The sequence below is a fragment of the Accipiter gentilis genome, chromosome Z (assembly GCF_929443795.1).
Source record: "Accipiter gentilis chromosome Z, bAccGen1.1, whole genome shotgun sequence".
NCBI classification, from domain to species: Eukaryota; Metazoa; Chordata; class Aves; order Accipitriformes; family Accipitridae; genus Astur; species Astur gentilis.
The window spans coordinates 5,258,122-5,365,632 of NC_064919.1; the positions used below are offsets into that span (position 1 = coordinate 5,258,122).

A 107,511-nucleotide genomic window follows, 5' to 3' on the forward strand; every position below is an offset into this window, starting at 1 on the left:
TAAATTTCCTAACTAAATGGCAAGTGCATGAGGTAAAAATTAAGGCATTTTTAATGGGCCTTTCCGGAGGGAGTGGGAGAGGAGGAGAAAGGAGCCCTTTGGCTTTGCTGTTGTCCATCAGCAGTAACCTGTTTTGTTCTTCCTGAAGCCCTCACTTGTGTGTAACTATAAACATACATGCGTGCATGCATATACGTTCATAGTGCGTGGTGTGAAGCTGGCGTGGAGATTACCTGCCAAGGGTCGGAGTCTAACACAGATGAAGTTGTGCCACTGGCTTTGCAGGGAGCAGGACTGAGTCTCAGGCCTGGCTGCTCACCTGTAGATTTTAGAGATATATCTGTAATGCAGGGGAAAGAGAATGGGGTGTTTGGTCTGCATCTTTAAAGCTACTCCTAAGACAGCTCTTTTTCCCCTCTAATTCCATACAACTAACACTAAACTATGAATGTGCCAAACCTCGCAGTGCTTGTCCTCCTCAGTGCCACTCAGAGACCGGGCTGACGGCTGCCCACGCCTGCTTCTGTACGGTTTGGACCTGCAGCAGAACAGGCCAATAAATCACTACTGTTAGGCTTCGTGAATTTGGATCTTGTCCCTTATCCGACAGTGACAGTGGCAAACATTTACTGTTGCAGCCCGATTTTCCAAGGAGGTGGCGAGGGTTCCCCCTGACCTGTCGTCTACAGTGGACAGACACAGAGGGCACAGGGGATATCCCCCCCCCCGCGAAAGGAAACGGCCTCTGCTTTGGCCCTGCAGCCTCAGCACCTTGGGGGGGCACCCCCCTGGCACTGGAGGAGGCCGCGCTGGGCCTGAGGGCTCCGCGGGCCGCTGCCCGCCCCGCCAGGCTGCAGCCTCCTCCAGCCCTTCCCCTCCCCCCGCCCCCCCCCCCCCGGCTTCCCCGAGGCCGAATCCCCGCCGGGTCGAGCCCCAGCCGCCGTCCCGGAGCGACGGACGCGACAGACCGTCCTCCCTCACCGAGTCTCACACCAAGCCCCTCCGCCTCCCGCCGAAATGGCGGCCGGCCGCCGCAGGGGACGCCGGGAACCAGCCCGTTGGCCCACCGCCCGCTTGGTCCCGCCCCCTCCGCGGCGCGGCCGCGGCGCTGATTGGTGTTTCCCGGGAGACCAACCGGCGGCGCGGCCGGGGCCGGGACCGGGGCGATGCCGCCGGGGCGGCGGGTCGGGGTCCGGGCCTCTCCCCGGGGGGTGTCCGGCCTCTGCCCCCCCCCCCCCCCCCCGGTTCATCGTCCGCCCCCCTCCAGCGGCGGGGCTGCTCTGCTTAACGGCGGCTGTTAATTGTTGTTAGCGGTTGTCGCTAATTAGCGCTGTACGAGGAGCCGGCCGCCTCTCGCAGCCAGCCCCCCCGGGTACCCCCTCGAAGAGTTAATCGAGTTATTATCGCCACGGACCCGCCGCTGTGCTCGGCCGACGGGCGGGGGGGGGGGGCCTCCGGACTGACACCCCCCCCCCCCCTCAAAAAAAAGGGGGAAAAAAAAAAGGAGGTGTGTGTGTGTGCGCAAATCCGGGTCTTAAGCGGTTAGTGAGGGCAGTTAATAACATCATGCATGGACATTTAAACTTGTTGTAAGTTGCAGAAAGGATTAGGGAGAAATCACGCTGTGCGGGGCTAACGATAGCGTCTTGTCTCCGGACCGCTGTCAGGTGGAGCTCAACAGGCCCGCGGCCCTCACCCCGGCATCGGCCACGGAAAATTACTCCGGAGGGAGGGCCCTGTCATCACCTGGTAGCCAGGGCTTCTTTCTTTTTCTTTTTTTTTTTTTTTCCTCCCCAATTCTTTTGATTTCCTCCGTGCTGGACCGTTGTTTGTGTTAAAGAATTTCCTGGCAAGACGGGACAGCATCCCATCGGAAGCGGTCATCTCCATTTGGTGCTGTAAGGACAGGCCCGGTTTTGGATCCTGTTACGAGTTTGAGTGCCTTGCTTACAAGTGTGGATGCTTCCAGCACCTCGTAACTAAAGGAGTAACGTTTTGGAAAGGACTCTTTGGTACCCCAGCCATTTGGGATGCTGTTCATTTTTATGTCTGTAACCACTCGCCTTTGAAATTTTTGTGCCCAGGCTACAATAAGGACATATTTCTAAAGTACACGCATAGTTAATGTAGCAACAACCACAGGATGCATAGAGTTGAGGGCAAAACTGACCTTGCTCCTCCAGGTGTAGATGCTGTGTTGCCATCTTTCTCAGTTCCCTCAGCTCTTGCTGAAATGTGAGGCATGTAGCATTAGAAAGCAATGGTGAAATGGGCGTTCACTCCTCCTAAACACTGACGGTTTAAATATCTATGCTGAAGCACAGTGTGTGATAAGGACACAGTTCTTCTTCGTTTGCTTAATGATTTGTAGACTATTATGGCTTCGACGGTGCTGAAAGCCAGGTGGCATGTGAGTAAGGTTGCAGCTGTGAGCCGGTTCAGCAGACCCATGTGATAAAGAAAGTAAGGAAACTGCCAGTGCACAGGAGATTGTGATAAGGAACCACCTTCTGCTTAGCCTTTTGACCTCCAGTTTGTCCATCAGTGTGGAGAAAGTACATGCTGTGTCAAAATGAACTTCATAAATGAATGACTGTGGGAAATGGTCAGTAATTTGTCTTCTTTAGAGGCTAAGAAGAATTTGTTGGGAGAGATTTTTGTCCTGTTCTTTGGGTCAAAGCTTGGTCGGTCTATATTCAGACTCGAATAGGACCAGCATTTGGCCCTCTGTAAAAGGACCTGTATCGTCTGAGTGGAATAATTTTAATTCCAGGATGAACTCTGTGCTGATGGAAAGGGGCATATACTTGTTTTTTAAAACCTTTTTTTTTTTTTTTTTTTTTTTTTAGAGATGTCTTTTCAAGTAAGTTACATTTATTCTGTTAATAATGTCAGTTCTCTGAAAGGGACATTAACATAAAAAATACTCCACTCTCATTGTCATGTAGAATGTTATCTTTAGGAGACAAGAGTTTGGGGTGTTATAAAATAATATCATTATCATGAGAATAACAGTAATAGTTTAATGTAATTGGAATCTAACACACAATAACCTTGTATGAGAAAGCTGGAGTCAGTAGGAGAAAACCTGCACAATGAGGATGGGATCACACATATGCAATTTCTTCTCACCTGTCTAACTCTGCAGCAGTTGTGGTACATCAGAAAATGTAAAATTAGCACTCTTTTGTATAAAGTATGAATTATTGTCTTTAGCTGTTATCTGTCACAGAAAGCAGTTGTTGTTGTAGCATCTCAGACTTTGCTGTAGGTGCATAGGAAAGTACAATCTGGTGGTGGTATGGGCTGAAACAGAGCCAGAGCTAATTCTTCACTTACTTTTCTACATTAAAAAATTGTTTCAAAACAGACTACTAAAACCTCCTTCTCTGTGGTTGTAATTGGTGTAACCATGCATTATATAGGTTACTGTTCAGCTGAGTACTGAGAATTTTATAAGGTACCAATATTTTACCAGTGGGCCTAAATATATTTCTGGGAAATATATGAATACTAATTTTATGCCTTCCTTTAAATTCCCATAACTCTCGAATGACATGAATTGGGTTTGTATGACAGCTACCTAGCTCCTCTTTTTATTTTAGAAACATATACATGGACACAACTGGATATGCAAAATTGCATGTGCGTATGTGTCTGTGTGCGTAATGTTGAATCCAGAAAACTTATGCTCTGTATCTCCATGTGCATCGTCACAAAGTGAGTTCACTACGTTCTATCGTATCGATAAGCTCTACCTCATTTGCCTCAAAAAGACTTCATGGGCTGAGGGAAGATCCACAGTATGACACAGTTACCAGTATTGAGTTACCTCTGTCACCAGTCTGCCTGCACTGACACGACACAAAACTTCCATTTCTTCCCTGCATTGTCCTTTACCACTGATGACCAATGGGGTTGCCTAAAATAATTACACAAAATCAAGTAACCATTTAATGACATTGTAATAAAATCAACATTTCCTCTGATAGTTGAAGAAGAGAGACTCCAGGATTCTACTGTAAATGATATTTAATTTTTCTTCCATTCTAGTAGGAACAATATTTTATTTCCTAGAGAATGGTCTAAGTCCTAGTCTGTGTTTAAAATTTGCCTTTTTCTTAAAATAAAACTGAAAAGAGAAAACAATGTTTAGCTTTCATAATTTAAAAATTATTCATCAAATATAGCTATGTTAGGTACTATAACATCTTGCACATCACTACATTATTAAGTTAATCTAATGCCCAGAGTCATTATGCACATTCCTGGGTGTCCTTCTGCTATCTCTCCAGTCCACTGGATTTTGAAGTGTGATTATGTAAATTTTTCACTGATAAATAAATTACTATAATTGTAGTTGAAATACCACTCAAATCTTAAGACCATTGCATCTAAATAATATATTATGCATTACTTAATTATTTATCAAGACTAATTCAAAATAACTGTAGGGCAAAGCATGCATTTATTTTTAAATAGCACTTTTTTTTGCAGCAGGTACAAAAATGTTCTGGATGTCAAAAAGAAAAAAGAGAGAGCGAGAACAAAGTTTCCATCATTAGACGTAAGGTTTTTGTTTGGATTAATAACATTGCAACAGTGATGCCATTCTTACTGCAATCGTGCTATCAATTCAAATGTATGTTGGCCAGTATATATAATTTCTGTTAACAGGAAGACAAGAAGGGAACAGTTAATGTGGGTGGAAGGTGAGTGCATGTAGCAATAAGAGAAGAAAAGAATTTTAAACTTGCCCTGAGAAATAGTGAGGAGCTGGCAAGAATTTGGTGGCTACAGATTTAGCAGGGAGTGTTAAGAGATACATCAAGCACTGCAAAATTAAAATCATGGGCTACGTGGGTTTTAAACCCAGCATTCAATGCTAAATGTGGAAAGTCTCAATGAACTGCCTGGTGGTTATTAGCAGCACTAGGCTGCTTTGAGGGGCACCATTTAGTGCACTTGCCAAGGAACTTTATTTTCAGTCTCGTGCAAATTCTAATTCTAGAGTGGGTTCTAATCATTACATAGAAATAATCATAGGCATCATAAGTTCTCAGTGTACACACAACAGTTTTTCTTTTCCCTTTTCAGAACAGACCTTTATCTGGCTGCTAATGAAATACAGGAGATTGATTGCAGAAAACCTGCAAGGGCATATTTACTGTACCATATATAGTAAGCCCCATTTGGTGAATTAGCATTTAGCCATTTTATGCAAATTTAGGGAGAAAATGACTCATGTATATGATTTAATATGCATCAGCGATAACTCGTAACATCCTCATATGAAGAAAGAAATTAAAAATTCATTAGAAAACTAGACTAGTGTTGCTACATGGTTAAAACATTATTAAAGCATATTTCAGTGTTTTGCTTACACTAGTGTTCTCATCATGGTGCCACCATTTCATGACAAAGAGCGTAGAGGAGAAAACATTCAACTTAAAATGTCTGCTGGCACACATCGCTGGATTTGTATGTCACTAAACAATGAATGAGCATAGCCTTGAATACCAACTATTTAATTAGCACTTTTGCCAGCCATGCATAGAAAATAGCTCATTTACATGCGTCATGCTTAGCGATTATTCCCATAAAAAGCTACCGATTTTTTGTTTAATGTATGTAGCATTCTAGTATGCCAACGCAAGAAAATCAAAACATATGTTATTATTTTAAAAACCTTGAAATTCAGAAATTTAATTAAAACATGTAAAGTCTTCATATCTCTCTTGGAGGTATATTTTAATTATTTAATTTAACCTTAAGTGCACCATAAAAGGCTGGATACAACTAATAATTAAGAACTTCAAAGGGCAACAGAAACCTTCTAACAGTCCTCAGTTTAATTAAAGGCTATTATTACAAACCTCTTGAACGTACAGTTACATTTAATGACAAGTGGTGACTTGTAAATGCTGCATTTGAAAGATACCACTCCTATTCTAAACACTGTTGATAGATGACGCTGAAACATGTAAATTCTCCCAGTGAAATACTCTATTTTGAACATAAATGGGATACATTCATGAAATTAAATATTTCTGTCACTTTGCAAGTATATGATTTTGAAGCATTTTGCTTAGAAATATTCATTAGTTTTCTTCATGCCTCTCAATATCTGTGAAAAAAATAGAATATCACTGAAGGAAAAAGGTGTGCCAGTTAATGGAAATGAAAATCAGCCATTTGAGCACTTTTTGCTAATAACCTACAGTATGCAGACATCTTCCCTTGCGGTACACAAAATAAACAACATAAGTTACTGTATTTAAAACAAATGCTTAATTTCATAATTTAGTTTAAAATGTTATTCCACCCTCACCTAAGAAAAAATAAATCTCAGTGAATTTAATGAGTGTTTTCACAAGAAGCATATATTCAAGTATCTGTAGGAATGCAGGCCCAAATACCCGTCAAATCAAAATATATTGTACAAACTATTAGTCACCTATTGAGACCAATCCTGTAAGGTTCCTGTTTTTCAGGTAGTCGTTACTTTCCTATGGTGTCTCTTAAATGAGGCAGCTCCTATAAGTAAGAGCTGCTAACACAAACAGAGGCTTCAGGTTGGGTCTGTCATACACAAAATTAGCATTTCTCATTAATGGATACAATCTTCTGTATTTTGAATTTTAAACTGGATTTTTACCTGTTCTTTCTACGTTTTCATCCCTGTGGTTTTGCTTTCTTAGGTGAAGCCCAGTCCTGTGCTTAACTAGCCATCAGTTACACAGAATGTTAAAGACCACAGAATATTTGAACTCTCATGTGTAATATGATGAGTTCACCTAAAAATGAACAAAAGAATATTCAATTTTAATGTTCTAATAATTAAAAAAATGAATAGCCCTCCCTCTCCCCCCAAAATGTGTGCTGTGCACACTGTTGTGATTTTGAGGAAGTTCATTATCTCATTCTATGAATATTGAATTTATAATCTGAGTCTACATATTCAGAAAAAATTTGGAGTGTGTAAATGAAACAACTCAAGTTACTGTGTTTGGAAATGCTATAAATACTTGTGTGAAAAGTAAAAGAATAAGACTGATCAAGACAGGTTAGCAATATTGCCTGGAAATCAAAATATAAGATTTAATAAGGGGGGGGGGGGGAGGTACTGAATATACAGGAGAAAAAAAAATATCTGAAACACAAATAAATATTCAGTGGAAACAGATACTAAGTAATAGGAAGAGACCTAAGAGTGAAGTGGACAACAAATCAGCTACAAGGTTAAAATATGATTTAACAACAAAAAAAGTAGCAGTAATGCCTTTTATGCCATATATTTAAACGTATCATGTTGGGAACCCATAATTTCCACATGGCAGTATTAGACTACCTAGAATGTAGCATGCCATTAAAAAACCCCTGTAATGAGTCAAACTGATGAGATTCAGACTCGTCTGAAGAAAAGGGGGAAAATGTTAAAGTGAGAGAATGGAGGGACTGATTCAGGAGGAAAGCTAGAGAGAAGTGACTGAGCTAACTGATAATCAAAAGCAAATGTATGTGGGTGCTTGGATGGGGAATAATCCCGAAGGTTTGCATGGCGTCAGCTGGTCATTCTTTGTATGCGCCCAGAGTTTTCTCTAACGTTGACCAAAACCTGGCCAATATAACCCAAAACAGAATGCAATATTAGACCGGTGCTGACATGATGGTCTGCGTACCAAGGAAAGGTAAATGAGAAGAAACTGAGAACAGGAGCTCACTGTCTGAATATCTGGAAAATTCCTAGTAAGGAGGTGGACGGTAGGATAGATTTGAAGGAACTAACGGTGACTCCATTGCCTGAGTCATTTAAACCCGGAGTGGAGAATACTCCAGAGAACTCATTGCAGGTTACAATCCTAGGTACTTAAGAGGATTGACTAGATCAGCTCTTAGATCTTTTTTCATCTCTAAATTTTTATGATTATATAGTCATTTGATTCCAGGTGATTCTTTTGCCTAGAGTTAAATCTTCAAATAAAATGTTTTCTAAAGATAAATCTGGATAGTTCATTTGCACGCTCGTTTTGAGAAGCACACGTTATAGAGACCTATCGTGATAGTGTTTGCTGCCCAGCTACCATCATGGGAGTAATAGGAATACAAACATTGGCTTGAAATATAAATTTAAAAATCAGAAATGAAAATGGTTGGTTTAAGATGCACAGCCTTATGCTGAAGATCCCAAAGGCATAATTATATTAGATATAGGCACATTCCTTCCATTTATTTGACATAGATAGATATGTACTGCCTTTGCCTTTTTCATAATTTCCCGTAAGACAGTATCTGTATTATTTCTTTCTGTGAACAGGTGAAGTACAAATATATCATATTACATATCATTATATTATGGTCTATAGCAACATATCACATGTTTATAAATACAATGTTTAAACCCATGTATTTTTTAATGTCTGCGTCCTAGAGAATTTGCATTGTCCTTTAAAGACCCTTGCATTTTTCCGTTGAAGTCAATGAGTGATGCTTGCCCTTGTGCAAGATGAAGATCTCTTTATGAAACTGTGTAGGAAGTTAAAATGATTAAGTCTCAAATAATTTATAAATTATTGTCTCTGAACAGACACTGGCAGAATACCAGGCCAAGTTAATTACAGAGGCACCCGTCCTGACTTCATCCTTAAGTTTCCTTTTGAACATGGCATGAGCGGTCAGCTACCTTGTTCAATAAGAAGAATATAGTCCAGCCTGCCAAATTCCAGCACTTTTACAGTAGGACCTGAGAGCTGATATGATGTTTCTGAGTTGTTCTGGATGCCTTACTGGCATGCATGCTTGCTGTGAACAGTTTATAGTTATACATATCTATGTATGAAGAAATATGTAGATATACGTAAACTATATATATTATATAGCATATGAATAAACTACATAGAGAGAGTTTACCCCAGTGTAGAATTTCTTGGTTAAATTAGGAAGAAAAAATATGAACTTTAAAAAATATTAAAAATAATAAGAACAAAAAAATATGAAAGCGAAGGAAAAAAATATGAACTGTCAACCCTAACTCCGTTTTAGATTCTTTTTTCCCTGCTAATTTCCAATAATGACTAGGCATGACAAAGTCAGCGGACCATCTCTTGCTGATAAGACCAACATTCAATAATACGCATTAGCCTTAAATCCACGTTGAAAGTAAAAACGTAGGAGAAATAGTTTGGTGCATTATTATTTTATTAGTGTTCTAAATTTTCTGTTTATAAAATGAGGAGAATTAGAGAAAAAAAAAAGGAAAAATAAGACACGAGACAACAAAACCGTGAAGAACATTTGGAGAACCTTTGGAAAGGATTTTTCATTTCACTGGCAGCTATTGGGGGAAGTTCTTTTATTTTTAAAAGCTCCAGTTTCTAGCTTAGGTAAAGGGGAGGTTCAGGAGTGTGTGCAGTCAGAGGTGTGGGGAAATAACCGACGGCTTATTGGGGCAGCGAAGGAGGGAGGACGGAGGAGTGTGGGTCTTCAGCTTTAGGGTCTGGACAAGCACCGGGAGACCTGGGACTAATCCTGGGTCTGCGTCTGCTTTTTCTCCTATAGTCTTGTTTGCTCTAATACTGCCGCGCCGAGTTTCACGACCCTGGCTGGGTGTTGGCGTGGGTCAGATGCCACAAAGGGTGGGTGCGGGTGTGGGTATAGCCTTCTTTATAGCATCTGTGCCTCCCAGCTCCTCCCCACTCTGCCTCTCCTGGTGTCTGCCTTCTTAGACCTTTTTCCATGCTTGCTGTCTTTTCCTCATTACCAGTGCAGAGGAGGATTCAGGTATCGGAAGTAAATACAGAGAGCAAATACAGAGCTGCTGCTCTTGGGATGAGAGCTCTGCTGTCCTTGAGGGTAACTAAGAGTAGGAGAGGAGCAGGCTGCAGTGGGGGCACCAGTGCTAGAATTCAACCTTTACAAACCAGGGCATATTTTGACCTTTTGACTTTGATCGTCTCCAGTGATGGTTAATAGAATTAACTCGGATTTGCCATGATTTAAAATGAGATCAGCATAGAGCACTTTGGTTTTTTTTTTCACTTTTGCCAGCCCTGTTTTATCTTTTTTTTTGTTGTTGTTGGTTTTTTTTTTTTTTTTTTTTTTGTTTTTTGTTTTTTTTTTTTTTTTTCCTTTTCATTGCAAAAAGAACAGAAGAAGAACACATTTTTGCGGTATTTAAATAAGTGGTAAGCTGAGGCTGACAGATTGAAAAGTTTGTATTCCAGACCCAGCCTAAGAAGTATGGTAGGTGATGGTAGAAGTAAGATTACGGAAAGATAACCACATAGTTATTACGTACACCCTACTTCTTTCAGTTAACTCTCTGCCAAACAGCAGGAATGGATTAGTAGGTTTTATACTTAAAGAGAAACAACCGTGCAGTGATTTAGAAAATTAGAAACTCTTCAGCCAATCAGAATGTAAAGCATTGCAAAGCTAAGAATAAACTTTATACAGTAGTCGAGCATATCTGCACAGCAATTTACAGTAAGAAATCAGGTTTATTATAATTTTGCTATGAAAATTCATTCTGCTATGTATTTGTGATTTTTTTTTCTCATATAGGTTAAAATTGCAGATAAAATTGTATTTAATATATTGTGAATGCAGGTAGAAATGGATTATTGCAACAAAGCTTGCAGAGTTCTGGAACTGCTGCTCTAAAATGCTAAGGTCTGAAACTTAATTCGTAAGTAAAGAGATACCTTTTCCCTTTTCTTGAATAAATTTAACAAAATGACATAAGATTTGTGTTTTTGCCACATCGTCTCCCTTCAGGTTAGGTATAAACTGCATGCATAAATTAATAATAAGCCTTTCTGTACAATAAGTTTGGGGCAGATTATAGAAGGGTTAGCTATAGTTTAATCAATATTTCACAAAAAAAAAAAAAAAAAAAAGAAAATTTTTACAAAGGCAGAAAACTTGTTGAAGAAAATAACATCAATTCTACCTTGACCAGTTATGATGTGGGAAGAATCCTGATCTCTTTTTAAATTCATCTATATATCTTGATTGTGATTTAAAATATTCCATAAAATGTAAATTTCAAGTAGTAACTGAATAAAATGTAAAATATAGAGTATTCTAAAATAGAAAAAATTGAAATATTCCAGTCTGTTGATCTTGACTTATAAATCAGGATGAAAATAAAACCACTTTCCTATCTTTATTTCCAAAGACATTCCAAGTAATACAGCACCCTTAATGTAACATGTAGCACATGTATTGTGGTTTAAACCCAGCCAGTAACTAAGCACCAGGCAGCTGCTCACTCACTTCCCCCTCCGCACCCAGTGGGATGGGGGAGAGAATCGAAAGGAAAAAAGTAAAACTTGTGGGTTGAGATAAGAATAGTTTAATAGAACAGAAAAGAAGAAACAAATAATGATAATGATAACAATAATAAAATGACAATAATAATAAAAAGAATAGGAATATACAGAACAAGTACTGCACAATGCAATTGCTCAACACTTGCTGACCGATGCCCGGTTAGTTCCCGAGCAGCGATCCCTCCAGCCCCACTCCCCCCAGTTCCTATACTAGACGTGACGTCCCATGGTCTGGAATACCCCTTTGGCCAGTTTGGGTCAGCTGTCCCGGCTGTGTCCCCTCCCAAATTCTTGTGCTCCTCCAGCCTTCTCGCTGGCTGGGCATCAGAAGCTGAAAAATCCCTGACTTTACTCTAAACACTACTGAGCAACAACTGAAGACATCAGTGTGTTATCCACATTCTTCTCATACTGAACCCAAAACACAACACCATACTAGCTACTAGAAAGAAAATTAACTCTATCCCAGCCGAAACCAGGGCAACATGTATGTGTGTATCTGAGTTTGTGTATACATATATGTTTATGTATACGATGTATAGATATAGGTATATGAAGAGAGGACATTTCACATATCAAATCCTTCATAAATGTTTATTAATTAATCTTAAAATAAGGTACATTTGATTGTGAGGCTGACCGCTTTTTTTTAAAAAAAAACAAAACCAGGGAAATCTCTTAACTGTGTAAACATTGTCTTTGGCAAGAACTTGAGACAGGACCTTACTTCACCAAAACAATACACATGTTTAAAAAATGTTATTTTCTATATTTTAAGAAGACCTGCGAGAATTGTTCTTGAAAAAGATTTTTTTTTTTTTTTTATATTAGAAATTCTGCTCTCCATGAAGAATCTAAATGCCTATGTTTTCACTGGGAAATTTATGTGTTGCTATCAGCTTGAGTCAATAATGGGCATAGCTGAGTTGGTACTGCAGGTATCTAACTTTGAGCTTGTTTATGCATGGATATTTAAGGAAAGACCTAACGTTCAGTATTGTTCATGAATGAAGGTGTTTAGTATGCTTTAACTGGTGAACATCTGGTATAATTATTTTGCCAAAGTGAGCCTTCTGTTTAGACATGACCTCAAAGTATAGCTGGACCAAGAGCATACTCAGCACTGATTAGGAGCCAGTTTGGGCCTTGCTCTGAAGTGACATGTTTTATTCTTCTGAGTATTGGCAACTGAATTTTTTTTTCATCTGAGCTGCATGTTTAGGTGACAACTGGCTTATCTTCAGTGAAGAGAGAGTCCTACAGCAACGTGACAGCTGCTAGCACGATGACATTAGAAGAGTGAAGGAGCTCAAAGCAGGGCAACTGGGAAAGGAAAATTAATTTTAATCAATTACTCACAGACTTGTTACTTATTTTAGAGAAGTCAGCTGATTTCAATAACTAAGGGATGTCTTAAGAAGAGGCGTCTTTGACTTTTGAATTAAGAGTTGTCATATGCAGCATAAAGATATTCTGTAACAGAACTGTAGAGAACTAAGTATTCATCCTCATGGTCCTAATATTTTGGCATAGGAGAGGCAGTTGTCCACCTTCATGTAAAATGAAGAAGCTGCAGGGTCAGTCTTCTTCAGTTCAAGGGCTGCTCATTAGATTAGTACTCACAGAAAGCAAAACTGATTTGCATTGGTTGTTGACTGCTAATTAAATACATCATCTTCAGTACATTTCAAATAAACTAAAGCTTATGGAAGCTAAACTTGTGTGTCAGTGGCTCATCTGATCAGAAATATTTTTAAAACTCCTCAAAGCATCTTATCCTAAATTTCATTCCAGAGCAGCATCTTTTAAGCCTGGAGATCTTCTGAATAACATCAAGAAGTATTAAATGAATGTCCATTTAGAAGGCAATATACTATGCTTTAGATATTGGTTTAGTTAAAAATAAAATTAAATTCAAGTATTTATCTGCAATAATTCTTGGAAAAGTCAACAGCTTTTGGAAAGCCCTGATATCACTTATTTTAGCAAAACATGATAAATAAATCTACAGAGGATAATTTTTCTGGAGAATTTCAGCAAATTTATTGGATCAGACAGGGAGAACTCTTAGCCCAAAGGTTGTTGTAAAGCATACCTCACTTCCAGGCAGCTGGGAAATGGGTTTTGTACTTCAGACATATAGTGGTGGTTTTCAGGAATATAAACTTGTGTGATCATCCTTTCAGCAAGGATCACAACTGAGGCTGGATTTCCGGACAAGGGTGACAACTTTATCAGTAAGTTACATATCAAAGCAAGTAAGTGCTGAATCTCCCTGCTGCTGGAGTCAAGCACAGCATTCAGCAGACCTTCATAAAAAGCCTATGTAGGCATAAGTCTTATGACAAGTTTATCCAAGAGTTTCGTCTTCAAAAACAGGAATCAAGAAAGAACTTTTCTTAAGGAAAGAAGCAGCCTCATGGTGCATGAGACTACCTTATTCCTAAATTTAACAGTTTGATACTGGTCCCATTTTGACGTGTTTTAGTTTAGTCATGATGGACTCAGCTGAGGATTTTACATCTTCATAAGAAAATTCCTAAAATAAGTAATAACAAATATTTAGACATAATTATAAGGGTTTCTTCTACCCCCCCCCCCCTTTTTTTTTTTTCCTTTTTTTTTAAGATATCTGTAATGAAGGGAAAAGAACCCAACCAATGTGGGGTGCATAGGTTAGGTAGATATTGACATTCTTGAAACTTTTGTGCTTTGGCCAGTTGAATTTTTTTTTTTTTTTTCCCTGCAAGACCCAGCAAATATACAACCTTGCCAAAAGCTAAGTGTGTTCTGTGATATGCTCATTTTAATTTTAATGGAAGCTGAGACTGTTCAGCACCTTGTAGTAGACACTCAGCAGCTCAAAGTCCTTCAATTTCCTTCTCAAATGCAGGGGAAAGAACAATAAAGTAAAACCTCAAGTGTGCCCTCAAGGAAATTTCTTTTCTGACCCAAATCTAGCAATCAGTGAAAAGTAGTGTAGGACATCAGGAATTTCTGACAGAACAAGCTACATATGAAACCCGACTATTCTTTTCTAAGCTTTAATACCGAGGCAAATGGCAAACCGGTGGAGAAGATCAGGAAAATAGATGGGTGGGAGGTTTGCAGCTAACTGCCACCAGAGGAGCTGGCATAGGGTGCCACTTCCCATCAGAAAATCTCAGTCTTCTGACGGGGGCACCTTGAACAGATTTATATGAATATGAGCAAGTTCGTAGGCGGTGGCCAATCAGTCAGCTGTGTTACTGGATGGTCAAATCTCCTGTCAATCCGAGAGAGCTTAGCTGGTGCGCTCCCCATGGAGGCAGAGCGGCGTTGTCATACAACTGAATCGAGTTTATAATTCCTGTTCCTTTCCTGGTGCTGAACCCGTTATCCTAAACACAGCAGGGAGATAAAAGTCGTCGCACAGTAGGGTAAACCAGAGTAAGAAGGAAATACTCTTAAGCTTTAATTTACTAGACACAATATGAAAATACCCAAATAACCAAACAATTCCACTTTGTTTGTGATTGTTATTATACGCATGAGTTATGTACGTGAATAAACTGGTGCCAGACATATTGTAAATGGCAAGAGTTGTATCTAATTTGCTTTTTGTAAACATTAATTGTTGGTAACTTAATAGTGGGCAGTGCTGTGGCTTTCTCCTAAGATTGAAACCTGCTGTGTGGATATCTAGACTCTGGCAACATTGATCATAAAACAGCCAAGCACAGAACCTAGATTTTGAGCTGCAGTGTATCAATACAGATATACTGGATATTTGCTCTGTGTGGTTCTAACCTGCCTATTACTGAGGGATTCCTTCTTTCACTGAGGGCATGTACTGTGTCTTTGTTGAATCAGGCCAAAAGAGAAGAACATAGGAATGGAAGTGTTTGAGAACAAAGTTGATGGGAAAAAAAATTACTATTGAAGGCTTTCATGTTTGCTGAAATGTTTTGATTTTCTTCCAGAAAAAACCAAATATGGTGTTTGGGTTTATTGTTACTGAATTATGTCTCTCTGTGTTCTAATATTGCTTCATGGGTGTTGAAGGCAAGATTCCTTTTCTCATACATGAATAGTGCAATATTGTCTCCTGTCTAACGAAGTTCTAGACACGTCATTGGAGTTGCATAGCTGCACACTGAAAAACAAACTTGGTGCTTAAAGGAAAAATGCCCCAGCAGAATTACAAGACTTTTAAGGGAACATGGTGCAAGATTTACATGTGGGAGTACCTGATCTTGCAGTTAGATTTTAAAATGCCAAATAAGAAAACATGGGAAACTGACTTTTTGTATTAAATTTTTTAACTTAGGTTATTTTACAGTTGTATTTGTGTTCCAGAGAACAGAAGCTACCCTTATTTCTCACAGAGAAATGACTCAGAAATGGATTTAAATGGAAGAAAAGAATCAACAGGAGTTGAAAATTACAAAAAATTAAATTATAGTTGAGCATGCCATCTAGCATAACTAGCTTAACCTAAGTTATAATATCATAACTGCTAAACCCAAGAAAACATTATCTTCTTCTAGAGATAATCTATGAAATGTGACTTCAGTCTTAATTTCTTTGTACAGATGTATTCTTGCCTAGGTTAAACAAAAAGCTAAGAGCCATTTTCCCACTGTTTTTCATTTCCTCAACTTATGTATCCACTTCAAACATCACTTTTATCAGTTTGGACAATAGAAATAAAATAAAGATCAGTGACTAATAGGTCACTGTAGGTAAAATGTGGCTGCGTAATAAGAGCAAGGTTCTTTCTACTATGACAATGAGTGATTTAAGCAATCCTATTGATTCCCCTGCTGAGAAAGTTGGCAGATTCTCAGCCTAGACGAATGAACAGCCAAGATCATGTCTCTGTTTATTTTAAAAAGTTATTTTAGTCACAATAATCACCATCCGTTTTAGCAAAGGTTTCTGGTAATCTATATGAGCAGAAACTGAACTCAAGCCTGCACTTCTAAAAGCCCATCTATTATTCTATACAGATAGTAGCGCAGACCTCAATTTCTCAGACCTCAGTTTTCTGTTTGCATCCCTCCATTGAGAACACTTTGTTTTCCCTGCACTGGACTGCGTCAAAAAGAGCAGGGTCTCTAGATTTTTTAACTGCAGGTCTGAAATTGCTGTAGCTATTAAATATGGCCATTTTTACTCATTAAAAAACTTCATCTGAATGTAAAGTACAAACAAATAAACCCCCCCAGCCCCCAAACCAAAACCCCCAAACAAATCCTGCTTATCTGCTTGATCAATTAACTTAAGAAAGGGAAAAATATTGTCAGAAACACGTTCACCTAAGACTAAAGTGTACTAGCCTAAATTAAGGATGGGAATTCTTTTTTCCAACTGGTTCACAATATTTTGTGAAGGTTTTTTTTTCAGTGTCAAACACAGGAGTATTTTAAAATTATAGGTGCTCCAGTTTAGATGTTAAACATAAGTTTTTAAAATATATTGCTCCTGGATAGACTTTGTATGAAAGATAAATTTCCAAATTAATCTTCTGTAGCACTGTTTTAGGTATTTTGTTGGTCTTTTCATTATATTTAATCTGATAATGTGTAAAATAAAAAGTTCATAGTTATATTATTGTGAGTTTTGTAACTTTCACAAGTATCAACAGTTGTTACAATTTAAAAAGTAATCTTAAAAATGAAACTGCAATATACCAAAATCAACATATAAATCTAATTTACAAATTTTAAAATGAAATCAAAATAGGACTTCAAACAAGGCAGTATTTTTATGGTAGTTAATAGAAAGATACTGTAACACGCAATACAGATATAAATGCCAGTAAATGTGATATTGTCAGTGTGCCAGTGGTGTAAGAGCTGTTTGAAATGAGAAGAAAGTTTTATGAACATTTAGAAATGTAACAATAACAATAAAAAGAGGAATATTTCTTGATTATTGTGTTTTTTTACTAAGGAAGAAATGTATGGAAAGGGATGTGGCAAAAATCTCATAATGGATAATTGACAGGAGTTTGTTTTTTTCTGTCTGTTTCTCAATCCACTTAAAAACTGATTCTTTTTCCATATCTAACTGGAAAGTAGTCAAAAACCAAAGGCAATGCATATGCTTTAGTGTTCCATTTTTAGGGGCTCATGCAAAACATCTGAATTTGCATTTAAGTGTCATTAATTTCTTGCTTTTCTCAAAGACTTATTCACTCATTTTTGGTCAGACTGTGCCATTGATTTGTAACTAGAATTCCCCACTGACTCTAACAGGAGGTTCTGCTTAAAAATCAATTGCCTGATCAGGATCACTGTGAAATTCCTCTGAAAGAAAGAACCTGACGCTTCGTAAAAACAGGATAAGTGGAAGTACTGATAGTGTGGCAGCAGTATGAAAACTGGAAAATGAAAGAAGAGTTGATAGCAAATGATACACAAAAATAGAAGCTGAGTTAAAGGTGATGTTTTGGCTGTTGGGTCTTCTTCAGGCCATAAGCTGAAAACTAACATTTTTCTATTTCTTCTTCAGCCTGAGGAAGGCCTCAAAGACACAGCATTGCCTTTAACCTTGTTCTGTATCCCAGCATGTATTTGAAAGACTAGAAGAATATTGTTGGGGCAAAAGTGATAGGGCAGATCAGAAGAAAACTGCCATTATTTTTCTTAACTAAACAGACTCTGAGAACTATACCCCCAGAGTTACTCTAAATTCAGTATTCTGTCCAGGGACACCGCTGGTAAATAATTAAGACTGCTACTGACTTAACTAAGCCCAATTATAGATCTAAACATTCCTCTGAAAATCACTGTCTAAACATTTCCCTAGTGATGGTGTTTTATGCAGAGGACCTGATTCAGGCATGCTGACTTTCATGGTATGATATTACTTGTGCACGGAGTTTAATTGAGGTTAAAAGGCCAAATTCTAATCTCATCTGTACAAGGGGTACATCTTGAGTAAAGCTATTAAGGTCAGAGGAGTTACTTTAGATTTACAGCAGTGTAAGTAAAAGCTTATAGGGTATATTCACATAAGATTTATTTATGCTTGTAAAGGTTACATGCTTGGGCACCTAGGTTTTCTCTTAAAAGAATCAAATTTCAACATTCATGTTGTGTTTTGTATGCCTATCTAATTTACATATTTCCTCTAAGTTACTGGTTTATAATTCATATGTAAATATAAACTCTTTAAAATAATCTGTCCTTGAATATGAGGAGGTATTAGAGAGGGAAATAAAAATATTAACTCTTTTTTTCAGCTTAGGAATGGCATTTCATTTCTTCTCACAGAGATCTCATATAGACTCATTCCTGTAGCATATATGCTAGCATGCTCTGCTAAAAATGGGTCTGCCTTTGACAGATGTGGCCTTAGGCATGCAGAGGCTGTGACATTCATGGGCATAATGTATGAAAGCCTAAAACACAGAATGCATCTTTCTGATTTCCTCAAAGTGATGGAATCACACCCACTTTGTAGGAGTACATGCAGCCTCCACAAGAAACCAAAATATTATTCTTCAGAATTACGAGAATGGCCAAAAAATAATACTTAGCAAATTTACAGCATGGTCTATTCATAACATTGCACAAGCCTTAACTAATTCATCAATAAGATAGGTGATTTGACATGATGTCTTTTCTGCCTAGTATAGCCATGGCTTTGGGTAAAAAAAAAAAAAAAGTATATATATACAGTATATACCAGTGAACAAAATTGTGTCTGAGGAAAAATACAGCAAAGTCTACAGCGCCATAAGCGTTTCCATAATGAAAATATGCCGAGTAAAATAGAGAAGACAAGATATGGACTCAGTGGCATAGGCAAGTTCTGTTCCTTCCTGAGTCTAATTTGTTTCATTTAGGTTAAGTAGGAATCTCTTTTTGTATTTTCCATCTAGTGATGGAATAATGGAGTACCTCTTTAACACTGTGATAATTGTAAGCCTAGATACTTTTGAAGTGGCAGCTTTGTAAAGACAATTCACTAGCCCCACTCCAGTTGTCCTCACGCACAGTCAATCTCTGCTGGGCCCCCGAAGAGCAAAGTTTCATAGTATGGAGGTTCTCAGCACAAGCAGATGCTGGTAGGCAACTGTCACCTATCCGACACTTGTGCTGGATGGAAAAAAATTTTTCTATGGTAAATTATTATCATTCTGGCTAAGTGTTTTTTTCTTGGCATTGAAGCACTAATAAAAATAATAATTGTTCAGATGTCCATGGCTAGCTGAAGTAGACATCCAAGCATGTAAGACATCATGCACTAGTGACTGAATTATGAAAAGAACCTGGAAGATATTTCAAAGATGTACTAGATGATGATAAAACACTTATGCCAGAAGATGGAAGTGGGAGTCCTGTCTTTGTTCTAGTAAGATAAACACAAGTCCTCACTGTGCACAAAGGAGCTAAATTTTTAACCGAGCACAATGTTTTACAGAAAAAAAAACCCCAAACGCCAAATAATAAACCCCAACAACACTCTTGGAAAGTATTAAAGCAACTGTTTTGAAAACAGGAGGCAAAATGATGCGATAAATATAGCAGTCAGAGAAAAAATGAGAATTGAGATTTAAAATTCTGAATAGAACTGTACTATAGATTTTGAGATAACAAAAATCTCCCATAGGGGAGAGTGTCACTAGTATGGGCATTAGGCTTACAGTGGATTTACATTGCAAATATATGGGGAGTGCCCGCAAAATGCTCTTGTAGGTAAAAATGGCAACTAACCCAATTGGTAATGAACTAGGGTTACAGAATGATAATATATATGTAGCTGAGATTCAGAGATGTTTTTCAAGCACAGTGTTTAGGATTCCAGATTTTGGAATGAATGAATTTGAGGTTCTTGAATATGGGTCCTCTGAGGACTAAAATGAGTGGTGCTCACTAAAATGCATATGGCCAGCTTAACATATTTCTGAAACAAGCACTCAAGTCTTTGTTCGTAAGCTATGAAAATATATTTTGCACCAATTTTGTATTATTTACATAATAAATATAGAGCTTAATTTTTCATATCACCATTTTCACTTACAGTTTGCAAAGCTTTTGTATTTTTATGATATTAAAATTTTACCTATAGATACAGACTAGTTGTTTTGGAATGAACCGTAATTTGTACTGTCTATAACTCAGTATTTCAACAGTTACTAACAGGTGTTATTTAGTAACTCCTGCCATAGAAAGGAAGGCAATCTGCACTCCACAAATGAATTTACGGTCAAAACTTAAAGGAATGTTTTAAACCAGAGGAGAGGAAATGATATTTATTAAATTAAGCTACATAATTGATGTGTGAAACTCAGTTTCATAAGCAATAACTAGGATGATAATGCAGCAAAGTATTAGGTATGCTATGGACAACTTGAGTAGCCACAGTTATGTCATATGAGAAGTCATATGCTGTACAGATAACTAATCAACAAGTAAAATAAAAAAACTTTTCCTCTGGACTGCTAACTTCATCATGGGCCATTCTTGTGTGTAAATGATTTTTCATCTGTGTAAATAATGCTGGCCAGCCACAGAGTCAGGATGATCTGATCCAGGATATCAGTTCCCATCCTTTTTTCTATTGGATTCATAATTCCCACAGAATTAATGGAAATTACATCTGGGACAGCAATGGTTAAAATTTCATTGGGATTATGATTAAAGGTTTTGTATGGAAAAAAAAAAAAAAAAGACCAGGAGAGAAATTATATTAATACAGTGTACATAAACCAATGTGGTCCTTCAGCTGTAAAAACTGAAGACATCTTAAACTTAGGAATTCTATAGCACATCAATAATTTTATATTTTTAAGGCTACAGTGTTTTAAACCTCAGCAAATGTGATTGAAACAAATTTTCCTTAGGCTACTTTCAAGATGTGTTTCTCTAATATGTCTATTTGATAGATCAAATATTCCACTGAAATTTTAAAAGATTTTCTTTTTATCTGTAAGAGCACTGTAAAGGCATACAGCCCCTTATTCTGTAAAATCTGGTGTAAGCTGTACATCTATAGTTCTTTTCTGTAAAATTTAATCCACTCTTTCTGAGACAGAGGAAGACGACTGCAAGCCTTTTGCATGTATCTTCTTTCACTGTTTGGGTTTTTTTTTCAGTCTGATTTTCACATACCTCTTTACTTTATGTCTTCTGATATGTATTTTGCTCTCTCCTGACATCTCAGTGAAGCTCTTCTGTCTCTTTCTTCCGCACACCTTTTGGCTTTTCCACTCTTCTCATTCAAGTACTGGAGGATGATCTTCCTCTTAAGTTAGTGAAGTATCTCTGAGTCTAGATTGCTCGTGCCATGAGGTTATATGGTTATCTGTCACACAAGCCAACAATTCCAAATTGGTTCAGTACCTTTAATAAACAGCCTGGCATAAACATGTGAAAATCATGCCCTTCTTTATGTGAATAGGAAAACCTGTATATGGCTGGAATCATTATTTAAAGACTTTTCCAATTGTGACAAGAATCACAAGACCAAAATTATAGTGCATTTTATGTATGCTTAACCATCATAGAAGCAGTAAAAGGTAAGATAAATTTACAACCCTGCATAGTATAAAACATCTCAAGATCACCTCAACATGTGGATATGCATTCTGAAACTACAGAATATGGAGATTTTAAAGGTGGGCTAAATCACTTCAACTCTTTTGTTATCAAAATAATGTAAAGAATCGGTAGCAATGTCATAAAAGGGTTTCCTTAATGTTCTGTTACAGTTCCCTGGAATCTTTAAAAATTCAGTTCCAATAAAAAGATATATAAATGTAAGCTTTGTTAATCATGTCTGCCTATGCACACTGATAGGACATTATTGCCATCTCATTGCTAGTTTTAGGATGTAATTTCTAGTTCTCTCTTAATTAGACTTAAATTCCAAAGTCATGTTGCAGAATAAACTGGGCTCATTTTAAGACCCAAGAAACATTATTTTGTTACTATATGTTTCCCATTCATTAAGAAGTAAACACCTTTTTTTCCATCTGGGTTATCTGCATTACTTGCTAAATAAAAAAAAAAAAGGATTGAAAAGCTTTAAGTTTTCCATGACAATACAGGGAGTTCCTCTCTCTAAAAGTGTCTGCTGAGGATCTCAGACCTCTGACCCAGCAGACAGTCAAATACATATAGTGTGCACACACCAGAAATCACAATCATTGTCTGACCCAAATCCTTTCTTAAGAGTCCCAAAGTCCTGCTTGGGCTTGGTCTCGCACTGAAGTTTTGATGGGATGTTAGAACCCTTTTTTTTTTCTTTTTTTCCCTGTCTCATAGTAGAAAAAAATGAAGTGAAATGTCTTAACATTAAACAAAATTCTGTTGACCTTGCATTACCTACATTCACTATCCTTTCTTGATCAAAATAGTTAATTTCATTTCAATTTGAATGTTGAAAGTCAGTGTTTGCTCAGCGTCAATAGGGTGGAAGAAGAGTTTTAGAAACACTAGCCACAGAGGCCAAGTCAGCCTCAGTACAAGCCAACGACCTTTTATGTTGCTATATAATTTTTCTCGAGTGCAAGATGTTCTTCTAAAGCATTATCACTTACTTGGTGAGAGATGGAGGGACACAATAACAGATGTTGTACTAGGATATGCTCTTTACCTTCTTTCAGCTGCTCTGGCTCAGTTTCTGGCCTCTAGTTTTGCTACGTGCGTGGGGATTAGACATTTCTTCTTAAAAACAAAAATACATTTTAAGCACATAGGTATATATTTTGGGAAAAATATAAAAAAAAAAGATTCCAACAATAAAGAAATTCAGAAACTAAAATTGACAGCATGTTCCTGTAATAATTTTGCCCTACAGAGGCCATTATAGGACTGTATTGGGATTGTGAATAATACTTTAACTGAAGTTAACAGCAATAAGAAAACCAGCACGTTAAAAACATTTAGTCTGGGCCTCTGTTTTAAGTGATTTTTTTCGCCTGCTCCTATGCCACTATGCAGAATATAAACATAATATCAGTGAGGGGAAAAAATAATGCTTGTCAAATTAAATACAGCAAATCAGGAGGGCGCTGCAATGCTATCTGCAAACTTCTAATTAAAAGAAGGTGTTGAAAATGAAATTTAGTGACTATGGAAGAGAGCTGAACTTGTCCCATTAAATACAGATTATCAGCTACGGTTTTCAGATGCACTGCACAGAGCAGTGCTACACAGTGAAGGCAGCTGCACCCCCTTACAGGGAAGATTCCTGAAATTTTCTTTGTGGTACTTTTAGAAATACACATGTGAGCATTATTACAAAAGGCCAGCGTGGCACAAATGGCACATATGGTGCCATTGTGAAGGTTTCCAGCTGTAATAGCAATCAGGCCCTTGCACTGTTTGTGTGACATTTTTAGTCCTGACTGTTGATCATAACCCTTCCCTGCTCGTACCCTTGTTGTTTTGTGAGCAGGCATGGGACAAAATGGGGCTTACTTCACCCTCCTCACACTATTCTAGGGAAGAGTGTTATCGAAATAAGAACCTGAGACTGAAGAACGGGGTGATAACAGTTTTGTGTAGCCACTTCTCTGTTCCCTACGAGACTGTAGGTCTTAATTTTTTTGGAGGATAGAAAGCAGAGCGCAACTTCCCGTTCATAGATCAGGACACTGACAGTGAGTCAAAGAAATTAACTCAATAGTTTGATTAACTATTAAGTAGGTATTCTTTATTGGCAGCGCTGGGTGCACGGGGGATCGCTCCACCTATCGTGCACACGGTCGGGTCTAACTGTGCAGGTTAAGTACATGTTCTACAAACATATTCACTAGATTTCCGAGAAATGTTATACATATTCATTAGTTTTCCGGGAAACTATTAGCATATGCAAATGTCCTTTAGGCAGGCGCATTGAAGGTCTCTGGTGGTCTTCAGGAGTCCTCTGGTGGTCTTCCATAGTCTTCCTCACTTGTCCGCTATTTGACCCTCCTCAGGTGATTCTGCGCAGTGTGGTCTTTTACACATTTTGCTACATCTGTGCTTGTTAGTGCTCTTATTATCTAAGTTTTCATTAGTGGTGTAGAACCATACACAGTTAGTTTAAGCTAAATTATCTACAAGGACGAGAACAAAGGCAGGAGTTCTTATCTTTCCCGGCCTTATCTATTCAAGCAAGGCCTCTGCTTGTGTCTTCTCAACAGATCGTAAATTCATCAAACATTTAATTAAGTTTTGTGACCGCTCATGGTTCCTTCTTGCTCATCACTCCCAAGTACCAGTCTCTGACAGGCTTAATCCTTGACAAACACCAGTCTTTGGTATGTCAAGTTACAGAGAGACAATCATTAAGCAATTAGCAGTTCGTTCTCTATATCAACAGAGATGAAATGCAGCTGAGCAGTGCCGCTCTTTACACTTCTTACTCTTCTGTTTAAGGCTTCTGGTTGTGAATCTGCAGATCCTGGAATAACGTTATTCCAGTCACTGGACTTTCCACCAAGACTTGTCAGTTGCTTCATGTTGTATCACATGATTGACTACTTTAATTGATATTAATTAGCAGAGAAATATTTTTAAAATACTTTTTCATGGTATTCTGTGAGAAACTAATTTTCAAAATTACACAGAAAGTACTCAAGACAAAAAAGTGTATTCAATAATGATCAGATAGGGTTTTTACTAGGGCTTTTTCTTCAGGGTTACTATCAATGTAAAACAGTATTTTCCACAAAGAAAGTTAATGCAGTGGAGTAATCTCAGATATCTGATTGTACTTTCATGTAAATTTTGATTCAGTACTTGTGTTACATGGCATACCGTATTATCTTGCCATCTTGTTATGTCACCTATATTATGACCTATTGTTTCTTATTTCACCAGACTAGGAGTGTTTACAACAAATGTGTAGTTTGTTCTGGACTAGGACTCCTGCATGAATATATATTTGCAAAAGTAGCAATATTAGCATTTACAGTACTTCGACTTCTGCTGAGGTAACAAAGACTTACCTACCTACATTTTCACAGGTCACACTGACATTATAGGAGTAAGGTTTTTTGCTAAAATAATATTTGTGGTTTCTTACTGCTGCTCTGTTGCTCTGGCTCTATTCAGTTCCACAGAAATCAAAGATGATGAAGGCCTAATATGTTATCTAATGCTTTTCTATGCCACTGTAGGATTGTACCTTAAAGTATATTCTTCAGTGTTTTGTCTTGCAAAGAACAGGGGTCCACAATTTCCCCTGGGAAACTTTTCAGCAGTCTAATAGAATTCACCATTAGGAACATTTTCTTTTTTGTTCAGCTTACATTTTCCCTTTCTTCATTTCATACAGATACTTCTATTTAATGATAATAATCTGACAATCATCCTGTATCTTCTTTCCAGATACATTCCCAAACACTTAGAACCTAATTCTGCAGTCATTACTAATGCACAATGTCCTACCAGTGATGAAAATATAGTCTTCAAATATAATTCTGCGAGGTGCTGGGCATGTCCTGCAAAGCGTTGCATGTCTCTCAGATTCAGCACCTCCCGGTTAAATTCAAGCCTTTTGCCTTTGTATTCAAACCTCTCTGTAACATTGCCCTACCTTATTTGACCTAGACATTTGACCTGCCTCTGCCCTCTCTTTTCTACTAATGATGTTACCCTTGGTGCCCTGGCTGTCTGCTCCCCTCCTCGTCTGTGTTGTTTTGTCTCCTCCATTCCATTTGCATTGAGCATCCTCAGTGAACTGACTTATAAAACACCCACCTTCTCCTTAGCAGGATCTCTGGCTAAACTCTAGTTTTTGGCATTAAAATTAAAGCAATGTGGGTGATCTTTTTGAACGTTTGGAAGGATATTTATTTTGCAAGCTATAAACACTGAAATAATCAACCCTAAGGGAAACTCACTTTTGGTAAATAAGTGCAGTTATTTAATTTTTACCATGAGGTTTGCGTCTCTCCTCTCATTTTATCTTGTTCTCAAACTTGTGTTGAGATCGTAGTGAAAGTAAACTTCTCTGGGAAAAGAAGATGTTTGCTTTGGAAATACAATGCCCAACTTAAAAAATAAATTATGCATTCTTAGTAGAAAAACAATAGTTGTAGTAGTTTTATCCTGAAATTCATATAGGGCAAAAAATTCTGCAATTTTCAATAGGCTTTGTACTTTGACATCAAATGTAGCTTGGGCTTCAAGTAAATTAATAATTAGAAACTATTTAGGGGAAAACTTCATTTTTGAGTGCAGAAAACAGCAGGATTTTCTCTGTATGTGCAAATACTGCTCAGCTGAAAAATAGGCACAAAGAATAGTATAGGATGCTGAAACCTCATGATGACTAACCTGTTTGACATGAACTACAGAAGTACTTGTAATCAGCCTGGGCTAGGTTTGAACTGTATCTGCAAATTAACAGTTATTTGCTCAGGTGTTATGGGTGCCTTTTTATAAGCTCTGTCAGAGCTGTTTGCTAGATAAGTATATGTGTATATCTATTGCTCTCTGTTTAAAGTATCCTCAGAGTTTTCAGGCTGATGTGCATATTGAATCTGAAGGCGAGCCTGCTTTGCTGTGAGGAGTTATTTGAGGAAAGTAAGGCAGAAGTATCGGTGGTGCATCCAGTGATCCTGGGTTGAACAAATGACAAGAGGGGAAGTTCAGTCAAGAGCCATTTTCATTTGATTTATCAGACACCACCCCCCCCCCCCCCCCCCCGTTTTCCATATTCGTTCTGATCTTGCATGGAAACAAATCTGGGAAGAACACCTTCTCCTGGTTTTAGCCCTAGTTCTGTTGCTATCTTTTATTACCTTCTGCAACTCCTTTGGGAACTGTCTTGGTTTTATTTTTTATTTGACCTGACATAAGTACCTCTCAATTTTACAAGAAGACATTTATTTGTTTCACTGATATCTAAATTTTCTTCTGCTATTTGCCTCAGGCCTGTGTTGTATTATCTCTGGGCAGAGGCCTATGCACTCTGGCGGCTCCCCCAGCCTGTGAGCAACATCTTTAAATTATCATCACTTAACAGTTTGGCAAAAGAGTCCTCTGTTATTAGAAGGGAAACCAATTTGTTTTACAGTTATTTGTATACCAGAATTATCCTGTGTCCTTAGATGATGAAATAAATGTTAACGAAATATACACTTCTGTAATTTATTTGGTTAATGAAAATTTTGTTTTGTTTTAATATTTATTTAAGAACTTGTGCTTTGAGATTTTTGCCAAATTCACCCACTCATAAATCAACCTCCAACAAAATCATGATTACTTAAAAGTGAATTTGGTAAAATAGTGTACCTTAGCACCTTTGTTACTTATCTTTCTGTTTTCTTCGAATGTACAGAAAATTTGTATTAAAACTTTCCTCTGTAAACTCAGTTTTAGCTGTGATGATATCCTTGTGTATGGAATACAGAAACCTCTCGTGCCGTAGTTCCTAGCTACCTTAATGCCTTTCTACAAACTCTTGACCGAGAAGGTGAGATTGTATGCCTCCATTTATCCCGAACTGCTCATACTTATTTTAAACTAGATTGATATTATTTCTTTGAAAAATGAGAAGCATAGCCACAAAGAGAGAAAATCCCCCTCCATTGCCAGTTATGTTGCCAGGTAACAACCACATCTGTTTATTTCCTTCACGTACATTCTTGGTCGTGTTTCTTCACCTACTAGATCCTACTATGCAGCTACGTGCAGTCACCACCTTCTTATGGGAATGGGTCTGCCCAGCATTCCAGCCCTTCACACCCAAGTTCATTGCCGATCGCTGAAGAGTTTTCTCCTCCAGACTGTTGCATCGCACGGCAGAAAGGGCCAGTTTTTTACTTTATCTGATTAAACACTGATTGTATTTCACCCTCCCCAAAGACGTTTGAGTCTAGTAAGCAGATCAGAATAGGGACTGATTTGTCATCTGTGGGATCTTGTGAGCGATTGCAAAATCTGAGTCAACAATTGCAAGGGACTCTGTAATGGGAAAATTTAGTGACTTAAAATGTATTCTCATGAAAGCAAATATGAATTTTGAGCTTATAATTCATGTAAGTACTGGATGAGTAGGAAAAACTCAGGGTACTATGTATATTCATACCGGGTAGTGACTTTCATACAATTCATTATTATGTTTTGTTTTTTTTTTAACCAACAGAGTGTTAGGACCTGGATTTTGTTCTCAGCAAAGACATACTTCTGGCAAAGTAGTGCAACTGACTGCTCACTTGAATGTTTAATTTAATACTCATTTATGCAGAAGCATGCCAGCTGCTGATGCATAAAAACAACCTCTGGTATCACCTATCTCTTATCTCAGTCACTGACATGGCCCAACTTTACTTAGTTTATGAAATGTGAGCACTCTGTTTGACTACAGATAAGTGCACGTCCTTGTATCACTGAACAACTCTTTTCCTAGCCTAGTGGTTACAACTTTTAAAATTTTATTCTGGTTTCCTTGGTAAAATCTGTGCTTTTACAGGATGTACTGAGTTTATTACAAACTTTTCCCATGCAGTCCTTTATTTTAATGTTATTTACAACTTGGCAATATTTTTCTACTGAAGTTTTGCAGTAGGGAACACACAGCCTATAAGATTTTTAGTATCGTCTATCCTACGCAGAAAACATGTAATACTTTTCAAGCCTGTGATTTGATGACATTCTGTGGGAAGCCAAATATAGTACAGCTTCCCCCTACCGCCACCAAATTGCATTGGAAATCTTACTTCCAACTTCTTGTCCACTGTCATTCATATTTTCAGAAATTGTAAGCACTTATTCTTCTGAGGTAAATGGAAGCACACCGAAATTCTAGAAACCAGATTTTCAAGAATTAATATGTTAATGCTTGTTTTTTTTCCTTACAGCAATTATTTATGCTTCATATTATTTTGCTGTTAATATTGCTGTAGAAATATTAGTAAAAAAATAAGATCAGTCGTATCACTAGGAGTTGTGATGCCTTGAATAAAGGCATGAGAAGGAAAAACTTCACTGTATCGCTTTAGAGATGAACTTTTACCTTCTTGAATAACTTTGAAATTTTGGCATGTACTAATTAGGATAAGAAAACCTTGAGCTTTGTCAATGGTATGCGCTAAAGGCGCCAAGAAACAGGACACCTGGGGCCTGATGTGCATCAACAGACAAGAAGCCTGGGGCCCTGATGATAAATTGTGGGTTCTGCTGAGTTTTTGTAATTAAAACCTGCCAAGGCCAGCTAACTAGGCAAAAGAGATGACCCACACTGTGCATGCCCAAGGGGTGGACGCTATGTAAATGATAACATGAGTATGCATATGACTAGAACAATATAAACTTCGTTTGCTGTAGGTAACGGTATGCACGATAGGTGGAGCGATCCCCCGTGCACCCAGCGCTGCAGTAAAGGATGCCTGCTTTCTAAAACTCCAAAATCAGGTCTTAGAGAATTTCTTTGGCCGGCTTTTTTTGGTAACAGTTGAGGCTTTATTTTCAGGGGTCTTAAGATCACTTTTCTTGCATTTTCAGAGTAAGCAGGCAAGGGAAGTTGCAGAAAGTGGCAATTTACACCGCCGTTGCCCACAGCAGGCTGTGGTAGTGGCGGGGGAAGAATTGTCGCATCGCTGACACCCGCGAGCATCACCTGGGAAGGGCGAGTTCGGGAGCGTGCCTCCACCGTGTCCTGGGGGTCATTCCTCGGCTCACGGCAGGGGCTGGTTGTGCCTAGGCACGGAGGAGCCGTGCGGAGGGACGGCAAACCAAGGGTGCACCAAGCCGGGGAGTACGAGGGGGGGACTTTTGGGGCAGGCGCGGTGGAAGGGGATGGATCTCCTGGGTAACAGGGCTCACCGGGAGTTGGGCTGTTGCGAGGCGGTGGAAACGTGAACTGGAGACAAGGAGCTCAGCGAGGGCCTGAGGCTGCTGTCAGAGCGAGAACGAGCTCCAAAGGAGGCTCACTGTCTGCAGCAGCAGCAGCAGGGTGTTGACGTACAGGAGGATGCTGAAGGGGCCTTTGCCTTGGGGATGGAGATGTGAGTCATGTAACTCTCTCCTGAACCTGCTGGTATTGGAGTGCCCCTTGCTAAGGAGCCTGTCTTAATGGAAATGGGAAAGTTGTTTCCTCTGGTATGGAAAATATTTTATTTTATTTTATTTTTTTTTTAAAATCGGTCTTAGAAGTTACAAGCTTGCATTTCTAATAGTTGTAGTTCCAGCTTATTTATCATTTCCGTTTTGCTAGGATCTGTTACATGGCACTTACAGCTAAAACTGTTAATAAAAGACAGTCTTCTTGGGTGACTTTAATGAAGTTTTAAAAATTGTTTTCATATTTAGTCAAGGAGCTTTATAAACACTTAATTTAAAAAGTCTGACAATCTATGGGAAAACACTGATTTTGACTGCACTGTGTTTTCAGAAGTTTGAGGTTGTAATAAGAATTTAACTTTTTGAGAAAATTATTTTCATACTCTAAAGAAAAATAATTAGAAACTTAATTTTCTTCACTCGGTACATAGCAGAAGAATCACATATGCATGTCATAAAAAATTAGCAATCCCTTAAATGGTGCCAGTAAGTGCAATAAGTCTTTTTGTATGTATCATTCTCTCCTTTACACAAGACAGAAATTGTAGTATTTTGGGACTTAGCGTACACCCAGCTCATATGTACCTCTATGAACCTGTATATATACACACATTACACTTACATATGTAAACATATAAAAAGTCAGCTTTGAAATTCCTTAATCATAGGTATCTGCTGATCTACTGAATGGTCCCAATTTCCTGCTCTCTCTCTCTCTCTCTCTCTCTCTCTGGTAGAGAGAATGAACCCAAATCAGCCTTACTATCTTGGTTATATAGTTTAAGTCATCAGACTAAAGGCTAGGAATAGCATCATGTGAATCAGTGGAAAAAAACCCCAAACAGCTATAAGAGACTGAGACATAAACTCACTTCTGTTCCTTCTTGTGTATCAAAAATATGTCATTTTCCATTTTGCAAATACTTATACATGCAAGAATCCCCTTCAGGGTAGTTAGATGACTCACATGCATAAGATTAAAAACAGATATTGTAGCACTGAGGTCTTGTTTGTTGAGTTCCTCTTACAAGGCCTTTTAGTGCGTAACTATGGATATCCCTTGCACAGGTGTAAGCCCATCACAGCTCAGCCTGAAGAAGCATTTACTCCAATGAGATAATAATTTCTTTTCAAGAGTAGGATACTGGAGCATGTTTGTGAGGACTGCAGTCAGAAAATGCTCTGTGTAGAGTGGTGTATTGATAGGGATTATCTAAGGAGGTTAAACATAAGGAAATAACAGAATACCATGTTTGTGATTTAACCTGTATTTCCAAGCTGTTTTCCAAAGAGTTAGTTTGGGATGTTCCTGTTGAATAGTCCGTTGTTTTTCAAGATAAAGTATAGATGGCTGTTTTCCATTTTGAGTGACAGATGATAAAAGAAAGCAATCTCATTGTTTTGTTATTATTTGCAATGACAGTACTGGGAAACCAACTAAAATGGAGAAAAATGGGGGCGGGGTGGGGTGTGTTTGTTTGTTTAATGGATTGTTATGCAAGCAGAGCTGAAATGTTTTGCGTTTTAATTGCTCGCAAAGGTCCCTGTCCTGTAAACCCTTTGGCTCCAACAGTGGCAGGTTTCTGTGTTCCCGTACTGAAACGAGCAGGGTTCTGCATGGATTCACTTCCCTGCCCCTGTGCTAATGTTTGCTGGCTCAGGGCCGAACGCACATGCTTAACTTCACGTGCATTAGTCATGCCATTGAACTCAAATGGAGGAGGTGACCTTATGAAATAGCTACATCAGGAATGTACAATACATTATTCTTATGGCTGTTCTGCAAACACAGGCAACAAACATGTCTTGTATTGCAACCTGATGCAACCTGAAAAGACTGAGCCAACGGGTAAGAAACTTTAATCTAATGTAGAGACAAATAAGTATGGTGAAGGATTAGCAGCTCTTAAATGTGCAATGCAGTTTTTGGATGTGATACATTTTTTAAGGTTAAAAAAACCCCAGCAACGAGTATGTTTTAAAAATGATTAGCAAAGCACTTCTGAGAAATGTTTTCTACAGAAAAGGTGCTTTTTTACTTTATATACTTACACACTTTTAAAACGCAAAACAAATTTACTTAACTTCAGAGAATGGCAATATCTGGAGGATATAGATAGTGGATGTCTTTGCCTATATTACACTTACATATCTTTGAAATTTGAAAAAAGATATTTTACCTAGCTTCATTGAATGTCTTGAGGTTATGAATGGTACTGTCTTGATGTTATAAATGATAAATGTCTTTCCATCTCTCTTTTCTTCAGACAGTCTGAACTTTGTCAAAACTTCAGAATGGCAACTTGTGCTAACAGCAGTCATAAAATAATTCAGCACTGCTTGTATCAGAAGAGTATTTTCTACCCAGTCATAAAATGCATACAATTATCATGTTAAGGCAATAGTCATGTGTAATGTTACATGTCCTGATAATATTATCTAATGAATGCTGGAAAATATGTACTGTCTCACATCACTTAGATTAATCCACCTCTAAAAGGAATATTTCTCAACCTGAATTCTAATGCTCAACATTGGGCCACAATTAACAGTAATATTCTTGATTCTGCATGTGCTGATTCAGTTTATATGAATGGAGTTAATCTAACTAACTTGGGCAGTTTTAAGGAAATGACCTCAGAAAGGGAAAAATTAAAAGTATGGGAGGAAAAAGGACGCTGTTGCATCTACAAAGCAGGGAAGAACAATCTGTCCTACATAAATATGAGTTTCCGTGCTCTCCTGTGTTAAAAATTCTGCAATGGACCAAAAGCGTCAAATGCTTTCCTGCATAAAGTTGCTGCTCACATACAAATCTGTCCCCAGTACACCAAAAGTATAGATATTAATCATTCTTAGCTCTCCTATGTCAGCTTTTCAGTTTCCTTCTTGAACTTCTTTCCAGAGGAAGGTATCGTTCTTGCTTTCCAGATGAGGAAATGGAAGGTTGTGATTTTTCTAAATCACAGAGAAACCAAAATTTTGTCTAGGAGTAGAGTATATCTACCAGACTTCATGGCTCCCTATATAAAGACTTGCATCATACCTGAGTGTTTTGCATTGAAACACGAAAGGTAGTTTGCAAGTGCATTTCAATAGCCTGCTTCCTTCTTGTATTTACCTGGTGTGCTTTGGAGTGTCTTGATGCAATTCTGCTTTATGTGTGTGGGATGGACAGCCAGATTTGGAGAGGAGTTTTGGTGCCATCACATGGACACACCACTGGAAGTTGGGTGCCCGCATGCCTGAACCAAAGTCTCCATTCCCTTTTCCCAGTTCTGCAGGGGTTGCCTGCAAGGCTACTGATATTTTAGGTCCAGTGCTAAAGGCAGACAAGCCCTGTGTGGGTCTTTGGATACTTATCCTAGTGCGAGTGGAACTAAATATTGTGCCAGTGGCTTGATCTGCCCTGTCCTAGCTGCCTGCTGGCATGAGTCAGCCACCATCCTATGCCTGATGCTCTCTGGTGATGGAGCAATGAGACTATTTCAGACCAAAATCAGTCTGCAAACTATCACCTGGGCCATGGGAACGGTCAGGGGAGTGCTAGGTCCGATACGAGCTCAAGACACAATGGGACAGTTTCAGTGTAGCCCAGGGTATCTAGATTGCTTGTACCTGTGCACTCAAAAAAGATTTTACTCTGGTCTCTTTGGTTAGGTGCAGGTAGTTTGGGGCTTCAGCTGGTAGAATTGTACCAAGCCCTGTACAAAAAAATCTGAGCTAAACAGATGCTGCTCAGTTCTGCAAAACTATTTTATAAATTACTCATGCTCTAAGCTGATTTTATGCCCAGCAAATATATTTCTAAAAGAGATTTCTTGCATGAAACTCCACTAACAGCAATACCTATTACATAATGCCTTAAAACAGTATACCCACTTTGAGGTGATAAGCCTCACAATCAGTCACTGTGGCAAAGAGTAAATTATCTTTTATTCCCTTTTCACAGGCATAGAGGTATACACAGAGGTAAAGAGTTTACTAGAGGTCAAACACAAGGTATTATCAGAACTGGGGTTGAAACTAGGGGTTTTCCAGTGCTGTGTATGCTTAAGGTGCTTAATATTGCTACTTCGTTTGTCCTTTTACTCTAGTATAAATTAATTTGTTATGACAAGAATGTTAAAGAGCAAAATATCTGAAACATTATTGTGTAATTATTTCTGTGTCGTGCTACCTGCAAAATGAATGATTCATCTTCTCCTGGTAGATGAGTGCACATCTGCATCAGTGTATTGCACGTAGAATCAAAGAGAGGAGATTTTGTCCTTTCAACTTTTATTTAAAGTAGAAAAATTAGCATGGTTTACAGCAAACATATTTTTCTAATGCACTTAATAATTTTATGTTTCAGAGCAGTGTATGGCTAGTGACCTATCTTCCCAAGGAGAATGGCTGAGACGTCTGTTTGGAATTATTCCTGGAATTAGACCAGCATGAGGTCTCCTCTACCAATCTGAGGTAATACCGCTGAAAGGCAAGAAATCCAAAATGATGTATGTCCAGCTGACTGTGCATTGACAATGTCAACCCAGGCAAAATTTCCACAAGCCTGCAGCCAAAAAAAAAAAAAAGCCAGGTAGAATGGGTAAACCTGGGGACATCATCACTCTATGAGGCATGGTAAACATAAAGTCCTTTCTGAGGGATATTTAGTCAGTGGAGCCAAAAGCTTCTCTACGTGATAGGCAGGTTTCATTAACAGTGATAGCCCAGAGTTCTGCCACAATGAGGCATCTTCCTGAAGATTAACTAACTAGTTATTTACCTAACAATACACAGCATAATGGAAAATACAAGAATGTTGTCATTTTTGGTTAATTTGTAGAGCCTTTACAACCTCACAGACTCCACTAGGGGAAAATCAGACAATTTAAAATGAGAATGTGGACAGTTAATGTTATATGGTTTGATACTGCTCAAGCCTAAGCCTCCTGCTTGAAAAAACACTCAAATTCTGCTTTCCTTTAACCTGGTGTACACCAGAAGAGATATTGATCGTTTTGTATCAGGGTGAGCCTGACATAAAATGAGGGCAGAATCAGCCCTACTGACGTACACACCTAAGTAAGGCAAGTACGATTTGCCAAGCGATATCCATGAAAACTAATCCGCTTGATGTGGAATGATCTTTTGAAATGTTTTTCTTAAGTGGTTGTAGCTAAAAAGTAGCAGAAAATACGCCCACGTCTGAGGTATATCTGTCTCATTCTGCTTCCTTGAGGTTACATAAATTATGTATGCCCTCTTCACTTTGGATAACAGTCTGGTCTCAGAAAGATATTAATTATTATGTAATAACTTTCACTAATTGTTTCTCCCTTTAGAGTATTTAAAAATTCGTTGTGTTGACAATAGTAAAGGATAATGAACGGTTGTTAAGATGTCTGCAGTACAAAATGAAATACTCACTGCTTCTGCTAATAATTTCAGCAAGACAAAGTCAGTATGATTTTAATGATATTATAGGTACAATATGCTTCTGCTATCTTTCTGGGAGGAGGAATAACCTTCAAATATTTCTGCCGTTTATGCAATCTGAAAAACCTGCATCAGGGCACTCAAATTATTATCAGATAACACTTTAAAATATCCCTAAACACACTGCAAACAATGCACAAATCCTTCACGTTCAAAAATCCTGTTTACTTCAGAGGTTTGACCTGATTTCAGTGGGAGCTCTGCAAACAGGGGGTTGAGCATCTAGGTTCTTAATAATAAAGAAATCCTGACTCCAAAAATGCAGATGACAAAAATCAAACACATTTTAAGAAAAAGCTTGAACAAAGAGGTTCTCCAAAAGTTTGTCAGTCATTTCTTCCAGTTATCAAAACTCACGTATATACAAGCTGATGTAAAGTTAATAAATGTCTTATGTACTAGAACACACTTGCAAGATTTATGGGTGTCTTAACATCTCTTAAAGCCAAATGCTGCCTCATTTCCTAATAACTGTCTCAGTTGCATACTTGCTGCTAAGTCAAAATATGTCACAATACATATACACGGTTCTCATTAAGAGGAATTACGCACATAATTCTGTACGCATTTTTACATCTCTCTCTCTCTCTCTCTCTGCACATCGCCCTGTAATTTCTCGTGGTCTCTAATTCTAGAAGTAAATGAAATGCTTGTGTTGTTTTGAGTTGCTTCTTAAAGTGTACATTATTCTGTAACACAAATGCCCTTTCAATTTCTTAATTTAAACAATATTTAATTAATTTAAAATGCAACAAAATGCTTAACCACTTCAGTATTTTTAATTGTAGCACTACTCTGTGAAAGCATTAATGAGATCTCAGACTGATTTTGATGTTGGTACTCACTTTGGTCTTAGATACATGGAACTCAGGTGCTGGTCTTTTCTGGTACAAGCTAAAAACAATGATAAGAGTAGCATACCAAGAACAAGATAAAAGACAGTCTCCTGCAAAAATTTAGCCTCTTGGAAAGTAGTGAACACCTTAATTTAAGAACAGGGTACACACAGGAATGCTTGCAGTGCTGTGCAACTGTTCGTCAGGAACACTTTGATGACGTTTCATCTAAATGCCGATGTGGTCCCATCTTAACTGTTGAGAATACAGCAAAAATCACCAAGCTAACCAACAGCACCTAGGTTGCCTAACCCCTGCAGAAGAGATTGGATAGGACAAATTTTGTGTTCAGCTGGGTGGACTTGGATGAGTAAGGTGGCTGGGGTTGATGCGGTATCTGCTCGTCTTCTGAAGAATAGAGTTTTTGATATAATACCAACAGGTATTTTTTTAATTTTTAAAAACTGACAGGCAGCTGCTCCTAACTTTTTTTCTCTCTGGCCTAAGGAATCTTGAGTATTTCTTTGCAAGCTGAGCAGGAGTGAGGAGTGAGTGCCCATTCCTGGTGGTGGGAGCTAGTTCTGACATTACCTGGAGAGATTAAGACCTGCAGGCTGCCAGTAATAAGGTCAGGCACAAGGATTTAGGTAAAATTCAGGCTGGCTGGATCCAGGCCAGCTTAATCTATGTAACTCATTTGTTCTGACATCTCTTCTGGCTCTGCCAAGTAGGTCAGAGTCTGGTGGTGAATTTGTGATAGGCACATGTATGGAGGTCTGAATGCGTCCCAAATAAGGCTCTTTTTTTTTTTTTTTTAAAGTAAGGGTCCTGAGCAAAGCTCTGTCAACAGCATCTTCCACTCTCCTGCCACCACCACTACAACCTACCACTTGCTACTTTTGTGCTTCCTGATGAAAAAAAATGACCCTGTGAAGAAATGGCCTCTCCTGTGCTGAAAGATACAGACTTTTAGTAACTAGGGTGAAAGCAAATGGAAAAATATGTGTCAGCAGCAACCCCAAATCACTTCTCTACCTACTGTTTCACATCATAAACACTGTTCAGTTTTAATTAACTGATCAGTACAATCAGTTGTAAATGGTGTTACAGGTCTTCCAGGGCTGACACGTTGCTTGAACAGGCACTCCTTTTGTCAGTGTTTTACAGAAAAAAACGTGTCGTGCACTGCAGTATATATGGCAAAGATAAAAAGGCAAGCCCTTCTCCTTGCATGAAAACCTTGGAAAATTGTAAATTTGGGAGTTCTGTTGTAAGTCAATATACCAAAAGTTTCACTAGAAGAGAATTGTGCAGTCAAGCTTTTGAAAGTTTGGAAGTGTAAGAATTAAAGCTTCCTTTGAAGTCATTCTGATACTGTCACATACTGTTTTTCTGACTTATTCAGTCAGCGGAGTCTGAAGGTAAGATCTTCAAAGCCCTAGCGCCGGTTTCTTTCATTTGAGCCAACGAAGTCACCAATAACTGAGGTCAGACACTTTCCTATATGTGGGCAGCTCTCGGAGGGAGAGGTGACACGTACTTTGCCACCACATTAGGCAGCAGAGACAGCAGTGAAAGACAGGGTAGGGGGGATGCTGGGCTCTGTGTCTAGAACTGGGGTGGGCTTGGTGGCCCTGGCGCCCTACAGGAATTGTAACCCTATGGGAATTTTATTTGCAAAGTGGGTATTTGTTGGCTACCCGTGAAGGGAGTGCATACTGAGAAATCAGTGTAAACTGAGAGGAATTCTTCTGAGCACAGCGGAAAAGAAATGAGATCAGACTTTTTGTTTCCTGAATCACACCTAAGTGTGCTTTCCTTTCATAAATCAACTTTTTAAAGCTTGTGTTGTTTTTGGTTTTTTTTTTTCCCTTAGATGCTGTATATAACTCCCTTTGCCACAGTGGGAGTGCTATAAATATTTCTATATATATGTATGTATGGAAATAAAACTAGGAGACAACAGAATTTGGCATTTTAAAGCATGGGACAGCAAGAGTACCCTTGGAGAGCTCTGTCTGAAGACTGAAAGACTGGTTCTTATTTTCAGAGATGCTGTTTTCAGTATTAGCTCATTCTCTGTACTAAAATCTTGTTATCAAGTAGTTAAAAATTTTGCATTGGTTATAAATCCTGTCCAAGATATGGTGTAAAGCTAAAGCATAGGAAAGTCATTGCCGGATGTTTAATAATTCCAAATCCTTTTAGTGTCACGAGTATCGCGGCACCTTGTTTTTTGTTGATATCTCAGCCACCATCAATTTGAACTTCTGAAAAATGAAAGTGTTAAAGGCCCAGTTTGAATCAAGGCTAATACCAAGCTGCCATTTATGCATTACTATAGGGAAACAGCAGCATTTTGTGACTAAAAATACCTACTTCTGCCTTTCAAGAAATGTTAGCATCTACTTGTATGAAAACAATAGAATTTGTTTTTATACAATGTTTTTTTTCTAATAAATTGTGCAGTATGAATTTTTTCTTTTTTGCAAATTTGAGAAAGAGAGAAAATGCATTTATTTGGTTATAACAGTAACATGTGAACTGAATATTTGTACATATATAAACAAAGATCAGATTTTGACAACTAAAACTTAAATATTGTGTCCACCCACTATCACTAACGACATAGGTAGGATGAAAGCAACTGCAAGACTGAGCCTCCCAAAAGTAACAGCAACAATCCCAGAGCAGGTCAGTCAGTCCAAGCAGAGAATCTATCTGATGAATGAACCAAAACCAACCCAAACAGATTTATCTCCCCGTTTGCAAGCTGCTGAAAGCTTCAGAGATGACTTCCAGTGCCTAGAGCTGTTACCTCCCTTCTACATTAGAGGCTGGTGAATACTTCATATCATTGTCAAGAAATGTTTGTTCATATTTTTGAGGGATTCACTGTAATTGGCTCTGATCTTCTGTGTATGAATATTCTAAGAGAGTAGTTTACTGGAGGAAACAGTCACTGTAACAGAAAATTTTGAAGAAACATTACCAAACACTCACGATAGAAAGCCTTTTCATTCATAGTCATGAGTGTTAAAAGCCTCATTCCAAAAGTAGCATTAGCCCAGTCAGAGACAAGAAACATCTTATGTTACTTACATAGCCAAATAAGGCTATTGATTTAAAAATAATTATTTTAGAAATAATTATTAGAATTATTTATCGAGTAACTAAATAACTAGTATATTAAAGATGTTGTAAGACAATTTGTGTAGATATTTATTTATATTAGGTATAACATATAGATATAGGTATAATTTTATTATCTCTTGTTTATACTCTGCTCTACTCTACACCCTTGCACTCTGGGCTGCATAAACTCTACTAACTTCTCCAGTCCCCTTCAAATCCATGCAGGGAAAGTTGACACCACCTTGAGCACAACCCTTTATCTATTATCCCTGTAACTCGCTGTTTCTTTTGTAGTAACACTACCAAATTTGTTAAGCATTGTATGCACATGTAATATTTCCCAAACAGATGAAGCCCCAAGCAGATGTACTGTCACAGTTTATATATTTTCCTTGGTTTCTATAGTCCTGCACCTGACAGTCTTCTAGGAAATTCTTCATAATTGCATGCCTACTGGAAGGGGCAACTACTTTCCCTATCTATCTGCAAAGTTTGTGGTGGGGATGGGTATGAGAAGGCAAGGTATATGAATGGCTTACTTTTAGGCCTGTTTTCCTCATCTCTAGTTTATTTTCAAAATTGTCAGCCTGGAAAAGTGTGATGACTCATAACCACGTTTTCTTTAAAAATCTTCCTCTGCTGACTGATTTCTGTCAGCTTCATAAGCATCTATGGAGGGAAAGCACTCTGTTGACATCGTTCCCAGGAGCTTGGTCCTCCTAAACTTGCAGATGTGCCACCCTGGACAGTGCACTTGTGTGAAACAGCACCACTGCAAGAGGCTGCATAAGTTAAAACATCTTGCTATGGAGTACAGATTGACCTTTGACACTCTGGAGCACGTCTCTTTCAACGTCTGGGAGTGGGATGTTCACTGGTAGAAAGCTCATGTGGTGGACTGGGATCCTCAGCCCCTGAGAGCAATGCCAAGGCACCTGGTGGCTTTACCATGTTTTTTTGTAGCAAGCGTTTTCTGTAAGAAGTCAGTAGAGGTTACGGTCCATGGTATCCCTCAATGGATGGAGATGAGCAAGTATCACAATATTTAAATTATCGTAGGCTGGGTTATTCTCTGGTTACTTACATATTCACTGATCTGCTGACTTTATTCAGTTGAAAACCTGCTCCTGCAAGCTTTGGCCGTAACGCTTGAATTTGATCTTATTTCTCCTACATTGGAAAAATGTGTAGGGTGAGATCTAGAAAAGATTCTTAGGCACGTCAGACTACAGCTCTGTAAAAATAGTGTTTTATGGTAGGGTGATGAATATGCCTAGACTTCCAGTCAGAACAACAGAGTGAAGCAAGTCATGTTGAGGGTCAACTCTTGGTTCTTGGCGGGGGCTTATATGAGGCAGCCAACGGGAAGGACCTCCTGTCTTCTGCAGAGGAGGACGGTCTGTCGGCTGCCTGTTCAGTGTGGTGTTTTCTGTGGAGAGGCGTTCTGCCAACACACAGCGAGGCAGAGTACTTGCATAATAATATGCATGCCAAGACAAAGCCTTTAGGCCTGGATTTTCTAGGTATCATCTATAACCGCCGTGAAACTATTGCATGGAGAACTGCGCAGAGCTCACTGATGGTCTGGGAGTTTGCAGGATGCTTTGACAACTCTGAGCTCCCACATGCATATTCCTAGACTGTATCTTCCAGTTTTGTGGACTATGCCCCATACAAAATAAATGCCATAAGAATGGAAACAACTGTTACTTCCCATGTATGAAAGATGACCTGATTAATCTGTGCAAGAAATATTTGGAACAAGTGAAAGTAACAATTAAAAGCACCACACAGCTCATTTTATTTAAAAGCATTCACTGAATATAGCTGACTGAATTGAGTAATTGTGACAGCTCCCAGAAGGGCACAGGCAAATTCTTACAGGTAATGCTAAGGATGTTTCCTCCCTTGAATTATGGAGCTATTTTATTTATGCTGCATCATACTGATGAGGTGTAACCAATTCTTCTGCTTGGAGATGCTCTGAAACAAGGTGATGAGGACAGCATTGTGTTCTTTAAGACTAGCATGAGAACACCCTTTTTGAGAAAGAAAATACTTTTTTGCCTTCTGGCTTTTAGCAGGAAGGTGATGACGGTGCTTTTGTAACAATTTAGCACTACCAGAATCATTCTTGTTTAGAAAGAAGTTTGATGATGTTGTATTTGATTAATTCCATTATTTCCACAAGATCTTAGAAATTAAAGAAATGGTTAATCTCCCATGCAGGAATCTCACAGAAGGGAAGGTGCTTGGTATCATGCAAGGTAAAGCTCAAGCAGTCAAATTATTCCTTTCTTTTATATCCTAAAATTCTACTGAAGGCAAATACTTTTTTTATTTTTTTTATTTTTTTTTTTTTTAAATGAATTTATGCTTCTCTCAAGGTGGGCCCAGTTGTGTTCCTGTTGCAGCCAGTGGGATTTTACCTTTTTATTTCAAAGGGATGACGCTAAACCATCTATTACCCACTTTTAGACAGAAACCAAGGAACTGATTCTGAAACCTTCCCTCTGGTTGGCAGATCTGCTGAAATCAGTGGATAAAACTAGATGAATCAGCCTCAAATTTCCATAACATCAAAATACACTTGGTACAGTATAGGAAAAAACAGAAAGTAATAACACACTTAGGGGACCCAGTCTCTTTGTTTTAGGATGCGAGGCAAGCAGGAACCGTTGGAATCAAAGGCTGGCTGTCCATGTTGAGCTTTATGTATCAAATTCAGTATTTTATAATATCACCTTATCAAGATCCATATAGTTAGACATATAGCAGATATCTCACTTGTCATAAATAAACGGGTTCTTCTTAATTGTTATGTACCGCTAGTATGTTTGCTTAAATTGTGATCAACAGAAAACCTGGATGTATTATTAAAGCAAAAGATTTTTGGAGGCAGTTTAGACGTTGACTTTTCATTTTCTTAAACAATAGTAAATGTGTTAGTATTTTATAAGCAAGAACATACATCTGACTTAATGTTGAATTATATTGAGAAATCAAATACTAATATCGGATGGCTGGAACAATTTTGAAGAGAAAGGGTTATCTCTGTATATAGGTTTTGCTTTGTCACTGTGCTGTACTCTATATCAGAAGAACAAAGGCTATATGCATAATAAGGCCATGCAAATGAGGTGAAATCAGCAAAAGTATGGTGGGGGAGGGGAAGATGTAAAATATGGCCATCATTATAATGACCAAGGAGTAGAGAATTTAAATGTTTAATGCTCGCACATTACAGTTCATTTTTCTGTCATCTTTTTGAATGTGTAGACTGAAGCTCTTGAAAGACCAGAATGAAAAGATCTCTGTTTTGGACCACAAGGATTAATAACATTATTTACAGCCTGCTCAGATACACGTTACTAGCCTACAGATGTTTACTTTTATTTTTTAAAATAGAAGAAGCATGGTAATAATTACCAGGGATAATGGAAGAGAGGGAGAAACCCCGCTATTTGTGTTTTCGGTGAGATTTTTTTTTTTCTCTTGCCCTGCTGCACTCTCTGGATGCCAGCTCCTCATCTCAGCCATGATGGAAGCTCAGAGTACAATAGAAGCACAGCAACAATATGAATTACAAATACATGTATATCTTACTGCACGGCCTTTCCCTCCCCCTCCTTTAAATGAATGTAGTCTAAAAATATCTTCCACTCTAAATTGCTTTACTACTGAGGCAACATCTTGCAAAAACAATACGGTTACTTACAGAAGAAAACAAAACCTCAAATCCCAGACAGAGTAATGTTAATGTGAATTGTTTTGCATCTGACTGCAAATTAACTATCTTTTTGAAAGATATTGTTGTCATTTAATAACAGGGAGCACATGCCTACATTAAGAGCAATAGTATTTTACTTATGGTGAATTTGTGAGGAGTATCTTGTTGCTTCTAATAAAAAAAGGGGAAAAAATGTAACTGCTACACATGATAAGTACATGTTGTGTTATTTTTTTATTGTTGTAGCCAGGTACAAATAATTTATACCAGCTTTTGGAAAAGTAATCATTGTTAATTATTTGTTCACAAGTGAATCTCGAGGGGAAAAAAAAAGGGGGGGGGGGGGGGAACGGACTCCAAAATAGTAAATGGAATGCATATTAAAATTATTTTTTAATTTTAGAGCCTGATTCAGCAAATTTACTTACAAGAAACTACTCGTATGAGTAACCCATTGATACTAAGATTTTTACTCAGGTAAGTGTAGTTACTCATGTGCAAGAACTTGCAGGATCAAGCACTAGTCTGTAAATATTTAGAAAATAAATCATTGATGAAATGCTCTATATCCTTCTGTTTACAAGATGGAAATGTCCATTTGGCAATTGTAAAATGTGCTAATGAAAGGCTTTCTTGAAGATGTGAAAATTAGCTAAGTATGAATGACTTCCTTTGAACTTGTTAAATCCTTTCTTTACTTGCTACCAAAAGAAAAACTAAGATGAATAACTCTTTCTTTAGCATTTTAACTCTTTTGTGAAAAATCTTAAGACTGGCAGTGTCAGAGTGTGGGGCTTAATCAGTACAATTGACAAGGATTTACAAACTTTTTCATTCCAAATGCATTTACATATACACAAGCATGTATGTGTACATAAATTCATTTTATTACAGCCATTTTACACAAACAGAACCTTAAGTAGTTGAAGTACTAAAAAAGCCAATCAAAATACTCTTCATATATCTGTAAGTCCATAAACCTCTTAAAATTGTCTCTTTAAAAAAAACCCAAACAGCTAAATTATGGAAATGCAGACTGCTTTACAGAATATTTGCTAGTTATATCTTGATTCTTATTTGATATTCCCACAAGAATATAGGCATGCCAGTGATATAAACCATAGAAACAGGAAAAAAAGTAGAACACGGGGACTTGTAAATAAATCCATGAATATCAAGAAGCAGGGATGCTAAGATTATGCATTTTACCAGTACACTCCTTTGCTTGTAAACCTTAAGGCCAGACATTTGCGAGATGCTGTATTGCCAGCTCTGCAGAGGGGGAGCGTGTGTGTTCGTATGTATGTATGTATGTATGTATGTGTGTGGAAGACAGGAGGGAGGGAGGAGGAAGGGAGAGGTGGGGGGAGAGGAAGGGAGGTGGGGACAGGCAGACACAATAAAGCATAATAACATTCCTGCATGTCTAATAGCTTAAATATGCTTCGTCTCTCTGTATCCTATTGCTATCGATATTGCAAGCAGAAAGAGAGAAGCGGTTCATATTCCATCAATAGTTTGTCTTGGATTCAAGTACTTTTTGAGGAGAAAAAAAAGAGGAAAGAAGATTTGTAGCTTCAAGTGCGAGGAAAAATGAAGTGTTTACTTTATGATATTTTCAAGATACAGCATTGTTTGCATGCCTCATGTTTAATGGGCTGCTTGCCAATCATAAAAGACTAGCATTAAGTTATTTATATCTTAGTTATGTGGCACACCTTATTAGTAATAAATTAATATTAATAGTTCCAATTTATCTTTTAACAACAGCATATTTTTTAAAATTACAGTCTTAGGGACATAAGACGAAGCCAATCCCATAGCTAGCAATGCACTTCCTTGATATTATTTGGCTCCGTGGTGGCTGTTTTGTGGACGTATAGAGTATTTTTTTGTTTATTGATGGATGCTATGGCTTTAACAAAGAGTGACTGAGTTGTCTTAACAAAGACGAGGAGGGCTGAGTGTGTTGCTTGCAAGAGAATAACCACCTTCCATATCTCTTAAATCCACACTATATGTAGCGTGGTTCCTGAGTGGCTTTTGTTTTCGGTGTCTTTTGTAAGCTTTTAGGGTTTGTTGTTTTTTGTTGTGGTTTTTTTTTTTTTTCTTTTTTTTTTCTTTTTTTTTTTTCCCCCCTGCATCAAATGTCAAGTTAATTTACAGAGCACTATTACTGATATGTTTCCTTGGTCTGTGGTTTTCTGTGAAAGGCAGGCAGCTGAGACCAAGTCTTGGGGCGAGGGGGAGGTGCAGGAGAGCCCGCAGCACGTACAGTGTGCGCCCGCGCCTGTAAATTGGCTGCCCGTATGACAGCAGGACAGGGGAAACCTCCTGTCCTCATTTGCATCCTGAGGAATATCCAGGATTAAACCCGACTGATTTCCATACGGGATTTAGACCTGACATTTATTATTCAGTTCACAGACCTCTTGAAGGAAAGTTTGTTTTCCGCTCATAGATGAAAAAAAAAAAAATCTCCTAAGATAAATGAAGGCTGGCTTAGCAGCAACAGTAAATAAATATCTTTCCTCTATTTCTTATGAATTTATCTTACATGATTACCAGGCAGATGCTTGCCACCAAATTATTGTATTCTGCTCCTTAGCAAATCAAAGAAACTACCTATCACATCCACCGCGTGGCATTTGGAAAATGTGTCCGTTTAATTTCAGAAGTTTACTTCCCATAAATAAAATTATAGAACAAGGTTTTAAAGGCAAGTTAAAACAATCCTTGAAAAGCTACATAAGAAAGATTTTACACCTTTCATCTTTGTGTAGGGAGATGCAATTTTCTACCTGCTGTATGCATCAATTAGTGTTTTTCAACCAGCATGAAAAATGCAAGTAACTGTTACATGTAAGCATGCATGTAGTGAATTTATAACATAGCACTAGCTCATTATTGTGACCTTATAGCTTCATAAAATATTTTGGTGATGCTTAGCACTTCAGTCTTAATAGCTGGTAGTGATAAAAACCCATAACCCAATATTTTAATAAAATTTTAAATAAACCAGGCCTTCACTTTTAATGAGAGCTAGTACAATGCTTTGACTTGTCACTAATTTAAAGGATCACATTACAATTTTCTCAAGGTGCTGCTCTCCAGACAGCTCTCCCAGTAACTCTGAGGCAGTATGTCAACGCCTTCTGTGAGCTGCTTAGTGGCTTTCAGGATCAGGGCCTTAGCAGGCATATCCACTTAAATGTGTCTCCCAAATCTCTAGTCTTTGCTGAACAGCTTTTTGAAACTTAGCTTGGTCTGAACAGTGAGAACAGAGGACAAGTGCGTGCTCAGACTCAAGGCTGATCCTACAAGAGTTAGGGTATGCTAACATTAAAAATATGCACTGAGAGGCTATAGGAATGAAGCCCTAGTATTTTCCCACTATATTTTATTCGATGAGCTTGTGATGGTTTAGATTACCCAGAAGCCATGCCCTGATGTTTATTTTGGCCACATGTCTGTAAGGCACTGAGCGTCTTTGGGGGGGCATCTCTTGTTGGCTGTGTGGGGGTCTCCATGTGAACATGGGCAGGTGGGGGTAAACCTTGGTTGCTCCTTCTCTGGCTGACAAATGCAAAATACATACTCAAAGCAAACAGAGAAAATTCCTACACTTACATCAATGCATATCCATGTTTTCTGGAAAGAAAAACCAAACCCAAACCATATTAAGACATTCATTTAATCTTCATGGGTGCTCCGACAGATTATAAATTTTAGCCCTCTAAAAAATGTGATGCTTGGGGACCATATTGTTTTGTGTAGATGGGATGCACGTGCACCCATGCACATGTCCAGACAGGTGTGCACACCCATATGCCTGGGTACTTGGGTGCCGCATTTTGCACCCCTTTCATATGCAGTAACACAGCTGTAAGTTATATTTGCGGTGTGTCACAGTCAGGTTTATACTGTATGTATATAGAGCCACAAATAAATGTAAAATGCTAGATTTGGCACCCTTGTGTTATGCAAAGTGAAGGTTTCCTACATTGTTTGATTACCTTCTGGTTAATTTCCTCAATTAATTTGAGATCCTGCAGAATAATGAAAGACAGGGCTTTCAATGAGCCCCTCTTCCACTACATTATTATACATAGAGGATAGGACTGAGTTTACGTTTACATCCATTAAAAATACCATACAAAATAGCTCTAAAAAATTTATGAATAAATCAAAAATTACATCTATTTTCCTAAGTGTAAATGCAGTGGTGTATTTATGTATTTAAGAGAGACAATAAAATGTATTCGTAAATTTTATGAAGAACAAATAACTTCTGGTAAGAACATATATAATTACAATTAGAGAGTTGTATTTTCTCTTTAATATGGCCTGCAACATTTTTTCTGTTTTGGTATACAACCATAGAATAATTTTGTTTAAGACTGAAGGATTCATACAGTAATGATGCTGCACATTTTGTTTTGTGGATATTTTGAAGCATGTAGCCGTGTAAATAACACAGTTTGGTGGGTTTTTTTCCAAATTAATTAATTCTATAACAATATCCAGTAATACTGTAATTTGCAGTTTAGCAGGCAATATTACTATTTTTTTGTAAAAAGCTAGACTTCTGAATCTTACGGTTGCATACTAACGTGTGGCAAATATCCACTGATATTTTAAGGCCTCATAGTGCATTACACCTTCATCTGCAAGTACCTTTCCTGATCTTAAGTGAAATTGTGTCATGAATTTGAAGGTCTAACTGATGTGCTAGCCACTCAAAATATCATGAGCAAAAATTCTCAGAGCTAGTAATCATTACAAACAGTACATTTTTAGACAGGACCCCAATTAATTTCTCTAATAAACAATGCATCTGGACCTCTAGGACATACAACAGATCTGGAACATAATTGCAGTTCACCATAGTTAACAGCAAATCATTTAATGTCATTGTTTTAAAGGTCTGTGCTTAAAATACAAATGAGAAGAAAAGCTTGCTAAATCACTCTTATCAAGTGGGTAATCAGATTATTGAAGTAATTAGACAGATCAAACTCATTTTCAGAAAGCAGTCCAATACATGAGACATTTTATTCTCCGTTGTTATCTGTAGGTAACGGAATTATAACACATAAAATATCTACAGACAGACTTTTGTTCATTTCACATAAATAATTGGCATTAAGGTAAGACAGTCTTACATGCATGCACATATACCACATGTACATCAAAAACCTAAAGCTTTAAAAAGTAGTATGCTAGTAAAGTATTTGATTTTTAAAATATTTTGTTCAAATTCCTACCAGTTCACACTGCTCCCAGGAGAGACCAAGGAAATATTAAAAATACTATAGAAATAAAAAGGATAAGATATTTGTCACTCTCGTTTAAATTGATGTATGCTGCTGTCCTATAAACGTCACATCGGATAACCCTGAAAAATTACCATGAATCTCCATAATTACGCATATTCATGATGGTGTTTTGCATAGCACTAGCAGCAGACTGCATGGGGGGGGGCTATGAAGGGAGGTGGGTGAGGAAAGACCGAATGGTTTGACAGACTAAAATTATTACTAGCATCCTAGAAATAGGCTCAGCAACAGTTCCATTTTGCTTGGTTTACAAAAGCAAAGCAAAGTCCCTTTCGCCGCTAGCGTGATGTTTACCATTCTCTAGCAGTTTTGTGCTGCATACTTAGCCACAAAATTTAGTGAGGATGAATTGCTGAGACACGCCCATGATAATTAGGAGGGTCTTTTTTTTTTTATTACCGACAGTTGTAAAGAACACTGGGAATGAGAAAACAGAGGAGTGCTTTTTCAAAATTGCCTTTTTTTTGGGGGGGTGGGGGGGGTGGGGAGAAGCGTTGCATTTCCAGCACCGTACCACCACATCTGCTCACTCGATGGAGGTGAGCCTGGTGCAGATCCAGGTGCATCCTCACTTCTGCACCCAAGGTGAGGCCCAGGCAGTATTCGAGCAAACTGTTAAAAGACCAGGAGAGACAGAAAGGTTGTCCTGCCCCGGCTCAATAGCTTTTTATGCCGAAAGCAGAGAGCAGAGTTAATCGGAGGCTCTAGAAGTAATTATCAGCAGGGTTTGGGCAGCGTGGATGCTTGGGTAAACAGCGATTGTTCTTTCCACCAGATCCCGAATAGAAATGACAATACTGGCATTGTCCTCCACTTCTCATTAAGGGGCTTTGGGGATGGAGCCGGGCGCTGGGAGGCGGGTGGGAAACTGACAGTCGGACCGTGCTCCGGAGGAGCCTCTCCTGATCCCGCTGCAGCAGGCTCCGGCTTTTGGCATCGGCGGTGCCAGCTGCATGGGGAGAAGCCAAGCCTGTCATACCATCTTCTCATCAAACCTTCAGTGCGGGGGCAGAAGCGCCGTTAGAGCCTAATGAAGAAACAAACACAAAAGGGAAGATTAGGCCTCGTTAACACGTGCGTTCGTTGGCCCCCAATGAGATCCCGCCAGCCACGGAGGGACCGCTGCATAGGGAGTTTCATTTTTTTTTTTGTTGTTTTTTTTTTAAGGGGGAGAGAGTGATGTGGGCGAGGTGGTATTTTCTGTGTTATTTTAGACATCTTGCCATGACCACGCAGCTGTAACCCGGCAGACTGTGATTGTGAAAAACTGCATTTGCAACGGCTCTGTCAACAGCCACTGTCAGAGCCCACAAACGTGTACTTTTGAAAATGTTGATGATAACGATACCGCACCGCTCGCGTCCAAAACGTCCACTTACACGCTCTGCTGATGCAATTGCATGCTTTTGGATGAATAATTGCATGGGCCTTGGTGTGTTGTTAAACTCAACCTACTCTTCAGGACCAACGCCAGCATGTGGTGGCCCCAAGGCATGCCCAGGACTGGGCCACGAGCTCTTCTCCCCGAAGGACGCTCTCCTCCATGAGCAGCTCCCCTCATCCCAGCAGTGCTTCTTGTGGGGCCAGGGGCTGCTTGCTGTGAGCGTGGGGCTCACAGCCTGGTCCTCCAGTCCTGCTTCATCCTTCTGCGTTCAGAGCAAGGTGGCCTTACTCGGGGTCCTAACTCCAAAACCTCTTGCGTATCCCATTTCTGGTGGAGCCAACGGGAATTTTGTGTTTGCAGTTTGAAGAATTAAGGGCCCTGTCTGTAAGCCTGTAAACTAGACTGCCTGCAGGGGAAAGGTTACCATTAAACAATGGAAATCTGTGTCAAGTAGCTTGTAGAATTACATCCTCAGCAAGAACTCAGGATTTGGCCCTGCATTAGGCATGCTTTAATGTAAAGATACACTTAACCCTGGGTGAACTTGTGTGCTTGACTATATATCACCAGAACAATGGATTGGGGGAAAACAGACATAAAACTTTTTGCTCAATTTATATCAATAGATAACTTGGAGGCTGGAGGCTACTTAAATGTTTACACTGATACCGTATGTGCATACCGGTGTGAAGATATAAGTAGTGTACATAGAAATATTTATATTTCGGTGTCAGTGACCTTATGTTTACATAGCTGAGTACACTTGAAAAGAAGGTGAACACTGGAAACGGTTCTCAGGTGTTTCTTGCACAGACACATGTACATATTTACCTGAAAGTGGCCGGGAAGTTTGATAGGCATGATGTGACAGCTATTTTCGTTGCTGTAAGTAATCAGTCATCTGCAGAAGGGTGTGCTCTGTTTAGACCCAACACGAAGCTTCTCTTTGTTTATGCTGCATTTAGCTATCTGTCAACCAAAGGACACTGGCAGAGTATATTTTAAACGTTAATACTCTAAAGAAAACAAGAGAACGTTAATTGAATGATCTGTTTGCTGAACTGCAAGGTGTGCATAGAACCTGTACAAGAAAGATCCATAATAAATCCGTATCTTTGAAACCTCAGGTGCATGTTTGATGAAGGTAGCCTATTGCTGGAAGACAATGATGTAGAAGGATGTACACAGTATTTTGTATAGACAAGTATCTGATTTTTAAACAGGAATTTTGCCAATAAAACCTGTATATTTTCTGCTTTGGACAGCCAAATTTTGTGCAAGGATGACTTGAGAATTGTTTGCAAAGTTCAGCTTCTTTCCAAGTATGCTCTGCTACAGAAAGAAAATGCATAAATATTTGAAGTATATAACAACATATAATTTTATGAATGCTGGCGTGTAACACAAAGTCCCTAACAGGTTAAATAGGTTTTATATTACATTTACCAAAACTTTTAGTTCAGTATATTTATTTCCATATACTGACTCACTCCTGCCTAGGTGGCAAGAAGAAGAAAAAGTGATTATGATGCAGTTGAATTGCAAAATCAAGAGCTATTTCACAAGGACTCCGCCCCCTGGGATCTCAGTGAATGTATGCCTTATTTCATTTTTTTCAGTTTTTAGTATCATTATCACACATCATTATTTTTGTTCTATTTCGCAAAAATTAAAAAGTACCTTTCTATTATGAGGATTAGCGTTACCTTTTCAACACATAATGGCCTAGTGTTTTGTCAGGTTTTTAAGATTTAAGACCTATCGAAATGAAATGTCTTTATTTGAAAAATGCTTCTGCAGATTCAGAGACTACAGGCAAAAAAAGCCTACTTTTAGTAATAATCCTTGTGATATTATTTGGTTTACTAGTCAGAAGCCCACTGTTGTGATTTTGTAAAGCTGCTTGTTCAATAACAAACATATATGATTTTATTGTTGTTGTTAAACTAAGCAGCAGCCCTTCCGTTATTTTCAAAGAAGGGCAAACGAGCTAAAAGATATTGCTAAAAGCCAGTACTGCTGTACAGTAGCATAAGGTCAGTATTAGTGCAGTTTGCAACTACGAGATCATATTTTTCTTTACACAAGTAAGTGAGCTTTGTAGTAACAGAATCTGAATTTGTTATCAATTACAGAACAGTTAAATATATTGTTAGAACTATAGCTAATGCAATCATGTATATGTGAGAATTATGCAGAGTTCAGATGCACTATTTCATAGGTTATTATTTGTTCCTTGAAGAGTTTCTGGTTATATATACAGTTATAAGACTGATAAAAACAGCACCTGAAAGCACTGTTTAGCAGATATTAACTATTAAAGGTATGTCATAAGGTCATAACATACATTAGTATCATATAGAAATTAAATATCCTGTGTACTGCCTGTATATAGTGCTATCATCTATGTATTTCATGTTTTTAGATATGTGATTGTTGGTGCCAGATCTATAGAGAGAATATTAAGATAATGACTTTTTGAAAACTCTGTTGCTGGCCAGTCAGCAGTACTGCAGCCTTCAAATTCCAATGAGAATTAGCCCAAATTACTGTACATTTTATGCTTTAAGTAGCTTTTGAGAAAGATTAGATTGCATGTGCCAAGTCCTTTGAGGAGTTTATTGAAATATTTTCAAAATAAATATTGTGATAATGTCTCCCTTCCAGGTCTATTTTATTTGAAGGCAAAAAGATCTGTCCCAAAGTGTTTAAAAAAAATCAGAGAATTTTTTTCTTAAAAAGAAAGTACATATATTTACAAACACATATATACATGCACTTACTATAGTCTACAGTCATATATGTGTCTATATGCAGTATCCAAGTACATATAGAAATACACACACACATATATACATACCTATCTCTATATATACACTTACTATATTATATATAAATATGCACATAAACATATGCAGTATACTCAATTTTTTTGTATCTATAAGGAACATTTTATGTTTTTTCATGTATTACTACACTGCTACTATAAAAAATGCGTAATATACAGGAAAATATCAAGCATAATATAAAACAATAGACTCATTCTTACAAAGCTTAGGCAAAAACACCCCCAGCAACAATTTATAAAGTTTGTGTTTTCATTTCTCCTTCTTTACTGGGAAAGATAATAAATAAAGCAGAATAAAAAGCCACTAAGATAAAATATTACTGTGTTGGTTACAATGAATCACTTAATAAGGTTTTGAATATGCCATTTTTTACTTACTTCTGTGGTACTCCTGTGAATAGTCTTCACCAGCCCTACTTACTTAGTCAATGACACATAAGGTGAGGGAAAATTGCAGAATTAGACTCTGAAAGGAATATTAAAAATCCTGAGAAAACCACTGAAGCAATCCTGCAAGATACTGAGTACTTTGCAGCTAAACTGACATGAACTCATGAGTAGGGTAAACTTAAAGTGTGTTCTCAAAGTTAAAGATATACGCAGCTTTAAGTGCTTTGCTGGGTGGGAGAGAAAATGAACAAAACTTTCTTGCCCTGTTTCTTTGGTGGGTTTTTAAGCAATATTTTGCTCTAAGTGTTGGGAATGGGTTTTCTGAAACGTGCAATGTTTATTGTAACAAATTATTTTCTCCCTAGTACATAGCATGTAATTTCTTCCCACCTACCCCCCTTAGAATAACAAAAATAATTCAATAAAGATATAGGACCTGAGTTTTGTTCTCAGCCCTGCCAGACACTTCTCTGCGAAGAAGGTCTGCCTCATGAGGCCAAATTCAGTCTGATTGATCAGATTCCTGCCCACTGAAATAAAGGTAGATGGTAATATTTATTGCCTTGCAAGGCTGTCAGAGTGTTTAATTTCTTAATGCTTGTGCGTTATGTTAAAGGTCCTCGTGTGAGGAACAACTGAGGCACATGGTTGTGCTGTGAGATGGGTGGGATAACCGTACACGTGGCCCTAGAGCTGGTGAACACCAGGCGATGGTTGGGAGGGTGTCCTGGGTGGGCTCTGAACAGGGTAATGCTGATATTTCCCGGAGGAGGTCTGTTCCCCAGTCCAGCCTACGGCACAGGGCAGGTGAAGCACTAGACGGAGAAGGGGAAAGAGGTTTGACTCGCATCTATCCAAGTCCGAAGAGCTCTGCTCAAACCAGTGCAAAGCAGGATGAGGTGGCAAACTCCAAAAATATCAGCTATGTATTTTACAGAGCGAGGATTATATTAATTGATGTCCCAAGTAAAGAGGTTGTGCAGCCCCTTGAAGAAATTCGGTGTTTCTGCCTGGGGGGGATATTTTGGAAATACCTGCTTTTTAGTGTATGCCTCAGGCAAAACAATCAGTCTTTATGAGCTAAGAATAAAAGTCAGCCCTGTCAGGGTTGGTTTAGAAATTTGCAGAGAGGGACATAAAACACTGGAGGCCACAATATCTTTACTTCCCACCCTCCTTCACATTTGGCACCGGTATAGAAATCTAAATTACAACTTGGTCTGTCTCTAGACCTTCTGTTTTCCAGCAGTGACTTCAATTTTGTTGTTCAGCTTTCTTACGAAAATATTAGTACTAAATACCGAACTGTGCCCCAGACGTGTCCATCCCCACAGCTTTGCGTGTCCCTTTCAGCTTTCTATTAAGTCCTATTAATTTTCACAGATGTAGTTCATTATTTCCCACGAGTTTGTTTTTCCCTCTTGCTCTCCGTTGCTGTTTTTTCTGCCAGTTTCGTACATACTTTACCTTCAGAGGTGTTCCCCTCGTTCCTTGCCTCTGGTTTTCTTCACTTTGTCTCCCCTTTTCTTTTTCCTCCCGTTGCATTTTCTCCCGCATCCCTCCTGTTAAAGCCTCCCTCCATCCTTCTGACTCTCATTTTGTGTGGTTGCCTTCCAGCCTCCCCCACGCACGCAGCCACGCTCAGCCGTTCTGCCTCCGCAGACGCTCTCACGGGGTCCCTGGTATTCACTCTGCAGCCAGCGCTTGCTCACTTGTGTGCTGCCAGGCTTTACTTCAGCCTGACACAATAAGGCACTCAGTTGGGCCGTGCAAATCTCTGGACTTTGAAGTCTAATTGGGAGGCACTTTTCTTTCTGGAGAAGTGCCATAGACGCCTGTGGCTGCTCTTTTGGGTACGAGAGGGCCAAAGAAAACTCTCTTTATCAGGAGAGCTTTCGCCACCCTTCCTTTAGGTGGCCTAAGACTGTGCAGTTGAATCACAGGCTGACTCAGGAGAGCACTGTCTTCAAGCCTCATGCACTGCACAAAGCCCGTTTGAAAGTGGATTTAAACTTACCACCTATATGCTTATTTTGAAACTTAACTGAAATACTTATTGCAAATGTAGTTCTACACATGTTCTTTAAGATTATGAGCAGTGTATGTACTGTAACAATATTTCCCCTGCTTTCAACTCTTCAGCCTCCCTGGTTTCAATGCCTGTGATTTATGAAAATACAGTTGTGCAATAACTGTCTGTTAGAAGTACGACATGGCCCAAATCCCATGCTGACCTGCGCCATGTGCAATTATTAAATCCAGTTATGTGAAAGTCCTCCACAAGGGTCCATACAGAAAACTGCCTGCCCTCTTGAGTGGACAAAACAGCCATGAAACAAAGGCTGCTGCACACCCCAGGCGCTGGGTTGTGTTCTTCACAGTGCATTTCCCATAAAACCACAGAGCAATGAGAATTAGTTGGCAGAGGCTGTTTTGCTCCTGTTGGTATGGATGCTGTGGCCGTAACGCCCCATGTACGGAGCGCGCCTGGGCAGTTGCTCCTAACCAAAGCTATCTGTGCAAACCTTATTTACCACGTGTGTGAGGAGGGATGAGTCTCATCCTCAGCTGCTTGTGCATGATCATGCACATGCATGATTGCCCCGCTAAGTGTTCTTAATCTAAGTGAAATATTTCACAGCCTTATAAGGTTTTTCTAGGTAACCTGCCATACTAGGCCATGAAAAAATGCTTCTTTACTATTTTATGAAGGCTGGTGTATTTTCAGACATGACCACATACATTTGTGTTAAATCAAATCTGCTGAGTGTGTCTGTACGAGGGCTAACAAAAATGAATGCTCCAGCTGTAGGCATTGCAGTGACCTATTAACCTGAATTTCATTCCTAAATCTTTCGGTATTTAAAATTTAATTTACCTACCTGCACGGTCTGCCAATTCATTCTTATTTTATTTATCTCTTTATTTCCTCAAGTATGTTCCCAGCGAAAGATTAAGTGACACGTTTTAATGAAGGAGTTTATTCTTAGTTTCAAGTGTCATCTGAAAGTCACTCAAGTGGAAATTATTACTCAGAAACACCTCTTCTGTAAGAAGAGTGTTCACACATACAAGTTTTGGCAAGGATGGGCCCTCAGACTGCCGTGAGAACCCTTCCATGGATAAAGTTAGTGAGGTAAGTAATTGTTTGCAAGACTAAGCCCAGATACAATAAATATGAATGTGAGAGAAACAGAAGCAGTTTGTGGAGATGCTAGCTCATGATGAATGTCGGTATATTTGGAAAAGGTACTTTAGTCTCTGGCATTCATAAAATTTATACCATAACTGTATATTGTAAGTGTCAATATAAATACAAAAAAATCTTTAGATAATATATTTCTAGAGTGAACATAATTCACATAGACCTCATTGATTCAAAATAAAAAGAGATAGCACCAAGTGCCCAGAATTCAAACAGTGAAGCACACAAAGCTTTGTTGACTTCCGTGGGACTACTTATATGATGAACGTTACCTATATTCCTAAGTGTTCGCATTATTGTGTTCTCATAATGTCATCTCTCTTTTATGAAAAGCACTAGCGCCCATTAAAAAGAATAAAGATACTGCTAAGGTATTGGTGCAGGAAAAGCCACTGAGGGAACACACATGTGCATTTCTGTTAGTAGAATCCTCTTAGGGCTCCACTGCTTACACAGCCATCCCTAAGCAGTAAGTAGTGTGCACTGATTCATGTCAGAGAGATTTCTAGGAAGTCACTGGTTTTTATTTTGCTCACCCCTTCCTCCAGAGAATAGTAATCTGTAGGTGAGCTCTTCCAGTAGTAAATTATCCCTCATTCCCTGCATCCCTGTGCCTGCTGGAGAGCTCAGGGATGCTATCCATCCCCTGCGCTTAGCTCATGCTGTACCTGCTAAAGAGGTGCAAGGTGATTGCACGCAGGAGTTGAGAACTTCTCTTACCCATAGGCAGTAAGCCACAACCAACCTCTATTATTATTTTCCAGACTTTCTGTTAGCAGATAAAGCCAACTGAAATCTTTTCTTTCTCACTAGATGATAAAACAATTCACAGATTTTTGCTTTACTCACCCCACTTTTGTGCCAACACTGCCTGTGCAACTATTATTGGGTAAAAATATAAAACTATGGTATTCTGTTCATAAAGAAATTTACTTAAGAGGGAGAAAAGCTTTGAGAGTGCCATAAGGTTCTCCATTTTCCTCTCTAAGGGAGCAAACTAGCCCGTGCAGAAGGAATGGGATCAGGGCTATGGATCCAGCAGATCCTTCAAACCAGTGACAGGTAAGAAGTGCTCTGACTGCAGAGTCCTGTGGATGCACAATAACACAAGTGGCTTAGAAGTCTTGTTGGCAAAGCCTCTCCGGTGTCGTGATGGAAAGCTCACAGGGCCCTTTGGAAAGCAGCACAGAAGCTGAGGATGGAAGGTCATGCTGATAAACTGGCAATTCCTTGCAGAATTTTCTGGAAAACCTCAAGGAAACTGAGGCTCATGTAATTTCCCAGCCTCAAGCCTTCCTTGTTTCCATTTTATGGAGGCTGCTCATATGGCTTTTAGGGGAATTCTTCTGGTCATATTTGCTGCCATCCTACTTTTTGCTGTTTATGTAAAGGAGAAAATCACCAGGCTGACTTGTTACTTCATGCACTTAGAAAAGCAATGGCTCAAAAGCTGAAAAAGCCCTTTTTTTTTTTTTTTTTTAAGTCTGAATTTTTTAGGTAGTGTAGTTCCCCATTATTTTTCTCTCCATGTCCAGAGCCAAAAAGGAGATTGGATTACTCCCCAGAACAGCCAGCAAAAATTCCCCTATTAGTTCCTACTTTATGGAAGACCTGTTTCTAGCCAGAAATTGCTCATGCCCTGTGATTCATTTTGAGATGTGTTCATTTATACCATCTCTCCAAAAACTATCCTCTGTTGCTGTCTGCCATATGTAAAGGATGAGACCAAAATAAGACAGCATTGCCATGGTAAGCCAAACCCAGACTTGTTTTTCAATTCATCCTAAATGATAAGCTTACAAATATGCACAGTGACTGCTCAATGGGTGTGGTGTGATGGGCCAGATGCTTGAGAAAGGAGAAATGTCTTTGTTCTATGCCATGAAAATTTCCTCCTTATACCAGTTAACTGATAAACTAATATTCAGTGCTAAAAGAAGAGCCCTGCTGTTTGTATACTACCCTTTCCCATCCTGAAAAGTAATTTGCCATGTCATCAGCTTAACTACATGAGATGGGGATGAGGAGCTGGCGAGAGACCCTGCCTTCCTCAGCATGGCCGTTTGTGCTGACGTCCCTCCTGGAAGGGAGGAGAACGCAGGGGTGGCCAAAGCATATCCTCTGTAGAGGGTGCCAACTTGTTCACCTATAGCAAAGGGATGCCGTTGCTGGTCTGTACTGATGTGCTTTGCCACAGAGAGGTTTGCAGGGCTGTGCTGTGTACTGTGTGTCTCTAATAACAGCACACTATTAACATGTAATCCACAGGGCTGATCTTTAGGAAAATTCTGTTGTTTTCCATTAGAAAATACTGCATGCCAGATGCCGATTGTTAGTTCCTTGCAGTGTTTTAACCAATCGTGTGCTGTTTGCATCAATAAAGCCAGTGTTCTCCAAACGCAACGCTCAAACCAAGAAGAAAAACCTTTGCTTCACAGCGGAGCATCTTGTGCCTCCTTTGGCCACAGATGCTGATAGGCAACATTTCATCAGCGGCGACTGGCTTTGTTTTTGCTTTCTGTTTTCTGTTGTGCAAATGCCAGCAAGGCCCTGATTAGGATGCTGAACGTATCGTTAGCAACATCGCTAATAAGTGAACGCTCCCCGGCGCTTATTAGCAGGGTCTTGCCGCACGGTGAAATTGTCATTTCAACTCAGGGAGCTGGAGCAGGAGAAGTGACAGGCAGTGCCGAAGGTCCGTCCGTCCGTCCACGCATGTCCACGCTGCAGCTGGAGTCACCGGGACGGTGGGACCGGTTGAGGTTCAAGGTTGCTGCTGACATTCAGCTGTCACGGCTTCATTGTCCGTGTGCCCCCCCTGCACTGACACATTCAAGGGTACTTTATAGCCACCACAAAGAGCCAGTCAACTGATACCATTGCACTCCCTGTGCACACAAATCAGGCGCTTGTTCAGGACTGTTGATACAGTCTCACGTTTATTCATTAGTGGAGCCATTGAAATTGCAGCTCGCTCAATGCCTTTCCTAACAACGTGGGCTTGCTTGTTTAGTCCAAACATTTAGCTATGTCTTTTTAAAGTTTTGCATGGTATTCTCTAATTGAGGTAACATTATCTGCATTTTAATGCTAGGCCATTTGCGTCCAGTGAAATATTACCTGAAGAACCCTGCCATTTACCACGCTGGTTTAAATACAAGTGGCTGCAAGGAAAAAATATACACAAAAGATGTAAGCAAGGGAAAAAAATGCCGATATTTATTTGTTCTGAAATCCAATTGCTCAGAAATAGAGTCTGTGGTGAAAAAAGGGAAAATGTAAGCTTGAGTCAGGGAAGAGACAGTGATTAGCTCCATTGTTAGGGGCTCTTTGAGCTTCATTGGTCCTAAAGAAAAAACCACTAATGAATCTACTGAAGCTTGCCAAACTTTGGAAGACAACTTAAGTTGTGGCGCTTATCTGAGATGCGGTAGTAAACTCTGCTGATACAGAAAACAGCAAATGTGCATCTTTATTAACTGCTTTCCTGCTCAAGCCCTACAAAGACTGCTGACAATTGCTTATTCCAAAAATGTGCTTTACCTGTAAGTGCATTTCTTTAACTAAGAACTTTGATTTTGGAAAACCAACGCACAGAAGACAAAATATAAAATAAACAAGGCCTGGAGGTATGTGCTAGTGGAAAATTTAAAACTCTTTATACTGCTGCTTTTGCAATGAGGCCAGAGGAAAGTTTGTTTTCTCTGAACTTGCTTAGGAGATATTTATTTTGGTGTTTGTCTTGATGCTTGACCAACGTGTACAGCCAGACCTCACCACCACGGTAAACTTTGCCCCATTGCATTAGCTGTATACCAAAAGCTATCGGCTGCTAAACACTCTACTCAAAAATACAGGTTTTAGCACACAAAACCATTTCCTTATGTTTTTTTCTCCTGTCTGCTTTTCCGCGTACTGCTGCAGCTCCTTTGTCACAGTGCTGGTGCAGCAGAGGCTGCAGCAGAGCAAACTTACCACCAGCGTGCCCCGTCTGATGGGGAGGGACCACCTCTAGAGGCTGCAAGCTGCCGAGACAGTCAACAGGGGTGCCAATTAGTGTCAATTGTTGCCATCGTTCTCTGATATGGACACCTGTCCATTGGGAACCAGCTCGAGACTGCCAAACTAATTTGAGAAAAACCAATGAATAGGCACTGGCTGAAAACAGTCTGCAGTTACACACCAGCTATCTGAACTGGCCTGATAAGGGCATGCGTTAGGCTGTGCAAGCAGAAGGCCATGCATTGTTGGCAATGATGAAGCACTGTATTCCGCCCAGGAAAACATATATATTGGCATGTAGGTAACAACTGATGTTCAGGTGATGGTGTGAGGGGGCCCCGGAGGTCAATGGTTGTCTCCAGGTGAGGCACCACTGATCTACCCATCGCTGAGAGTCTCACCTACCTCCAGTTGGCTTTACACTTTACCAGCCAGATCTCGCACAGGTCTTTTCTCATTTAATCTGGATCTCCAGTGGAAAGCTGCAATCCCAACCTCTCCATTGTCACTGGGTCAATTAGCAGGTTTTAAAATGACCAGATGGGACACCTAGCAGGTCCCTAGCCTTAGCAGGAGGTCAGGAGAGACTTTCCTGAGGCGGGGTCAGAAAGATCTGGCTGTGGCTGACAGGTTTTTTGCCTCCTTCACAGCTATCACAGCACAGACCCAGCAGCCAGAGGTCTAACTCCTTTAAGTGTTACGGCTCAGAGATCCAGCTTTAACTTGTCAAAAACCAGTGCAGTGAAAGCTGAAACAGCTGTTCCTTACAGATACCATATCTGGTAGTAGATGGTTCCTTTGCAGTGCTTATAAATAAAATTGAGGCTATTTAATACCACCTAGTCTGTGCAATTCTTCCCTTGTATGTCCAAGGCAGTGAAACAGTTCCTGTATTCAGTCATGGTCATGCATCCAAAGGTTCCCAAGTTTGTTACCATGTGCTTAAAAGTGCATAAGCCTTGACTCCATCACACTAGACCAGTGCAACTGAAAAGGTTTAACTAAGCCTCTTCTCCACTTCTTCCAGTTTTCTTTAAATCAATGCATCATGGTGTATAGATAAAGCCAAGGATGACCTGCAGCTTGGAAGAAAGCCAATGTCTGAATTTAGGCATTGACTGAGTTCCCATTGCTCCAGAATGAGTTAGTCAACTTCTGCAACTCAGCCTTGCCAGTCATTTGGGTTTAAACCAAACAATGTGTGTTTCTGGGTGGTTTCCAGTTTTATGGGTTGCAGTGCAACCTGGATCCTTGAAAGTCCAGGTATAAATAATGTATTCTTGTGAAGATACTAATCCATTGCTAAAGTGATATTTTATGCTTCATCCACCCTCAAACACACTCTGAAACAGGCAACAGAAAAAAAAAAAAATTCAACCTCATCACAAGGAACACCACTCTGAGTCCCAAGGAGGTGGAAACACCAGCTACATTGTGCATCTGGCTCTGCTTGGAAGAGATGATTTAGGCAGCACCATGATTCTGGTCCAAGATACTCAGCAGAGAGCAATGGGCTTGGGCACAGATAAATTGCTCTGACTACTTTTTGTGCTATATTTGCTTGGAAAATTTAAAAAAGAGAAAGCAGTGCTAAATCACAGTGAAACAATAGAACAACAACAACAGCAAAGAGCATCAGTGTAGTACAGCGAGGTTATTTGCATAACAAATTTTCCACGACTTTGTATGCATGTATGTACAAACACAAATATACTACCAACATCACAGCATTTCTTAAGTAGTGTATGTGTGGGTGTTTTTCTAGCAGCAGCATCTGTATTTCTGGGTGAATCACAAGGCTCTGCTAGTAAAAAACAAATGCCTAAAAGCAGGCTTCCAAGTCTGATTTTGTCTGTTTTGGATGACCTGTAAAACCAGCAATTCCTACTGGCATCAACAGGAGTTGCAATTATGAATTTTTGGAAAATCAGGTTACTTATGAGTAAAATTTTCCAAAACCCCTGAATAGGTTTATAGGAGAAGTAAAATCTTTTGTTAACCCAACCAACAGGTTGAAAAAACCAGGGGAGCTTTCAGGTTTGCGAACATTTCCTAACATGCCAGCCTCATAAGAGATATTAACTCTTCCTGGAAACTTTGCCTTTTGCATTGAGGCCATCATGACTGCAACAAAATTATAAAATTGATTTAGAGAATTTAGACATTCTATTTTCATGGGCCTAAAATTAGGCTCCATTTTTTGATTGACATGACCACATGCATTCTTGCTTAGGGCATTCATGATTTATAGTGATTGTGTATTGGGATTAAGCTAGTTTCAAGGCTGTGTTGCTCTTCCAGTTCTTCCTATTTTCTGTTCGTTTTGTATTCCATCTTGTCCTGAAAAACCTTGTATTTCAATGGCTTTTTTTCCATTTTGTAGACCTAAATCTGCTACTGATAAAATCAGTGAGACCTACATCACTGATGCCTGAAGAATTACAACAAAGCCATATTGTTTGGATAAAATATATCAAGCAAAGGTTCTTCTTGTGATTTTAAAGGCTGGGTCATGCATAATTTTCTTTTATAGTTTAACTTGCCTCCTCATTTGCACTCTTCTACTTCTTAAATAAAGAGCAAATACCATAACGTATCACACATTCTTCACATGAGGCCATTCATTAATAAAGGAAATGTTTAGCTGCATCAATATTGCAGAAATAATGTTTGGCCTTTTATGAATGAATAACAGAGAAAATTTCTGTATTTAACAGTTAAGAATAGCTCTGGTGGTCTGACACACTGGTATAAATTATATCAGAAACAAAGTATTCTAATTCCCTCTCCCTTTTTCAACCGGGAAGTCTACATCTGGCCTGAAATGTAGTACTGATTGTTTTAATTTTCGTTATAGCGTGCTAGTTACACCAAGTCATACTCATATATTGTTGGAGGAAGGTTAATTAGCAGTAGTAAAAATCAACCTTCTGAAACTCAAACTGCAATTAGACCAGATTGTAACATTTTTGCAGTTGTAATTGATGCATTTTTTGTGGTTTAAAACTGGATATTTTAATTACATTAGCTGGTTCTTTAGATAAACAGAAATAATTTTTAAGATACAAAAGACTTGCTGGTATAATTTCATTTTACCTTTTAACAGCACAGAGCCAAACCAAGCAGTTTACAAAGAAGGAATTTAGATAATATTTTGTTCTTGCAGATTTAAAAAAAAAAAAAAAAAAAAAGATAGGGGTGGATAGGGAGGGAAGAGGCAAAGGGAGGCAGAACAGCTTACTATTCTAATAGTGCAGTCTTTCATGGAAGCATTGCTGAAATACTCTTTGAGCTAATTTTTAATCTAGAATGAGAATTATTTGATGGGTTTACCCAGTAATTAGTAAGACCCATAATCAAGACAACTGATTCTTTTCTACGGGTAATCTAAGAAACTGAGCGTATCTGTTAACAGCACACACAGTCAAGTGGTGTGCAACTGGCTTGCTTTCCCATACCAATGCTAGTAATTCCCAATAAGAAAAAATACAAGAAAGCTTCATTGTGTTAATAGCTAAGTTCATGTAAAAAGAAAGTAATATTTATCCTGTAGGAGTAGTAACTGTGTTGTACTATTGAATTCGGTGGCCCACGATGTTGTTAGTGGAGAACACGCCCAGAGCTGCCAAGCTGTGCCTGGCATAGACAAGTCTCTCGTGGTACCTCAAACACAGGCTCAAAATGAACTTATTTTTAATAACTGAGTAATTTGCCATTTGTAAATGGTTTATAGCTCTTTTTGGTATTCTTCTACTAGACGACCGTGTTGGCATCTTGAATGTTTTGGGGTTGTTTATTGTTTGGCTTGTTGCTGATGGTTAGCAGAAGAGACACTTTCAGGTTCTGTTTGAGGAACCTCAGGGCTCTCTTTTAGGCAGTTCAGCCTAACGGAATTAAGCCTGACATGTTTCAACTCTATTTCTTTATAAAATAAACATAAAACAATGGTTTAGATTTCTAATAAAACTCTTGAACCGTGTGAGACTCAAACTTTCCCTGTTCCTTTACACATCTGTAAATAAAGACCATAAAAGGAGGGTACAACAGGATAAATCAACACGAATTTGAAATCCACTGCAGCATATTAAATGGCGCAGTCTCACTGAAAGAAAGGGCGACCCTGCGGCTTCTTGCAGTTTGAAGCTAATTGTTTTCGTCAGGATGGGAACGTCTGGAAGTCCACTGCAGTGTCCCACCAGCAAGGCTTCAGTAACTGAGCCGGCTTGTGGAGAATGAGCCCACTTTGTAGCGACACAGCAGGCTCAGACACCACCTATTCTGCTCTCCAAACTGTCATGCATAACAACTTCATTGTGCTAAATTGAACTTGAAAGCAACCAAAGGCTATGAGAAGGAGAGGCTATGAGAAAAGCGTGCTGTCAGCGCTGGCAAAGGCTGACCTGCAAAGTAGGCTCAGAGACAGGAGAATAAAAGACCAGGGCCCATGAACACAGCATATTGTTTCATTTTAAAGTATGATTCCCATACCAGAGAAAGTAGCAAATGTGATGTAAATTTATTTAAATAGATTCTGCCGCTTAAAAGTTTGCCAGCCGCTCTTATCCAACTTTCCCAGCTCTCTGATTCGTTACTTACAGTGGGAATATAATGACATATAGTCATCATTGTAACAGCTTCTTTGCAGGGGCACAATGATGATTAATAGCTAGCAGCAAATTTTCACATGGGCTCTGAAGCACTATAGCGTTAAGCAGCCAAACACTCCCAAATCCCCCTTTTCTGTTCCACTGAAAAGTCCTCTCCTTGTACCTTGCAGATATGAACAAAGCCTATCTTAATTCCAATCAGCTTTTCCTCATTCAAAGAAACTTTCTCTTTTTCATAATTGATTCATGTGCATTTTTTCTCTGTCTTTCACAGAGCTTGAGACTTTTTTTTGCTGGAGGAGGGAGGAAATAATTTCAGTAATAACTTGTTTTGCTTTGTATTTCCCTCCAAAATATATTTCAAGACATTTCTCAGCTAGCTGAGCTGGTGCACATTAAAAAGAAACACAAAATTGAAAAAGAAGCCTTAACTTTCTCTTCATTGAAAGATTATTAACCACGAGCACTGAGGGATGAGCTCAGAGAAACAGCTCTAGTAACGTAAGTCAAAGACTGGAGAGCAACAACAATAAGCTGCTTCTATTTATTGTATCAATTCCCATTCCCATGAGAAACAGCTGAAACTGGAACGGATTCATTTTTCCATGTAGAATTATTTCAAAGATAAGATAACTTTTAATAGAAGTGTTTTATCAGAAATATTTAGAAATACTTAGAAATATTTTATTGTTATTTTTATGTTTATTCACTGATGTGAATTTATTGGTTTTCCACAAATGTCCTTTCCACATTGATAGAGAAAAAATACTTTTAGGACTGTTTAGTCTTTCTTTAATCACTTTCAGTGCAGTGTAACTACACTTTGAGGGAATTACACCTGATTTACACCAGAATGGGCATAGGACAGATCAGTAGAATACAGTTTTCTTTTTTTTTTTTTTATTCAGAAAAACACTTTTAAAGAGAAAGAAAAATTTCAAAGCACTATTAGAAAGCTAACATTTACAAGGAATGTCAGTCTGTTTTGTTCCCCCTATGGAGGAAATTAGTTACAACTCTATAGCTCCACAAATGCATCACATACACTGTTAATGTTTGACTGGTAGACTTTGCACATGATCAATGTTCCAGTCATAAATTGGTGTACATCAGATTTGATCTGTCCAATCCAGGAAAGTATTTCCTTGCCATTTGTATATTAGATATAATGTAGACAAGAACAGGTTTTGAAAGTAGCATAGTATCTAGGAATAAATAGTGTTGGCTGAAATCACTCCATACAGTATATGAGATGGGGAAGTAAATACATTCATCATCAATCTTCTTTTTCATGCACTGCAAAAGAACTATGGCCAAGTTGCCCATAAATTTGGTCTGTTTATTTTCCAGAAGAAGTTAAAATTTTCATCTTAATTTTGCTCCCAACATATTCTTTTGAAATAACATAAAACATCTGTGAACACTTTAAATTGTTTTTCATTTGTGGAAAATTTTCATTTGGTTTGTTTCAGGCATGAAAGCTTCTAGTGAGACAAACAGCATGGCAGATTGGGTTTATCATTTTCATTGAAAATTTCTTAAGAATACTTAGAAAATAGCATTGCATATCAAAATCTCTCAAGAGATCAAATTTCTACTGAATTTCTTTCTGTTGCAGCACTTTGTGAACAGGTTTGCTCCTTTTGTATGTTTCAGAGATTTTTACCCTGGTGTAACTTAACAAAATTACGTATGATTTAATACATGTGACTCAAGACTTTACTCAGGCTCATAGGATTTTTGTCAAGTGTTATTAATGTTCAGTGAAGTAAAGATTGTATTACAAAGTTGGGATTCTTTTGCAGTATCAGTGTGTGAGATTCCTTCCTTGTAACTGAAAGATATACTGCATTAAGGAAAATCTTGCATTGTTTTCTGCAAGCGATTTCACTTTTGACATTTAATTGAAATTGTCTGACATTTAATTGAAAGAGTTTGACATTCAATTGAAAGAGTTAAAAATAATACAAATTCTAATACATATCAGTGACTTTTATTAAATAACACTTGCACGGCAGTTATTTAAGAGGGACTATCATTGAAAATATTCCTGGAGAAGTGGAAACCTAAACCTGCGTATGGATGAGGGCGATCTGTTCACTGGTTTATGGACCCCAGGTTCCTCAGATGGAGTCATAAATCTACCCCATGTCCCTGTGAGCGGTGTTTTGTATTTGGAAATCTGAATCTGCTGCAAGATATGTAAAATCTTGTGTAGTCAGTGAACTCCCCATTGACTGTGCATCTGAGGAGCCTTATGAGTGTTGTTTATTTCAGCAAATACATAGAATACATGCACACTCCCGATAACCTCAGACAGTGGTATGCAAATAACTGGCATGAGGGGCTAAAATCTCAGATGACATACCCTTTTCAGGATGTGTCAGCACGAACACATTCAACATGCCAACATGTTCATGCATCCTAATGTACCTTTTGGAGGACAGCAGCATCCCAGCACAGCTGGGGTTTTACAGTTAGGAAGCTCGCGAAAGTGCATTCGTTCCACTTTTCGGTGCTATGTATGCACCGGTTTTACAGAGCCGAGCTTTATGTAACTGCAACGTTAGATGGGAAAACTCCTTTCACCAGCAGTCTCTAGTGATTTGTGGGGATAGGTCATATTACGTAATTTGCTGAAAATATTAGATGGACCCGACCCAAGAGCGTGGCCAAATATTCTTGGTCCTCACAGAAGTCTAGCTCTGAATCTCAGGCTCTTATCTCCAGCGTACCTTGCCCTCTGTCTTCTGCTACGCTGTGACCTTCTAAGCCACAGACTACTGCTATCTTCCCTCACTTTGAAGAATATTCATTCCCCTTCCACCATAAATCCTGAGATACTTTGATATGCACCAAATCTTTCCATGGTTTGCCCAGCACAGCCCTATTCATACCCTAACAACACATCCCTCACCAGTACAGCAGTTGCAGGTTTCCAGGTTAAATCTAGGAAAATATTGAAGTACATACACTTGCTTTTAGTGGAAAAAAGTCTAATTTTGCCTTCTTTACTCACACTGAGTGGTAACTTAAGGCTTCAGTGGAAAAGCTGCTGCTGTAACAATTCAGCAGGAGTAGGGGTCAGAATCTACTTCTTTGTGGTTTGGGGAGGAAAAAGTGATAATGTTGTTTCTTTTCCACTCTCATTTGCACCAGATATATTTCTTCCCTCTGTCTACCTTCAGCCTTACTAAATTTTTCTGCCACCATTTCTTCTTCCCCCAGAACCTGTTCTCTCACATGATTCTTCTCTTTCCTCCATGTTGTTTTTTCCTGGAATCCAGGAAAACCTCATTCTTGTTCCCTGTACAGCCACCTGGACTCCTGCATTCCCTTTTCCCACATCTCTTGAAAATTCTCTTCTGCCGAGTTCCAGGCCATCAGAGGTCCATATCTCAGTCCCTCTTTTGCTTCAGAGCAGCCTTCCATTTCATTGCCTCTTTCTGAGCTTGGTGACAGCATATGGGCTTGCATGTCCTCCATTTGCAGCAGCTTTTAGTCACCTTTTTTAAGGTGAGAGTATTTTGTAGCAGTGCCACTCTCTCTGTGCATTGAAGATCTCAGACCTGATGTGCCTATTAAAGTAGTGTAATTCTCCCTGTAAGGGCTCCCATTTATAAGGAAGAAGGGTCTCTGTATAGCCCTTCAGCTCTTCCTATCTTAAATTAAATTTTCTCATTCCAGATCTACACAGTTGCACATTTCTGAGTTAGTCTGTTTTATTATCCAGTTCCAGATCACTACTTGTTTCCTCTGTGGGCTGTCAACCTTGTGATGAACCTAGATCAAATATCTGGATAAAAATTGTGCCAAAGCTGGTGAACAAATCCATTTAATTGTCTTGGGAAACAGCACTGTGAATGTATTGGCATGACGTTTTGTGCTTAGTTTCAGCTGCAACAGCCTCTGTTGAACAAAGCAGCCCAAAAGCTGTGAAGAAAACCTATTTCAGTTCAAAGTCTACTCAAGTATCCAGAGAACAGCTTTCTGCTTCTAAATCTCAGCTCTGAAAGTCATGAAAGATAAAAAAGTCTTGCTGAAGGTTGCTCTAAAATAAGCCTCCATCTGCAATTTTCTAATTTTTATTTTTGCCCTGGTTTCTGCATATTCTTTAGGTCATCAGTAAGAGCAATAAATCCTAAGTATCATTAATACCATAGACACAGATAACCTGTGACATCATGTTTCTTGAATTATTCTTTTGGTCCCTTTGCTGACAATTTCTCTTAATTGCTCTGAAGACAGACAGAGCTTTCTGCCTAGAATTCAACTATTCCTGTTTTCTCTCACTCTCACCTTTAACCTTTTACTTTCTGACTCTCATGCATCACCAGACTTTGTATGCTTATCCAGTAAAGGACCTTCTCAGAAAGGAATCTCCTCCCAAGCGTAATACATCTTATTCCTCCAAACTCTTAAAGCAAACAGTCTTCTGCAAAGAAAAGGAGTGCTTTGTAGCCTTTAGGAAATAAGCCAACGTGTTGTCCATTATGGCTAGAGTCAGCACTTGCCTCTTGCCTGAACATCATGCAAAACAAAGCCTGGTAAAGAATGGGGGAGGATGATGTGAGTAAACACAGAGGGGAACTATTGTGGCAGGAAACCTGCATGTATTGTGATGGTGGAGGAGAAAAGGCTTAGAAAGGACATGGAGAAGCTATGGATTATCACAGTTTATGATCGGAAAGAAGCTAAAGCTATGGCTACTGGACATATCGAAAAGAATCAGTAGGATTGGCATACAAAGGTGTCCTTCCTTCTTCAGCTCACAGGAGACAATCCGTTCACATTTTCACATTGTGAAAGGATTTTGAAAAGTTTTAAGAGAGGCACTGGAAAATTGGAGCGGGTCCAATTTGGGGTCAACAAGGTGATCAGAGTGCTGGGGAACTTGATGATTGGAGAAAGGTTGAAAGAATTGCATTTGTTTGGCCTGGGGACCATAAAGCTCAGGGGATCAAAGTAATCTCGTAGCTAAAAGGTTGTTATAGAGTAGCAACTGTCCTCACTTCACAGTGATGCATGGTGACAGGACAAGAGGCAAGGGACACAAGGTGCTTCAGGGGAAATGCTGTCTGGATATAGGAAAAACTTCACTAAAAGCACTTTTAAATACTGGAACAGTTTGCCCCAGGGAAGTGGTATAGTCTACCTTGCTGGAAGTATTCATGTCTTGGCTTGACAAGACCCTGGATAACCTAATCCAAGGCCCAGAAGGTTGGACCAGACAATCTCTAGAAGTGCCTTTCAACCTGGACTTCTCTATGATTCTGTGACATACTAGGACTGAATTTAGCATAGGGTTAAAATCCTAGAATAAGGCTAATTTTAAAGGCTATGTTAAAAACTAACATGCATTTAAAATACCAGAATAAAACCATGCATTTTTAAATTACATCCATTTAAGAAGGGTAAGCTGTTTGGCAGTTCTAAAAAAAATTGAGGGTTCCAGGCCAATGTGCTCAGCTCTTCAGCCAGCCATTCTCCACTGTCACCCCAAAACTGTCTGCTTTGTAGGTAGCTCTGTCAACTTACTTGTCCAGCTGTCTATCTGTCAAGCAAGGATTAGATACTAATGTAAATAAGTGACTTGGATGAAAATGTTTATTGCAAAAGTAATCAGACAATATAATTCTGTAAATACTGAATTTTAATTGTTTTGATTGTATTCCACTGTGACTGATGTCACCACACACCTTTTATTGTATGTTCCCTTTGATTTTGACTGCTCACACCCCCCCTTTATTGGTATTTCAAGTCCCCCTATCTCTCCTCTGTAGTTTTAATCATCAAATCAGCTAGCGCTTCCATTTTGCTGCCTCTCATTTCCTATTCTTTATCTTACCATTTGTCCTAAAATAGTTCATCGGTTCTCACGTCTTACTGCAGTGATGTGCTTTCAACCTCATCTCTACTTGGAACTGATCCTTCTCCACGATCTTTCACACCAAATCCCTTTTCTCTGTTGACCTCCACCCCTAGCTTGTGCCCTTTCCAAGACTTACAAGTTGGCAGTGTCTCTTACTGCTGCAGTGCATTCTGCTCTTTACTTCTGACAGTGTTACTTCTACTGGGATTATTGTCTACAGCTATTTTTTTTATATAATGTAAACTCTTGATCTTTCTTTTCATCATTAGTTTTTTCCTCCTGTAAGACCACAAACACTACTTTATCTTCCATCTCTGAAGTCCCATGTTCTTATGCTCTTTTGCCAGAGAATCAACAAGGCCAGGTACCAAGTGATTTCCTCCTTCTTCCTATGTTTTCAAACACTGTGTTTGTTACATTTGTAAAAGAACTGTGCTTCTGTTCCCTGTTCAAGTGCTGATTCTACAGTCTTTTCTGCCTTTTCTGCAGCTTCCTGTCTCTCTGTTCTTGACTCCACTGGAGAGCTCAAGTTCTTCTCTCCTTTTCCATCACATCCTCTCATGTTCATCCCTATTTCTATGCTCTTATCTCCTTTCCTAACACCTTTACTCTATTAAAACCTGATAGTTTTGTGCCCTTATCATGCTCTCATCTTCAGGCACATGATGTGCTCTCGATGGAGAAGAGGCTGGGCAGCAGTCACTGGAAAAGATGAATGGTGCTTCAGGAGGGCTGTCTGAGCTGTTCACAGCAACTTCTCCTGCCCCGCTCCTGGACAGGGTTGTCACTTTGGTACAGAGCACTTCAATGTCTGATCACCTTGACTTTCTCTGGGATTAACTCCTCTGGCAGGCTGGCTGTTTACTCAAGAAAAACTGAAGAAGAAAATACCAAATGATTTAAAAAGTCATCCAGATAGTAATGGTCTGCCTCTCCCTCTCCTGGAGCAGCCTTTATGTCTCTAACCAATTTTCCTACTTCATTGACTAGTGCTGGTTTACCACCAGCACGGTACCTTTTTCCATACCACGTTTTTGAATGGCACTTCCTATTTCAGCTTTTCTTCAGACAATTGGGTCTGATCTCCACAACTGCAGCAAATGCAAATTTAGAATAAGAGGCATTCTTATCACCAGGGTGAGGCAACCCTGGCACACCCTCAGTCATGAGCAGAGTGCCATAGGTGCAACTAATAAGAACATGACCTCATTTTTCAGCATCCCACCAGAGCAAAGGTGCACGTGTAATTCAGGTTTTCCATGTGAGGCTCAGCTTTTTCACATCAGCCTACTCTGGCAGGTGCTGAGGACAAAAAGTACATCTGTCAAAAAGTCATAGATCCAGTTAAGGAATCACCTCAGCATTAGGGCTTCCTCATGCAAGGAAAAAGAGAAGGAATGAAAGATGCTGGCCTATGGGGCACCTTTCTGTGAAGGGAAGAAGTAATTCTGAAAAGTGAGAAAAGTGTAGGTGAAGAAACTTTTATTTAACCAGTTTACCAAGTATGACAACATCCCTTCAGAGGGCAGTCTGGACAGGAGCAGCTGTTGACTCAGAAAGCTTCAGTGATCTGGCCATGAAATATCACAAGAAATGCCTCCGGAAAAGTGATTAGAGAAACTTAGGTCACGTCAAATATAAAACATAAATAAATGCATTACTGAAGAAAATAAAGAATACTCTAGATCTCTGTACAGCAGAGGCCCACCAGTCACGTGGATGAGGATAGCTTTGCCTCAAGGAGGAATTTAATTTAGGGACTGGAGATGCATGAAGACCTATTTCTCTACATTTAAATGTTTTTTGTTTCCTTACTTAGAACTGACAGCATGCTTATTGACCTACAGTGCATAAAAAAGAATCCTTTCTATTAACTGGTATCAATAACAATAAAATTATAGCATACTGACATGGAAAATGGCACAAAAATAAGAAGAAATTTGGCATGATGGAAGGTGATTATTTTTGTCTTCTTTTGTGGAAATTGCAGAGTAAGTGCCTTTTTAAGATGGACTAAAATGAAACGTGGGGAGGGGGTCCAGTTGTATTAGAAAATTCAGATGAACTGGAACTTCTCTTTCCGAGAAGCTGTGGTGTGCTTCTTTTTGAGCCAGCCTGGCTCAAACAGTGAGGGAAATAAGAGAACTACTGTGCAACAGCCACCATGTGACTGACCTCTACCATTTGTCTCAATGAACTAAGTGTGAACTTGGAATACACAGAATGGCGTGGTAGGGGGATAACACAAACCTGTAGAAAAACAGACAGAGCAAAAAGCTTTTAAGGATCACAAATAAAACTTGCGCAAATCTGTTAAGTGCTCGTTCATGGATGCGATTCAAGACATGCAGCTGTCTAAATTGGGGTGGGATTGGACAAAAGGTTATGGAAGTGAAACATTCCCTGTAGACTTTCTGTGCTTATTTTGTGTCAATTTTCTGCTTTTTAATGGAAAAGTAAGTCTTGAAGTCATGCCAAAGCCACTTTAGCTTTTTGGTGTGAAAAACTTGTGCTCTGATGTAGACATTCTAGTTACTTGTTGTTTGGCAGCTCCACCAAACAAATTCTTTGAAACACTGGGAATAATATAAAAAAAGAGCATCATTGTCAACCTATCAAAAAGAAATCAAACTTTCAATATGTAGGTAATGATACTACAATCGACAAAGGTGCTGTAATATATTATGTCCAAAACAGTATAATTCCACTATTTTTTCTGAATAAAGAATCTTTGAAAAGACAACCTTGCATCAGAAGTCTTGGTAAACTTACACCGTTGAACTTCATAAAATTGGACCTGATGCTACACTTAAATCTCATAAAATTGCCTACATTTTGACATTTCCTGTGTTGGTTCACGTTTCCCCATGGAAATACACCAAAGTAAAAAATAGAAAAATCTTGAAATCTTTTTCATGCTTTTGATAAGATACTTTCTTCAAATAATGTTTAACTTGCAATAACTCTTCAAGCCATGTAGAACAGAGTATTTTTGACTTCTCTTCTTTCTCCATCCTCCAAGCAGTTGTTAAAATAAAAAGAAAGCAATTGAAGCATCACCTACATGGCAGACAGCTCAATTTGTTGTTTTGCTGCAAGCTAATCTATACATGCCAGGGCACACAGTGACGTGTCTCTACCTCTTATAACAGAATTGCTTCAAGGCGAAGTTTTTAGTTGCAAAATTTAAAGTTCCCTTTTTGATGGAATATTAAACTCTTTAAAATAAAGTTATCTATTTATCTATTATGTAAAACATACAGAAACTACAGTTTTCTATTCAAAACATCTTTTCATTAAAGTTCATGTGGATAGACTAATCTTAGCTATTCCTATAATGTTATAAATTCTTTAAGTTTTTTTTTCTGCTTGTCACATTTCATATGAATTGAAAAAGTATTTAGTTTAAAGGTGTTATGAGTGATCATGCACACCATGAAGGTACTTATTTTCTAATCTTTTTGGTCAGATAGCATTTTCAAGTGAGTGAGATTGGGTCCAATTCTCTGTTGAACTGATAAAGAGCTGGTGTTATGTCAAAAATAAAACTGCTGTTTAGCAGAGGAAAGACTTATCTTTAGCTAGTTAAAAAGCTCTCGGGAGGAAACTTTGTTAACTATATGAAACATATTTCTTTTTGTTGTTGTTTCTTCTCCTTCTTCTCAGTTGGTCTACTGTTCTTTATTTTTCCAAATGTTTACTGTTTTTTAGATTCTTTATAAAGGGAAGAGGGGGAAGGTGATTAGACCATGTTGGTGTTGAGACCTAGTTTCAATACTCTTTATTGTTAAGAATGTAACCAGATGCTTAACTAAAATATCTGATCCTCTGTGTTTCAGTCAAAAGCTCCTTTTTAAATCACAGATAAAGCGAGGTCAGAGGAAAGGCATTCCCTTGCTTTATGAACTGAGGAAGTAATCTGGGTGCGTGTTTTGGAGATATCTAAGTCCACACATAGGAATAAACCTAATGTGGAGCTAGTTTCAGGATTAATATCTTTCATTGAAAGTTGGACCTTCTGAAATCCAGCACAACATAGAACTCACAAATGGGGATTTTGTTTTGTGAGAGTGTAATTGCACTAGTCAGTTCAGTCCTAAGCCCTTATATATCCCCTACCCTCCTTTACTTTCTACAGTATTGCAGTAGCCAACTAGCAGAATTTTGTGAAGATCTAAACATTGTTTACATAGGTTTATGTGTCCACAAACTGGCTTTATGGCAATCTGTCTAAATCATGTCAGTCAAGAGAGAATTAGAGAAATCTTTATTCGTTGTATTATAGACGGAAATCCAGAGGTAAATGATACTAATGGTGTAGCAGCAACTTAGTTTACACGCTACTCGAGAAATACAATGGTTGTTTTGTTGTGTGTCTGCTTTTATGCCTAATCTTTGTTACAGGTGCTATAAACATGGTGAAATGAATTAAGATGTTTTTCTTCCACATTTTTTTCAAGCAAAATAAGGTCACTTGTTATTATAATTGTCCTCCCTGATACTGATAAAATTCCTAAGTATACATGCTATATTGTATGTATCTTACATGCTGCAACTACGTAAGGCAGTTATATGTGATATGCAAATATATTATTCCATCTCCTCTTTGACCTGCCTTAAATTAGTTGGCCATGATCCAAATCCCACCAAAATAAATGAAAATATTTTCACTGATTTCATTAAGTTTCAGACTTGATCTGTAGTGAACCTGCCTAGGGCATCATAAGCACCATGTCTTGCTTCACCAACAGTACAATTAGTTTTTCTGGTTTAATTTTTTTTTTTTCCCCCTGCTTGGCAGCTTAAAGTCTTTGTTGTTCTGCTTGCATAGACCTCACAGATTGTGTGGCAGGGCAGCAAAATGAATGGTCAGACTCCTTTGACCTACACACTGTCAATCTCAACCTTCAGGTCAGATCTACCATCCACACTGGAAAGGAAATATTCATAAAAGCACTTATCCTTATGCAACACCCAGCCAGAATGCTGCCTGGGGGCAGGAGATTCTTCTTTCCTAGAAGGTTGAGTTGCTTCTGGACATGAAAACCTGAAAAGTTTCAGGTTGCCTACCAAGTTTTTCTGGACACTGCTGCTCTGAAGTTTCTGAAACTCTCCTGAAGATTTGTTAGAACAACACAGATGTGATCAGCCATCTCTAATTATAGAAGAAATGGGGTGGGAGGCTGCTGCAGCAGCAAATGACAGACACCCCTGCTTGCTGTGCTTGTGTCCATGTCCTGGAAAGCCAGGATGTCCACTGCTTCACTGGCCAGGAGGGTCTGGTCCTTGGCGCCCGTCAATGCTGGGGCTGAGGAGACAAAAATCACGGTCTCTCTTACCTTTTCGGCAGAGCAATCTCAGCTCTTCAGCGCTCTCTCATGAGCTACGCCATGACTACACGCTCTCCTTCGATCTGGTGCTGTCACTGGGTGATGGTGCTGTCATTTGCCCAGATGACGGAGAAACGTAGACCTAATTTTGTGTGTGAAAGAAGGTGGTCACAGAGACTGCTCGTGGTCAGTCCTGGCTAGTTCTCCTCGCTTTCAGCACTACCGTGGCCAGCCTCCTGCAAGTCTGTGGGTCAGGCCAGGCCACCAGGCAGAGAAGGTCTGGTCCTATGGGTCTTCACATTTAATTCTTAAGGAAAAGTCAGTACCGTCCTGCCCCTGGAGCCTATAGAGGCACCTTTGTCTTCTGCTCTTTTATCCATAGCATTGTGTGTATAAAAGTGCTTTAAAAGGAGTAAGTAAATCTAGCTTGAAATGTTGGGGTTTCCCCTCCTTTGTCCCTAACCTTATCTTTGAAGGGTTCCTGAAGGAATTAGGAATCCGACTGGTAGTTTTGGTTGTTTGGGGTTTTTTTTCCCTGGAGGTGGGAGGTGCCTCAAACCAACGACACACTTTTAAAACTGGGTCATCTTTCCCCACCAACTGAGGAAGTTTTTCTTGAAAATCTAGAGCAGAATCTGAAAATTCTCCTGTAGTCTGTGGGAAAACTGGGGAGAGGAGAAAATATGTCAACGATGTTAGTGAATACCTTGAAAACTGGGAATCAACTCCCTCTGAATCTCCTGAGATCCGATCTTTTTTAAAAGATTATTTTAGAATAAAAAACATAATTTCATTTATTTTCTGCCTAAAGTTCAAGTCATTACATTGTACATAGGTCACATTATCCAGCTTTTCTTTGCAACCATAAAGACTAGAAACTCTCAATTTTTTAAAAATAAAACCAGGGATGTCTTTTCTGGTCATTTCCATATTTCTTATTTTCACATAATTTCACATAATTTTTCCAGGAATGCGCTTCTCTCAATAGCCCCTGAAATATTTTTCACCTCCAATATTGTTCAAGTCATGGGAGTCAGACACATCACAAACTAGGCTCTTAGTCAAAATCTATACGGCTATGATCAATATGGATAGATTACACATTATAGCCTTCAGCGAAACCACAGATCAAGTGCTGCACAGAGATCACCTCTCATTCCCTGGCTGCGTACAGAGCAGGGATAACTCCTACTCCCATGGGATAATTGCACTTACAGCAGTGTCATGTTCCTGGGGGGTGTTGATATCAGTTGGCCACCCTGAAGGAAACAAAAGGGCCCATTTAGCTCCAGATGCAGTCCAGAAGTTCTGCGGAATGCAGTCCATTCCCATCTCCAGCAAGCCTGCATCTCTCCTCTCACTTCAGGAAGCAACTTTTCCATTCCCATTGAACTCACGCAGCAAAGTGATATTGCTACACGGGGAAGGAAAGAAATATCTGAAATACAATCCAACAAGATGAAGGGTATTTTGGCCAGAGAATGGGGACAAAAGTGCAGTATGAAACAGAGGAAATTTGAAATAAATATTGATTTTTTTGGAAGGAAATAATTCTCTGTTTCCCGCCCCATATATACAAAATATATTTGTAATTGTTTTATGTGATACCACCTAAAGGGAGTAGCATATCCCCACAAAATGCCAGGGGTCAGTAGGGCTTTTCTGGAGAAACACAGTTTTTTCAGGGACAGGTCATTTGTTAGGCTTGTGATGACAGGCTTATTTGGCCTAGATACACAAAATAGCAGAGATGGTGAGATAATTTGCTACCTTAATTTGATATCATACATACACGAGCTGCTAAGGAAAGGAGTTCAAAGGCAAATAAAATGTAACTGCAGAGAAGTTTAGCACACCAAATCTGACCTGAGCCTGTATGATACAGGTGTATCCCTGGGGTAGACTCAGCAGCTCCATTTCTAGATTGTCTGTGGTAGAAAAATCTGAATTTTTTTCAGAAAGACAAAATCTAGATTGCCTATAGCAAGCATGTGCCCAAGTTTTAAAAGCTGCTGCCAGCAGAAGAAAAGAACCACTCAATTTTTCCAGATAATTCCTTCTGTCAGTTAATCATGACTATTGGATAGCGAGCAACAGAACTGAGATTTCCACTGAAAAGAAAGATTCAATTTTGGAAGGATTTTAAAAGAAAAACATGTAATTTTGTAAATACATGAAGAACTAAAATTATACGGTTTTCTGACAACACTTTAAACGCTGATGAAATAAGACTGAAAAGATACACACACTCTCTTTGAAACTTCTTAATTCCCTTTTTTGCTTTTGTTCGTTCCTTCTTGCTTGTTCCTCCTGATTCCTTTATCACAGAGGCGGGTAGTAAAAAGGGTGAAAGTGCTGGGAGGCTCCTCTTCATTTTTTTCTGCATGTGTCCTATATGATTTCCTTGCACTATATGTGATAGTTCTCTTTTTTTCAGTGGCTGGAAACCCTAGGTGAGGGGGCAAGACGTGACACAGAGTTGTTGCTGGAAAGGATTTTTTCTGTCTACCTTTCTGGTCCCCCCACAGTTCCTGCACATTTTGGTCTCAGCTGCAGAACTGTTACATTATATGTCATTATATGGGAACTAAGAAATGCAATTAAATGTAAATAATAAATAATTTTTCCATTCTGAATTTGCAACTGAGTTGTATATTCTATAATGAGAAAAATGTACATGTTGTACATATGGGAAAAATAAGAGCAGATCAAGACAAATAGAGCAAAATTACATTATCTTCCATTCTTTCCTTCCTTCCCCTTCCTCTACAGCACTCCCATTTGAGCCAGAAAGTTATAGGTAGATAAACATTATAGGTAGATAAACAATGACTTCCACTTCATAAATGTTTTAATACCCATAGATACAGTGTCCCACTCAAAGATTACATTATACTAACCATTCTTACAACATTTTTTTGCAGCTTGTTACACATTGACTCTGCTGGCAATCAACCAGGCTTTCTGCAGGTAGGGACCAAATGAAGCTTTGTAGGATGCTTTAGCTTAGATTAGGCTAGATTTAAACCACCCTCTTGCATCCCAGTGTCTTTAACCGGGACAGCTGGTCTTATGAAGTTTAGTTCACACTGCAGTTTGCTAAAGAATCCACATGACAGCAATGGAAAAAAGAGATGTGTATTGTAATGGCTTAGCGGTGTATAATCCACTCTTTTGCCTTTCCATGAACAAGAACAGAGGAGTAGATCTATACTATTTATTAAACAGAAATAATAAAATTCAGGTATGAATAGAATGCAGCAAATATTGTAAACTAAGTTCCAGAATGAGAAGACTTGGAAAAAAAAAAGTTTTGGTTTTCTTCCTCAAAATTAGTCTTTACCATGTAAAATGACATACTGATGCTATGTTGAATATATTTTCTATACTGAAACTGTCACAACACCACTATAAAAGGAGTGAGGGTCTACAATGACTTTAATGGAATGCTGACTTTATTGCTTAATTATGGCCTTTATCATGTCAACAGTATTAATTACACATTGCAGTGTCTGTGTGCTTCCTCCCAGGATGATACCCTCAGCTACGTGACATTTAAGTTGGGAATATCATCATTGGTTTTGGCTGAGGGAAGAGTTACTTGATGATGTGACAGCATAGATGTGTTTGCCAAAAGCTTTTCATATAATAAATAGCAAGTATTGAGAAATCTTGTACAGAAATGTTATCTGTATTGAGTGGATACAAATAAATAAGGACTTTGGTAGGCAGTGACCTAGCAGATACATCTGCTGCTGTAAGACGCATCTTGCGTGGACACATGTTCCATTTATTTGAGGATGATCTGTAACAGTCTCCTCCTAGGACACATATGTATGCCAACAGCAGTAACAGCTGCTAAGCAAAAGAAGATAAACCTGGAAATCATCAAGGGAGAGGCTGGTTTTGGTTTTGAGGAAAAACAACCAATCTCATGGAAACACAGTAAAGCACCTTATAAGTGTAATCAGCGAACTAAACTAAGCACACTCAAAAATGCAATCCTATTTCACCGATAGTAACTAAAAAAAAGGAATCTTAACTTTCCCTTTGAATATGCTACATCTACATTTTTATTAGCTCATCTCCAATAGCAAGACTCTAATAATTGGTTGAAAAGCAATCACTCACTATTTATAGTAAGAGCAGTTGCCAAGCAGGAGCTGATAGTCAGCCCCAGTCTTTGCTAAGTTGTACTATCTTTATTCCCATAGCTGCAGCGTAAGTGCAAAGAGAAAATAAAGCTCTCATTATTTTCCCATGCTGCTCTCTTCTTCTAGGCCACGTCCCCAGGTCTGTGAGGGGATTTTGAGTTCCACCAATCTGTTCCCTAGGAGGAAACATCTTCATGGTGGGCTATGGCAGTTGCATACCACAAGCCCTTCCATTGGAGCCAAGTTTCAGAAGACCACTTTAGAGTCAAAACCCACTATATGTGTTGTGGTAGGGACTTGGGATTGGTCCCAAAGTGACCTGAACTGTTGTAGTGGGCTAGATGTACCCCTTAGGGTCAGGGTCCTGAGGTCTGTATCTCAGACAGGTGCCACGTGTCCTGGGTGCCATGCTCATCTGAAAGCAGATGGCACAGGAAAAATTTGGTTACTCCCGTCAGTTGCTTCAATGCTCAGACAACAGCCAAACAAACAGTCATCAGCCTCAGTCCTCCAACACTATAATAACAGCTGTGGGTTTAAGTTTATGAAAAAAGGAAATTCTCATAACTGAGTTCTTCTGGTTTCTGAGCCCTGCGGGTTGAACTCAATTAGAATATCCTGACTAGATCCAGGTTTGGTTTTTTTTCTGGTACATGAAGAATTCTTCCCTCCCCGCATCCCCAAAGTGCAACAATTACAATAAAATCAGGAGCTAATAATGACAGCTGAGTCACATGTACTCAAAGCAAGCAGCACGCATATGCACACACAAAACAGTAAGACTCTGAGAGGAATCCAGGTATTGTGAAAAAAAAGAGGCAGAAGTTTGTTGGTGGGTGCTGGAGAAAAGGTGGCATGGAGCATTAGGTTCAGATGTGAATCAACACATCAACCACCACAATGTCTTGGTTCTGTAGTCAGTGGAAAGAGTTAAATGTCTTTGGGGGTGGTTCAAAGCATCTAAATTAAATGCCTAAAGTCAAACTGTGAATACTCCTGAGAAGAGATGGAGGGAAGTGACTTAAGATTGTTTATATTTTCACTAGGGGACACCAAGCTACTAATTTTGCTAGTAATTTATAAACATTACAGGGATGATTTTATATTCTGCTAGTGAAATACTGACAAGGAGAGTTTAGCAAAGAAAAGGCAATATTAGGAGTCTAGAATCATGAGTCTGGCCTTTTTATATTTGACCTTCGTGAATACAATACAATTTGTTTTGTTTTTTTTTTAATTTGAAAGTATGGCAAAGATCTTAGCTTACAAAATTAAAGGCAAATACAAGTAATCTGAGAGGGCTTAGCTATCATTCAGGTAGCATCTTTAGATGCTACAGGGCAGTGTGGGAGATGGCAACAGTGGTCACATTTCAAGGAGAATGATTTCTCCTGGGGAGACCCGGAGGTTCAGCATTTCTCATTTCCCACTCTAACATCCTTTCTTTTATTTCTTCTGTCACATGTGGCATTCACACTGTCTCTGAAATCAGCTGAAAACTTTGTTTTTTTCATGAGTTGTTTGAGTTATAAACCTCTATTCAGCTGAACGAATCTCTAAGGTCATCAACACCCATGTCTCTCTCTCTTGTCTTTTTTCCTTTTTTGTATTTTGCAGTGAGTGGGAACTCTTACCTCCAAGTTAACTTGCTGTAAGTTTCTCATGTTTTGTAATTAGCACCTAGAACCTGCACTTTTTTGAAGCAAGAAGAAAGGGCTGATGGCTGCAGAATGTTAACAGTCTCTCAGTACACTTTGCTCTCAACTTACCTGCTTTTAATTAAGACCTTACTTACAATGAAATCATTGTTGCTGAGGACAGACTATTGCTATATTAACCCGGATCACATTGCCTGGTTTTCATATACATTAGTAAATTACGGAAGATCAAATATCTCACTGACCTGACACATAGGGGGATTGATCCTGAAGTAACCTCATAGTCAGTTTCAGGTTTAAGATAGTATATGAAGCTATCTCTTTTGAAAGGCAGTCGCAACAGCAAACAAAAATGGTGCTTGAATGTTAAGTGATAAACAAGATTTGAGAGAGAGGTTAACTACTGTATTTGCAAATAAAGTGCAAACTCAGGCAGCTGACTTGCATAATTTCAGATAAGGTACTAATTGCATGAAGGAGGAATTTTAAAGCCCTGAACTGAAAGCTCAGAATTCTGGATAGGGTGTAATTGTATTTAAATAGATAACATGAAATTACAAGGGAAAAAAATTAAGAAAAACTGAAGTTATTAATTCCATCTTACATAATGAAATGGAAAAATTGAATTTATAGAATTACATAGTGTTATATAACAGATATTAGAAGTTTTAACTAAAATTTTCCTTGCATGTTCTACTTTATTTAATTGTTACCTAACAATTAGAGCTGATTCCTGACCAGCTCCAGAAAACAATTATTATCCATGGCGTTTCTATCACTAGCTACCGCTTTTACTGTAAGCATTACTGTTAATGCTTATGTCTTAACAAAATTAAAACTTCCATCAACAGTTTAAAAATCCATTTGTAACTTGACTTGTAAAGGCGAAAAATGGAAAAACAGACTGTAAAAAATATGTAGGTGCCTTACAACTTGCTGTGGGCCACACAAAGTAGATGCCTTAGCAGCATATTGACAGTTCTGCTAAAAATTAGAGATGATCAATCCCTGTCTCCAAAGATAAAGTGTCTAATAATAAATAACCCTACTTTAGATCTCAGGGTGATGGACAAAAGAAAGATTTAATCATTGCAAGCTGGTTGCTGCCCAAGGATCAGTGATTTTGACTTGATTGCATTCAGTGTGAGTACAAGGAGGAAAGGTTCAAGTAGTAATATGGCATATATCTCATGCTTTCAAATTGGAAGCCTCATGGGCAGAGAAAATGTAAGGATATGTTGAAGAGGAATGTTTAGAATTAAAGGTGTGGATGACAATTAAGGAGTCTATGAGATGAATTTATAAGACAGGCAAAAACTGTGATTACACAAGAAAAACAGGCAACACTATTTTTGGCTGCCAAGCAGAGAAATGAAGGCAGCATACAGAAATTTTAAATAATAATAATAATAAAAAGACATTACAGTGGGGTAACAAAGAAAATGGATGGCAATAAGTATGAAAGAGAATTTTTGTGTAGGTAACTGAAAAGAAAGAGATTCATAGTATCTTAACAGAAATAAAGAAACAGATACAAGGACTTGAAAAAGTTGGAGACAGATCTATAAATGAAAAAAACCAACCCACTGAGAACAAAACAGATCCTACAAACATTAGGATTCTATTAGAAAATAGTTGTGATAAGCCTATTAGTAGACAGGCAACCCAGAAATTATTAAACTTATTTCTGCTCTCCGTTTGGAAATTTTAATGAGTTTAATAAGTACTTTCCAGTCAATTCATAGATGTTAAACAATATCTGCCAGTACGTCTGAATAACTTTTACCCCAGAGTCCTAAAAGACTTGTCTGGGGATAGCACTCATTCACTGATGTTAATTTTTAATAAACCTTGAAATAGCAGGGAAATGCCAGAAGACTGGGAGAATGTTGCTGTGCCAATATTCAGAAAGGGCAAGTAGTCCTACCCAAGTAACTCGAGCCAGTGAGAAAAAGAGCTGCTTTGCGAATCAGTTGATAGGGAATTAAAGGACAGCTCACACATGATTAAGGGAAATTAATTTTGTCAAACAGACCCAAATTCTGAATAGAACTACTACTATTACACCATGTAAAACAAAAGCTATTCTCCCCCGCATCAACCCCTAATGAATAAATGGTAAATGGGCTCAGAATTGGCTAATGGGTCGTTCTAAAAATAGAAATGTGAAAAAAGGGATTTTCTGCTGGGACCTGCAGGGAAGAGGGGCACTGCTAGAGCTTGTCAACATTTTCATTGATGATTTGATTGTAACTCTAAAATCGCTGGTGACGTAATAAACACTGATGAGGACAATCAAATAAAGTGGTCTGCTTCACTTAATAAGTGGAGTCTGTTCTGACATTTTAATACAGATGGATGAAAGTTGCATGTAGAAGGCAAGCAGTGCCTGCAAAATATGGGACTACATCTTCGCCAGTAGTGACTGAGAAAAAGATCTCAGCGTCACACTAAACTCCAGCATTGCTGCAGCCAGAAAAGGGTATAGCAGGTACAGCATCGTATGGGATTTGTCTTTGCCCTCTGCAATGGTAAAACCATCATTAAAATAGCTCCGTTATGGGGTTCTTTTAAAGAAAAGTTAGAAAGGGGGTAGAAAAGATTCCTCAAAATGATTCTTGTGCTGAAGATAATGCTTTACAGTGGGAGGCTTAAAGACTGCATCTATTCAGTTTATCAAAAGGCAGATTGAGCGGGGACTTGATTACAGTGTGTACGTACCTGCACGGGGAAAACAGACTGGCAGCTCGAGGGCTCCTTAATCCAGCAGAGAAAGGAATAGGGTGAATTAGTGGCTGGAAACTGAAGCCTAACAGATTCCAATGAGAAATTAGACACCATATTTTGCTAGGGAGGCTGATTGATCATCTGACAAACTACCGAGCCAGGCTGCAGGATCTCCATCTCTCAGATGAAGACTGGGCGTCTTTTGGAAGATGTGCTTTAGCTAAGCACGAGTAACAGTTTAGTCAAACGGCAGAGGTCCTTGAGCTCGGTGGAGGAAAGAACAGATGAAATGCAGTGGCCTGTGATTCTCGGAAGGTTGGACTGGTATGATCTGATGAGTCACATCAGCCTTAAGCTTTGGGAATTTATGGGACAATGATAGGAATCATAATCGTAATCGTAATAGCAATTGCAATTGCAAACACAATTGCAATTGCAACCACAATTGCAATTGCAACATTAATATACTTTTTGAATTTTTTGTTGTGCCTGAAATTTAAAGGGCCACATTCTGATCAAAAGGCACAGCCCAGGTAAATGGGTTATCCTATGGGGAAAGGAAGTAAGATTTGGGGTCACAAAACCTCTCCCTATTCACCCAAGGCCCTAAAGTGATATGGCTTCAGGACTGGGGTGAGATGAGGAGATAGTTGACCAGGTACATTTTTGTCACATAAGATGCCCTGCCATTTTATGGTGTGGTGCTGCCTCCATAGTCCCTGGAGGACGACCACACTGGCACTTGATTCTCTTCCGCTGCTTCTCTTAGTTCTCCAAATATGCCATTTCTGTGGAGTCTTAGCACCTGCACCTATTGCAGATGGAGTTTTCTGCATCCTCAGAGGGGTGGGCAGAAGGAATTACTCAGAGATACGAGCCCATAATTTTCTATTATTTGTGAAAAACTTAACTGACTATGGCATTTAATCTTTAAAAAAAAATGGCTGCTTGTAAAACACCTGCGGTCAGGCTTTAGATGAAAATTTCACAAAGATGTAAAGTACACTAATTGTAACCTCGCGTACATCTTCTTCTCCTTGACCTGCTTGTTACCTTTTGTCTAATTAGCATCCACTATCTATCAGCTTAAACATTTCTAAGTAAACTTTAATTCAACATATCCTGAAAACAACTCTGTGGAGATTATAATTTTAAAATTGCAATAATTATGAATCTGAGTGCCTTTCTCCTGTAGCTTCAAGAGTGGGGCATGGATAAAAATCTTCACCGGGGCCTTTGTGGGAAGTTACCCCAAAGCTGTGGAGTGGACGTTGAATCACAGTGGAGTACATCACAGTTTTACTCCTCTTCTTCCTTGGAGCACCTTCTCTGGGGTGTGGGTGGGGGTCCACACTCATACTATCCTTGCTGCAGTTTTCCTCACTTCCTAACAGGGATGCAGAAACCCCCAAACTTCCTTCAACTTGCTTAGAACTAAAGTATCATCCAGTTCTTTGCTCTTTAGAAGAACTTAGGTGCATATTGTCCTGATCATTCTGTAACTACTCTAAAAATAGAAACTCATTGCACATAGCTGCAACACAGCACTGTAGATTTTGGCATTTGCAAATGCATGTTCTTAGTAGTTGTATTTGCTATTTAAAGGAATCATCAACTTTTACTATGCACATTTATTTGCCTTTGTGAGCATTATTTTTTTGGCTGAGGTCTGGAAGAAGGTACATTATTAAAAAGAAATTACTCTTTTTCTCACAGTTTAGATAAAAATTGTCATGGTTAGTGTAAATTTCATTATTTTATTTTAATTTTTGTGTGCTGCACTTGAGGAAAAAGCCCTTGATTTTTCTGTATTCTGTGTATTTTCTTTTTTTGAAGAAGAAGTGTTTTCTTTGAACATTTTCACATTTTCTTCTTTTTCATATGTTTTTGTGTTTTTCCCCCACTGTTACTGCAAAAACAACTACATAAAAAAAAATAAAGTGAAAGAAAACTTCTGAGAGCAACCTAGATAAAAATATGGTGAAAACTGGTTTTCACCAGCCTTCAAGGCATTAGGATTTTGATTCTTGTTCTCATATTAGTCTTGAGATGTTGGCAATGTCATTGCTCCCAGAATTAGTTGCTGACAGTTCACCCCAATAGGATTACTTGCGCACTTAAAGTCAAGCAAGTGCAGAAGTGTTTGCAGAACCAGACTCTTTAATAAGCAACTATACACTTGCCTGCAAGCGCATGGGATGAATAATGAGTCATCAGCCCTCCGAGGGCAGGGTAGATTGGCTCTGTGACCGTTACTGCAGAATGTGGTCAGGCACCAAAATTGCAAATGTCCTTTTCTTTTCAGTTTCCCCCCTCTTCCTCTCAGAGAAAGTGTGGCCCTGACATTGTAGCATTTCTTTTGTGCTCCGACCGTCGTTGTTTCAGACACCTGTAGAAATTCCCAGAGGAGATTATGAGCAGTCTGGTTAATTCATTTTTCAGTTTGACATCCTAGTGCATCGGCACAATTGCTTTGTAAAAGGAAGTTGCCAAAACTGACTCCTCTAGGCAACACCTGGAGGACATCAGCGACACCAGCAACATTTAGAAAATGCACAGTGTGGGCACACAGAGCAGCAAAACCAACTCTAAGAGTATGCGCTTTCGGAGAGCTGAATGTGCCTGTGGGTGCACCTCTCCAGAAACATACATTTTATTGTCAAGGATGCTAACCGGGCACTGATGTTTGTGAGGATGATGCTCCCTTCGTTATGAAGTGGAAGAGTGGTGGCTCACATGCCAGCTGGTCAGCAAAGGCTTTCCTCCCCATTTCTCTTGTAACTTTTGCAGTTTTCGTGACTATGGATTTAATGCTTTGCTTGAAGTATGACATGCAACATCCCTCTTCAAGTACCACAGCAATCAACTCCTCCCCTAACTTCTAACTTCCCCCATGAAGTAAGAGATCCCCAAGATCAGTGCAACCTTAATGAGGCACATGTAAAATAAGAAAGCTTAGGTACGTTATAAATCAAGCTTTACTGCCCCAACCCCACCAAGCAGTTGCTTGTACATATTACGTATCGGTAGGATTTCACATTGTTTTGTAATTCAAAGAAATCATCCAATGTAGAGTTACTCTTCTGGTTAAGTGTACATCATAAATATACAGGATGACATGTTATACATGAGCTGATGCCACAGTGAGGGTCTGTCTTCTTGCACTGCCAAATTTCTTACTGTATGTCTGCAGTGGCTTGATGTTGCATGCATTAAGCTGCCATTGATGTTTTACCTTCTACCTCCACAAAGGCAAGGCAAAGCCCTAACATACAGAGCTCCCAGGTATGCCCTTTATTTGTAGCTGACCTCATTCTCTTCCCTGGGCTGGGGCAGGGTGCAGTGACTGAAAATGGTCTTCAGTGAGGTGGCACAGATATCTGCCAGTGGTTAATTAAATTAACGGTGTCCATCTGGATGGGTTTAACTCAGAATTTCCTTACATTTATGGATTGACTGTGGAACAACATAATTATATAAATGTGTTTTGATGTCCAAATTGAGGACACAGATATAATCCTTGACTACGTTACATAAACCCACACATTTTCAATTAGTAGAAATGCAAGCCCATTTTTATGTTTGTAAAAATACCCTCTTTGCTTAATAAGCAAGTTCATTTTATCTGTGCCAAATAATTATTTCACATTTATAAAATATGGGCTCTGAAAACAGTCCTCTTTTACTTCAGGTACAAAATACAAGTGAACATTCTTAACTCCTAGTCTTTTTGTGTTTTGAATAAATGTTGATCTCGCAAGAGGACGGAAAGCTGCTGGCTATTATTTTCTCCTGCTTCTGCTTTATGCTGTATTTAGCTTTATTCCTAAGTAATGCATTCTGGGCATGCATATTATGGCATATTTTGTTAACACGTAAGAGAAAATATCCTAGTCTTCAAATCACAGCTATTGTAAGCTTTAAAAATTATGAATGCTCTGTAGGGAAGAACAGTGTCTGTGCCCATTGCAAAACTTTCATTGCTGGTGAAAACTGAGCAAAAATTAACTTCACATCACGAAAGTGCAAAGCATATTAAGGAAATTAAATTATTTGCGTCAACTCTGGCTATATCTGCTAAATATTTTCTAACCATTCTACGAAAATAAAACAGAAGGCAAACTTGCAATGAATAGAAACAATAATGGTCAGTAGCATGTATTGCATGTTTTTTTGAATGGAAAGTAATTTATCACATCTGAAATAAAAGCTGTTTATTCTTGTGCTTCACTGTCTGTAGCAATCTTTACAATTTATCTGTGAAAAAGTGAGAAACTGTACCACCATTAGCATATGAATACTTGACACATCAAATTGGTTGTACAATAACAGAAGGACATTTGCTATTGGTGTATGCACACAGACAAAGCAGCCATTTTGGGGGGCGGCGGGGGGAGAAAAAAAAATTTAAAAATGAAATGGTGTGGGTGTTTAACCCGTTGACTGTCTCTCTGGTTTCACACAGTGACTTTGATGAGGACAGCCCAGCAGAGTGGCTGGAAATTCATAAAATTAAAAAAAAAATGCGTGTGCAGATTAAATGCTGAAACAAAGATCATACGTATTGAATTTGTATTCAGATGGTAGTGGACGAGATGATGCAAGTAATGCAAGAAACCAGTCTGGAATAAGCGATTTTGTGTGTCTTTTACATGTGCACCCTGGGTGGGGGCAGTACAGAAATGCGGAGATTGTACAGAAATGAACCATTGCCTACGTACAGTTTTATTTCACAGCAACAGCATTGTGGGCCTTGGGTCAGATGTGTGAAAGTATTTCTCAAAGAAGCTGCATACATAATTGAGGCCCTAAGAAGGGTTCTCAGTTGAAGTTGCCAGGCTACATTCATTTCAAAAGCAGAGCCATTTGTTATCAAATTTAAATTAACTCTCTCGGCACTGGATGTGTAGTTTAAACAGCAGCTTTTGCAGACCATACTTGTTGTCTGAGGAAGGAGCAACAGTGCCTGCTCACTGACAGTAGTGTTATTTCGCAAAGGATGGAAATCTTACCTGTATTTAGGCCTGCAAAGTGGTGATCTAAAAAGAAGGTTAATTTCTGAGAGATAACTTTATGCTTTATTCTCTTTTAGAAGCCATGGTGGTCTTTTTCTCCCATTCTTTTCTTTCCCTTAAAAAAAAAAAAAAAAAAGTAATGATTTCAGCTTTAATTTGGGAATAAATTAGTAAATCAGTATTTGCTGTTGGTTTTCTGCAAGCACACTGTGGCTGCCTTCACCAATATTTTTTTTCAAATTTTACTTTAAATGAGGCTTCAAGTCTTTAAAGATACAGATTAGCAACTCAAGATATTTGTATTTTTCAGCCCCACATGACCTACAACAGCTGGGTGTGATCCTGTAGACTTTACTTGCACCAGTAATCCTTACGGATGTAACTGTAATGTGACTTCCACCACATTCAAGAATTACTAACGAGAGAAAAGATTGCATTAATTGTTACAGTTTATTATTTATTTCCTTGAGCATCCCAGTGTGCTGTGTGCTTTCCGAGCAGAGGAGAGATGTTCTTGCCATAGGAGTTCACATGGTTGTTACAAGCAACACACAAGGCTTGATGATGCTGTCTCTTAAGTAGCAAAGGGCAACCAATAAATGCAAACACCCCAAACCACAAACATCCATTTACCACATTAATCTGCTTTCACTGGGTTCCTGTCCTCCCTGTGCTCACTTTCAGTAAATATTTTAGGAGTTGAGTGCCAATGGCAAAATATTTGTGGAAAGCAAATTTCATATCCTGAAAAGAAGTCTGTTTGTTAGAAACTCTTGGTGCGCTTTCTTGACAGATGTTGGACACTTCTGAGCTCAGCAGGAACATATGTTTGCTTGAAGGTAAGGTGCTTTGGCCCAGATACTTGAGGGTCATTCCCTAACCCTCAATGAAATCAACCACCTTTGAAGGAAGATGCTCTGTTGTGTAGAGGCCAGAGTGGTCATTCAAAACTTCACAGCCATAGCTCCAAAATAAAAGAACAGGTACAGAAGTTCATGACTTCTCCAACCAAAGGCAACTGATGCCTTCAATGCAGGTTTTAAATATTGGTAATGAAGGCATAGGGTAGGAAAAAAACCCCAACCCCAAACCTACCTTGCAATCTGCTCACAGATATGACAAGAGATGGAAAAATTACTAAATTTATCAAATAAATTATACATCAGGAATTATTTGCTCTGTGTAGCTTTAAATTAGGTTTACTCAGGCTAATCAGCAAAGATGTGCCAACAATTAAACCCAACAGAACATCCCAGTCATACACATAATGTGTTTATGCCTGAATGTGTCATCATACAGCGTGGGTGTTTTGAGCAAGAAGAGAAAGATGTACCTACTTTTGTAAATGGTTATTTTTCAGTAAATTCTCTTTCAAAGTATTAAAGGTTTGATGTTTTAGGGCTTTTAGACCTGAATTTTTTACACAATTTAATTTGACATTTCTATTTTCATTTCTCTAATAAACTGGAGCCCCTATCTAAGACTTTACTATGATGAAGCTTAATACGCTATGCTAAATATAGTATTCTTAACTATCTGTGCTTTTCCCTCTTGAAACACAAGATTAGGGCACTTAATCTACATCCCTTCATCAACATAAGATGCTGATTTGTTAGAATGAAGCCAAGTCTATTGTAGCAGTCGACAGATATGCTGGTAAGACTGAATTTCATCTTTGTAGTCTCTAGGTTGAGAGAGGACTTTGTTTTAGTAAAGATGACAAGAATACTATCGAACACCGTGCTGCCACGTTAAAATTACTTTTCCCCATAAAAGTGGACAAACAGCATTTTATTATTCATATATGTAAAGATGTAGCTCATTTGTTTAAGCAGTTAGTAGGTGACTACCCCAGGTTGCCTGCCACATTAGTGACTGATCCCTTATGTAATCTACAAACATCTTCTGAGAAAGAGGAGGCAAAGATGAACTGTAATTAAAAAACAAGGAGAGTAAAATTACAGAGAATAACATTTACTCTTTGTTTTTTCTAAAGTAAGATATATCACATATGTGTGTCCCCACACAACCCTGCATATTATTCTAAAACTACAAACCATTTGCTTATTTAAAGCCTTGTACAGCTAACAATACTACAGAGCCAGTAAATCCCACCGAGCACTCTTTGAGAATCTTGTTTATTTACTGGTGGAAATGATGGACCATCCTTGTGTATCCATGACAACACTGCAACATGCCAGAGCAGGACTAGGTCTTTTCTTGCTCCTGCAATATGAGATTAAAAGTAAGAGGCTAAATCTTATTAAATAGCAGAAGCTTTTCAAAAGATAAAACATAAAGTTTATGGGAGCATATGATAGTTGCTCATGGTAATATATTTGTGCTATTTCAATGCTTTCGTTAGGTTCCTCTGTTGAGTGTAAATAGTACTGAATGGTGAACATACCAGGAAAGATAAAACTTTGCAGTTCCTCATGGAGTTTGTAATACAGGAAAGTGATTCAACAGCATCAAGCCTGAATTGCTAAGAATATCCATTTTAAAGGGTATTAAACTGGTTCATGCTGTAATTTTTATCTTTTCTTGAAAGGTGCTACAGGTTCTTTACTATTTTTTGTTCTCATGCTGAATGATTTGATTAAGAATGTTACATGATCCAGTGGATTAGTAATGTAATTGCCTATTTATATTTACAAATCCATGCATTTTCTTGGTGCATTTGTGTTTTCTGTGCAGTTGATATGTTGGACTGATATGACTGAGTTGCAAATCATGTGTATGTGGTGGAATTTAGACACAAAATGAAAATTCAATTCTTTATAAGCCATTGTTTTTCTTACTGTTACTCTTGATTATGTTACCATTGCCTTGACAAAGGTTGTGCATTTTTAAGGTTTAGAAAAGCACCTTGAAAAGTTAAATCAAATTAATTCTGTGCAAACAAATCTATGCAATAAAGGAAGAGTTTCTTAGCTAGCAGTAATTTCCAGCACAATATTTATCTTCCCCTAACATCTTAATAAACAACACAGTAAGCCAAATCCTAGCATAGGTTTCTCAGCATTCATAGATTTAAATGACAAAAGAGTTTGATTTAATACACCAGATGTCCTCCAAGTATATTGCATTTTCCAGACACATTAGTATTTAAGCTAATGTCTAAAGTACAAGGCTAATGTTACCTATATTCTGATCGCAGGAGAAAGAAAGTTTTCTGTTTTAATATTAAGTGTGTTACTTGAATCTGTCAGTTGATTCACTAAAATCGGAGAAGTCCTGAAACAATCAGTAAGCCTTAGCTGAGACCAGCCCATCACTGTACATTAAAAAATAAGGATCAGAGTGTGGCAGCTCTGAAAATTATACAGAAAACATCCCTTGAAATGGATGGAGTAACTTCTTACTGGCTTTCAGAATAACAGCAAATTTATTTTTTTTTTTTTTTTAAAAGGATAATAGGAAGAAATAAATTATTTCTGTGGTTTTTTTCTCATTTTCTATCCCATTCTCAACACATTATAATTGGTCATCTCTGCACAAACAACAACAATTGCTTGTTAAACAGCTGCTTCTGCAGGTACCTGTTCCTCAGCTAGAAGAGACACACAGGTTTTGGTCTCCTGTTGCCTGATTTTGATCATCATACTTTAGGGTGAGAGGGAATTGCTTACACACTTCTTGTTCAGGTGTGTGTCTATGTACAAACAAAAATGAAGCTTTGAATTTGGCGGGGGGGGGGTTGGGATTTAGTTGCTCTTATTGCTGTCTGGGTTAGCATTTACTTAGTCTATGAGGTCAAAAGGAGCCTTGTGCTAATGGCACCAATCTGAGTGACAATAATTTTCATTTTTAGCAGAGAAAGGAGGGAAAGACGGGTGTCCCTCAGACTAGATAAGTGTTATTCTGCAGCTAACTTAACTGCGTGGCATCTTCAGTGTTAGAAAAACAATATTTTTCAAGATTCCAGCTTTGGTATTGGTGCCAAATTTCTATCCAAACAATGGTGCAGAAAATCCTTTTTGCAATACCTTTCTCCTTTTTCAGGTCAGGCTTTGTAGGCTACCACTGTAAACCATCACAAAATATTTCTGCGTTGTTGTAGTTGTACAGAAATGTCAGCGAAAATGCCTATAAAAAACCCACAAAATAAAGGCCTGGTCAAAACAGATGTCTCTGTCTTCCCCATAACACAAGGAGGTAGGAATCGGATGGACCCCCTTTGGACCATGCTGGTCACTCTGGTATTAGCATGTAAATATTATTAGCATGTAAATATTTTGTACAATAGCAAAAGTTTCACAGACAAGTAGTTTCACTAACTGACCTCTGATGATCCAGTGTGACTGGCTGTAGGAGCAGCCTGGTAATAGTGTTGGGATATTTCCCTCATTTATGCTGATTGACCAGAATTTAGCCAGAAGGAAGAAGCTCTGAGCGATTTATTTGATTTTTACAGTTAGAGAGGAGTGTGTCTTTTTGGGGCACTGCAGGGAAGAACGCTATACCTGTTGCAGGTAAGCAATATTACAACCTGTGAGTGATCTAGCCAGGGAAAATGATAATTTGTCTTACTTGCCACTTCAGTAAGGTCCCTTACTGGAGTTTGTTCAGACTGCATAAAATGCAGATTAATCCTCTGAGCACAAATGTCGTTTTGGATTTGCTTGCTCTGCATGCAGACATCATTTTTAACATTCAGAAATGGCCAGAACTAGGTTGGTCAGGGTGATCATCAACCCTTGGAGGATTTGCTTCCAGGTGTTTTTGCATCTAGTGTGAGAAAATGTGTCTTTTGGCTCCAGCGGATTTGGGATTCTGGTTAAACAAGAGTACAGATCTCGTGCTTTTAAGATTACTGTCAGGTTGGGGGGAAGACAGCTGAATGAGGCAGAGGCTGTTAACTAAACTGGCAGCAACTTCCCAACAAGTGGCTATGATGATATCGTGCTTTCTCAGTTTTGTTTTCACTTTAGTAGGTGCATGTAGCTTTTCATTATTTGGTATAGCGTGTGCAGTTCCAATGCATTAGTATTTTGTGGAATTGTTTCTTTCTTGTAGCTGAGCTGGGATATTTTAAAATCTTCTACGGCATCTATGAATTGCCCAGTATACTTTTGCACGCCCTGCAGATATATGTTTTTATGTTCAGCAATGTTTGTCTAAAAATTCTTAATTGTTTAGCAAGTTCAGCTGCAAGAAGGGTTGATTTTATCAGCTATGTTTATGCATCCTGAAATCAGATAGCTTTAGTGTGTTTGCACAATGACAGTAAATGATAGTTTGTAGGCAACAGCATGCAATTTCAACAGTAGATTGAAATGCAGACAGGAAACCCATCAAAAAGCAGTCAGCAGATTAAGGGAGGAGTGAAATATGTTACAAACTAAAATTTAAAATAGATGTCTCAAAAATACTTTCTGAAAATGAAACATATTTTAAGACAAGATAACATATTATGGAATTTATACGAAATTTGAAGCCAAATTCCTGAAAACAGGCATATCGACATTCATGACAAAGCAATCTTCTCACTGTTCCTCTTTGCGTCTTCTCTCCATCTGAGACTGCACATGCAGGAAAGCATTGTGGAGTTCAAAATCCAGTTTCAGAGTGCAATTGTGAACATCACAGCCATGCACATCAGATACTAACTACAGTACTATCAACTACTAACTACATGTTAACCTCAAACTTAATTTAGCCTCAAACTGAATTTGCACATCTCCCTTTACCCGTCTTTGCTTTACCAGCTACTCTCAGTCTGGAGCATCGTGCCGTCCTTGTGCAGTGCCCAGGGAAGGTATGTGCTCAGCATGGCCCTGGGCAGATTTGACTAAACTGGACAACTTTCCTTTCAGGGAGCTACAACACTCCAGCAATGCAGGGCCACTGGCTTCAAAACAGTTTCCATGACCTGCATCGAATATCCAGCAGCCATTCTATTGCAATTCAATTGTTTTAGTACCCATAAAAAAAAAAAAAAAAAAAAAAAAAAAAGAGAGCGAGAGAGAATGCTTTATTGAAATAACATACTGAGATTACATTAAAAAGTCAAATAAATACCTTAAAGATTAAGTAAGGTGACACCCTTACTTGCAACATATTTCCACAGATAGGCATGCCTAAGTATGGAGCAGTTTTAAGGATTACAATTCAAATGCAGGAATGGGGCAAAGTTCAGCTACTTGTACATAGAATACTGTAAATTGTATTGTCTAAAAGTGAGGTAGGGCAGTGGGAGCAACAAAGATAAAGAAGTGGGTGATAAACCTTCGTTTTCTATTAGTGGTGTGAACAAAGTTCAGAAAATAATAATTATAGAAAGAAATTGCGTGGTCTATGGTTGTCTCCTCATCAAAATATTTTTACTGCTTGTTTCTTCAGTGTGCCAGCCAGCAGGGTGGCTGAGCAATAATATCTTGTAAATAGTGGAATTTCTCACTCTTATCAACTGTGTTAGAGCAACTTAGGAAAGTTTTACTCAAATATATCCTACAGACAAAGTTCAGTGTGAGCTTTTGTTATTCACTGAAAAATATAGTTAATAAACAAAAATTTTGGTAAGTGGCGCTTATTATTTTGTTTGATAACATCCCATTAGATAAAATGTTTTAAAAGACCTCAGCTGGTATAATCTGTTCAAAAAGCAAGAGAAAAAAACAAATTTGTTTACCAGAGTCCAGATGTTGTTAGTATGCACATCTGTAGTATTTAGATGCTGTTTGTATGCACATCTGTAGCATTTACATGGCACAAAAACATCAAAGAATTTAAAAACTTGGCTTGTTAGTTGCAATTATACAGTTGCAGATCTAGAACAAGTATAAAATCTCATATTAACAAGGAAATATGTAAAACAGTGATTTTCAGCTTACATTTTGTTTGTGGGATGATGTTACTGACTCTGCTAGACAGAGTCAGTGATCCCTTTTCAAAACTGGAAGCAGTCTAAAGATGATTTTGTTGATCATTGCTCTGCTGTTGACATCATTGACTAGAAACATAAGTCACAAGATGCTACCATAAATTGAGTTGCCATTATTAGCACTGGACACAAACTAGACTGCTAGCAATAGGTAAATCATAAAAAGATTTATAGATTCTATTTGGCTCAGATGAGCATCCAAAAACATTTTGGGTGAATATTGGGATGAACCCACGAAGAGGTCAACACATTGCAGCTGATGTGCAGGGGCCAGACTATGGACTTGCAGGGGCTGAAAGAGGTTTCCAGGGCATCCAAAACCAACCAAAGGTTGATTGAAGCAATTGTTTTCACTGTTAAAAATTCTGAGATGCTTGTCCAAAGTACATCTTTGACATAAGGGTACTGAAGTGAAGGGTGCCATACACATTTTGCACGTGCTAATCTGATAGCTACATGGTTGACTATTGCAGAGGATAATCATAGACAAACCTGGAAAGGAATGAATTGTTCTGACTGACTAAGCATGTCTTAGAAAAGAAGGAGCTAATTACAGCTGTAACCAGTGCTACTCAAAACAGATCGGGGCAGGATATCTGCTTCACAAATGTGTTTGTTAGGTTGCTCCAGTTTTTTTCTTTTCCAGCTGTGAAAGACACTGCAAGTCCTTCACTACCTCTAAGTTCATAAGAGGTGAAATTTTGCGTTCTTACTTCTGGTGACATTATACCTTTAAGATTTTGCCAAATTCTCCCTGTATTTATGTAAAAGTTGAAGTTTGTTTCTTTAGAAGATGTTAGTACTTACTGGAGGCACATTTTAAATATCTTGTAATGGTCTTAGAAACCCCAAATATGCATAGCCTAGATCAGTTTCACTGTATAATGCAAATAACACCCTACAAAATTTGGTAAAAAAGGATATCCAAGTAACTTTCATGTAAAATAAAAACCCAAAAGCCAGTTTTCTGTCTTTCAAGAAGTTTCAAAAGGACTCAATGTATCTGAATTTACTATCAGATCACTGCTGGTAAAATGTTATTTTTCCTTTTCTCAGTGCTTAAAAGTAATTTATGTGCAATTTTAGTTTATATTGAAAGTTTTTTCTTACAATTTTTTTCCCCAAAATTTCCTTTGTGTTCACGTTCTCTTTTCGGTCATGGAATACACAGAATTTCAGTAAGAAAAGCAATTTTGAACTTCACAAGCAATTTTTTTTTTTCTTTTTTCAACAGATAGTTTTATTATACTAAAGCTACATTTTATAGGAACGGTTATAGGAAAAAAATTTCTGAGTAAGTGCTTTGTTATATTTTTAATTTGGCTGACTGTATTTACAGAAGGATTCCTTGCAAAAGGATAAGGATGTGACTCAGTCAATTAGGATATAGGAAATTTTAGTTAATTTGCACATAATATGATTTCTTAAAAGTGATAGGACAAAGTGTTTGAATTTAGTTGCCTAGAATTAGGGATCTAAAACCATCTCAGACCATTCATAACCAGTCTAATTTTAAAATCAGCCAATTCTCCTCATTTCCATTGGATTTGTAGAACATATTAATTAATTAGTATTTATGATGTTTAACTGTGTGACCTATTTACTGTACTCATAAGAAAAATTTAGTCCTGACCTGGCCATCTTACGAAACTGCATGTGTTCTTAATCAGTTTAATTAGTATGGACACTGTCACCAATAAGTGAACTCTAAAGTGGCTAATTGCTTTATCTGCATGTTTTCGGAATATATTCTGAATACTAGCCCAAGTTGTACTATTTTACCATAGTAAGTCTAAAATACAGTGAATTATAAAGCTTGCAGAACATATTCAACTCACTGATTAACTTCGAAAGCGTCAATACATCACCTGCAGACTGCAAGACCCAGCATCGCCCCTAGAAGAAGCTCAGTGAAGTAATTAATGATATTGGTATCTATAAGAGCACTCACACTGCTCTTCTTGCAGCTGTGACTTTGTCTAAGTTCAGTGCAGTTTTTCTTGATTTACCTCCCTCTGACACAAGGCTTCACAGTTATGTGACATGAACGTGTTATCTGTGTTAGTCTGAAAATAAATATTAGGGTAAGCAAATGTATAAAAATTTGTCTCTCAGACTCAGAGCTTGCAGGGTACTGGTCTCCCTGAGCTGTCTTCCCGCCCCATATTGGGCACGTTGTCTTCTGCGGCATCAGATTTAAAATGCTTCACTGTGCGACGCTTCATGCTTCGGTAATCTGCACACTCGCTGGTGTTTTTTTCAAGCTGTATGAAAGCAGGATGTGTACATGGTCTTTCAAGCATCTCCCATGATATGTCTGTTTAAAGCTATTGTTTTTCTCTATACCTGCCTATAGGAGTAAATTACAGTTACTTTTTTTCTGTACAGTGCTCTTAAATATAATTATCTCTCTTCATTTTTTATAGGGGAAATGGAGTTTAGAACTGACTCTCGACACTTGATGCACATTTGGCAGGAGGCCAAGGTGAATCAGAATAAACATCCAGAAGAAAATGCCAAATACAAGAAAATAACAGCAACTTAATATGATTTAATACCAATAAAGTGGTTAAGGTTAGTGGAAACAGTCCTTGATCTTTTCTTCTTCTAATAAATTAAAAATGATTTTATAATACATTATAGCTGGTGTAGCTCCTTCCAGCTAGGGCCATCCATCACAGCCCGGGTGGAAACACTGCTTTCTCTCCGTATGATCGCAGCCAAACTGTTGAGGAAGGTTCGTGGCAGAGGACAGCGGGTGACGAAGACCTACACGCTCTGTTGGGGAGCCCATTCCTGCCATTTTCCACAATTTCCTTTGTGTTCTTTTGTTGAAGCAACAGGCACCAGCTCTTGCTCTAACACGCACTGTGATGCAGCCATCCTATCACTCCACACCTCCAACGTGGTTTTGGGTCCCGGGATGCAAAGCCTGACCTTCAGCCATGCCTAGCAAAACTGGTGGCACTGAGCGATGCAAATTGTCTTCCTGCACCACGTCTTGAGAGACCCCTGTGATACCCGCCTCCTCCCTCCTCTCCCCTCCTCACACTTGAGTGTTTCACACGAAGGAGTCACAGCAGCTGAGGTATGACCTCATGTCTGACGTAGATTTCATTGCCTAAGCCCTCCCCACTTTCTCATCCACCGCCCGAACCACGGCCGCTCCCTTCCCGGCTCAGCAAATCTGAACTATTTTAATCAGAACACAGACGCTGTGGACCGAGGGGGTCTCCCACCCTGGGGCATCTGGTGGTTAGGCCACCTCCTGAGAGGCTGGAGGAAGGGATAAAGCTCCGTGAGGTGAAGGTGCAATGTCAGCCTGTGTTTCCTATACTCCCGTTGAGCTACCAAAGAAAACATAGCAAAGAACAGGTGGGAGGTAATTCTGACTCCACCGCTGGTTTTTGTCATGAGCGGTCCAGCAGATGTTTCCCTGAAGATCTCATGAGATGGGCAAAGGTGAGAAAGCCCAAAAGGCTACAGATCATAGTTTGGGTTGGAAGGGACCTTTAAAGCTCATCTAGTCCAACTATCCCTCTGCAACGAGCGGGGACATCTGCGACTAGATCAGGTTGCTCAGAGCCCCGTCCAACCTGACCTTGAATGTTTCCAGGGATGGGGCACCGACCACCTCCCTGGGTAACCTGCTCCAGTGTTTCACCACCTTCATTGTAAAAAAAAATTCATCCTTATGTCTAGTCTGAATCTACCTCCTTTTAGTTTAAAAACATTATCTCTTGTTCTATCATTGCAGGCCCTAATAAAAAGTCTGTCCCCATCTTTCTTATGAGACCCCTTTAAGTATTAAAAGATGTGAAGGAGACCCTTGGCTGTGCTGCAGTAGACTGTTGAGAACAGGCACGGAAAGTACCTACAAGGTTTGGTGAGAGGCACCGAATTTTAAACTGTTCTCCTGCTTATGCATTTTAAAAGACATCTTACATAACGTGTTTCTCAGTTAGTTGCCTCTGAAGTAATGACGTCAGTGCTGCCGTGATATCAACACTTTGAAGAACAGTTGACTATAATTTACTCTATCTTCAAACGGAGAATAAAATCTAAAGAATTATTTATATTGAGTTAACAAAATGATCCCCAAAAGATACTTAAACTTCCATTTAACTCATCTGATGTCTAAAATAAGGTGGCAGGCATTTATGTTCACACATCTGCTGCTTGATCTAATCACCACCATCATCATCATCATTGTCTCACATGAACATAATTACTCTTTATTTAATGTACAAATTTAAATACAATCTGTAATGGCATTTTAACAACTGCTGGGAAGTAAATGCTTACTTTCCATAGCCTGGTTTAAATGATGTTAGCAAGTACACACTGCGTAAGGATGGGAACTGTGATTTTACAGAAGACAGGTGTTAGAAAGCGAAAAACCAAGGAAAATTGTTGTCAGTTTGCCATAGAATTAAACACAAAACTGATCTGGCCCTAGCTGATTTTATGTTCTGTAATGAGCAAGGAGGTTAGGCTGGACTCACTGACATTTGCAGATACCCAACTTCATTGATTTGTTGTTTCAGGTGAAAACCACACAAAGTTTGTGACTCCTGGCATCAAGATAAACTTAAAAGTTTTGGCTTAATTCTGTTTTCAAGCTTTTACACTGCAAGTGTAAAAATTTAAAAATTATAAACTGTGTCAAAAACCTGAATAAATCAAGAACAGTTATGGACATGAGTCCTTCCAAAAGTCAAGTCTGCTGCAAATGGAGCTGATGAATACCTGGAGCAATGCAGTCTATGAAATGAGACAAGCATTTCAGATGGAGCTTCCACAGGCAGATGTTTGCAATCACAGTTTAATAAAACTAACCACCAGTTGTAATGTGACAAGTAAAAGATAGCTCTCTGTAACATGTTTAACTGTGACTTCCCGCTATTCAGAGGCTTTCTTTTTAAAAAAGCACCACGATGTGTAAAACGGTGCTGTGGCTTGTAGGTTGCAGGCAGCTCACGCTGTTTGCAGCAGTGCAGCCTTTCCATACTCCTGTGATACGGGGAACCAGGGACGACATGTTTTGCAGCGGAACAATCTATAAAGAAGAAATACGTGTGCCACCTAATTGATACCGACTGGCTGATACCAAGACAAATCCTACACCATCCACCTGTTGTCTGCTCTTCACTGGAGCTGTGTAAAGCTACTGAAACAGTCATCCAGTTTGGGGGTTGTGCACTTCATTTTCTTTCCCTGCTAGAGAAAAATAGTGCCAGATGCTTAGGATGGGATAAACCTGCATCGCAGCTGTGTAAGGTGGGAAGGAAAAACATTTTCCATTAAAATCCTGCTAGTAGGGAAGTGGAGCTCTTTGCTTCCAGATCTTAGTAGGAAGTTAGAAAAGGTAAATTTTGGGACTATCAATGTGGTGTGAAATGATGGAAGGTCAAGAGAGAACAGGTACTGATTTCACTCTCACTATCTGGGTTAGAGGAATGCTCCTCTTGCCTTCTTTTCCTGTGGGATTGATGGGTATTAGGAAGTAGTCTCAGTGCAGCTCCCAGAAGAACTCGATTTTAACCGGACTTGGCGAGAACAACAATTATCCCCTTGAACCTTCAGCGGGCAATACCAGATATGTCATTAAGAAGGTTCCACTAATATTGAGGTATCCCTCCTCCCTGGAGCAGCATCCAGAGAGAAACAACCCCTTAAGGCTACGAGGTGTGCTGCCTGCACTCCTGGCCACTGGCTACCTCTTGTTAAAGAGGCATTAAGAAAACGCAAAACAACATTCTTGATCTGTGCTGAAAATTGCATGATGTTCCACCATGGCTGTGAAAGAGGCTATTAGTTCAGCAAAAGCTACTATATAATTTCATGGAGACAGTTCCCATTGCTGAAACACATTTGAATGAAATTAATTTCTGAATAAAAAATTAACTGGAGAATTTAATGGATGACACCAGGGTCAAAGTTTGGCATTCTGAATTCTCTTTTTTTTTTTGCTTTTTTTTAAAAAACATGAATGAAAACATAGTTCACTCCCACCCTCTTTTGTGTGTCTTTTTGTTAAGTATCTATATAAATGAATACCTATGAAAATGTTAATGTGATTATCACCACCATCAGAAAATGTTTTCCACATCTTAAAACCAATTCTTTTTTCTTTGGTTTTCTTAATATCTGAAGTGGAAAGTCAGTGCAGAAAGACAACACCTTAGTCATGGATCATTTTGTTTGACTTCTGTGGAGAGAAGCAGTTTACTTTATGGTATTTATCTTGTAATAAAGAGTTAATGCTAACTTTGTTTTGTTTTGTTTGTTTTGTTTTGCTTTGGTTTACAGATGAGGTATCTTAGCTGCATTGCGTAAAAGCACTTAAGATGGATTACCGAATACTGGGAAATACATCTACAGTTCTTAATTTTTTGGAAACAAAATATGTTAGCAGCAAAAAGAAAACTTGGTCTTTATCTGCATCACGGAATATTCTGAAGACATTAATTATTGACAAACTGTATAGTGAGATGTGCAGTTTGCACTGCTTTGGGACCCAGGAGAGTTCTGCTTTTGGACAGCACGTAGCATAAAAAAAATCCCTGAGAGGAGGCACCACAAGAGTGTAAAATAAGTAAAAATCTGATTCTCTGTTTACTTCTAATTTTTCTTCAAGGATTCATCGATCATCCCCAGCTTTTGAACAAATCGAATAAGGCACATTTAGCACATGCACTGTTTGTCGTGCATGCAAAATTGCAAGGTGTGTGTTTCTTCATGCTGGAGTACAGTTCTTGAATCCTGAAGTCAGAGCCACGCAGGGAGAACCTGGAGAGTGCTCAGAGACTGCTAATTTATGTGCATCTTCAGAGATATGCATTAACCCATGCAGGTCTGAGTACTTGACTGGGTTCTTCAACTAGGAGCAAGTCTACTGAGCTGACACAGAGTTAAACTAAATGGAAGATGAAAAAGGTTCAAAATACCCTTGAGATGCACGTACAACCACTGCACCAAAATATTTATTTATTTGCTTGCTTAGGATTTAACAGTAACTTTTACTTAGGCCCTTTCATTATTCACCTAATGCACCGTGTACTGGAAATGCAGCTCTTCTGTTAAATTCCTATTTGCTTACTTGCTTGCTTGCTTGCTTTCAGCACCATGGGCCCTAATGGACAAATAAGTTAAGGACATTGTTTCATTCTAAACATATATAAACTTCAGAAACATGGTGATTTACAGCCAGTGAGAATTTTGAAATAGAAATCAACAGAAAAAAGCTATGATCAGTACCTAAAGCATGATTTTCCTATTTTATAATATTTATAAATTATAACTTAAAATTAAAAACCAATTTGTTTCTATGAAATGTGGCTATGTATATTTCATTCTTTAAAGGTTTCTCAGAGAACTATCTATCTTCATCTTCTCTACGAAATTACTGTTTTTTCAAAACTTCCTCCTTTATCCCTCTGTTTCTTATGGTCAGCAATAAAATTTTAGCTTTATATTAAACAAAATGTAAAATTCAATGAAAAAAAACCTTAAACCAGTTTCAAGTCACTTGTATTTTTATTGCTTTTTTACATTAATTTTATGATTATAGAGTTTAGCTTTTCAGAAATCCTGCAGATCTTCTGGAGACAAAATCTTTGTTGAAATTGCATGAAACAAAGATTATAAAACTAAGCTGTGAGATTAGCTCTGTGTGTGTGTGTGTGTGTGTGTGTGTGTAACACAGCCCCTGATCATTTTTCATGCCATGTCCTGCTGGCTATTCAGAACACTTTTTCCACCAATACAACATAACTTTTGATTTATTTAATGTATATGTTTTTCCCAATTTTCTACTAAAATAAACAGCTCGTATTGCTTAAATACTTCTCTTTGGTTAGAGTCCTACTTAAAATCTCTAAATTCTTTTAAAATCCCATTTCTAGGCCTTTCAGGAAGTTGAGCTGATGAAAAGGCTCCTCTTTTTGATCTTGATCTATTTTAATCTGGGTATTATGGTTACGGGTAAAGTCTAAAGTTCTGTGCAGCACCATCCTGTAGCAATAGAAGAATTAAAAATAGGACAGCACTACTTACTTTTAAATAAAGGGGTTTTTTTAAACATTTGGAAGCACACAATATATGACCACAACATGCTCATCACTGTCACGTAAATGGCTTTGAGAGCTGTGTATTTATTTCTGTGTATCACAACTATTTTGGAAACAGTGTTCAAACCTGCCTGGTGGCAATGGTGGAATACAAGGTGCATTTGGCATCGCTTCTTTGCAGCCGGGGCAGAGCTAATTTCTGCTCAGCATTCATTTCAGAGAGAAATGAAGCAGCGTGGACTTTCGGTGCGTATCAGGCCTGACAGCCTTGCTTTCTTACACCTAAATTAATGAGTGGAATTAATGGTTGGCGCACTGAGCAAGGTGCGTTTAGCTGCAGGTCCAGCTCCATTTCGATGCGAGTGACTGTCGAGGATATCAGACAAACTGCAGGTCACAGTCAGGAAAAGAGGAAAATCTGCCCGTGGACGACCATCCTGCTTCCCATTAACTCCGAGGCGTTTCCCTGACCTCTAAATGCTCGAGCTAATGCCAACACAGTGCTGAGCAAGGAGTAAACTGTGCTGGCTAAGGGGCTGCTGAGTCTTCCTTCCACTTTTGAAGAGAGAAATCAAGGACTGAACTGTGACTCTGATATATACTGCCTCTTCAGAGCATCTTTCATGGGAGCTCATTTAACCCTGCTTGCTTAGGAATAATTCATGGGATAAGTGAATCTCGCTCAAGATTTGAAATGGATATTGTGCAACAGAAAGCAAAAAGGCAAAGACCGCAAAAGTTGGATCTTAAGTGTATGCATACAGTAAGAGTATTTGAGGGCAAAATTAGTCCTGCTTTATTTAACAGAAAGCCAGAAGACAGACAGGTATGGGTCTACAGCACTGATCATCAGCCTACTAGGAGGATGAAGGCAATACCACCAATATCAAGCAACATGCCATCATGTAGCTGTAGAACTTACTTCCATTTTGTGCCATTCTGCCACGTGAGTCAGTCCCAAACCACTCATTTTTCATTTCCCTGATCACTGTTGTTTTCATCTCTGTGCCAGTGGATTGAAGAGTTAATAAAATTTCACTGCTACAAGAGGTCATTTCACAACTAAAAGCAGCAATTTGAAGTAGGAAATGGAACAAAAGCCAAGGACATGTTTAATGAGGTAGTATTCTGGATGTATTCTTTGAAGAACATTTGCAGAATTGTTTGATTGCTTTAGAGCATGCAGGAAACAATAAGCCCAACACAGCACTAATCTTGAGTCTCACAGTTGCATTCAGCTCAAACGTCACCATTCCACTTGGAATTACAAATAAATCTGATACTGAATTACCTAATATCATGGAAATAAATGCTCCTGTGTATTTTGCATAGCAAAATGCTCAGAAAAACAGCGCTTTTTCAGCCTAAACATTAAGAAGGTAAGACTTGAATCTGCCTATTCATATTAAAAAAAATTGCAGGCTTCACCAGTCTTAAGATTGGTGAACAAGGTTCTTTAAACAGTACAGAACTGCAATTTAACCACATCTCACACCAGTTAGATCGTTACATTTTTGTCTTCTAACAGCAACTGTAGAAGAGTATACTTAGAAACTGTCAATATTACATTGTATTGATTTTATTTAAAAGAAGCAGGCTGGTGTAACTGGCTTTGCATGTCAATGTGTGGACTCCAGTGCCTACCACTCAAGGACAATGCTCATCTCAGCTTCTAAATTTCAGCATGCAACATTTGGAATTCAATCTTTGGTCTGATTATTCTTGGAAAAGCAAGAAATCATAGATATCTAAATGCATTGGAATTGACTGTGCTGCTGGAGTGGGGTTTTGTGTCAATCGTGTTGCCATCAATGGGTGCCAATCAAATCAGATATCCTAAAGAGCAGCAGAAAAAATAAAAAGTAGATGTTAGTTCTTTTCTTTTTTTTTTTTTTTTTTTTATTGAATATCTTCAATTAATACAATTCTTCAATTGATTCTTGGCATTCTTCTTCATTTCCCACCACACTAATAAAAAAAATTATAAGCTCTGTTTTTCCTACACCACTCATGATGCTGCATGGATGCTATACCTTGAAGTCAACATACAAATGCTGTAGGACAAGTAATGGCAGGAGGCAAATTCATTAAAGGGAAGAAAACAGAAACATGAGCAAACTTTAAAAAAGACTATTAAAAAAGTAGCTTATGTGATTTTTTTTCCCTGCTACATTTCTCTTGATTAGGTTTTTGTTTTGAAAGCTTAAGAGGTCTCAGTGCAACTCAGTTTTGCCTCCTGCTTGACACTGCAGTGACACTACAGCATCTGTGGTACTTTGAAGCTTTAGCTAGAGAAATGGTGAATGTTGATATTTGAACTGGATAAAAGCCACCAGTCCCTGTACCCCTTGACTCCTCCAACATCTCAGATAAATTGTTTCAACCAACTGTCTAGTACCTCAAGGTAAATTTCATGAATGCTGGTGACTTAAAACCAAGTAACTTAACCTAAATCCTCCCTAACCTGCTCTTTCCCTTCAGTGGCTGGAATTTTGCCCTTTCAACATGA

General features: G+C 38.7%; 1 long non-coding RNA gene across 1 annotated transcript; it reads left to right on the forward strand.

Moving 5' to 3' along the window:
- Positions 1-32,110: 32,110 nt before the first annotated feature.
- Positions 32,111-106,717, forward strand: LOC126036431 (uncharacterized). The gene is made up of 4 exons (XR_007505151.1): positions 32,111-32,177; positions 34,686-34,792; positions 99,357-99,504; positions 103,243-106,717. It is a non-coding gene; the product is annotated as an uncharacterized LOC126036431 (long non-coding RNA).
- Positions 106,718-107,511: the final 794 nt, after the last annotated feature.